The sequence below is a fragment of the Barbus barbus genome, assembly GCF_936440315.1.
Source record: "Barbus barbus genome assembly, chromosome: 13".
Taxonomy (NCBI): domain Eukaryota; kingdom Metazoa; phylum Chordata; class Actinopteri; order Cypriniformes; family Cyprinidae; genus Barbus; species Barbus barbus.
Window position 1 is genome coordinate 12736364 of NC_136741.1, and position 144179 is coordinate 12880542.

General features: G+C 40.6%; 2 protein-coding genes across 5 annotated transcripts; both read right to left on the minus strand.

Moving 5' to 3' along the window:
- Positions 1 to 2128: 2128 nt before the first annotated feature.
- On the minus strand, positions 2129 to 80650 carry septin9b (septin 9b). 4 transcript variants are annotated; one of them, XM_079431191.1, is made up of 12 exons: positions 80476 to 80650; positions 65539 to 65800; positions 64113 to 64462; positions 23815 to 23988; positions 18442 to 18570; positions 18217 to 18298; positions 17968 to 18105; positions 13456 to 13573; positions 9762 to 9857; positions 9498 to 9594; positions 7588 to 7639; positions 4891 to 6277 (listed from the first exon to the last, which is right to left on the minus strand). In XM_079431191.1, exons 1-12 carry the CDS (start codon positions 80495 to 80497, stop codon positions 6121 to 6123), a joined length of 1677 nt encoding a protein of 558 aa, XP_079287317.1. In that variant the 5' UTR covers positions 80498 to 80650; the 3' UTR covers positions 4891 to 6120. The 4 variants fall into 4 exon arrangements, 3 of the variants coding, with proteins under 3 accessions (XP_079287318.1, XP_079287317.1, XP_079287319.1); XR_013784963.1 differs by lacking the exons at positions 64113 to 64462; positions 65539 to 65800; positions 80476 to 80650 and adding exons at positions 2129 to 2983; positions 37044 to 37162 and having other exon boundaries at positions 4815 to 6277; XM_079431193.1 differs by lacking the exons at positions 64113 to 64462; positions 65539 to 65800; positions 80476 to 80650 and adding exons at positions 24185 to 24285; positions 24533 to 24628.
- A 44249-nt stretch (positions 80651 to 124899) lies between these two features.
- On the minus strand, positions 124900 to 128511 carry LOC306878885 (uncharacterized protein). Its single transcript, XM_079431468.1, has 5 exons — positions 128354 to 128511; positions 126367 to 126510; positions 126038 to 126272; positions 125613 to 125911; positions 124900 to 125490 (listed from the first exon to the last, which is right to left on the minus strand). Exons 1-5 carry the CDS (start codon positions 128489 to 128491, stop codon positions 125134 to 125136), a joined length of 1173 nt encoding a protein of 390 aa, XP_079287594.1. The 5' UTR covers positions 128492 to 128511; the 3' UTR covers positions 124900 to 125133.
- Between the last annotated feature and the right edge of the window lie 15668 nt (positions 128512 to 144179).

Sequence of the window (144179 nt, forward strand, 5' to 3'; positions counted from 1 at the left end):
CAAATCACCCTATTGGTTCTGGAAAGCTTAACAGCTGAGGTAGTCCTGGGGCATCAGTGGCTGAACCAGCACATCCATTCTGTCCTGGACCAGAGGAAATATCCTGAAATGAAGCTTGACCTTCACATTGTACACATCCTCATTTGATTATGGCGGGGGCATAAGTGGAAAACCACATTTGTGACCCCTACCGACCATTATGAGTACCGAGTCATCGTTTTGTCATCTACAACATGCTCATATATTCCTGGAATGAGACCGAACATCATAGACATGTCAGGCTCGTGTTGGAAAGGTTGAGGAAATTCCACCTATTCCTCAAGGCAGAAAAATGTGAATTCCAAGGAATCCAGATGGATGAGGGGAAGGTGGAAGCATGTCTGTTTCTTCCTAGGCTTTGCCAATTTCTACTGCCAGTTTTTCCAGAATTATGGTTCCATCAGCACTCCACTCACCTCTCTATGAAGATCTATAATGTCTCTGCCCTGGACTCCAGTGCCTCCCTACCTCCCAACTCCTTCATTGTGCCTTCTCCTGAAAACTTTCCCCTGCATAACAGAATTATTATTATGGGCAAACAAGAACTTATTGCCATCAAGCTTGCATTGGAAGAGAAGTGGCATTGGTTGGAGGGGCAACCATCCATTCCTGGTGCTAAATGACCAACACAACCTTGAGTATCTATGAGGCCTGCCGATTAAACCAAGCATGACTCTTCACACAGGACATTGAAAATGTTCAATGTTTTAAGATTCTCGGGACTACCATTTCTACCAAGAGGCATTATCAAAAAATTTCATCAAAGGCTTTTTTTTCTTAAAACAGCTTAAAAAGTTTGGTATATCTAAAGTTGGTATGTTAAATTTTTACAGAGCTGTCATTGAAAGCGTGCTGACTTTTTCACTTATAGTGTGGTTTGGTAGCTCCACAGCTCAGCAGAGAAGTCAGATTAATAATATAACTCGGGTTGCTTCGAAAATGATTGGTTATGATCTTCCCACTATTGATGAGATTTATGTCTCAATTTTGCAGAAAAAAGGCTTAAAAATCCTAAAAGATCCTTTACATCCAGCCAGACACCTCTTTATGCCTCTTCCTTCAGGCAGACGCCTTAGAGCAATTAAAACTAAGTCTACACGTTTTTTGAACAGCACTTATTGTAGGATTGTTCACGCTCTTAATTCCTCTGGTGTCTATGCATCTGTATTTCACTCCTTATAATTGATGGGACATATATAGGCGTGTATGTATGTATGTATTTATGTTTGTTATTATTGTTGATGAGCTCACCAAAGCAAATTCCAAACAACTAAGGTGAAAGAGTGCGTAAAAAGATTGTGGAATAGTTTAATAACAACGTTCCTCAACGTCAAAATGCAAAGGCTTTGCAAATCTCACCATCTACGGTACATATCATCAAAAGCTCATTTTGTGCATAAAATTGTAAAATGTATCAGCTTAAACATTTGTTATCTATGTTCTATTGTGAATAAAATATTGGCTCATGCGATTTGAAATTCTTTTAGTTTTCATTTTATTCAAATAAAAAAAACGTCCCAACATTTCCGGAATTCGGGTTATACAATATAAATACGAAATATGCAATCTCAAAAGTATTGCCAGCCACTATTGAAATAACCTTTTAATTACTTATTTTCCACTTTCTTGTAACATGCTGAAAATACACACATGCCCAAGGGTACAAATTACTTAATTTACTATCAATTTCTCTCTCTCTGCTGGAGGCACCTGGTGAAATGACATTTTGATTATTTCCATAGCTGGATAAATAAAGTGCTGAATAAATGTTTCCCTTTTTCATTAGGCTTCTGTACATAATATGGTCTGTTTCATCTCTTTGTTTTAAAGATGATCTTTTTACTATAGTATTTTTATATTGAGTTTAGCATAATTTCCTCATGATCATAACATCAGAGACCTTATAAGGAACATATTACCTTCTGATTCATAAACTTACATCAACATTTGATGATATGCAGAACAAATCACAAGCCCAGCAGTATCTTAGTGTAGCTATAATATGTAATTTCCCCTACAACCCAAAGTGCCTGAAAACGTGTTTCTTAATTCAATAGGATATAATCAGATACACAATTAGACGACAATAAAAAATTGCAATCTTTATTTTTTTTCCAAATCTACAATAATAAGATAAATCTTACCTTATACTACAACAAAATACAATGGGTGTACAATATTCATAAAATAATCTATTTTAGTAATAATTCTGGCCATTTGGGACATGCCATTGCTCAATATGGGTTGAATAGAACATTATAATTCTATGAGATTAGGATGTGGTTTCCATTTATTATTGCTACAAAACAACACGATTGACACCAAGAATTTTCGGACATGTCAGGATTGAGACAGCCATGTCATTTTTCAATTGTTATGCAAATCATTAGGCAGCAATGGGTGGGACTGTGGAACCTAAGACTAGAATCAAAAGTGTCTGCATTTTTTAAGCAGTATGCGTAATCTTTTGGTTAAAAACAAAAAATAACAACTGTACATAAGAAAAATAAGTGACAGTCATCTGTGAATAGGCTAAGATATAAATGGCGTCCACATGATCATAACCTTTCCTTTAAATCGAAAAATGATTAGCATTCGTCTCATATTATTCGTCTCATATCGTCTCAACTGGCTAGCATATATTACTCAACTTCTCCCATATTGTTCAAATGCTAGCCCAGAAAATATTTTTACAATTTTGGACACTTCAGTCACACATAAAAAATGTATGACCTGTCAAATCCCCCAAATTAAACTAAATTGCAATGGCAAAACTTCACATTTCTTACGTATTTTTGTAATTACTTTTAACTTACAGATATCAAGGTTAGATTTAGTGAATGTATAATAACTGCTCCCCTCTTGTTCACATACAGTTGGGCAAAAAATTATTTAGTCAGCCACCAATTGTGCAAGTTCTCCCACTTAAAAAGATGAGAGAGGCCTGTAATTTTCATCATAGGTACACTTCAACTATGAGAGACAGAATGGGGGGAAAGAATCCAGGAAATCACATTGTAGGATTTTTAATGAATTAATTAGTAAATTCCTCGGTAAAATAAGTATTTGTTCACCTACAAACAAGCAGGATTTCTGGCACTCACAGACCTGTAACTTCTTCTTTAAGAGGCTTCTCTGTCCTCCACTCGTTACCTGTATTAATGACACCTGTTTGAACTCGTTATAAAAAGACACCTGTCCACAACCTCAAACAGTCACACGCCAAACTCCACTATGGCCAAGACCAAAGAGCTGTCGAAGGACACCAGAAACAAAATTGTAGACCTGCACCAGGCTGGGAAGACTGAATCTGCAATAGGCAAGCAGCTTGGTGTGAAGAAATCAACTGTGGGAGCAATTATTAGTGAAGTGAAGTGACATTCAGCCAAGTATGGTGACCCATACTCGGAATTCGTGCTCTGCATTTAACCCATCCAACGTGCACACACACAGCAGTGAACACACACACACCGTGAACACACACCCGGAGCAGTGGGCAGCCATTTTATGCTGCAGCGCCCGGGGAGCAGTTGGGGGTTCGGTGCCTTGCTCAAGGGCACCTCAGTCGTGGTATTGAGGGTGGAGAGAGCGCTGGACAATCACTCCCCCCACCTACAATTCCTGCCGGCCGGAGACTCGAACCCGCAACCTTCGGATTACAAGTCCTACTCTCTAACCATTAGGCCACGACTTCCCCCTTAGTTTTGTATGTCTTCCATTTTAGAAAATGGAAGACATACAAAACCACTGATAATCTCCCTCGATCTGGGGCTCAACGCAAGATCTCACCCCGTGGGGTCAAAATGATCACAAGAACGGTGAGCAAAAATCCCAGAACCACACGGGGGGACCTAGTGAATGACCTGCAGAGAGCTGGGACCAAAGTAACAAAGGCTACCATCAGTAATACACTACGCCGCCAGGGACTCAAATCCTGCAGTGCCAGACGTGTCCCCCTGCTTAAGCCAGTACATGTCCGGGCCCGTCTGAAGTTTGCTAGAGAGCATTTGGATGATCCAGAAGAGGATTTGGAGAATGTCATATGGTCAGATGAAACCAAAATAGAACTTTTTGGTAAAAACTCAACTCGTCGTGTTTGGAGGAGAAATAATGCTGAGTTGCATCCAAAGAACACCATACCTACTGTGAAGCATGGGGGTGGAAACATCATGCTTTGGGGCTGTTTTTCTGCAAAGGGACCAGGCGACTGATCCGTGTAAAGGAAAGAATGAATGGGGCCATGTATCGTGAGATTTTGAGCGAAAACCTCCTTCCATCAGCAAGGGCATTGAAGATGAAACGTGGCTGGGTCTTTCAGCATGACAATGATCCCAAACACACCGCCCGGGCAACGAAGGAGTGGCTTCGTAAGAAGCATTTCAAGGTCCTGGAGTGGCCTAGCCAGTCTCCAGATCTCAACCCCATAGAAAATCTTTGGAGGGAGTTGAAAGTCTGTGTTGCCCAGCGACAGCCCCAAAACATCACTGCTCTAGAGGAGATCTGCATGGAGGAATGGGCCAAAATACCAGCAACAGTGTGTGAAAACCTTGTGAAGACTTTTGACCTCTGTCATTGCCAACAAAGGGTATATAACAAAGTATTGAGATTAACTTTTGTTATTGACCAAATACTTATTTTCCACCATAATTTGAAAAATTCTTTAAAAATCAGACAATGTGATTTCCTGGATTCTTTCCCCTCATTCTGTCTCTCATAGTTGAAGTGTACCTATGATGAAAATTACAGGCCTCTCTTATCTTTTTAAGTGGGAGAACTTGCACAATTGGTGGCTGACTAAATACTTTTTTGCCCAACTGTATATATTAGTTCATTGCAATAACATGCTCCATTAACGTTTTATAACTGTTGTAACACTTTATTCAAGGGGGAAAAAAACCCTTTATAAATTAGCAAACTTTTTTTAATATTTTGCTACTGTATATAATGTAAAGACATCCATGCACAAGTGTGGCTTAAGTGTCCAAAAACGTTTGGGGGTCAACTGCATGATTTTCCACTGACAACATAAAATACATCTATTATTAAATCATGGTCACATGTATATTATAGAATATAGATAAAGAACAGAATGGCTCAGAGACTTGCTTTACTAAATACTGACAGTTGCAAAAAAAAGTTAAGTACAGGTGCTTTGGGTGACTGTGGTACTATTCTTGAAATCATTTGACCGACACAGTCCACACTATAACATTTGGGTGACATGATGCTGTATATAAATACATAACCATTTACAAATAAAACATTTAATGTCACATAAGTATGTCAAGGCCTTTACAATTAAAAAGCACAACAATAATTACTATGACAAAAATGAACAATACTTGAAAAAAAAAAAAAAAAATGCAAACATGGCACAAAGTACATGTGAATTTTACAAATCAGTAAAGATACCACACAGGTCAAATTCACTACAAAAAGGGGGATATAATAGAACTGCATTGTTTGTAATCAGCTAAAATGTTACTATTACAACACTTTAATCAAGATCAAATCTCTTGCCTAAAAGTGTGTGACTACACAGTCAGAAGTCCTGTAATATACTATAGATCCTTTTCCTTCCTTGTCTTTGTTTCGTTATATTTTAAAATAACAAAAAATATGATTTATTTGTATTTTTATGCTCTAAAGACCCTCATTTTTATACCCAGTAGCCATGAAGTATGATATTGTCCAAATTGCAATTGAACCACTTATTTGTAATGATTACATGAGAGAGCTTTAAGCATATGGTATGTTGAACTTCTGACAGATGTCATTTTTCAGAGCTCTAAGCTGTTAACATAAATGAAAACATAACCCCCCCCCAAAAAAAACAAAAAACAAAACATTGTAACATCTTTAATAAAACTCATTACAGAACATCACATTTTGCTACACGCTTAAAGATTCATTTTCCACAGATCAGAAATATTTTTTGGTGTTAAAAAAACAATAGTCAACAGACACAGCCAGTTAGAATGAACAGAGGAAGAGACTATTGAAAATTGAGGGACTGAAGGAAAAAAAAGATGGACGGACTGATTGATGGATGAGTGGATGGATGAATGGTCAGACAGACATCTACATCTCATGGGAGAGGACTTCATGCTCAGGTACACCATTAGTGTGGATTGCTGGCTGCCCATTTGGTTGTGTGTTATTCTCATTGAGTCTGCGTATGCGGTACATCTCGTAATGGATGCTGCTTGTGATATCTTTGATGTTCTGCATATGAGTTCTAGAAAACAGACAGAGAGAGAACACTTATATTAAAATATACACTCACTGGCCACTTTATTAGGTACACCTTGCTAGTACCGGGTTGGACCCCTTTTGCCTTCAGAACTGCTTTAATTCTTCGTGGCATAGATTCAACAAGGTGTTGAAAACATACATGATAGCATCACGCAGTTGCTGCAGATTTGTCGGCTGCACATCCATGATATTAATCTCCCGTTCCACCACATCCCAAAGGTGCTCTATTGGATTGAGATCTGGTGACTGTGGAGGCCATTTGAGTAAAGTGAACTCATTGTCATGTTCAAGAAACCAGTCTGAGATGATTTGAGCTTTGTGACATGGTGCATTATCCTGCTGGAAGTAGCCATCAGAAGATGGGTATACTGTAGTCATAAAGGGATGGACATGGTCAGCAACAATACTCAGGTAGGCTGTGGCGTTTAAACGATGCTCAATTTGTACTAAGGGGCCCAAAGTGTGCCAAGAAAATATCCCCCACACCATTACACCACCACCACCAGCCTGAACCGTTGAGACAAGGCAGGATGGACCCATGCTTTCATGTTCTTTACGCCAAATTCTGACCCTACCATCTGAATGTCGCAGCAGGAATCGAGACTCGTCAGGCCAGGCAACGTTTTTCCAATCTTCTATTGTCCAATTTTGGTGAGCCTGTGCGAATTGTAGCCTCCGTTTCCTGTTCTTAGCTGACAGGAGCGGCACCTGGTGTGGTCTTCTGCTGCTATAGCCCATCTGCTTCAGGGTTTGACATGTTGTGCGTTCAGAGATGGTATTCTGCATACCTTGGTTGTAACGATTGGTTATTTGAGTTACTGTTGCCTTTCTATCATCTCTAACCAGTCTGCCCATTCTCCTCTGACCTCTGACATCAACAAGGCCTTTTCGTCCACACAACTGCCGCTCACTGGATATTTTATATTTTTCTCTGTAAACCCTAGAGATGGTTGTGCGTGAAAATCCCAGTAGATCAGCAGTTTTTGAAATACTCAGACCAGCCCGTCTGGCACCAACAACCATTCCACGTTCAAAGTTACTTAAATCCCCTTTCTTCCCCATTCTGATGCTCGGTTTGAACTTCAGCAGGTAGTCTTCACCACATCTAGATGCCTAAATGCATTGTTTTTGCATGAGTTGCTGCCATGTGATTGGCTGATTAGCAATTTGTGTTACCAAGCAATTGAACAGGTGTACCTAATAAAGTGGCTGGTGAGTGTATTTATTAACAAATAAACTGCAGTTTTTTTATACAAACACTCTCTGAAATGTAAATGCTGAATTGTTGAATACCTGATGAGCAGGTCCCGCAAGTAGGCAAACTCGCAGTGTGCGGTGTTCTCAACTGCAAAAATAATAAAAAAGATGATAATGTGGTTTTAGAGAGTAATTTTGCCATAAAAAATTATTGTATAAATAGTCTGTCACTGTCTGTTTGTATACTGTATTTGTTATTGTGCTTGAGGTGTGGTAGCGTCTTATTGCCACTAGATGGCAGTACTGTATCAGACAACATTGAGTATTTGAGCAGCAAAATGATTCTTTCAGTAACATCACAATTAAAATAGGCCACAGTGAGAGTGAGCAATTGCATTAATAAAATGAAATTAAATCTAATTCGAACTTGTTCCATTTGAGTGTCACAAATTATCATAGCCAAACCAATCAAACTATTTTTATTTTTATTTTGTTGATTAGTGGCAGTTAAACACTAACATGTAAGGGTGAACATTAGTACTTCTATTGACAATCTGTCAACACTCTTCACAGATTAATGCTATTAGATTGGTTCTACCTATAACCAATAAACTCCAATAAACTCCTACCACCCTCCTGTCCATGAGTTTTGTTGAGTTTTCATATTAATATTGGCCACAGACTTTCTATGAGGAGTAGTGGTTTGCATTCTCATTGGTACATTGATTTATCCCTTATGCTCTCTGTTCCTGTTGGGTGTCCCATACTGTAGGCAAAAACACCAGATATATATGCAAATTTGTGTATTAGGGCTTTAAGTTTAGGAATTACTTTAATTATACAACAATATATTTTGCAATTAACTTTTTTAATTTAGTTCCATCCTGTTCCTTTCACATCATGTCTCAAGACAAACAAATGTCAAGGTTGAATCTGCTATAAAATAAACACTTTTCAAATTTGAAAAGAATTGATATTTCCTAAACTGCATTAAAATTAAATTGTAAAAAATCTATAATAATAATAATAATATTTAAAATATTTAGTTAAATCATTTTTTATTATAAAATTTTAAATATCAAAGAACAGAATGAAATACTTTTTTCTATTTTTATTTTAAAAAAGTGTTAACAACATGAAAAACATAACTGCATTAAACAGTTAAACGCGTTAATTCCATGATGTCCTGTAGAGTCCATCACAGTAATGTGACGTCGCTCTTTTAAAGGAACACTCCACTTATTTTGGAAATAGGCTCATTTTTCAACTCCCCAAGTGTTAAACAGTTGAGTTTTACCGTTTTCAAATCTATTCAGCCAATCTCATTAGCAAGACCATTAGCATCTCGCTCAAAAATGACCAGAGTTTCGATACACCTATACCTAGCTGGGGACTACTTTAAAGAGCTGCGTATTATCATTGCGCCTGCTGCACCCATGGTACGGTAGCAAAGTTCCTTGATTATTACGCTGGAATAAGAGTAGTTCCTAGCCATATCGGCCTAGAAAATCACAACTTTTCATTTTCCATCAGTCTTAGTACATGAGTCTTAGAAACTCTTTGGTCATTTTTGAGCGAGATGCTAATGGTCTAATCAGATTCAATGATCTATGCTAAGCTAAGCTAAAAATGCTACCGCCAGACCCGGAGAACAGCTGAATGGATTAAAAAATGGTAAAACTCAACTGTTTAACTCTTGGGGAGTTGTAAAATGAGCCTATTTCCAAAACAAGTGGAGTGTTCCTTTAAAAGCTTAGTTTAGCTGTTTAAATCTTGAAAATCTGTTTAAATACAGTAAAACAATCAAAGCAATGTAGAATGATGTGGAAACAAGTACATTCTTTACACGCAACTAAATGTTGTAAATGAAGTAAAAAAAACACAGGACACCAATCCAACAACAAAGCTCACTGCCAGAGAGGATGTGCAGATGTGATTTTGGGCAAGAAAAAGTAAGATTGAAGGAAAGTGTTGTGAGAGAGGCTGGATGTTTGTGTGTGCACTACCTTCTACTGTCCCCCATCTTGTTTTCCTGCCCAGAAGTCTTTTTCCGTTGACCTGATATTCTTGATCACTTCCCACCACAGCAAATGGGATCATCTCCTAAAACAGAGATCACACGAAAACCTTCAAGATACAAAAGTAAGACTTGGAATTACAATATACAGTCAGGAAGAAACAGAAGACACGGTCATAAACAATCTCTTTTTAACTTATATCACAATAGCAGTGATTGAGTTATAGAGATAAAAAGTGACAAGTGGACATACCCTGATCTTCTCATTAATAATTCTGTCCTCTGCATCCTCATCAAACTCCTTTTGTGGATAGATGTCGATTTCATTTGCTCGCAAGTCCTCTCTTATCTGTGCAAACACACACACCAGAAAAAAAACAATAAACAGTGTTTAGTTCCTTGTTCATCTTTGAAAAAGCATGAGTGTGCGTCCACAGAACATTGGGTCATTTAAAAAAATAATAATTCTTACTAAACTGCATGACTGACTTGCTTTTATCAAACACAGAATATATTAGAGAATGCACTGGTTGCCTTTTTCCATGCAATTAATGGAGACTGGAGCTTTCAAGCTTAAAAACGTTGGAAAAGCATCTTAAAAATTGTCCATTCAACTCTATATATTTCAAATAATCAGAAGCTATACTGTAAGTTGTGTTATGTACAGACAAAAATGTCACAGTGAGTTTGATAATGAATTAGTCCTATTTGTAAATGAACCATTTAGACCTTTTCCATAAATGAATGTGAATGGCAATTTGTTTGTTTTTTAGTTATTTTGCAACTCAACAAACTGTTAATTTCATCATATGCAAATGAGCAGCCATTACTTTCTTCAAAATGTTTCCTTTTCTGTTCCACGGCAAACAGTAAGTCATAAGTTGGGAACTAGAAGGATGACAGAATCTATTTCATTTTTAGGTGTATCTATTTCATATTTTCAGATGTCAGATTGAATAATCGCTACCCACATGAGTTCAGACCACTGGCAGTGGCATTTAAACTGGCCATTGGGAGCATAATGCAAAGAATACAGTGAGAGAGCTTTTAGCCAGCGGGATGCTTTAATGAATGATGACGAATCAAAACTACACCCCTCACTGAATCCACTCTGAGCCGGTGTTTGTTTTGATTCTCTGCTTCCATGTGGTTGATGTCATTAAACATTAAAGGAAATAAACCAGACAAATTCAGCAAGTCCACCTCAATGTTCTCAAGGTTGAAAATAGTGTCACCCTACTCTCCTGTCATGTCAAAGACCTTGTGGGGTGGAGGAAAAGGATCTAAGGATTGTGCACTGACCACACAGCCAAACATAACAGTTATGTACAAGCCCCGAAGAGCTTCTAGAGCCTGGGGTTTGTTCTGTTTGGCAGGTGAAGCAAATGTTAGGAGGAAACAGTAGCCTTGACACCCACTGAGTTTCCTCTGGCAGCATTTAGATAGGCAAAATCAATAGACGTTATGCGAGGAGAAGTATGAGAAGATGCCTTCACCAACTACAAGAGCACAATGCAAACATAGTCAGCAATAAAAGCATGAAGTAATACAACAAATAAACCATTCAGCTGAATCTCTTCAATACGGTACCCGGGAGAGGCCGTCTTCGGGTTCACTTAGTTTTGTCGTGGCCACGAGATATTAATTCGTGGGAGCGTCATATTAACTCGTGGGAACATGATATTATGTTGTGGCCACGAGATCGTTTTGTCGAGGTAACGACATCCTTATGTGTGGCCTCGAGATGCTATGTTGAGGGAACAACATATTTTTGTCGTGGCCACGAGTTTAATTCGTAAACATGACATAGCCATATGACTACATGACCATAGCAACCCGGTATTATCAGAGATGGATAAAACATTTTTATTAACATTTCATTTAATATTTGGATATTATTATTATTATTATTAGGTTATATTAACTTGTTAGGGCTATATTTTTATATTTATTTCATATAAATATAATATTTTATTATTTCCCCTTTCAAGTAACGTTCTGTAAAATTATGCTATTTGCTACCATATATTTTACAAATACTGTAAACGCCTGACAATTATGGCAATACTTTATGATTGTAGGCTATTTATGCCCATGCAAGATGATAAATGAGCGTGTTGTGTTTTCATTTACAAATGAAACAACGTGAATGATTCCTCAACGAAACACTAGGCTATATTATTAATAATTATTAATTTGCAGAAAAAAAAAAAAAAAGTTAAATTCAACCTTTAAACTGCATTTCCAATAGGCTATAAATTCCAGTCAGCATAATCAAAGCTTTATGTCCAGCATTTACAGTAGACTTATTTATAAAACTGGTCAGAACGTTATGTAAAGAGATCGAAATGAAGGGAAAAACTAATATAAAAATATAATAATAGGCTAATAATAATAATAATAATGATGATAATAATAGCTAATAATAATATACAAATATTACGGAAAAGACGATCAGTTAATGGACACACACAGCTAGCAAGACAGTGGGATGGATAAAAATGTTTTCTTGTATGTCTATTTTATTTTATGCACTTTATGTAACATTTAGCCTATTTGTGATAAACTTAATTTGAACGCTGGTTACATCGCGTGCAATTGCCTACAGTCCGTTAGCCTATGGTCAATATAATAATTTAATTATGTAATAATGTTTTTAATAATATAATAATATCTTAATTCTAAATAAAATATTAATGAATCCCTGATAATCCCGGGTTGCTATGGTCACATAGGTTTGTTTATACATTAAACTCATGGCCATGAGAAAAATATGTCATTCCCTCAACATAAGAAGTCGTGGCCACAAGAAATGGATGTCGTTCCCTCAACATAGCATCTCGAGGCCACGACATAAGGATGTCGTTACCTCGACAAAATGATCTCGTGGCCACGACAAAATATCACGTTGCCACAAGTTAATATGACGTTCCCACAAATTAATATCTTGTGGCCACGACAAAACTAAGTGAACCCGAAGATGGCCTCTCCCGGGCACCGTACTTCAATCACTATTCAATTCAATTATGATTTCTTCTTACTGGTGGAAAGCCTGTTATTGCTGTACATTAAAGGGATAAGTCATCGGTTCACATGTTTTTTGCTGGTTTTTTAAGGCAAACCTCCATGTACCAACTCCAGCTGCCCACTGCTGGATCTATCCTGTGAACCGCCTCTACCATCCTGTGAAGTTCTGCCAAGTTACAACTTAACTTGAGGTCAAATAAAACACAAAGTGCCTCACCGACCCGTGAACCCGAAAAAGATTCAACATAAAATTACTCAACCAGATCCAAGACTTTCCCTACATAATTAAGAATGTCCAAGCAGTAATTTAGATATTTTCCAATATTGATTCTACAAATTATGGGTGGTTATAGAAATTACTATCAAAAGTAATGCATGAAGCACAGCTCACAGAAGTCACTTTCAAAGAAAAGATTTCACCCACAAAAATTTGTTGAACAATGGCAAATGTGACTGAACCATTACGTATTTCAAAATGCTAGAACACTAGCAACCTATCAGCAGCTAGGACTGGAGCAGTATTGTATCAAATATTTACACATGCTTAGTCTGTTACGGTTACAGAAGTTTAAGAAATGCCCATAAAGGAACAGTTTTGCACCAATTCACACCATCAGGAAGGCGATTCCCACAGACATTGTGTGATGGCAGTTTGTATTGAGGTTAAATACTTGAAAAATAAATCATTGTTCAACTGGTGTAGCCTCTGGATGAGTGAGGCAAACTTTATTCAAATTAATGGAAAACATGCCAGATGCTCTCAAATAAATTCTTTATGTCATTCTATTATGACCTTGGGTGACTGATACAGACAAAAAAATGAAAAAGAATTTTACAAGGTGAGGAATCAAAAATTTTAATAAAAGCTTCCATCATATGGTTGGAAGAGATTCATTATCTACAAGCTGAGAGATAAATACCTTCTGTTTGAAGAAGTTTCTCTCCTCCAGGGTGAGTGTGTCTGCCTTGGCGATAACAGGAACGATGTTCACCACTTTACTTAGGTGTCTCATAAACTCAATGTCAATTGGCCGCAAACTAAAACAGAGAAGGCAGCAATACAGTAAGACCCAAAGTGGATGAATTAAAAACCAAGTAAAGTGTTAAATAGAATGGTCTCTATTCAATTACATTTAAAACAACATGGTGTAATAGTTGCTTCAAACTTAAGTATCACGTTCGAATATCGTATGAGCAGCACAAATAATCAAGGCATCGAATGGCTGACCAATATGGATAATTTATTTATTATTGGAGAAAGTAAAAGGGTTAAAAATGGAAAAAAAAAAAATACATGTCATTATTTATTTACCCTAATATCGTTCTTATTTTCTTATGCGGATCTCAAAAGCAGATTATAGCTGAAAAGTATGAAAAGGAAAAAACAAAATAAATAAAAATTAAAATGTGGTCTGTAGCAGAATGAAAATCATAGTTTGGAACAACATGGGGTAAGAAAATAAAACTAAATGCACTGTACATTTTGGGGTGAACTATGCCCTTAAGAATATGTTGAACTTTCTTCAGTGCTTGTGACTTTGCATTACTTATACTAAAAAACACAACCAGCTGGCATGTGTATTTAAATCTGCTTTGTAGAGTGTGTACTGCATCCACAACCACAAGGCACAGACAAGCAGCAATGACCTCTTTAATGGCCAGATATCCGGTTCACTCAACTCACATGACACACTGCATTTAGCCTTTTTTAACAAACTAGAACGAGCATGCACAGAGCCTCTTAGTCCCCAGGACAAAAAGATGTCACAATCTGGGCTTACAAAACTATGACATGGTGAGGACTGCAGCGCTACAGGGCTTTAAACATTTCACTGAGTGCTATAACACAAAAAGCCCTGTGAGGAATTATGTGCATTGATGATTACATGCCTATTTGAATATATAACCATTACATGCACAGTGACACAATACAGTGCATTATAAAATATTAAAACGTGTAAGTCCCCAAAACTGAAACACATTTGTGGCTTTGTGTATGCTTAAGCACATACATAGAGAAATGTGTCTAGTATGCAACATTTGAATTAGAAGCTGCATCTGTGTGGCATACAGAAGTGAAAAAACTCAAATCCTTGAATTTGAACTGAGATAGTAAACAATGCATTTACAGACCTGTACATTGTTTTACATATACTATATTACATTTATAGATATTATATATTTTTGTATTATATATGAAGACTAAGGAGGAAAAATCCTCTAAGTCAATCTGAGATTTTTTTTTTTTTTGAGTTTTTGTATCTTAGGTTTTCATATTATATATTTATTTGCTACATTTCATAAATTCATAAATATTTCATAACATTTCATTAGATTTTATTTTACTTTTTATTTTAATCAAAAGATTTTATTTTTCATTTTGAATTATCATTAAAGAGCATGTTATGAAACGCTGCATATGGGCTATTTACAGAAACATTTGTTGGTATATGTTGGTATTAATTACAAAGCTTTGGTAGGTCAGAATAAGGTAAATAGTATATTACATTCAATAAATTAAACTATATTTATAGATCATTGTGAACACAGTTTTTCCCATAATACTCAAATTTCCCCAATGGTCTAAGAAAATAATCTGTATACCCATTTTGTTTAACCAACAAAATGAGTTGAAGTAAAATCATCTTCCTGACATTCCAATTCAGATTTCTATTTCACTTAGGGCGGTCTGTTTCCTTGTGTAATTTACTTCAGTTTACTTGTGTATTTGAAAGGAAACTTTATACATCATCAGATGCACATAACTTGCACAAACCCTGGCATGGGAAAAGCCAATTTGATATTTTAATCACCTACCCCCATTTGTGGGTCTCATAATTCTTTCATAGAGGAAGGAGTCACCATTTGCGGTGGACACTTCTTGTTTTACTTTCTGTTTCCCACAAAACCACATGGAAATGGCTAGCCACCAGAGTGCGACATCCACTAATGAGATTATAAAAGTTTCCACAAGGTCTCAAAGGATCTGTGTGAAATGTTGAAGAATGAACCTCATGGCAAATTTGCAGCCAGTGCTGACATCTGAATCTGGGCCTTGATCAACAACTAAAGGGTTTATAGTTCATTTCTACTTTTCTGAAAACATGATGATTTAAAAGTAAAGAGCCAAATGCTGACAGTGGTATTGTAGTCTTGAAACTTAAATAAAAACATCAAATTTGACATGCTAGACCATCCCACTGCTGATATATTCAGACTGCATTTTTTAGAACTTTGCATAGAACTTCATCACTGTGGAATTACGGCACAGCAACCAACTGAAAAAATGCACAGCTATATGTACATTAACATTCTGCAAATTAAATATGAAATATGACAGCTACATCCATGAACACTGACTGGCTGATGGCAACGCATGAACAAACAATTTAAAGTTTTGTTTAGCTAAAACCCTTCCGCTAGTGGTTTACCATCACCAATGGGCACAATGCCCCTTTGGCTCTACCCATATTTCCCCCATGCTCTTGAGGTGAATGGGGCTGACAAAATTTCAAACACAGGAGTTACAGTCTGTGTGTACTCATGTTATTTGTCATGTGGTAAGACAAGCAGCTGTTCAGATATCTTACAAGCATGCAGCAGCTGCGAGACAGTGTCTAATAACAGTGTGCACACACCAACACACACTCGTGGAAGGAAATACCCTCTTTAAAAAAACATAACTCTACCCCCCAACCTTCTTCTGCCCTGTGCAGACACATACACATATATACCTAGAAAATGAGAATGCAAACAAAAAACACTCACAGGACCACACAATGTAATTTCACCCTGGCCCCATCCTACTCACACACACACAAACACTGGTCTGCATGACTTCCATTTATAGCAAGCAAGTTAGAAAACTATAGCAGACAAATGGAGAGGGATAAAGGATATATATGATCCTATTTACACCTGATATTAAGATGCTTTTTTTTTTTTTTTTACAAGAGGTGTGTTTATGCTTGGTAATAACTTGTCTCGTGTGACCACTTCTGATCGGTTTTTGAGGAAAGGGTCTCCAATTTCGTTACCAACTACATACATTTTGTTTTCTTAAAAATGTGTGCACCATTTTTCCTAAACATACTTCTTTTATGTGCAAACATGTTTGCCAAGCAGAATTCACAAGTATTTTGGTCAAGTTCCTATATTAACTAAATCATCCAAATGCAAAAAACAAAAACAAATAAAAAACCTGAACAAAACATAAGTGCAAAACTTGCATTGGTGGATTGACAGTTGAGTAGTAATTACTGTTTACCAGGATGCATTAAGTTGGATTAGTATTTTATACTACTAATGTGGTCCAATGTAATTGCCAAGATGGTGGTCCAAAACATTTTGTACCACTTTTACACCTCTAGTATTGGATCATCCAAAGCAGATCATAATGATGAGTGTAAATACACTTGTTACGTCTACACTGTGAAACGTCAGAAGCTGAGACTTTGAGGACTTTTCCTAAAATATATTACTGAAGGTTTTATAAATGATGGTTTATTTGAGGAGTTTAATAAGCTTGCATTTTATGTTAAGCTGACAATTAATATTACATAATAGTGATGTACTGTAGAACTTCCAGAGTTTGTCTACATACACCAAAATACACCAAAACTATTTGTATATGCTCACTGAAATGGAAGATACTTCACAGAAGCGAAGAGACTAATCATTCTAATGGTGATCAAAACACAACACATAGAGAAAACACCAATCATTCTTCACAATTATTCAAACGATTCTTCAGCCTGACCTCACAACTGAGTGCATTGAGCAGCTTACAGTATTGATTCACCCAAAGATATATTAAATTACCATATCAAGATCAAATTTCTACAAGGCCCTACTATCTAAGGAATAATAACAATAACAAAAACCTATGTTTGGTATTTGTTCAAGTTTAAATGTAATGTGAAGTGACATACTGCCAAGTATGGTGACCCATCCTCAGAATTCGTGCTCTGCATTTAACCCATCCAACGTGCACACACACACAGCAGTGAACACACACACCATGAACACACACCCGGAGCAGTGGGCAGCCATTTATGCTGCGGCACCCGGGGAGCAGTTGGGGGTTCGGTGCCTTGCTCAAGGGCACTTCAGTCGTGGTATTGAGGGTGGATAGGGCGCTGGACATTCACTCCCTCCACTTACAATCCCGGCCCGAGACTTGAACCCGCAACCTTTGGATTACGAGTCCGACTCTCTAACCAGTAGGCCACGACTTCCCTAATCCAACTTAATGCATCCTGGTAAACAGTAATTAGCCACCTACTCAACTGTTAATACACCAGTGCAAGTTTTGCACTTATGTGCGGTTTTGTTCAGGTTTTCTTTTTTTTTTTTTTGCATTTGGATGATTTAGTTAATATAGGAACATGTGTTTGTGTGTGTGTGTGTGTGTGTGTGTGTGTGTCTCTCACCAGTGTCCAGTAGGAGGAATAAAATATATGCAGCAGTGGACTCGTGAGTCTGGAATCCTCTTCTTCCTTTCGATGTTGATCTCTTCCTGTAAATACTGTTCGTACTGTGCATTAATGAACTTCATGATGGGCTGCCAGCTACAAACAGATCAGACAGATTGGGAGACACCAGGAAACACATGAAATCTAACAAGACCATAAAGTAATCAAAGAATTAGCTGAATAACAGTTAATAAAGTTGATACTGACCAGTTCTCATTGTTTAGCTGGTCTCCGAAACCTGGAGTGTCAATTACGGTCAGCTTCATTCTCACTCCCTTCTCCTCAATATCTGTATAAAAGATGAGTTTGAAGAGATGAATACACAAAGTGGACAACTATATTTATGAGACAGTTGGAAGTGTTAAAATACGACTTTTCCTTAAATGGATAAGCAGGTGTTAGCTTCGGTTTTAGTTCAGAAGGCCTTTGTACCATGACTGATGGACTTGATCTCAATTGTCTTGGGAATTCTCTCTTCCTCTGTTGTCATCAAAGATCTACGACTCACTTTAGATTTAAAAAGTGTGTTCATCAACGTGGATTTACCCAGACCACTCTGACCTATACAAAGAAAAAAAGAATCAACATCTTTAATTGGCACTGGGGATGTTGATTTAATCAGTTAATTTAGTGCAATTTAATTTTTCTTTTAAATTATAAGGACAAAAGTACACAATTGTCTCTAGAATACGTCCCTTTAAAGGTGCCATAGAATGAAAAACTGTCTTTACCCTGGCATATTTAAATAATAACAGTTCTGTACATGGAAATGACATACAGTGAGCCTCAAACACCAGTTTCCTCCTTCATATGTAAATCTCGTGATTAAAAAAGACCACTGAAAAACAGGCGAATCAGAACATAGCACCGACTGTGACGCAACAGTCGGGATCACTACGCCCCCAACATTTGCATAAACCCGCCCTTGTTCTAAGCCAGCCGAACCATCAGAAGCTCTGCAGGTATTGTAAATAAACAAGCGTGGACAACAGCGAAAATAACCAAATAAATGTTATGTTCCAGGCCGTGCAGGGGGTGTGAAGTGCAGGGATGGGTTGGTGTCTGTATTCAGAAAGGCACAGAAAGCAAATAACGCGAGCCACTAAAGGGACATGGTTAGCTCCTTGCTAGCGGTAGCCTGTTACAGTACATAAGATTTCACTCTCAGTAAGGAGAGATGAGGATGATGGCGAATGAGTTACAGATCCTGAGCACCACTGACAAGCATCTGATCTTGTGAAATGTGTGGTAAGTACTGTTGCTCCATAATGTAAACATAGTTTGTGTGATCGCGTCTCTTGAAAGTGAAACTATAACGCGATCGATGGATCGTTCAAAAGCAGTTTCATTGCCTCGCATATTAATAACGGCTCCCTGATGCCCGCGTTTTATAATACAGTATAATTACCCGACGATATAACTGCGAGAGAAAGTATTTAAATATATATTTTCCTCCCTGTGCTTCCTTCTTGCTGATGAGCCGTACTGTGAAACAGCCAATCAGAGCAGAGCTCATTATTATTCATGACCCTGCCAAATAAGCCAATAACAGACCGTTTCATTCTAGGGAGAAATCCTAGGGTTGTAAATGGACATGTAAAATCGTTTCTGGAGATTTTTTGCCCTTACCTAAGCCACATACCTTCTGTGTAGATATCAGAGAACAATTTAAAATACTGTATCAATGCATTCTATGGCACCTTTAAGGCAAGTCATCTCACACGACGGCCATCTTTGAAAAGCCTCTCGGGCATGCAAGTGCAGCTCCTATCTCTTTGAATGGGGAAACATCAAATTCTCCAAAACTGGTCGCCAAGCTTACGATTAAATTTCATATTTGAGATCACCAATGAAATCTGACAACAACTGTATCATAAATGTTGTTTAATTTGCTCACATAGTGTTATTAAAAGCTTATTTCTCAGGCTAAACCTGCCAGTCCACAGTCCTAGTGCACGTCTCAGAGCGCTGACTGTTTCTATTGACAGATTTCACGTGACGTCACACCCTCATAGGAACGCCCATCTGGAGGGCAAAACGAAGCTTAGCTCCACTGACCGCCAGCTATTTTTTACGCAGATTGCATCAAGAAATAATGTAGGAAAACGCAGATATTAAAAGGCGAGATTCAGTGGACACCTTATTGATGATGTATATTTTGTACAGGCAAGAGGATGAAGCCAGAATATAAACACAATGTGCAAAGTTTCACATTAAATGGCTTCCCATAGAAAACCATTAGAAGGAAAACACTGAACCATTAAGCGGATTGCGTTCATATTCCGGCCTCATCTGATTTCCTGTGCAAACTATGCATAATTAATATAGTGAATACTGAATTTGATCTTTTAATATTACCATTTAAATATATTACCTGCACTTTAAGTGTTTTTACAAAGTTTCGTCGCACTGTTTATGATTGAAATATTGCCGCGGGTGCTTAATATGGATTGCAAATGGCCAAAACTTGCATTTTGTTCAGAAATACCTTTGTTTTATTCTTTTGAGAGGTGATCTAAATATTTGCGGCTGGGAAACAGATTACAAATTGACACGCTTGTGCAGCAGTTCTATGGATATTTTGCCCTCCAAGTCTTCGAGCCGGTCACGTGACTGAAAACTATCAATAGCAACCGGGACTTCTAATGGCAGCTGCAGTGACGTGCTGACTTTACCGATTAGCTCTTTTGCTCAAAAGGCGAGGCTTCGTTCGATAGAGTGGCCATATTGAGCGTTGCATTTTTCCCCATTCAAAACTATACGAGTGACACGTCTTGGGTATTCTATAGTCTTTAAATACATGAACCAAAAAACCTACAAGAATGCATAAATGGGTCATATTGGTTTTCTTCAAAATATATGTGCTGTTAATAAAATTAATAAAGGAATTGATGATATATAAATGTTTTAAAATATCAAAAATTTGTATTTGTTTACTTACCTTGTATACTGTATATCCATTACAATAGATGCAACATTTTGTTCTGAGCTAATTTAGAGCTACTATCAAGTATGTTGTAGTCTGAACTTCTCAAAAGATAATGTGAGAATGAATTTTGCATACATGGATAAATCACACACAAGATTTACAACTTTCTATGCACAGCTTTTGGGCAGAGTTTGCACCTCTTCTGCTTGTTTGGGCCTTCAGCTGTCTTTTCCTCTCTGTACTTATCTAAAATCGCATACTGGCTGAGGAGATACTACATTTGATGAGGAATTTATTGGCCATTAAAAAGTATGCATATGTGTAGTATGAAAGTAATCTGGACATACTATAGCCATACATAATGGTGCTGTCGTGTTTTATGGCATCAGTTGGGTTTCTTCCCTGTCATTCACGACTCTTCTCTGTGGGCTTTACATAGTAAAGCATCCATTGAACCTCTGCTGGAATGTTGCTGGAAGTAGTAGGTCATCCAGCTACTTTTCACCTACTATTTTATGAATACTGCAAATTTGGACAAACTACTATTTTAATGTACTGATTTTGGCCTTTGTTTCTCAACTCTGGCCCTCGGGGTCCACTTTCTGGCAGAGTTTAGCTCCGATCCTAATCAAACACACCTGAACAAGTGAATCAAGGTCTTCAGGATTACTAGATGATGACAAGCAGGTGAGTTTGATCAGGGTTGGAGCTACTTTGCAGGGGAGTGGACCTCACATGCCATAGCTGAAGAACCCTGGCATATTATACAATATTTGTTTCACAGGGCTGATGTCCAAGACAGCTTCTTGATTTAGGGCAAAAGTAAACACAGCCTGTCAGGGAAATTTGAAGACATCTTGCTGTTTTTTTTTAGCATCTCACACCATGAGCAGCGTTTACGACATCTCACACAAAGACACCACTAAACAGGTCAGCTACAAATTTATCTCCAGACACCTGCATTCGACTCTATTCTGTTGCACTAGATCAAGTTGTTTTTAAACGTATTCAAAATTAACAACCCTAATTCATGTGTTCAAGTAAACAAAAAAAATAGCCATATATTGGGCAGAGTAAATGGGACTATGGTAAAGTGTGTGTGTGTGTGTTTATATGTGAAACACTGTGAGTAGCATTTTCATTCACATATGCATATTTGACACTTGCCCCCAGGTTCATTCATTGACCTTGCACACACACACTATTCTATAAAAGAGCCAGTGTTTCTAGAGGAGGTTCATAGGAGCAGCTTGTTGGATCTCTCACTGACATCCATGATAAAGCAAGAACAAAGGTTGCAGCTGGAATCAGTTGAGTGAAGCAGCCAGGCAGAGGCTCTCACTGCAGAAAGCATTAACCATGTCCGATTGAATTCTACAGAGATTTATTTTTATTTTTATAAACATATTGGTGTAGATGTAAGTAACTGAAAAACCATCCACTATAAAATCCCTGAAAGCAACCGCCAACCTCTAGATGTCTGCACAAGTTTGGTAAGGTTCTAGCTTAAAAGAGTTAGTATAAGGTAATTAGAGGATTATAGTTTGACAACAAAACACTCAAAATCACTCAACTGTCAAAAGATCAATCCATGAACAAGCCTTAAATATTTTCATAAAGCTGCTACATATATATTAATTTACCAAAGAACTCGATTAAAACAAACATCAACATGTTCTTTCAGAGACACAAAAGCCTTTGTCTCAGTTCTTAAGTCACAAAAGCAAAAGACATCCAGCACTGTCAAGAAACAATACTTCTAAAACTCTGCAAGTAGGTACATGTCTTATGTTCAGTTTTACGCAATGCCAAGAAAAATTAAATCAGGATTATATACTGCTGGAGAATAATATATCTCCAGGAAGATATTCATTTTTAAAAAGCTTGAAGTTGGATCTTGGGGGTGGGATGGCAGTTGCCAGGCAAGTTCCTGGGGTGGGGCCTGGGGTGGGGCCAATGCCAAATGCGTCAGTGAAAATAGCATAATAGGAATAAAGTCATGATTAACACTCAGTTAGGGTCATTCAGGGCATTTCTATTGTATCAGTAGAGGTGAAATTGTTGGTCTAGTGCTGGGTGATGTTGCCTGATGATTGAAGGTCTCTGGCTAGTAATTTAAGGGCTGTATGTTCAAACAGATCTGTCTGAATTAAAGATGTAATGATAATGACTGAAAATCTTCCTGATCCTTAAAAACAGTATGATAAGGTATAAACTTTAAAAGAAAATGGTGTAGGAGTAATTGCATATAATATTATATTTTATGGATATGGATGTGGATATGAAATGTACTTTTGTTCACCAATTACTATTGATTACAGCAAGGCCTTTTAGCTAACAGCTTGCTGAGCCAAATTCAGCCTATTAGTAATTTTGATATGGTCCTCTGACTGATTTAATTGAAATTGTCTTATAATCTAATCAGATTTTTCTTGTTTGCAAAACTCAGCACTACAAAAGCACTATATTCCATTTCCATTTCCAACCCATGGACCATATTCCATTTCCAACCCAAACCATAATAATTTACAAACACAACAAATTTCCACCTTGGAAATTTCCAATCTGAGAAAATTTGAGATATTGAGCTTCAAAGATTTTGCAATCCATATATTTTGTACATAGCATGTTTTTGTTTTCTACATAAAATGTCCCAAAATATGCACGACTTAAAAAAAAAAAAATCACAATGTAAATAAGTTGTCACAGAATGTCAATAATAGTATTTATTACCCTTATCAAATGTTTATTTGAACAATTTTGATCTAACTATTTAATCTATTTTATTTCATGTTTCCAGTGATATTAAATGTTTATTTGTGCATAAGAACAAAAAAGCAACACATCTGTAATTGCACACTGAAACCTCTACTTACCCACTACCATGATGTTAAACTCAAAGCCTTGTTTCATGGCTTTCCTCCTCATCTGTTCCAAGATGGCATCAATGCCCACATAGCCAAACTCACTGTTTGTCTTCTCATTCCGTGCCACAGGCGTCTTTCCTACATCTGCCATATTGCCGTAAAAACTTGTAATGACCTCTGGCCCTAAAGAAATTATGTGACACAAAAAGAGAGACAGACCATTAGCATTTTCATATGGCAACAATTGGCTTAAACATTTTTGCAAATGCAGTTTTCAGTTACATGATCAGTGGCAGCTTTATTGGTCAACTAACCCAAACAACAATTTTCAGTTTGTGTAAAAATCACGATGCAAATTTTGCCTGCAGTAAATATTTACCTGAATGTAATGGTCTCTAAACTCAAAAGTCTGATTGCTGTTTGCAACTTGCAAGTTATGCTAACTATTTACGAGTCCGACAATATTGTATTGGTATGTTTCTGTAGAGAGACCAGATGTCAGAACACATGGATATAATGTAGGGCAGAAAACCCACAACAGTTATTACCTCAAGACACATGTAAACATAAGCAACACAAACATTTCTTTTCAAAATTTTCTGTTTCACAAAACCAATTTTAACAAGTTCTTAATTCCTTAAACCTCTTCAAATTCTCCACAAATGATCAATTGATCGCTGTATCTACCAAAAGATATTAAAAATGTCAAAACATAAATCAAGCTTACCCAAAAGAGGGTATTCAGTCTGTAAAGTCGTTGAATTTGATTATTCAGTAGATTGAAAAATGTGTGACAGAAAGCAAGTGACATACAACTCAATGTGAAAGTGGGAGGGGACAAACAAAGTTGCTTTTCCTTTTTTAACAACAAAATGTGGCTTCCTCTTTTCAAAGAACGTCTAGACACTTGCACAAACGGCAAACAAAAAGATACACCTAAATATTCCAATGATGTTTTCATAAATAAATAAATAACATGTCATTTAATATAATAAATAATATACTATATCCAGATGATAACACAAGGTGAATTTACTTAACAGCAAAAAAGCATAGGCATGTACAAACATAACTTATTAGTTATGAAACACACCATTGCTTCATCAGTTGCCTGAGGTGGAAAATCTGTGACTTAACCAAAACAGTTTATGCTGCATGTTACACATCTGTACATACCATTATTAAGTAAAAAGAGAAGGGTTCAATAAAAGACAAAACTGAGAGTATAGCCAAATTTTGTGGAACAATCTTATTTTAATATGTTTTACATATTCTTTTTTATTTCACTCCTATGTTTTCAGGTACATTTTTATGTTAAAATTATCAGTCAGTCAAATGCAAAACTGTTTTGTATATGTTCATCTGTAGCTGATGTACAGTATCACAGATTTAAGAAAATAGGTTCCCGTTTCCTGTCAGTGTGATAGTCTAAAAACAAACAGTCTAAAACACTACAGAGTTACACAGACAACTACCAGCAGCCATAGTTTGGCTATAGAATGTAACATATGCCATGCGTTTCAGTCTCTAAATTAGAAACACCATTACAGTCACTGTCTCTTACACTATATACTGTGATCACATTTTTCACTTGTCACCTGAATAATCATCCTTTAAAACCCCTCACTGTAAATGTGCGATTTCACATCTAGAACAGATTGGGCTACCTGTTCAGAAAAAGCATCTTAAGTTCCAATTTAAACACGCACAATACCAAGCACACACACTAAACAGGTCCCGAGGTAGCTGTGAAGCTTGAATAACAGGGCAGATTTTACTCATCACGAATGAATGCAACTTGGAGGCCATAAAACATAATGGCATAACAAGAGGCAAAAAACAAATCAGGCAAACCACACCCCTCATGCTCCGCCTTCAGCATCAGGCGCCACCTTCACCTCAGACTCTGGCTCCAAACACTCAATGATTAATGCAGTCTTTCAGTTTGTGTGGCGTTTTGGCAAAAACTCTTCAAAGCCAATTAAAATAAAATGATGGGTCTAGGTAAACCTAACCCATCAATGAGCTTCACTGCTGAAGCCTAGAACTTTCCATTTGCCTCAGAGAAGCCTCATGGTTTACTGTGACCTATATTTTTCAAATGTTAACCCAACAGTCAATCACATGTGAAATCCACACTTCAACCTTGAGTGAACCACGGTTTCTTAATACCAAAGTGGAATGTTATCCCTGTAAGTTTAGCCAATTTGGAGCCATGAAGTCTGAGGTTCTATACCAAATCTTGAATTACATTAAGTGTGAAGACATTGTGTTTATTGTGTTCATAGTATACTGGATGTGCATTGATACATGCATCCAGAAAAGATAAGGAAAATCTACCATGTAAACAGCATGTTCAGGTGTATGCCAAATAGTCATTATCTAAACCAGGACAAGACTTGATTTTTGCTGGCCTGGTGGGTGAAACGGATCACAACGTGCGGGCATGTTAATTATGGTTTAATACACAGACACCAACGAGCATTTGTGCCATTGATTACATGACTACCCCGCTGCCCCTTCTGCCAACACCTGTTGTGGGCCATCTGCTAAGAAACAAACATGAATAGGAAAGGGGGGCAGTGACACGGGCACACAACCTATTATTTTAAATCTATCTATCTATCTATCTATCTATCTATCTATCTATCTATCTATATATATATATATATATATATATATATATATATATATATATATATATATATATATATATATATATATATATACTTTATTTTAGGGTCTCTTAACTAGTTGCTTGTTAGCACGCATATTACTAGAATATTAGCCATTTATTAGTACTAATTAAGCACATATTAATGTTTTATTCTACATGAACTACCTAAACTTAACAACTACCTTACTAACTATTAATAAGCTGCAAATTAGGAATTTATTGAGGGAAAAGTCGTAGTTAATAGTGAATAAGTGTTCCCTATTCTAAAGTGTTACCATATTTTTTTATCAATTAATTCCCCTTTTGGTTATGCATGTGCTAAATTTCATATCATAGTCCAAAACGATGGATTATCCAGAGCAGTGATTTTCAAACTCTCCAGTCACTTTTTAGCATTGGGGAACCCAAAATCAATAAACGACTGTTAGCAACATACACACAATGACACATTTTGATTAAGGTCAACATTAATCTGTAGTTCAGATAAATGATACTGTTGTAAAAGCCCGATAAGTCCTGATTTACCCTTTGCATATCTTTATGAAAGAGCCCTTTCAGCATCTAAAAACACACAAACCATATAAGACATTATAATTTAGAATAATTCAGAAAACCCAATATCCTAAATATCATATTTTTATCCTATATTTAAAATAGGATTGGATATCCTAAATATCCTATCCTATTTTATCCTAAAACTTAAATCTCAGCAAATAAAGCATCACTAAGCATGAAATACTATATGTGAATTGTAAGTCAACTACACAAAAGATCAATGAATTATGCATTAAAACAATGAATTTTCCTAGCTTAATATTGCAGAGAAACTGTATAAGCCTTTCGTAAATTAGTTACTATCAACCAAATTGCACAACGCACCTTTAACAAAGAATCTGGAAAATAATGAATTGGAAATTTATTTACCAACTAACAAAAAACATAGATCATAAAGTCTTATGTACCTGAATAAACACACATTTTTATGGGTTAATATGTGGTACAGCAAAAGTGAGATATGCAAAATAAGCTTTGTTTCATTTTGTATAGGCCATGAAATTTGGGCCAAAATAAAAATAAAAATACAACATAACATTTAAAGCCAGAAGTGATGTGGTGATGACCAGGATTTCCAGAGGGGATCAGACCCTGCTTATGCCACATGCAACACAACAGCTCTATGCATGATCTGTGTGCACTCTAATACACAACGACCAGTTTTAAATACCAAAGCAAATCTTTTCTAAAAAACTTGTAGCTTCAGTGGCAGTTATCCTGTCTCTCATGCAAAGTCTGTGGCCTATATTTTTCACTAGCATGCGTCAGTGTTCTAACAAACAGGAAATAGGGGTTACCGCTGAAGTGTGTCCCTGCACACACATGCAGGCATTTACATGCACATTCAGCTATTGTAAATGTCACATTTATGTTACTATAATTTCTTGTTTTGGAGTTTACACAATTGTCTTATATTTCATATATTTATTTTAAAACATAACACTACATGTTATTTTCATAGCATTAAATTACTACATTACATGAATTCAAATTAATTATACACTTTTTGTCAAAAAAAGAGGCATCATGAATGCAAAGAAAATAAGTCAGGAAGAACTAAGGCTGAATTATTCTGTTCAAATATATCTCAGTCCATTCTGAATAGAATGCCTGAACAGCTGACCATGCTTATAATTTTACAGTTTGCAGTCAAGAACTACAATATGTATTTCATCAGGTACATCTTGAAGTATGACCGGGTTTGTCCTCTCTGAAAATTACAACATTTAGAACCACAGAATCCCCAACTATAGGCCAGTATTCCACAGGTCTCATTTTTCCAATGAGTTCTCCAAGACATCAAGAACGCTCTACCCCTGTATCCAAAATTTGACTTGGTTGATTTCCTGTTTTCACTTTAAGGAGGTTGTGTGTCCCCCTTCTGAAGCTGATCCAACCCTGTACAGAAACCATATATCCACAGGAAAGCAAGGCAAATGCTGAAACAAGGCCATCTAACAATTTATTCCTTACTGGCAACATACAATTTAATTCTGTCTTCATTCTGAGCCAGAACTGTTGGGAATTTGCCCATGTTTAGTGGTCTGTGGTATATTGGCCCCTGTAACTGGACTTTGGTCTGGCAAAAGACATTTTAAGTCAGGAGTAGGCCAAATTAAAAATGTTTATACAACTAACAATTAGTGTCAACAGCCAATGAAGTCTAGAAGACCTGACAGTTGCCCTAAATGTGTAACGTGTCCTGGTTACACTAGGCTAGGAATGTGAATGCTGCTAAAGCTGTTCTTACAGAAAAGAGTGTGAATGACAAAATGAAGAATGAACATAGTGATATACAGCCTTATTTGCTGGTAAATGGAAAACTAAAATACTATATGACATATCATGGTTCAGTGATATGTGGCTATAAAAATAACTATTCATAATAAGTGCAAGGAAAGTCAGGCAGAACTAATTCTAAACTATCTGAAACGCATGCTCCCATAGATGTAGACCAATGAAAAAACTCCTCACGGCCAAGTATGACCTTTTCGAGTCGATTGGAAATCCTCAATTTGTTACGCTTATAAATGAGTGTATGAAATGATATGGTACTGTATGTATAGACAGTTCTAGACTGGTCTCAGATCAGCTACAGCAGCTTGGCCTGTCTGTGTTTTAATCAGTCAGAAAGCTCAAGATGCCATTTCTACAGATCAGGAAGAACTTAAAGGAGGAAGCAGTCATAAAGTTTACTGTCTTTCTTTGACTGAAGCAGATATATGGAGCCTTGAGCTACATGGATCATTTCTAGAAACTTTCACTTAAAACACCAGCTGGAAGACACAGATTATTCTCACATGCTTCATGTGTTCACCAGATGCAAACACAAGAATGAAACATTGACTTTGAGTCTCATTAGAACAGAAAATCACAAAGATGATAACTTGTAAATCATAATGTCACCATAATTTATGTAAAAAATGTAGGTGTGTTTCTCATGAATTGGAGATTTATGTGGATATTTGGCCTGAAGCCCTCCAAGTTGTGTTCTATTCACTCAATCATCAGTTAAGTCAAGGGTGCACAATCCTACCCACCTGCAAAGTTCAGTTATTGCCCTGCTCCAGCACACCTGTCTGTAATTATCAAGTGCTTCTGAAGATCTTTATTAGCTGGTTTAGTTGTGATCGATCAGGACAGGAGCCGAACTTTGAGGTAGAAGGTAGACCTCCAGGAACAGGATTGGGACTCTTGAGTTAAGTCAATAATGTGTAATACACAGTCTCAAACCTAGCTGTATTCTACACTCATCAATGTGCAAAATGTAATTTTTATGAGGGATCCCTGTCCAAGCTATGTTGGGCTTTGGTCCCTAAAGGTCTCCTGGTCTGAGGCGATTTACTTTTATTCTGTGAATATGATATTAACCTACCCAATGATTTTATGACTGAGGCTGGTCACTATACTTCACCATGCTGGATCTATTCAGTATTCCAATATGGAAAAATTCCAAATTCAGACAATAAAATTTGGTATTGCGATAGCTCAAAAAACAACTTAACAGTGTATTAAGTATAAAATCGCTGGGGATTCAGCAGTTCTTGAATAATTATTATACAGTGGGCTTGGGTAAGCATTGTATAGGCCTAATAGTAAAGTAAGCAATAATGGTATTTGTTGAATTTTTACATTTCAAATTCTGTTCACCTCCCCCTTCCCCCTTTGTTAAATGGCATAATGGAAGGGAAGGATTGTCTGTTTTTGTTGTAAAACATGAAAATTCATTTGAAAATAAAAAAAATCCACAAATCCTTGTGAAAATCTAAAGAAGCCAATGTGTCCAAAAATCTTTTGGAAATGGGGTGTTTCTTCTTAGGGCACCTGGAAAATCTATAGAATTCCACCATATCACTGTAAAAAGTCATTTCATTTTGTGTTGCTTTACATGTCAGAGTCTCATGAAGTAAACGGAGACTCCCTTGACACTATCCATCAAACATTGCCAATCAAAAGCTGCTAATGCAGATTATGGATCCACAGACTAAACCAAGAGGCTTGTATTCAGAACATTTTCTTTTCCATCTCTTCTCCCGGTGTGTACAGATCTCACAATTCCTTGTCAAAAGCCAGATGCAACTGTAAACTACACAGCCAACATACATTGATCTGTAGATGTGGTGAGTTGAACTCTGGTGCTCAGCATGAAGAATGCTACTGGTGGACTCATCTTTCATTCTGCTCATCCCTTGAGAATTCAACCTTTGCCATTACATGCCACAAGCAGATAGTGACGAAGGGTGTTAAAATACTGCATTCTACAAAGTATCTTCTAGAAAAAAAAAAAAAAATAGCCTGTATGAGTGCTGTAGTCAAAAAAAGTTGAAGAGAACTAAAAAAAAAGCCATGGGAAGAAACACTGTAAAACTATTTGTGATGAGCACAGAGTGCTAATTGTCAATATGATCACTCACAAGAAAATAATCATATTTACAGCCTATATAATGTAAATGTCTAAATCAAAAGCACTATGGAGGGTGAACATCTGACTTTTTTGAAAATGTATTTTTCATTTTAAAAAGTTGTTGGGAGACGTTGGAACTGACATAAATGAGTGCTACCTCCTCTTATTTTGTAAACATTTGTCCCAAAATAATATTTGTTAGTTAATCCCAAAATAGGCAAATATTGGTTGATTCAGCCAGACCAATATACAGTATCTCACAGAAGTGAGTACACCCCTCACATTTTTGTAAATATTTTATTATATCTTTTCATGTGACAACACTGAAGAAACAACACTTTGCTACAGTGTAAAGTAGTGAGTGTACAGCTTGTATAACAGTGTAAATTTGCCGTCCCCTCAAAATCACTCAACACACAGCCATTAATGTCTAAACCGCTGGCCATAAAAGTGAGTGCACCCCTAAGTGAAAATGTCCAAATGGGCCCAATTAGCCATTTTCTCTCCCCGGTGTCATGTGACTCGTTAGTGTTACAAGGTCTCAGGTGTGAATGGGGAGCAGGTGTGTTAAATTTGGTATTATCGCTCTCACTCTCTCATACTGGTCACTGGAAGTTCAACATGGCACCTCATGGTAAAGAACTCTCTGAGGATCTGAAAAAAAATTGTTGCTCTACATAAAGATGGCATAGGCTATAAGAAGATTGCCAAGACCCTGAAACTGAGCTGCAGCACGGTGGCCAAGACCATACAGCGGTTTAACAGGACAGGTTCCACTCAGAACAGGCCTCACCACAGTCGACCAAAGAAGTTGAGTGCACGTGCTCAGCATCATATCCAGAGGTTGTGTTTGGGAAATAGACGTATGAGTGCTGCCAGCATTGCTGCAGAGGTTGAAGGGGTGGGTGGGTGAGCCTGTCAGTGCTCAGATTTGGGATGTCAACGATTAATCGGCGATCGATTAATTGTCGATAAGCGATGTAATCGATAAAAGCTATCAATGGTCGATTAAGCAGTTTCATTTTGAGGTGCATACGGCTCATGCGCAAAACACGTGCAAACGTCTGTGAGTGACAGTGAAGATGGCTGGATCTTACACAAAAATAATTGACTAATTCACAAACTACGCTTTTAATGTGATCCAAACTTTAAAAGTACATTAAGACAGATACAATACAAAGTTATTTTGTATTGAAATGTAGTAATAAGTCATGTTCATAATTGTTACATATCGGGCACTTTGCTTCGCACGCAAGCAGGACAGATACTATAGGCTATTCATTCATACAACTTGTTAATTCGTTCCTACGACATATTAATTTGTGGCCACTGTCCAGGTTTCATTAATTTGTTCCCTAGAAAACCCATGAATTTAAATGCGGGAGCAATTTAATTCATGGCCACGAAATCTTTCATTTCCCCCCACGTTTACCACAGTAAGAGATGCGAAAACAGTGATTAAAACAACAATAACATAACAAAATAAACCTGCGAATCTAGAGGATGAGACAGTGAGGATTTGGGAAAAGAAACAATAAATAATATTAAATTTGTGACCATCTGGCAAAACAGAACACAATGCCGCATACAGCTTGATTTAAATGTATGCACTCGAATGGCATGAATCCAAAAGCATGGTCGCGATGTAACATTTGCCTGCTAACCAATTATTTCTCTTATTAACAAAGCTTTGTACCTCACTTGTGTCATAATACTCGCATTAAAATGTTTCAAATGGGTAACAGTGTGTTTTGCCGTTGCAACGCCGGTGGTTTTGGAAATGGATCACTGACCGCACGTCACAACCCCACGCACCGTACTTGTGTTTGGGATCATTTTATTTTAAATCACAATAATGTCAATTGCAAACATTGCGACAATGTTTTAAAATAACGAGCACCATGAAACCATTTAAAAAGGCGCATTCAGCGGTCTCCGTGACAGAATATGAAACAGCCCACAAAGTATAATGATCCCGTGCGTAACTACGGCACGCTCTCTTCATTTTATCAAATGATCATAATCACATCCATTCATTTTACGATCCTGCTACTAGCCTTTTATTTAGACTAAAAACCCCTTTCATACGGGTGAAGAAGCTGGCGTTTTGAGTGGCATTTGCACATCCTGTCATGCCGGTGACTATATGCTACTGCAACAGACGCATTTTGCAGTATTAAGGTTAGCGATTAATTGATCGTTAATTTAAACGACGATCGATTGTGGAAATGATCGAAAATTGACATCCCTGGCTCAGACCATACGCCGCACACTGCATCAAACTGGACGCATTCAGAATCAGCACATTAGGGGGCTTTGTTTTCAAGTGCGCAACTCACGGCATTCACCTGTTCTTCTGCTGGCGGTTATCAAACAGCGTTGCATTGCTGCGGGCGCCCCCTTCTGGATTGGGGGTGAATTGCCTGTATTCGTTGTAAGGCCTCATGCACCGAACCGAGATGCCCGTACCGTGACGGTCCGGTACGAATACATGTACCGTGCCACCCCTAATATACACATATATATACAGTGCCCTCCAAAAGTATTGGAACAGTAAGGCCAATTCCTTTATTTTTGCTGTAGACTGTAAACATTTGGGTTTGACATCAAAAGATGAATATGAGATGAGAGATTAACATTTCAGCTTTTATTTACAGGTATTTTCATCTGGATCCAGGGCTCTCAAGTGTCACGCATTGAGCGTGACAGTCACTCATTTCGGTCTATTGTCACGCACTCCCGCCACACATTGTATTTCTCACGCAGAAAAAACTATTTATAATATATTTAATATACCGCAGCGCCCAACATTTCTCTGGCCGCGCCGCTCTCGCTATGGAACCGGCAGGATTCAAGCGCGTCTCCCCTGGAGTTCTTAGTCGAGCCTGCCACTTATCAGCCAATCAAAAAATAGAAATAGGCTACACAATAGCCAATCAGAAAATAGCACTATTGTATCTGGGTAAGATTTAACGCAACAACCAATGAAAAAAAGCATCCTGAAATTGTTCACCATCTTCCTCGTTCACCCACAGAGGAAACCACTGGAGCCCCGAGCATCACTTTGAGCACAAAGTAATGATCTCCTGTTACAGCAAATTCACAACTTGTTTGACACAAACAATATTATGACAACTTGACTGCTGTTAGAGAATGTTTCCCAGATAATTAACATCAGTTTTTCATGAGTGTCTGTTACTTAGCCAACAGTTTTACAGCCTGTTCACTGACAACATCTGCTCAGAACAAGTAGTCTAGGCCTAGTCATATTTTCGTTATCACACGATGACTGACATATTGTCACATTATAAATATATCTCTCTCCAATAGGCTTAATAATTTTATTAGCACTAAATTAATTCAAGTGTATTGCATAGTTGATGTTATAGGTCACTTTTAAAATCATGTCATATTTTATAATTATATCCTGGCCATGGATGCATTAATCATTGCATCTGTCTTTCAAAGATGTCAGGTAAAAGGCAACTAAGCATCCTTTCATTCACCCTGAGAGGAAAGCCCCCCCAAAAAGGGCAGGTTACAGGATGCTGGCCCAGAGAAGGTGGTGAAAATGGTAGGCACATTAGAGGAGGAGACGGTGCAGGTGGAAGATGATGAGACAGTGCAGGTGGAAGATGAATAGACCGTACAGGTGGAAGATGAAGAGACAGTGCAGGTGGAAGATGATGAGACAGTGCAGGTGGAAGAGACGGTGCAGGTGGAAGAGGAAGAGACGGTGGAGGAGATGGCTAAGGCTATTGAGAAATAGAGGCCCCTGGTTCCTTTTTTCAAAGGTGACTGGCTTGAACCAATTTGGGAGGCTATCAAAGATCGCAGCCTTGGTTCTAGTCCTTCCACATTCTAATGCTGATGCTGAGAGGGTATTTTCGATGGTTGGTTTGAACAAAACCTCAACACGAAACAGCTTGTCTCTGGACGGGACATTGGGGGGGGGGGGGGGGGGGGGGGTGAGATGTCACTCTTGCCTGTCTTCAAAACTTGAGAGCCCTGTGGATCTGATACACAACTTAGAAGATAGCACCTTTTGTTTGAACCCACCCTTGTTCTAATCCTTGTTTAATATTGACCAAGCACCATTTAATTCAAATTTCCACTTATTCTTTAATATTTGGCCATTTTTTTCTTGAAATGAAATGCTACAGCCACTGTAATTAAATGAATATGTGGACATCAAAGCGTGTAAGCTCAGAGTGAGGGTTTGAGCTTTTATTTTGAAACCGCGATGTATACTCCTGTGTTTGTGTAGATTTATAAATGATTTACTTTACAAAGGATATAATAAACCCAAACTCACAACAGCATGCAGAGATGAGTTTGAGTCGCTCCACATGTAAATATTCCGATGGCCGCCACTTAGACAGCCATCGGAAAAGACCACTGGAACCAGCTGAGCCCATTCAATCTGACTTGCTGCAGTTTGGAACTGAACTGCTGGTTTGTTTGGCCAGAGGAGAACTGCCCAAGTTGGTTTCTCCCAAGGTTTTGTGCAGTGCTTTGACACAATTTGCATTGTAAAAGCGCTATATAAGTAAAGGTGACTTGACTTGACTTAAATGATAAATTTCTGTGGAGCTACTGTGAATGGAGCCGCTGTGAGACGCACGTGATTAACCTACACACATGGAAATAATTAAAGCCCATATACTGTGTGAACTGCATCGCATATACTTATTTAATTAAATCATGGCGTTTGTGAATTCACAATTATGCTTAATTATGATTTTTTAAATGGGTTTATTATATCATGCAGTCTTGGAAAATAGTCAAAAAATTTGTTTTATGGATTCTAGTCCGTGAAATGCTCCACTTCCGGTATTTTGCCGGTTAGTCGACGCGAGCAAAATCGACTAGTCGACTAAAATCGACGAATCGCGACAGCCCTAATATATATATATATATATATATATATATATATATATATATATGTGTGTGTGTTATGCAACCTTTCAGAAGATGCGTGGAATTTTAATTGTCCACATCATTTCAAACAGCACTCAACATTGAGATTTACCCCATGTAATGTACCTAATAAAATAATTACAGTGTCTAATAAAGTTATTGGCCAACTAAATCAAAGCCATTTTTTACATTTGGAGCATAAATTACATTTGGATGCATGTACATGATGTTAAAAAATGGGTTCATGCTTTAAAAAAAGAAAGAAAACAGCTGCAATGAAATAATATATTTCAGAAAAAGAAGAAGAATTTCATCTGTTCTACAGATGTGGTTGGATTTGTTGTGAAATGATTGGGTCGATATTTGAGGAAATGGTGTTTTATCTGAAAAAGGAACTCTGCTAAACAGGTATCATATAACCTTATTGATATAACTGGAGATGACAGAAGTATTTGTAATCGGTTTATAAACATGCTCAAACACAACCAAAAGATCAGTGTTCTAGGTAAATTCCTAACTGCTGTTACTGGAAAAAAATTACTGAAAGTAATCTGACACTCACTGACAAATGCAATCAGAAGTTAAACAGAGGAACAGAACAGATCTGTGTTGAATACACAGGCCAATAAGCTTCCATATTAATGACAACAATTAAACGACAGGAACTGCATTGTCATGCAACACAAACTGGGTCCAATGTAAACTAATTAGAAGAATTGATTATCAAAATGTCTGATTTCTAGAAACTAAGAGCAGTGATGACACACACCCCACACAAAGAAAAGAGAGGGCCAGGAGGAGGAGAGAAAGGGTGGGGGGTGGAAGAAAGTAGAAGGAGGGGTTCACTGAGCTTATCATCTGTTTCAATGCACAGACAAACAAGAGAAAGAGAGGTCTTAAAACACAGTACAAAACTCCACAAACGCTAGCCAAAATCTCCCCTTCTCTTCCTCTCTCACTTGCTTCCTTTCCTCAGAGCGCATTGAGGACACCTGGGGAATTTGTGCAATATTACACAAACACACACACACACACACACACACACACACACACACACACGCGTGACCCGCTCTGTAAAAGCGTTACAGCCTCTCTGAATGAGACTCTGGAAAGAGATGTAAAACTCGTGCAAAGAAAGCCTGTTTTAACAGAAGTAAACATGGAGAGCAGATAGTGACTCACCCTTCTTTTAGTAGCCCTTGTTGTCTTTCTTTATCTCTCTTTCTGTCCTTCTTTCTCTGTGCCTGAGTCAGTCAGCCTGCAACACCAGCTGGACTCACAGCCACGCCCACTCAAGGGTCATGTGACCACAGAACAGCCAAGCAGCACTCATCACCCATTCAAACAGGCTATAGTAGAACCTGTCATGTTGTGTGGCTCAGGTTTTGCATACACTATGGGGACCAAATGTCTCCACAAAAGTAGAATAATTTTACCTAGTGTACTTTGTGAAAGAAAGAAAACGCTTAATAAACGTATCTGAGATATATAATGTCTTGAGAGATTTTGTGAGGATTAAATGAGCAGGGTAAATAGAAAATATAATTAGCTCAGTATAAAAACAATGGACGTCAAAAGAAAGTCCCCACCATGATATAAAAACATGCACTTGAATGTGTATTCCCATGTGTACGAGTACTTTAAATGTCCCTTACTGAAATAAACCCTAATTTGTATTATTAAAGGTATATCGTTGTAAGCGGATCAATTTTGCATTATAAATTAAAGAAAATGTCATTGTATAAAAAAAATATATATATTTGCCTAAAGTTCGGTAGGTGTAAATGTGTTCCCTCCAATATCAAAATAGTTGTCATATTGATTGAATATAACATTTATTTATTTGTTTAGAATACATAACTGAGTAACTCTTTTGGCATCACTCATTCATTGTGCCTGGTAAATCACTTTTCTCTTTTAAGAGATGTTTTGAGGTGGAATGTTACAGGGTTGAAGATCAGTGCAAAAACTCCTTGGAAATATTGCCTAACCCCACATTACAATCAGTTTTCTTGTGCTTCTAATGCAAAAGTTAATTTTCACTACACTTTGTTCAACAACATACATTTACGTAAATTTTAAATTAGTCACAGTCGATACAAGAGGAAAAGATTATATCTTTTAAGAGGATCTTTTAATATATCTTTGCCATCACTGTATCAGTGAAACACAGATGTCTATGAACATGTGCATAAGTATGTTTGCATGCATGTGTACAACTGCATATGCACGTGTGTGTCTGTATTTTCTGAACATTCAAGAAAGTAAACATGCAAAATTCAGGAAGTCATTAAACTGCACAAAACAGTGCTGTATCTTTAAAAGGTTAAAAGGAAGCCAACTATCAGTGTTCAGTGGATTACAATTATTAAACTCAACAGTTCTTCTGCCACACACTGATGCAGTCTTGTGTGTCTGAAAGTAACCACATCCAGCCACCTGTTGTGTAGCAAAGACTGATCACAGATGTGATAAAACTGCATTCTACACTGAATATAATGAGATGACAGTCATGTGTGCAAAGTTTTGTTCAGGTTTTGAAACTTCAAATAAATTCTAAAGTAATCAGACACTGAGAATAATGAGAGAGAGACTTCAGGGTACAGGAAGTAGCCTGTAAAGATGTGTTAGTGTAATTCTGAATACATAAGAGAATAGATGCATTGTTACTCAGGCACTCCTATAGGCTCATTGGAAGCATAGACCAGAGAAAGACAATGAGAGAGGGTGGGAGAGAGACTGTAGTCTACTTCCTGTAGTCATTTAGGGTTTCTCTGCTTATCTTAATTATGCATTTACATGCGAGATTGATCCTTAGAGGTTTGACAACATAACTTCCTGTCCATGATAACTACCATAAACATTCAAATATTACTGGCCAGTTGTTCTTCACACATAATCAGCCTATTCCTGAGATTCTAGGCTGGAATTATTTGTTGTTTTAGAGTGAATGTTTGTGTTGGTTTCCTCACAGGAAGTTATCAGAAAGCAAATGAAGGTGTATTACTGCCCAGTAGCAAAATGAAGAAAAACCAGTCAGAGAGACAAAGGGACAGAGAGATAGAGAGTGTAGAGGAGGAAGTCTGTGCTGTGCAAGATTAGATATGATAGTGAGAGCCACGCTTTATAATTACAGAATAGGGAATTAATTTCACAGCTTTCGTAGTACTGAGGCAGTGAGGATGACTCATTCTTAAGGCCTGCAGATTTAAGACCCTCTCTTATCTGGAAGAGGCTTGGGTTTAATACCTTCCTGTCCCCTTGGTGCTTTTCTGTCCTACTCAACTGAAGGATATTTAGTTTGAGGATGATATGTGGTTATAGTAGAACTGTCACCTTAAAATGTCCTAAAGGGTCTCAATGATTCAATACAGTCATAATCCACGGTCAGACATTGATTACTAGAAAGCATTTAAGATTGGTTTTATTGTTTTTTTTTCTGAACTAATTTACTCTGTGTTCAAATATGCAAAGCTTGTGCTTTACTTTTACTCTATATTACCAGAAATATATTTTAAATTATACAGTTATATGTTTTTCAGAGCACTCTTTGTCTTTTCTTTTTTTACCCTTGAAACAACTCAAAGTTATGAGTTTCAACAGCTGCAAGATCTGAGTTTACTGTAAACACAATGGCTGCGCCCAAATGCTGAAAAATGCTGCCTCCACAGACAGTATACAGAGGTATGTCTAAATCCTGTCACATCCTGTCTACTGTGACACGATGTTTCCCTTGTATCATGTGTCTTTGATTCTGTGACAGTTGAGCTAAAAAATGTAATGGGATCTAAAAGTTGGTTTCCTTTACGTGTACGTGCATTTTGAACAACTTTTGCATTATTGATTTTTTTTTTTAGCAAGAAATGAGTTTTAATATTCAATGAAAAATTATATTAGCATTAATTAAATATTCTTTAGTCGTGGCCTAATGGTTAGAGAGTCGGACTCGTAATCCAAAGGTTGCGGGTTCGAGTCTCGGGCCGGCAGGGATTGTAGGTGGGGGGAGTGAATGTCCAGCGCTCTCTCCACCCTCAATACCACGCCAGAGGTGCCCTTGAGCAAGGCACCGAACCCCCAACTGCTTCCCGGGCGCCGCAGCATAAATGGCTTCCCACTGCTCCGGGTGTATGTTCACGGTGTGTGTGTGTTCACTGCTTTGTGTGTGCACGTTGGATGGGTTAAATGCAGAGCACGAATTCCGAGTATGGGTCACCATACTTGGCAGTATGTCACTTCACTATCAAAGCTCTCCCTATTTTGTAAGAGATCATTATACTGCTTCAGAAGCCTGTCCAAAATAATTTTCTTGAGGCACCTTTGTTCGCAAATGCAGCCTGTGAATTTATTGCAATAAGGCAACTGCCTTTTGGACACTGTCAATGTCTCCAGCTCATTCCTTTACAACTGGCCACTTACAAAATGACATGTTTGAAGGCTCTGTCTGAAGCAAAATAATTCAAAAGAGAAAAACAACCTTGGGACAGTTTGTTCATTTATTGAAAGCCTGTTTCTCTGAGGTAAATTAAAAAACAGACATTGTATTGTACCCATGTTTGTTGTTAATTCATTCCAGTTGTGTGGTCACTTCCTGCACTGCTTATAATTCGGTTACAGTTGCTCAGCCACAGGTCACATCACAACTCCCAAGAATCACCACATAAGACTGAGCCTGGTTTCTCCCAAGGTTTTTTTCTCCATTCTGTCACCGATGGAGTTTTGGTTCCTTGCCGCTGTCGCCTCTGGCTTGCTTAGTTGGAGACACTTCATTTCCAGCGATATCGTCGACCTGATTGCAAAGACACTATTTTAAACTGAACTGAGCTGCATGATGACATCACTGAATTCAATAATGAAATGCCTTTAACTGAAAATCTTTTTTTTTATCTTTTCATTTTACATTATTGACACTATTTTCCTTTTTTGATATTGTGCAGTTGCTTTGACACAATTTACTTGGTTAAAAGCGCTATAAATACAGGTGACTTGACTTGATTGCATCTTTGTAATCAGTAGAGAATGAAACCTCCTAGAGCTGGATGAACCCTTTTCCTTTTTTGATATTGTGCAGTTGCTTTGACACAATTTACTTGGTTAAAAGCGCTATAAATACAGGTGACTTGACTTGATTGCATCTTTGTAATCAGTAGAGAATGAAACCTCCTAGAGCTGGATGAACCCTGCTGTTCGGTATTCTGAGGCTGTCAGCTGTGAGTCATGAGGTCATAATGTGCAGAACACAAAGGGAACATAAGGTAGGTTAAAGGTTACTTTGCACCCCCCACCGAATAAATAATTTATCTTTCTCTCACTCCAACACACACACATCAAAGCTTTTCACTGGGGTCCACAGCGAAAACACAGTGAAGTCAGGCCACTGCGGGGGAGAGGGTAAGGTACGTCCAAGATTGTGGTTCAACTAACATCCTTATGTGATGATGCTTGTTATTAAGGATGTGAGAAGCTGAATACATTATTTGTAATGGCCCAAATCTTCAAAACGAATTACAGTTTGTAACAAATAATAGAAAAACATTTTTAGATGCATTTACTACTTGTGCTTGGTTGATAACAGCCAGGTGACAGCACAATATTAATAACTAAAATTACAATGCAGTAGTGAGTGTGTAAAGTGAATGTATGTTAAACTTCAATCAAATGTTTGCTGCAGTTTCCTATGCAAGCTTGTGAAGCTGTCATGGCAATACTGTACTTTGAACTCTGATTTCCTAAGGGCTGAGATGAAAAGGTATAGTAGCTAGATGAGTAGAAATATGTAAGTAGAAGCATCATTTGTTTAAGTGTAAATAGGACATCCTTAGCATCAGTTCTCTCTTTCACACATGGTTGTCCAGTACAGTACAGCATTTTGTGTAACATATATGAATTAAATTGGAAAAAAGGGATTGGAGAACTTTTTAAACTCCACCCAAGCATACCAACTTGGACTACCTGATCCACTTTCACTTGGGGAACTGAAGTAGTAAATGCTTTGCAATGACAAGTGGCAATACTGAATTAATTCATCCATGTTTGAACCAGAAACTGATTCCAAAGAAGAAGAGGAAGAGCGAATCATACAGGGTCATCTACAAGGCGATGTATCAGAAGAGTAAAGCATTTTATGTATCATTCTCTACAATGTCGAGCACGTAACGGTAGGGCTGTAGTATAGTCCGGACTCGAGACGTTTTTCTGTCGTCTCGGACTTGTCTTGGACTCGTTGGTATTTGGACTCGGACTTGGTCATTGGACTTGCCAAGTGTTCTAGTTGGTCTCGACCGAGTCCAGCTATATATACTTTTTTTCTCTTTCAAAACAAAACCCTTAATCTGGCTTGCTTGTTCGGAAAATGGGTAATGTAATTGGTTTAATTTACAATCTATCTAGAACGGGCATTGCCATTGGTCGCCTGGTAAATGCACGGCTGCGTCATACGCCTGGCTCTGAGTGTGCGCGCTGCACAGAGGCATAATTCATTTTTATTTTGGCCACAGACACAATGTCGGCGAGTTGCATAATACAGTTTGGTTTTACAAAGTTCGTTGGAGTTTTCCCTCTCTTCCACCTGACTTTCCTTTGCTTTTATATGGCTTATAAATGCCCGCGCGCAATTCACTTTCACCGCATATCAGCGCACGTGATTAACCGCTCTCTTGTGATGCTCTCTATGCCATTCACACAGAATGTGTTTTTGTGTTGACAAAGATGCGACGCGGGCAGTGGAATAGAAAAAAATGCAAGAAGATGGGAGTTAAACATATTTTAATAATTAGAGCGCCGCGTTTTTAGAAAGCCGTTTCACGAGACGCTGCAAGAGACGCGAGCGCAACAGTCAAACGCGTCCATGTTTACATAGAAAAAAACTATGGAAAACAGCATAATCGAATAAAAAACCTGTGAATAACTACTACTGAATGTCTGATATTTCATGTGTGCATCAGGGTGACAGGCTGAAAACGACCTAGGTTACGTATGTAACCCAGGTTCCCTGAAGGGAACGAGAGCTTCGTCCGAAGACGCTATGGGAACGCTCTCAGCGTCATTCCGCTCTGAATATCGTATGTAATCAGTCCAAATAGAAGGGCGAAGCGTCACGGGCGGGGTGACGCCACAACCAGGAAGTATATAAGCACGTGAGGCGGCGCCCGCGTCAGCTCCATGTCATGAAGCAAGCGCTGGCAGGGATGCCGGAAGTATGGCTACGAGACGCAGCTCTCGTTCCCTTCAGGGAACCTGGGTTACATACGTAACCTAGGTCGTTCCCTTCCAGGAACGTCGAGCTGCGTCCGAAGACGCTATGGGGACGCTATACCAACGCCTCCATACTGACAAGTCCCTGTCTGTGTCAGGACAAAAGGACAGCGGAGCCTGGAGTGGCTCGGACATCAAGGTTGTAAAACCTCGCAAAGGTCAGGGGCGTGGACCATCCAGCAGCGTCGCAGATGTCCCGTATTGGGACACCTGCCCAAAGGGCCTTTGAGGCCGCCATACCTCTAGTTGAGTACGCTCTGACTCCCAACGGATGGGCAAGCCCAGAGGCCCCGTAAGCGAGATTAACAGCATCCACGATCCACCTACTAAGAGTGGGCTTCGTAGCAGGAAGACCCCTCTTAGGCGGACCATAGCACACTAGCAACTGGTCCGACTTTCTCCACAGGGCAGCTCTGTGGATGTAAGCACTGGGCACACACAGTGGTGCTTCTCCTGGTCAGGCTCCCTGAAGGGAGGAGGACGGAAGGCCTGCAGTAAGACCGGCTGTGGTACGACTGTCGGGACTTTAGGAAGATACCCCGGACGGGGGTAGAGAAATGCCTTCGCCATGCCGGGCGCAAAGTCAATATGAGAAGGGGCCGACGAGAGGGCCTGAAGGTCACCCACCCTCCTCAGAGAAGTGATGGCCAACAGGAAGACAGTCTTAATAGTGAGGAGTCTATCAGTTATCTCCTCAAGAGGCTCGAACGGCGCCCTACTCAGAGCCTCTAATACCACAGCCAAGTCCCACGTAGGGACTCGTGATCGCACCGGAGGCCTCAGCCTCAGCGCACCGCGGAGGAAACGTATAACCAGGGGTTGTCTACCCACTGACTGGCCATCGATAAGGGCGTGGTATGACGAAATAGCAGCCACGTAGACCTTAATCGTGGAGTGGGTTAACCCTGCGGAGAAACGAGCCTGCAGGAACTCCAGCACTGTACCAACTGGGCAGTTAACTGGGTCAAATTGGTGGTCTCCGCACCACGAAGTGAAGAGTTTCCACTTCAGGGCATACAGTTTCCTCGTAGAGGGAGCTCTGGATTGAAGGAGGGTCTCAACAACCTCAGTTGACAGACCGGAAGCTACGAGTTGCGCCCCCTCAGAGGCCATACCCACAGCTTCCATAGCTCCGGGCGGGGGTGCACAATGGTGCCCCCTGCCTGTGAGAGGAGATCTCTTCTGACAGGCACCGGCCACGGGGTGCCGTCGAGAAGAGCAATCAGGTCCGAGAACCATACTCGGCCCGGCCAGAACGGCGCTACTAGCAGTAGACTGACCGCGTCCCGGCGCACTCTCTCAAGAACTCCCGGGAGCAGAGCGATCGGGGGGAAGGCGTACAGACGCAGCCTCGGCCACGTCTGCACCATAGCATCCAGACCCAGCGGGGCTGGCGGAGCTAGAGAGAACCAGAGGGGACATTGCGCTGACTCTCGAGTGGCGAAGAGGTCCACCTGTGCCTGGCCAAAGACCTTCCAGATCTGCTTCACCACCTCTGGGTGAAGCATCCATTCCCCGGGCCTCAGCCACTGCCTCGACAGAACGTCTGCTCCCACATTGAGACGCCCAGGGACGTGTATAGCTCTCAAGGATAGGAGCTTGCCCTGGGCCCACACCAGGATCTGGCGCGCCAGCTTGTTCAAGGGGCGCGACCTCAGACCTCCTTGGTGATTGATATAAGAGACTACTGCCGTGCTGTCGGTGCGCACCAGCACATGGCGGTCTCTTAGGTCCGGGAGGAAGTGCTTGAGTGCACAGAACACAGCTAGGATCTCTAGCAGGTTGATATGCCACGATTGGTGGCGTCGACTCCACAGACCACGGGCAGGGTGGCCACTCATGACCGCACCCCAACCGGTGAGGGATGCGTCCGTCGCTAGCGAGACACGGCGACATGGAGCTCCCAGCACCGGGCCCTGAACCACGAACTGAGGATCCCTCCACATGTCTAAGGCACGGAACCCACGGCGTGACACTTTGACAGCGCGGAGCGAGTCTCCCCTCAAGGAGACCCCTCTGTTCTTGGGCCACCACTGTAGGGGCCTCATGTACAGCAGGCCAGAAGGAATCACGCTGGACGCTGCTGCCATAAGCCCTAGCAGCCTCTGAAACTGCTTGACAGTGAATGGCTGGCCTTGACGCACTCTCTTGACTGCCGTGAGAATCGACTCGATCCGAGCAGGGGTCAAACACGCCTGCATCGTGGTCGAATCCCACACCACGCCTAGATAAGTGGTTCTCTGAACTGGAGAAAGCACACTTTTCTTGGCGTTGAGTCTCAACCCCAACTCTCTCATGTGGGCGGGAACGACATCTCGATGCCGAACCGCCAACTGCTCTGTCTGAGCGAGAATCAACCAATCGTCGATGTAATTGAGTATGCGGATGCCCTGCAGTCGCAACGGGACCAGTGCCGCATCCACACACTTGGTGAAAGTGCGGGGTGAGAGTGCTAGGCCGAAAGGAAGAACCCGATACTGATACCCCCGAAAGCGAACCTCAGGAACTTCCTGTGAGAGGGAAGGATGGATATATGGAAGTAGGCATCTTTGAGATCTATCGAGACAAACCAGTCCTCGGACCTGGTCTAAGATACAATCTGCCTGACTGTAAGCATCTTGAACTTCAGCTTTCTGACTGAGCGGTTCAGAGCTCGCAGATCCAATATGGGCCTCAGCCCCCCATCCTTCTTCGGAACAATGAAGTATCGGCTGTAGAAGCCGGCGCGAGTCTCGTGAGGAGGAACCAACTCGATGGCTTCCTTCCTTACTAAATTCTCGACTTCTTGTTCCAGAACCAGAGCCTGCTCGGTGCGGACCGTAGCCACGCAAACCCCGTTGAACGGCGGAGGTGGCCCATCGAACTGGATGGAATAACCATACTCTACCGTCCGCAGGACCCAAAGAGACACATCTGGCAGCCGCTGCCAAGCCGCTAGATGATCTACTAAGGGAATCAGTCTCTCGAGACTGACCTCTGGTGTTAGAGATATGGCCAGACCACTGTCTTGCTGCGGCTCTCCGGAGGAAGACGCGGTCTCTGGCACTTGAGGCGAGTTTCTCAGACCCGCAGTCACAACCGGTGGGGGACTCTGAGAACAGCACTCGCTGGGACCTACTGTGCCCTGGAACTGCAGGGTTGACATACAGATCCCCGGAGGGCACCGAGGGGAGACGGTTACCGGGTACCGCGGTGTAAGCCGCTCCACCCCAGTAGGGGCCGCCCTCCGAAGTCCTGGAAGTGTGCCGAGGACCTCCTAGCCGTAAGGGTATCCCGAAGATCAGCCTTCGCCTTAGAGGTACTCGGCGCAGAGCGCCGTCGCACTCGGCTCCGCCGCGGGGGAGCACGAGTGGCCACGCTCTGCTTCTGCGCAGCCCGGTACGAGGAGCTGGTATGTGGAGGGGACTGCTCCTGCCCAGCAGTCCCCCGAGTTAGAGATCGGCGAGGGAGGAACCGCTGAAACGCCTCCGTCTGCTTGCGAGCCTCCTGAAATCTGTCGACGACCAAGCTGACTGCATCGCCGAACAGACCAGAAGGCTGAAGCGGGGCGTCCATGAGGCAGAACCTGTCTTTCACCTGAATATCAGACAGGTTCAGCCACAGGTGCCTCTCCGTTGCCACCATAGCTGCCATGGAGCGGCCGATGGCACGGGCCGACTCCTTGGTGGCGCGGAGGGCAAGATCAGCGGTCTTCCTCAGCTCAGAAATATCTTCTGGCCTAACCTCACCGCCCTCATCTAACTCTCTCAGCAGTTCGGCCTGGTACGCCTGTAACACCGCCATGGTGTGCAGACACGCACCGGCCTGGCCTGCTGCCGCATACCCCCTGCCCACTAAGGATGAAGTCGTGCGCAGAGGCTTAGTAGGCAGGGTAGGAGCCTTCAAGGACGACGCCGTGAGCAGGGACAGATAGCTCGCAAGCGTCCGTTCAACCCGTGGCATCGTCCTGTACCCGCACGCGTCCAGGTCCCGCGCATTGCCATAATAGTGTGATGCGGGGACGAACGGGCGGGACGAGAACGGTCTCGACCACGATCTCGACACCTCAGCGTGGAGATCGGGGAAAAATGGAAGGCTCCTGCGGCGAGGTGGTTGCCGCGAGCGCAGAAAACGCTCATCTAATAGACTTGACTGCAGCTTTGTTGATTTTTCGGGGGGCCAACTGATGTCAAGCTTGGCCACTGCCCTAGTAACCACCTCTAAAAGCTCCTCGTACTGGGGTGTGGGCGGCGAACCCTCGTCGGCGCTCGACGCCTCAGCCTCCTCAGAGGACGAGAGACGGAGCTCCGAGCCCTCGTCTCGAGAGGAAGGAACCGCTCCCTCAAGAGACGGGGCACCAGATCTGGCGGTTACGGGAGGAGATAGGGAAATTCCCGTCTCACTCTCGTCCGCCAAATCAGGCTGTGAGCCCCACGAGTGCAGCCGCCGCTCTGCCTCGGCAAAAGCGGGGCCAGCACCGTGCGGGGAACTCACAAAGGCTCCCTCACGGAAGAGAGCCCTCCGGGTGCGGAGTGTGCGCAGCGAGAGCCGCTCACAGTGCGGGCAAACGGCTCCCTCGAGAGCCGCTGCCGCATGCTCCGCACCCAGGCAGACCACGCACAGATCATGTGTGTCCTCACCCGTAATGTAGCGCGGGCAAGGACTAACACACAACCTATAACGTGATCTGAGATCACCCCCTGTCTTAGTCTTAGACTTTGGCATGTCTACTTTCTTTCTTTCGGACAAACAACAGTAAATAAGACTCACAAGACAGATTGGACTGACACACACACATAGCGCTTGCTGAATGACAGAAAGCTGACGCGGGCGCCGCCTCACGTGCTTATATACTTCCTGGTCGTGACGTCACCCCGCCCGTGACGCTTCGCCCTTCTATTTGGACTGATTACATACGATATTCAGAGCGGAATGACGCTGAGAGCGTTCCCATAGCGTCTTCGGACGCAGCTCGACGTTCCTGGAAGGGAACTACTGTTCATTGTTTTTACAGAGCATTTATAGTTAATAATAGCACTCTAGGTGTTATACCTTCAGTCATTTTGAATTTGAATTACTTGAGAATTTTTTAAGCATTTTTCTTGTATTATTTCTGAACATATAATATGCATAAGAAAAGTTTGTACAAGATGTAGTTGTAGTTCATGCATCTTTTCTGCAAAGATATTTAGTGATTTGTTTAACATTTACACCATGATGACAACTTCACTGCACTGTTGAAATTTTCTGAGGTTTAATAAAAAAAAGTTGCTTGAATCATGTTGTAATTATATTTTCAAGTTGACTAGTTAAAATTGTACAAAATCGAGAATTGGTCAAATATTCTATGAAAATCAATTTATTTATTTATTTATTTGCCACATGGTCCAGCCTAGAAACAAATAAAAAAACCATCCAATTTTTAATTTCTTTAATTTTTCAAACTTTATTTGTCTGTTCTCTAACTGAACTAAATGATTTTTATTTCTACTATTAAAAATGGCCTCAGCTTAACACCTGTAATACTGTCTATATCCCCCTATCCCCGGGGATATATATTGCACCTATATTATATGGCCTAAGGTAAACAGCAAACAAATGCATGCGCAGCCACACACAGACACACAGAGCTGAAGGTGTTTATATGCTACACAGCCTTACTTGGGAGGGTTACTTTGTACTATGGTTTCTTTAGGACAGGGGTCTCAAAACTTGGTCCTGGAGGGCTGGTGTCCTGCAGCCTTACTTGGGAGGCTCCAACCCTTATCAAACACACCTGAAACCGCTAATCTAAGCATACTAGAAACTTTCAGGCAGGTGTTTTGAGGCAAGTTGGAGCTAAACTCTGCAGGACACCGGCCCTCCAGGACTGAGTTTGGACACCCTGCTTTAGAACAAGTAACAAGTTCAAGAATGGGAACATGTAGATTTATTTTTTAGACTTATGTTGCTTGTTCTTTGTAATATTTTCCATTGGCAGCCCAGAATGTGATTGTTACACTTTAATAAAAATGCTGAAAATGTGAAGTTGCACTTCAGTTTATGTGACTTTAGTGAAATTGCTAAACCTAAAGTAAATAAAATAGCCTAATTTGATCCTACAGTGTTGCTGCACATGCTTTTAGATCATTACAAATAATAATGCAAAAAGATGATCTTAGAATAGAAGATATGCTGTCTCTCGTGTCACATAAATTATCAATAGTTAAGTATGTGGTTTTGAAGAAGATGCTTTTATTTTCTTTCTCCGTTTTGACTGTCTCATTTGGACTTGGACTTGACTTGGACTCGAACCTCTTGGACTTGGACTTGACTTGAACTCGAACCTCTTTGGACTCGGACTTGACTCGAACTCGATAGTCCTGGTCTTGGACTCGACAAAGGTGGACTTGACTACAGCCCTACGTAACGGTAACTGATATCATTAGCCTTTTATCAAACAGCTAATAATGTGTTATTACACAAACCATGTTCCTGTTCGCTATCGCAGACAGATACTGATATAAAAAGCGCCAACCCGCAACTTGATGGGACCAGTTACATGTTTGAGACAATAGGAAATAGGGGCTGTTTCAAAACACATTTTTTAAACTATCTTTGGTACACTGACATTTTAAGGAAAAAATGCTCAGCAATGATGTTGAATTTGCACATGGTTTGTCTTTAAGCATATTAAAAATAACAGACAGACATGTAAACACTGTTAAAAACGTAATTTACACCACAAGAATAAGTAATAATTGAGGGTAACAGAATTACATTTAAAACATATGGCTGGTTTGACCTCCGTCCACATCCAAGATAGAGAAACAAATATTTACAGGTACATGTACAGATATTGCCTTTGCTACTTGTTACTGTGATTTTTTTAGATTGTGGGGAGAATTGTTTTGCGGTGAAAGAGTATCTTATCGTCCTTATTATCATGTTTGGTTTACAGTCTATCATTTTAACTTAAAGGGGTCATCAGATGCCCATTTTACACAAGTTGATATAATTTTTAGGGTCTTAAAGAAAAGTCTATAACATACTTTGGTTAAAATTTCTCAATGGTAGTGTAAAAAACACCTTCTTTACCCTGTGAAAATCAGATCTGTTTTCAGCACGCTGTTCTAGTCCATGTTGCTTTAAATGCTACTGAGCTCTGCTGACACCGCCCCTCTCTTCCGTGGAGTGACGAGCAGACCATAGATATGTGTAGATTCCCTATTCGACCGATCCAGAGACGTTGACGCGTCAGCCATCTTGCATTAACCATAATAATCAATGAATATTCAAAGATATATAAAAGCGTATAACTTGCTGTTGTAGACACACACAGTCAATGCGCTCAAAGATTTGCAGACCGTTCCAAAAATGGTGTTTGGCTTACATATCGCGGCCCATAGAAACAGTCGATAATGAGGCATCTAGGTATATACAGTGCCCTCCAAAAGTATTGGAACAGTAAGGCCAATTCCTTTATTTTTGCTGTAGACTGCAAACATTTGGGTTTGACATCAAAAGATGAATATGAGATGAGAGATTAACATTTCAGCTTTTATTTTCATCTGGATCTGATACACAACTTAGAAGATAGCACCTTTTGTTTGAACCCACCCATTTTTCATGTTACCAAAAGTATTGGAACAGATAGAATTAACATCATTAGTGAAATTAACATTAAAGTGAAAAAGACTTTAGTTGCAAATCCTTTGCTTTCAATAACTGCATCAAGCCTTTGACCCACTGACATCACCAAACTTTTGCATTCTTCTTTTGTGACGCTTTTCCAGGCTTTCACCGCAGCCTCTTTCAGTTTTAGGGGTTGCTCCCTTCAGTCTCTTCTTTAGCAGGTAAAATGCATACTCTACAGGGTTTAAGTGTGGAGATTGACTTGGCCAGTCTAAAACCTTCCACTTCTTGCCCCCGATGAACTCCTTTGTTGTTTTGGCACTATATTTTGGGTCATTATCTTGCTGCATGATGAAGGATCTCCCAATCAGTTTGGTTGCATCTTTCTGTAAATTGTCAGACAAAATATTTCTGTAGACTTCTGAGTTAATTTTGCTACTGCCATCATGTGTTACATCATTAATGAAGATTAATGAGCCTGTCCCAGAAGAAGCGATGAAAGTCCAAGCCATTACATTACTTGTGTAATATGTACTATAATGTACACCTGTGTACACTGTGTTTCAGATGAGCTTGTATGTTTGGGATCATGAGCAGATCCTTTCTTTCTCCAAACTTTAGCCTTTCCATCACTTTGGTCCATAAAATCAGTCCATAAAACCTTGTCCCAGAATTTTTGAGGCTCGTCTCCTATTCTTCTTGCTAATAAGTGGTTTTCATCTTCTGGTGTAGCCTCTGTACTTTTGTTCATGAAGTCTTCTGCGAACAGTAGATTGTGATGCCTTCACTCATGCCCTCTGGAGGTTGTTGCTGATGTCACTAACAGTTGTTTTAGGGTCTTTCTTTACAGCTGTCACAATGTTTCTGTCATCAACTGCAGATGTTTTCCTTGATCTACCCGTTTGAGGTGTGTTACTTAGTACACCAGTGGTTTCTTTCTTCCTCAGGAGATTCCAAATGGTTGTACTTGCTATTGCCAGTGTTTGTGCAATGGTTTGATTGATTTTTCATCTTCTCAGCTTCACAATTGCTCGTTTTTCACCCATGGACACCTCTCTGGTTTGCATGTTGGTTACACGTCTAACTAAATATAAATGCAGTCTGCACGGATCTGAAACTGAGCGCAGACATTCAGTGCTATTTATTGTTTGAATAATCAATTAATAGGACATACCAGGGCAACAAAACACACCTGTCAGTCACATGTTCCAATACTTTTGGTAACATGAAAAATGGGTGGGTTCAAACAAAAGGTGCTATCTTCTAAGTTGTGTATCAGATCCAGATGAAAATACCTGTAAATAAAAGCTGAAATGTTAATCTCTCATCTCATATTAATCTTTTAATGTCAAACCCAAATGTTTACAGTCTACAGCAAAAATAAAGGAATTGGCCTTACTGTTCCAATACGTTTGGAGGGCACTGTATATCAATGTAGCATACTAAACTTCAGACGAGAAACTGGCTAACTAGCACATTATTGGGAAAGGCGATTTGCAAAGATTCATAAAAACCCGTATACTCACTTCTTCTGTAGATAAAGCTGGATCACGAATGATTCAGGCGAACGTAGATGCATTTATGTAGATCGGGGATTGGCGCATTCCCTTCAAAATTAAAGTAATGTTAATCCACTGTGTCTCAGATGTCGGGAGTAAATGACAACTGCTATATTCATTATTACGTCCAACAACTAAACACTTCAATTGCTTAATCGGAGATATCTTGTCTTCCCCTGCACCGGAGTTAGCGGACAGCTCTCAGCTCACTCAGGGTGGGTCTAAGGTAAGACAGTCTTGTCAATCAACTATCGTGGGAGGGGCCTGTACAGAACTACATCATTCTGACAGGAACCTCAGAATGGCTTGATTTGAGAAAGGGGATTTTAAAATAGGGTGGACTTTTATCATTATAGGATGGATGTGTACACACACTTCCAACACACATTTATGTTCAAACAACTTGTAAAGTGGATTTTGCATCCGATGAAAGAACAGCACAATTCTAAGTTACTGTCAATGTACTTCTACTAAATCCATTCCATGATATCTTTATGAATATTAACAAAAACACTTTCTTATGAGCATGTATATACGTATATATATATGCATAAGCCTCTAAGTGCCGTCTGAAATTTTCTTCTAAAATAAGCATTTTTAATCGCTCTCCTATATTTATGTTCAGTTATTTAACTTTAATTGCATAGAAAATGACCTATACATTGCGATTAGAGTAAAATTACTGAACCTAAACATAGCAGCCTGATAAAAATGCTCATTTTAGATTAAAATTACAGACGGCACTTAGAGGCTTATGCATCTGAACTCTTCATATATATATATATATAGGAAAAAGGAAAAGAAAGGGGAAGTGGTGTGTGGCCAAGTATGGTGACCCATACTCGGAATTTGTGCTCTTTATCTAACCCATCCAAGTGTACACACAGTAGTGAACATACACCCGGAGCAGTGGGCAGCCAATACTGCGGCACCCGGGGAGCAGTTGGGGGTTTTGGTGCCTTGCTCAAAGGTCTCACCTCAGTCGAGAGAGTTTTGGTTATTCACTTCCCCCACCTACAATCCCTGCCAGACCTGAGACTCGAACCTACGACCTTCGGGTTACAAGTCCAACTTTCTATCCATTAGGCCACGACTGCCCCCACACATATTATGTAACCGAATTCTGAAAATTTGGGACATTTTTTTTGTTTTTGTTTTTTTAATAAAATGAAAACTAAAAGACTTTCAAATCACATGAGCCAACATAACAAGCATAACAAATATTTGAACGGAGAAATTTTACACTTTTATCCACTAAATGAGCTCATTTCAAATTTTATGCCAGCTACAGGTCTAAAAAAGTTGGTATGGGGGCAACAAAAGGCTGAAAAGGCAAGAAATTCTGAAAAGATTCAGCTGGGATAACATCTAGCAACTAATTAAGTTAATTGACATCAGGTCTGTGATAACATGATTAGCTATAAAAAGGGATGTCTTAGAGAGGCAGAGTCTCTCAGAAGTAAAGATGGGCAGAGGCTCTCCAATCTGTGAAAGAGTGCGTAAAAAGATTGTGGAAAACTTTAAAAACAACGTCCCTCAACGTCAAATTGCAAAGGCTTTGCAAATCTAATCATCTACAGTGCATAACATCATCAAAATATTAAGAGAAACTGGAGAAATCTCTGTGCATAAGGGACAAGGCTGAAGACATTTGTTGGATGCCCGTGGTATTCGGGCCCTCAGACGACTGCATCACTCATCGGCATGATTCTGTCATTGACATTACTAAATAGGCCCAGGAATACTTCCAGAAACCATTGTCGGTAAACACAATCCGCAGTGCCATCTGCAGATGCCAACTAAAGCTCTATCATGCAAAAAGGAAGCCATATGTAAACATGGTCCAGAAGCACGTCGTGTCCTGTGGGCCAAGACTCAGCTTGCAGCTTGCATGTTTTGGAAGGCACTATGAATGCTGAAAGGTATATAAAGGTTTTAGAGCAACATATGCTCCCCTCCAGACAACGTCTATTTCAGGGAAGGCCTTGTGTATTTCAGCAGGACAATGCAAAACCACATACTGCAGCTATTACAACAGCATGGCTTCATAGTAGAAGAGTCCAGGTGCTGAATTGGCCTGCCTGCAGTCCAGATCTTTCACCTATAGAGTACATTTGGCGCATCATTAAACGAAAAATATGTCACACGACCACAAACTCTTCAGCAGCTGGAAACCTATATCAGGCAAGAATAGGACCAAATTCCAACACCAAAACTCCAGAAACTCATAACCTCGATGCCCAGATGTCTTCAAACTGTTTTGAAAAGAAGAGGAGATGCTACACCATCGTAAACATGCCCCCGTCCCAACTATTTTGAGACCTGAGCAGGCATCAAATTTGAAATGAGCAAATTTTGTGCATGAAATTATAAATTTTCTCAGTTTAAACATTTATGTTCTCTATGTTCTATTGTGAATAAAATATTGGCTCATGTGATTTGAAATTCTTTTACTTTTCATTTTATTCAAAATTAAAAAATGTCCTAACATTTACAGAATTTGGGTTTTATATATATATATATATATATATATATATATATATATATATATATTATATATATATATATATATATATATATATATATATATATATTATTTCCCCCTTTTTAATATATATATATACATATATAAAAGGGGAAATAAAGAGGGAGAAAATGTTAGAGAGTGATCAAGAAAATAGAATATCTAGGATAAGACAAAAGAGGAAGAGCAAGTCAGTTGGGCTCCAAGATGAAGTCCTTTGGATGGAGCTGGTTTGCATTGTGGTGGGAAACTTGTGTGACCCTTGACCTTCCCTCTCGTCATGTAAAGTAAACACATGTTTCCGGAAATGTTATCAAGAGAGGACTGTCATATTTCCAGTGACGCATCTCAACTCAACTCGTCTCAGAGACAGAGGGGTCCTCTGTCAACATTACACACATCTTTATCGAAAACAACATAAAAGACAGTTTTTTTTTCTTTCTGAACCTGACACAAAGTGCAAGTGGGTGTGCTTGTTCCAGATTTCCTCACTTTGTATGAAGTTAAGCTTGTGCTTTTGTCTTCAATTAATAGAGCCTGGAACAAAAGTTTTACATCAAAAGGTGCATCACTTGTGAGAACTCTTCTGAACATTAAAAGGACAAATATGACATTTTAACTTCATGGAAAGGTTACACTTTATTTCGATAGTCCTCTTTAGAAATTCTACTAATAAGTAACTTTGCAACTACATGCCAACTAACTCTTATCAATTGGCAACTACATGTCAACTAACAATCATTAGAGTAGATTGATAGGTCAGGGTAAAGATTAAGGTTAGTATAAATTACGAAATACTTGCAAAGTTACTTATAATGAGTAGAATGTTTGTTGGAGACCCTCAAAATGACGAGTTAGCAGATATTAAGCAGACAGTTTACTAATACTCTAATGACCAGTAGTTGACATGTTGTTGCAAAGTTACTTATAGTTAGTAGAATATCTAAAATGGACTGTCAAAATAAAGTGTTACCACAAGTAAAAGCCATGGGACTGCTAGTATGCATGAAGTGTGGGACAGAGTCTTAAAAATTTATTTTTTGCATAATTTGTATGTTAAGTATTACTCTGCTATGTCCTACTGATATAGTTAACAGGATATAGTTAACTTAAATGATATGATAATTATATAATTATATGAAATTATATAATTTAATTTAGTTCTAATATGTGATTTACTATATGCATAATGAATGAGTGATCCAAAAAGAGTTACTCAATCATGTATTCAAATCATAAGTACTGTGCATAAATTTCAAACTTACTGTAATAGAGTTTAAGAGTTCATGGTAAATAATTATAAAAAATGTTTGGTATTTTGCAATTAGTAATTCTAATTATATTGTTTCTTTCCGTTATATGTGTGGTGTGGACAACAATTTGCATAGATTAAAATTATTATTAAAACTTTATCGACATATCATTTTTATTATCATTCTAGCTATCATCCCTGTGTAAGAGTCAGTAAGATGCTCTTTAAAAAATTGTATACTTCATAATCAAGGCCTTGCTGTATATTGATTATAGACACAATCAATTTATACTGATTATATATTTATAATAAAATTATTGTCATTTGCTTTGCATGTAGAAGCATATGAATGCTGACAGTTGGAGTAGTCTTTCACCACTCTTCTCGACTTGTTGCTTACATGTCTAGTTGAATATGAAGTTAATAAAACATATTGATATTACTGTAAAACCACAGCTTTATGACAGGACTGAGTACAACAGAAACAGAGGAAAAGGCAAAAAAACAACTTCTTCTTTCTACTTGTAGGTCTCAAATACCTTTCTATCTCAGATTCAGCTGTTGAGAAGAGGGGGAGGGGGGGGGGGTCAACACACAAACACACACACACACACACACACACACACACACACACGTTGGTTTTTGTGGTTTATGGGGACTCTCCATAGGCTTAATGGTTTTTATACTGAACAAACTGTGTGTGCTATTGCCCTACACCAACCCTACACCTAAACTTAGCCCTCACAGGAGACTTTGTGCATTTTTAGATTTTCAAAAAAACACCATTTAGTATGTTTTTTAAGCCTTTTGAATTACGGGGACATAGGCAGTGTCCTCATAAACCACCTTCATATTGTAATACCTCTGTCATACCCATGTCATTATACAAATTTGTGTCCTCATAAACCACATAAACATGCACACACACACACACACACACACACAGGACGAGGCATGGAGCCAGTAAAACCACTCTGCAGAGGGTCTAGATCACCAGCAGGAGGCGCTTAGTTGATGAAACCTATTTGGCACCTTTTTGACAGACCCTCTCTCTTGAGTGCATGTGTAACTTCTTTGATTGGGTGATCTGAGTATGACCTCTCTGAAACTGAAGACACAGCTCTACTTCAGCATTACAGACCCAAAAGTAAAGCTTTTAAATTAAACCTCTGCAATAAGGGTGAGTCACAGCATCTGAGGGACCCAGGGATTGATGGTGTATGCACAGGCCAGAAAACCAAGTTTAGAACTGTTTAACATTAAGAAAAAATGGGATTGTCAGTTGCCTGTAGCATTTCTGGATTTAAGCAGATCTGAGGTTTTATAGCAAATCAGAACTGAATACAAAAACTACTAATATACTACATGAGTAAATTTCAGATCAAGGGGAAACAATTGGAAGGAAGGACGTGAGACAATCTGGTGTGAGGTCACTTCCTGTCCAAAAAACTGAATGAACAGGAAGGAACCTAATCTGTCACACATTTACAACATAGCTAGCTGTTGCCTTCTGCCACAATTTGCCCAAATCCCAGCTTTACAGTACTGTATATTTGTATAGTGTCACGGTGCACACACGAGGGAGGAACCAGGAACACACAGACGAGGATGTAAACTCAAATAACACATTTTACTGACATCAAGGCAGGGCAAGACAAGGCAAGGCAAGGCAGGGTAAGACACAGACATCCAACACCGGGGATAACGAGTAGACCAGACAAAATGGCACTACACAGACAGGACTATAAATACACAGGTAAATCATAGATAATGAGACGAACATGGCTGGACAAGAATTAAACTAATGATTACATTTAACAAGGACAGGAAACAAACCAAACATGGGCACAAGAGGCAGGAACACATGACACACACACAACAGTTCCCTTACATATAGGGCCAAGTACAAAATTAAACTGTTAGATTTTATTGTAATTGTTCATAAAAGTAACTCCCTTGTGGATAAGTGTGTACGCAAGCACCTATTAGATAAAAAAATTAAATAAAATGACAGTAATGCGGGGCAATTGTTTCACATACATGGTAACAATTAACTGGTGTAGAATTACATGGATCGGAAGTTTAAAAAACTATGATAATTATATGAATTATGTGACACAGAGGCCAGTGATGCTATCTTCACATTCATTGATGGTGTCTTTTCCCAGGGTGGGCTAATGCTCACTGAAAAAAATAAAAAATCTTATTCTTAAAAATCTATTTTTTTTGGGGGGGGGGTTTCTAACTTCTCATGGACTTTGTTGAAATTGGTTTGATGAAAATAAACTTATAATTAAATAAAAATAAAAATGTTATAATTAAAAGCTTAAAAAGCTCACACAAAAATGTAAATTTAGATGCTAAATTCATAATAGATGCTATTTACACTAAGTGCAAATACCTATTTACACTATGTTAAAATAGCAGGATTTTGTGCTATGTATACTACTTTTTGCAAATAGTGGCAATTATCTGCACCTCAGTATTGTAGTAAAAAAAAACAGTATGCAATAATAACGTAGGCCTACTGAGTGTAAATTATAATTTTAATTCAAATTATTAAATGGATGCCACCTTATTGGTACAATAAAGCCCTCCCTACTCCTACCCTAACCCTACCGATACATTATTTTCAACTTTTTGATTATTTCCTTAATTTTTATTGAAAATAAATGCCTTTCCGATGCGATATGAGATTTGAAAATGGAGAAAAAAAAGTTTGGCAAAAGGTGGGATCGAACCCCGGTCGATCGCGTCAAAAACACAATAACACACATTCTACTATTTGCACCACTGGAGCTGAAGCTTCAATTGATTCTGCTGTTTTTGACAGATGACAGATTGATAGATGTCTCATTCAGTCAGTGGTGAGTAATCTATTCCCACACCAATGGCGCTGTCTCAAACTATACCTACCTCTTCCGGTTTGTCTTATTTGTCCTTGTGTTTTCTGACTTGTTATAATGTTTTCGGAATTGTTGTTGTGTTTTCTGAATTGTTATTTTGTTTTTTAGATTTGCATTTGCGTTTGTAATTTGTTATTTTGTTTTCAGAATTGTGATTTGTTTTGGACTTCCCGGCCACCGTAAAAAATAATAAATGATGTTTATCTGAAAGTGTAACAATGCAAACAGGTTTTCTGTTGTTTGGTCTAAAAGTAATAGAAGTCTATGGAAAGTCCCCACAATTCACAGAAACAAACATGCGTGTGTTGCTTTTTTTTTTTTTTAAAGAGGGATAAGCGCCATAATGCAGTGCCTGAGGGCAGGTCAGCACCAGTATACGTTGATAATGACTTTAATAGGACATTTCACAGTACCAGAACTAGCAGATGCTAAACAGTGGGATAGAAAAGAAATTAATCTGTAAAGCAAAGATGGTAGATTTACAAATCGTGTGCTTGCAGGGGGTTCTGCACCAGCCAAGCATCTGTAATTTAGATGAATAAGAATGCTATACACAGGATTAATAGGAACATGCTTTTTCCAGGTATTATAGACAGTGAAAATGTTTTTGGTACTGATTTGGTACTAATTCTACTTTTAAAAAGGTTGCATCCTTTAGCATACAAAATATATACACATGACATAAACAGACACACACACATACAGTACACATACAGTGTGGCTGTTTAAGCATTAGATCATTCTTGGCTGCAGCTAATCTTTCCTCTATTTTTTAGCATTTACAGGAACTCCTCTGGCCTAGAGAGTTTACACATGTGTGCTGTGTGGCATTCATTGTGTGTGTTCTATCAATGTTTCGATGTGTACCTGGTTGTGATGTACATGTGTTTAGATGTATGCGTGTGCATTGGTATGTTCTGTTGTGCATGTAATAATGATGAGGAGGTGGAGTTTGGATGACTAATAAAATCCAAATGTGTGAGAAGTTGTTTTAACTAGGCCCTTTTCCCTTTTCTCATGTCCATCACTGCATCTTCCAAATGCACAACTTGACTTCTGAATGACAGGGTTAAGTTACTAGCTTTGAACTTGTCAGCAGACGTTTTCATTTCCAACACGTTTTACAGTTCACTATGCACAGGCACAGTCCATTTGTAGCTCCTGAGATTAAATATAATACACAAGGATGACAGGATGCTTAATTAAATTGAATCAGCAATTTTTGTGCTATCATTTTCACAGGCAGTACTGACATACAGTGCGTGAAAAGGTTTTTGCCCCCTTCTTGTTTTTTTTTTGTAATTTCTTTGCATATTTGTCACACTTAAAGGGCACCTATTATGCCCCTTTTTGCAAGATGTAATATTGATCTTGAGTGCCCCCAGAATGTGTCTGTGAAGTTTCAGCCCAAAATACCCAACAGATCATTTATTATAACAGCTGGAAAATTTCATTTTTGGGGTGTGTGTAAAAAAGAGCTGATTTGGAGTGTATGGCTTTAAATGCAAATGAGCTGCATATTCCCGCCCCGGGTGCCGCATATACGTCTCTCTGCATTGCATATCTACAGCAATAAACAGCCGGTAAAAGCAATATAACAGAGCGAGAGAACTGGTGTTTAGCCGTGCATATGGGAAGCCAAATGTACTGAAAGTGGGACAAAACACCGCAATGTTTCAGAGCTTGCGCTGCGCTGACCTGTCATTGGTGCAGATCAATGGACTGAGCTGCGCTACCGAACGAATCTCGCGGTACGGGCACAAACTAATCTCACAAGTTATCAGCTTATCAGTTAAAGTACTTAATATATGCACACAAATACAGTTAAAAAGCTAAGCACTATAACGACATGATATTCACAAAGGAGTCTGGAGTGATGCACGTATGAGCATTAATCCATAGTGTCCTCAGCAGCTTAGATGTTGGGAGAAAATGAGGACTCATGTTCAGTCTTACATCCAAACACAGAGCACGGGGATTGCTTGCGAGACATTGTTGACGTTACAGCTGCTCGAGCACGGAGGAAATGAAGGACAGTGTAACCGCTGAGGACGGAAACTATAGCAATGCAGGGATGTCAAAGATTCAGATCATAAAACAAATTTTTATATTACACAAAGATAATGCAAGTAAATACAGAATGTTTTTAAATGATGATTTCATTTATTAAGGGAAAAATGCTGTCCAAAGCTACCTGGCCCTATGTGAAAAAGTAATTGCCCCCTCCTGTTAAATCATGAAAGACCTGTGACTAACCACATTATTTTAGAAAGATTAATAAAATTTCACAAGCCAAACCCAAGCCTGATTACTGCCAGACCTGTTGAATCAATAAATCACTTAAATATAACCTGTCTGACAAAGTAAAGCATGCTTAAAGAGCAACACATCACATCACGATCTAAAGACATTCAAGAACAGATGAGAAACTAAATAGTTGACATAGTATCAGTTTGGAAAGGGTTATAAAGCCATTTCTAAGGCTTTGGGACTCCAGCGAACCACAGTCAGAGCCATTATCCACAAATGGAGAAAACTTGTAACAGTGGTGAACCTTCCCAGGAGTGGCCGAAATACCAAAATTACTCCAAGAGCGCAACGACAACTCATCCAGGAAAAAGAAACCAGAACAACATCTAAAGAACTGCAGGTCTCACTTGCCAGTGATCATGATTCAACAATAAGAAAGAGACTGGGCAAAAACGGCATCCATGGGAGAGTTCCAAGGCAAAAGCCACTGCTGACCAAAAAGAACACAAAGGCTCGTCTCACATTTGCCAAAAAATATATTGATTATCCCCAAGACTTATGGGCAAATATTTTGTGGACTGATGAGACAAAAGTTGAACTTTTTGGAAGGTGTGTGTGTCCCGTTACATCTGGCGTAAAACCAACACAGCATTTCATAAAAAGAACATCATACCAACAGTCAAACATGGTGGTGGTAGTGTGATGATTCAGGACCTGGACGACTTTCCATAATTCATGAATTCTGCACATCCTGAAGGAGAATGTCCAGCCAACAGCTTGTGACCCCAAGCTCAAGCGCATTTGGTTTATGCAGCAGGACAATGATCCCAAACACACCAGCAAGTTCACCTCTGAATGGCTCAAGAAAACAAAATTAAGGTTTTGGAGTGGCCAAGTCAAAGTCCGGACTTAAATCCGGTTGAGATGCTGTGGCATGACTTTAACAGTCCTTTCACACTTGAAAACCCTCCAATGTGGCTGAATTAAAACAATTCTGCAAAGAAGAGTGGGCCAAAATTCCTCCACAGCGATGTGAAAGACTCTATCGCAAATGCTTGATTGCAGTTGTTGCTGCAAACGGTGGCACAACCAGTTATTAGATTTAAGGGGCAATTACTTTTTCACGTAGGGCCAGGAAGGTTTAGACAGATTTTTCCCTTAATAAATGAAATCATTATTTCAAAACTGCATTTTGTATTTACATGGGTTATCTTTGTGTAATATTAAAATTTGTTTGATGATCTGAATAATTCCAGTGTGAAAAATAAAAAAACAGGAAGGGGACAAAAACTTTTTTCACACCACTGTATTTCACCATTTACTTTACTCAATGTGCATCAATTCTGTACTGACTACTGGCTTGCAAAAGCACAGACTGCAGGCTTTGAAGCTCCAATACAATTACCAAAGAAGTGGCTAAATGAGACTACAGAGGATGTCAGAGACAATAAACATCACACGAACAGGAAAATTAATTTCACTAGTCTGCTTTTACAGCCTCATTGTGTTTAGAATTGTGGCAAACTATTCTATTCTATGTCTATCAGGGAAACTGTTTTTTTTTTTTTTTTAACACACACACACTTAGTGATGCTCATGCTGAAAGACATGTGACCTTGTTGTATTTTGTTTTTCTTCAAAATCCTTTTGATGAACCAAAAATCATAAACTTCATTTGGTCACAGAGCTTATTTTCTGCAAAAATCCAACAGCCAGTAGAAAAATCCTGTTGGGTTATTGTCAAGGGAACCATGGTGATGCTAACTTCTGGGCTGGCCTACAAAAATACATTATCAATTCAGTGCTCTATACTTGATATATGTAGACATTTCCTTAATAATTTTCTATAGCAACGACCTCCGTGTGAGCTGCTGTGACATCATAACCATATCAGAACCACGAAAGGCAGAGAAAATTTCAGACTTGGTAAGATAATTGTAAGTTGCAAACCTGTTGTAACCTCTAGTAAAAACATGACCTGATTTTAAGCCGTAAGGTTAGTTCTACCTTCCATAAAAGTGCATGTAAATTTGGAAGAAAATAGAAAGCACTTATATTATGCCAAATATAAACACAACCGACAGCCTATTCATCAAATATAATGTTCCTTAAATAAACAACAGTCTTCATTATAACAATTTCAAACTTTAAATGAAGTCTGGCATAAACAGCCTCTGGATGTTTTTTAAAGTTTCAACTACAAATACCATTAAAGTTTGCAGATACTCCACAGCTGCACTGACTCAAATATGACCACTTCCCTTCTCATTTAGGACAGTTCTCCTCTGCCTCAGGTCCTTTGTGATCCTTAGTTACCACAGTATGTTTACGTCTCAGTATGAAGGCTGTCTGAAGCACACTAAAAGGATCCAGTCCAGACAGAGTAAGAAGCCTGTGGCTGCCTTGGAGCTTTCTTCCACTCATGGCTCATTTGCATCTTGCTAATTTCTCATGAAAAGTAAAGGCCAAAACTCAACAGCTCGTTCAGGATATCAGAGTCAGTTTAAGTTCAGTGTCCAGCTGAGATCAAACACAGAACAGAAAGGCTTGGAGCTCAGGCTAAGTGGGATGAGGTTCAGAAAGTCAAAATCACATGAAGCAGAAGAATAGAAGAACTTCTCTCAATAATGACACACATTTACGCTTCACACAGTGTTTGATCACCCTTTAAAGCAAGAGATGAGGTTAAAGATAATAGTATCCAACCACAGACCAGGGCACCTCAGGACAGACCACCAAAGAAAAGACCACTAACAAAATAACATGTGTGCCACTTTTTTAAAAAAAACATTGAATGCATGGAAATGTTTTTTTTATTTTTATTTTTTAATCAGAAGACAATTGCTGTGTGGTTTTCCAAGAGCTTCAATCCTCTATTCTAGGAGAAATACATTTGAATAATTGGATTGTACTTACTATGCCCGTCAGAACTAGGGGACTTCCGTCCAACGTGATTAGGTGATGGACACCTTGTTGTAACTGGTGGATGGTGAAGACTGTAATGACCTTTGATGTCTGTTGATTTGGTGATACTGATTTCAGGCTTTCTTGCTGATCCATCAGCAGGGCTCGGTGGCTCGCTTTTCCTGAAGGTGGTCTCTGGGAGTTTAGCACTGGCATGAGGAATAATGGCAGATGCTGCACGTGTAATGGGGGCAATGGTCTCCAGTGTCTTGCTGAAGGTGACTGAGTGCTTCTGCGTCTCAGGCATCTTACTGTGGCTCAAGACATCTGGCCTCCTCAGCCCAAACCGAGCCGTACCAGGACTAGGACACAGTAACATTTAATCTAGTTTATTTAGGTTGCATTTCATCCATTACACAAGCTATGACTAATCTGCATTATACAACAGTTAGTTCTTCAGATTGGTCAAGAGAGCTTATATTTCATATAACAGCACAGTGACTCTTAGCATCACTTTTTCTCTGTTAGCATCATTCTGCTTGTCCAGTACAATTTTTGTTGTCCGAGCAGAAACAAACCAAAAAACTGGTGTTTAAACTCACTCAGTACTAATTTCTGTTTTCTAAAACTGTTCAGAGTGAATTCATAAGCATTATAAAAGTTGGTGATGTCATATGAATTAGTATAGTCTGGCTGAACAAAAATGTATGATTTGTTGAGAAAATGTCACCATGAAGGTCCACCCCTAAACCCAACCCCCGGGGGAGCAAGAGCAAGTTGTCATTACAATCATGCCATTTTACTCATTATTAGCATGGCTGTTTACTTACAACCAAATCACATTCATGTTGATATTGAAATGTTATATCAATATTTTTTTAATTTTTAATTTCTTTTCAATATTTTTGCTCCACCGACAAACATAATTTTGAATGAACAAAACCAAGCAGAATCAAAATCATTACGTGTCTCAGAGTAACACAGTAGTGAAGGCAGTGTTTCTAAATGAATCAGTTTTTTTTTAACAAATTGGTTGAGTGAAAGATTCAGTGATGCACAAAAAGAAACCGACAGCTGTATAATGCATATTTCAATCCAAAAACAGATCTAACTCATCCTTAATGTAAATCAGGCGTTGCTGCTGTAAATCCTGAGAAAACTGGAACACCTGGACTTGCAAAACCAATGCAGTTTTACACTTTCATGTTCTGACTTTTGAGCAATATTAAAACCAGTCTGCTAAGAGGCAAGTCTTATTTTATTCTGTTTGTGAACTACAGAGATTACTTTTGATCTCTCACTTTTACCACAGCAAGACCACACAGCTGGAATTGCTAGACAATGCCACACAAGGCAATTTTGGTTTTGCCAATAAAATCTAGCAACTGACAGGGACATTGTGTCTATACATTGTGATTATACATGTTTTAGTTTATACCTGGGAGAGCCTTCAATCGCTTTGCCATTGTTGGATGAGATGTCAAAGCCTAGCTCTGTCCTACGAGACACCGGTTCAGGGGTTCGAGCTTTGGGCTTTGAGGTGTCAGGGGGCTTTGTACCATTGGAGCCCAGCTCATAATACCATCCGCTGGTCGGGGACATGGCCGAACGCTGAACATTGGATGGTGCTCGCCGTGTGTGAGGAGATGAAGAGTGCGAGGAAGAGTCCACATCTTCCACTTCAAATGAGCGTTTCAGGGCTGCAGGAAAAGGACATATTAGAAAGCCTTCAGCTTGGAATTTATTTTGTTAAATTCCTAAATTTATCTTCTGTAGTTAACGCATACGTACATCTAACCATTAAATTCTAGAGAAAGATTTGAGGTTTAAAATACAAATTATGTAAATAATACAAAAGAAACCATTCATTTGTACTCAACCTAACAATTATATTTTATAGTGTTAGCAAAGTAATGGAAGGCTGAGGGCATCCAGACTGTGAGGCACGTCGCCCAAACCCACAGCAAATATTCTGCAGATGGTAAAAGTGACATGGTAACCAGGGTGCACTTATCAGCCCAGAAGGGTTATGAAACACCATTTTATGTTATAATGACTTTTCAGTGGGTGGAACTGCCAAATTCAGTGCTCTGGCCAAAGACTGGGCCTAAAACCGCAACAGTGTGTACAGAAATACACTTTATTATATATCAGTGACTGTAAAAGTAAGCAAAATATTGGATAACAGCTGAAATTTAAGCAGAAATAACAAGCACAATATTCTCAGTTTATCCTTGAAATAATTACTAGATAGTTCAACTTTTCTCAGAAGATCCAATTTGATTTGCCTGCCTAAAATGAGGAGGTATAATTTTGCTTTTACAAAAGAAAAATTACGTTAAATATGAAAAATATTAACAACAATATTATTGTTGTGATATCAAGCTGAAGATGTGGTAAATCAATTTGTGCTTCCTTTCCTCATCAATTCACACCTTCTGCTAAAGACCATCACTTGGATATGAGATATTCAAACTGTAAATTGGACAGTAGAGCAATAGGAATTTAATTTTCATAATCTCTCAGGCACTTGTAGAAAAAAATAGATAATGTTCATTGTTCTGTTATTAACTTTTTGCCACACCTGGCAGTAGCGAATATGTGAGGAGAACACTGGCCATAAAAAATGACCAACCAGGCCAACACCTGCATTCATTGCTTGTGAGTGTTAATTTTGATCCCTTTCCATGATGCTTATCAAAATCTTTCTCATTTTACATGTACTTATTGTAAAGACACCTTTAATTGTGGCCGCAACCACCTTATGAGCACCGAGAACACTATTTCACCAATAAACAAAAGTGAGAAGGACATGGTCAGACCTACATGTATGATCAGATTCAGAACTCAGACAGGAAATCTTTGAATAAACCATAAGCATTTGCCTCACAAGCCTAAAACAAGAAACAATCTCATATCAGGTCATACCACATCAGTAACATGGCCTGTTGTAAAGTGTACCATACAAATCTGTCTCATTAATATACAATATACAATATCTCATTAAGATATAGAAAGGGACTTGTGTCTGTTTGTGGATGTACGTTAGATGCCATAGTTTCAGTTTCAGTTGCTATTTTTACATGCTGGCTAAAAAAAATGACAAAATACAGGCCTACACCCTTTCAAACTGAATCCAGTGCTTGTGAGAAAAGCATCTCACAAGAACACATGATGTGCATTATGGATGCTGTTACTGCCAGTCTTCCTTTTGAAGGAATCAATTCTTTGAATGGAAAATGTAATGCATAATGGAAGACAGAGCTAAAACTCTTGAGCTGACATTTATTTTGCCCTTCTAATTTAATGACATCCGAATAAATGGTTAAACACAAGATTTGCTGAAAGACAGTTACATTTTCTCACACTAACAGCTTTATAGTAAAGTTAATAGCAGTCTGTCATAAACTTTAACAATTTAATAAAATCTGAACACTCATTTAAGTATCTTACACACTTCCAGCTTTATAATCAAATCTGGATATGTGAACATGGTCAGAATAAAACTTACAGCCTAAAAGAGATCACAAGCATGTCCAAACCCACCACCCAGTTGTTTATAACTTGGAAAAAAATACAATCTCTCTTAAGATGGGCCAGATATTCCAGACAAAAAAACTTTCCCAGATACATGTACATGAGTTTGCCAAAGTGCCTGCAACAGTCACAGTGCTTTGAAAGTCCCAGAAAGAGATTCTCACACTCAGTAATGAACACAAACATTAAATAATTAACAAAACATACAGTAAATAGTACTTATATATATTCTATGTCGTAGATTATTGTGTTTGTCACTGAGCACGCACTGATAATCTGTCATTATTTGTGTCTTCTTTGTACAACTGCTCTATGCTCATGTGAACAACTTGGAGTTTCTGAGAAAAGCAACAGTTGTTTAACAGCTTCAGTGGGAAAAATTGAAGAACATCGGGAATCTTCCATGATATTCATCTTCTGCTCTGCAAATTCACAAACACTCCTCTTTTAATTACATGAAGGTCACAATAAACATTAGACTGTATTGAACTGTATTTGCCATTACTCTTGTATTTATCCGTGACTTTCATTATAAAAATTATTATTATGATATTTTAAAAATCATTATAACCTGAACAAGAGTAAGTAAAAATGCAACAAACCTTGTTATGAAATATGAGACTTACTATTTGTGAGGAACATATCACTTGTGAACTCTTGTGAATCATTTAAAGCTTTTATTTTGTCAAATTATGCAAAAAGTTTGAAAATATAATTTAACTGTTTGTATTTATAATACATAAAATGCTACTGAAGTTGTTTTCACAACTGTCGTACTTAGTTAGTCCAAATGACATTTGTACATGTAGGTTCAGAAAAAGAACTCAGCCGTGATCCATATTCACTGCTGAACAAATGAAATAAACTAGTGAGAATGTGAAAAGTGTGTTTTAAAGGAATTTATTCTTAAAAGTCCATGGGGTTAAATGCGCCCTTACCCGAAGTAACACCATTATAAAATAATGCTATTTACATTAGCTATTACCCAATTTTCTTGAGGGTAGTTCCAAACAAAACTTCAGAGATGCACAACCCATAGATCAGCCTCTCAGAAACCTGCTCAGACAGCTGTTTATGTACTAAAACGATTTGCTTTTAAACATTATATGGTTCAGTGCTGTATCTACAGCTGTTTGGCTGGGCCAAGTATAACCCAAGAGCTCCTTTTGGCTTCAGTGTTTGAAGAAAAGCCAGCATGCTTTTGAGGGATTATGGGAGCACTTCGTTTGTCCATCCCACGCACCTGGAATTTTAAAAAACAGAGAAAAGATAGAAACCGCAAAGAGGAAATATATGCCAGAACAATATGTATGAGAGGCTGTAGTTGTTCATAGATATCTTATAATAAGCTCCTACTTATGGACCATTTCAACGGATATTTGGTGGTATAAGGAAGTGACGTCTTTGTTCCTCTGACGTTTCCGGTTAGCGTTTGAGCACATTCAAAACAATGGCGACAGGCGCTTGATTGCGATTAATTAATTTAATTCTGCTGTTTAAAATATCAAAATTAAAATTAGATCCTTGTTGCTCATGCTCCCTCTGGCCTGGAACTAACATTAATGTATAAATATTCGGAAATTAAAGGGTTGGATGTCCGAGAAATGCGCCTGCATTGCAGCAGTGAAGTGAGAAGCAGAATAGACACTAGCAGCTAGGATAGACAGCACACATTTCCATTCAGGTAAGGAAAAGTTCTTGTTTTTTCCATTTGATTCTTTGTATTTCTTTACATTAACTCTGTTACATTAATTATGATGCAGCATTGAGTTTCCGTCATTGCTGACATATGCGCCTGGCATTTTGATTCTAGTTTAGTGAAAAAGGCCAAGCTTGAAAGCGTTATGTGGGCTATAAATTCTAATGTGCTGATTTGATATTTGGTTATTGTCAGTGTTGGAAACAATTGTGCTGCTTAATATTTCTGGATCCTGGAAGGGATTTTCAAAATATAGAAATCTTTCCTAACAGTATGTCTTTACTATTGCTTAAAAAAAAACAAAAAACATCCTTGCTGAATAAATGTATCCATATTATTAAAAACAAAATTCTGAAAAAAAATACTGACCCCAACTTTTTGAACAGTAGTGCATGTTGGTACAAAACATTTATATTATAAATACAATAAATGCTGTTCTTTTATTCAAAGAATACTAAAATTATCTCAGTTTATAAAGAAATATTAAGCAGCACAACTTTTTCCATCACTGATAATAAATCAGCATATTAGAATGATTTCTGATGGATCATGTGACACTGAAGACTGGAGTAATTATGTTGAAAATTCAGATTTGATCACAGAAATAAATTATATTTTAAAGCATATTAGAATAGAAAACCATTATTTTAAATTGTAATATTTCAAAATATTACTGCTTTTGTCTATATTTTTGGCTTGATGAGCATTGGACTTATTTCAAAAATATAAAAAAATAGTAATAGTGCCCACACTTTTTACCTGTATGTGTGTTTACAGCAAATGTGCATAAAAACATACATACCCACATATATACTCTGTAGTGTGTGTGCATTTATTAATCTGCATGTAGGCTATACTTTTATCTTTAAAAAAACAACTAATAAAGGTTAATGCAAAACACGGTAGCCAGCACTGAACTGCATTCATCTTGTTTATTTGTGACCACACGATGGCTCAGATAGAGCATTCAAATGCTTTCTAGCACTGTTCCACAGCAACAAACCTGACCGAACTAAGCACACATTAAAACGAATGAAATCAGTAATAATGGCATTAAGTGATTAGCTTACTAGCATTCATTTAGCGTTGTAATAAACATGCATGTTCTGTAAAGCTGTAGGGAAACGGTATGCATTGTGAAAAGCGCTGTACAAATAAAAATGAATGCGTAGATATACAGACTGACCCAGCAAAGCAAGTGAAATGTCCACAAAAACCTCCCCGGATATCTTAGCACAACCCATGATAAGATCGTAAGTAACACTGTTTGTCTTGCTTCAGTTTAACCGAACATAAGACTGATGCCATCCATTGTACACACAAATGATCCCAACTTTTCCACTGAGGAGTTAATTGTAAGCATCCAGACTGCGATACGTGTTTACCGCCATCTGTCGTGTACACGCACTCAGCATCAATCAGAGCCGTCCGGAACACTACGTTTAATGTTCTTTGTAAGTTTGCACCTCAATAATATTTAAAGAGTAATTCTATTTATTTTTTTTTGTCAGGCTGAACTAAGTCTAATGTCTGATCCAGCATACCTATGCTACACACACAAACAGATATAACTGGACAGAGAGAAAGGGAAACATTTGGAAACTACCTGTATTCAGTTTCCAAAGTGAGAAAATGTAAATGGATTAAAACTGGCTACATTATACCTTCTAAATAAACTTAACTTCTGATATAAACTCCATCAAGGTGTGTGTTACCAGTGAAGTATTTCCTTGTGCTCCCTGCATCAAGCAAGTCACCCATCAAAACAAATCCCAAATTTGAGGCCTCTGTTTGTAAAGTAAAGCCTGAATATCAGTAGTGAGTATCAGAAAAGTTCCTACATGAGCTGCTTTTAAACATCCACTATTTCATCACAAAACACAACTACTTTTGAATGGTCATCAGTGGGGAAACCTTTTCTCCTGCAAAATAGTGCTGTGTTAGTTTGACCGTGATAAACTGTTAAAACCACCATACTAGATACCCAGCAGATGTAAAATAAACTAAGTGTAAACAAGCAATTAGATTGAACTTTTGAAATCATATGACCTGACGTCCCTTAGTCTCTCTCATGAGCAGCGCATAATCATTCTATTTAGAACCAGACCAGCATACGTTACAGCAGCCAACCTTCATTGGAGCTTTATTTTTCTTGGCTTTCTAACAAGGCCTCTGCGTTGAGGCTCATGGCAGCTTTAGGGCAGACCATTAAGATAGATAGACTTATATTTCCAGTCCCTTCATAGAACTAAAGAAGCATCAGCTTTCATTTGTTTCTTTCCTCAGAAAAGGGCTTAGTGAAGGGAGTATGGTGTTATTTAGAAGCCAAAAGAAAACAGGCCAAAATTTTAAGAACAATTATAATAATAAAACAAGTTTTGCCGACATAAAAGATAAGAGAACCTTCTGAAACCATAGGGGCTATTTAGCATTTGCCCACAAAGCATGCAAGGATGTACTTTTGGAAAATTTACTAGAAATCAAACCAATATGGGACACTAGTCGCATAGTATGCCACAATTTGTTAAATTGTGACAGAGATTTGTCAAGTGATTGACAGAGATCATAGAAAATGCTAAACATGCCTGTTTGAAAACAAATTATTAAATTATATTTGACATTATATTTTTCCAAAAAAGTAAAAAGATATACTGAGATTATGTCATCAATATTAACATGACTTTTGTTGTTGGCCCTAGAGGCCTGTTCACACCAAGATAAATGTTTGGTGCGATAAACATTTTCATTTGAATGAACAGAGTATTTTGTTAAGTAACAGAGAAAATCAAATATCAGAGGAAGAGCCCACTCTTGTATTTTGGTGGTTCTTTCTTCCCCAGGGGGATTTTCACACTATAGAAATCATTAAATAGTTATACCTGGGTCATTCACAATAGAAACCTGGGTTATCTTGCTTCATGTTTCACACTGCTCATAATTTATCCATGCGTATTAATTAATCCCATCACCATTTGACTTTTCTCCCCTCAAACACAGAAATTACTGTTTGAACAATGTGCAGTATTTCAACGACTGTCCAAAGCATATGAGGCATGTTGTTTGTTGCTAAGCATCTAGCCATAACATTCTAACACTGCACAAGTAACACAGCAAAAACAGTGCTAATCCTGCACTGGAGATAGGTTTCATAATCCTGGGTAAAAAGCAGTACACTGTACACAGAGCACTGTGAAAAGCCCTCATGACAAGCTGGTGACTGAATAAGAAAATTCCACAGATTTACCCTGGTAAACAACACTCTGTGAAATTTTCTAATTCTGTTTTTCTTATTTCTGCTTTTTTATAAGTGCCACCTACGGTGAGAGAATGAATCTGCAATTTTATTTAGCCTGTCCATGTCCACTAAATATTTTATTTAGTCTGATGGACTGAACAGACAATTAATATGGGAACAATAGACCATTTTTTGTCCCACATTTGTGTTGGTGTAAGATAGCTCATTTGGTGTTGAAATTTTCTCATTACCATTTAGACCAGTCTATTGACTAGTCAGTAAGGTTAATAACTGCAGACAATAATTGTAAACAATATATAAAGGCAAGGAGGAGAGGAATAAAAGCTTCCATTTTTCATCTTCAAGGAATAACATTTAATTGACAGCACAGTGCAACCTGAAAACACAGGGCACAGTCTGGTTTATAGGCTGTCTTTTGGGACCAAGATATAAATTGAACTGTATACAAGTGTTTCTTCATGGGGGTGTCATAAGTATTTTTGTATCAAAAATCAAATCATTACTCTTTTATAGGGTCTGACTTAAAAAAAAAAAAACAAAAAAAAAAACACCCAATATATTGTACAGTAGTTGCATTATGGTATTATAACTATTGTGCATGAACACACATAAACAACCTTCAACTACCTTGTACATTTAAAGTGAATATTTGCACAGTGATTTGTCTGTAGGGACAGGATAATGCTGAGATAATTCTGTGCTACTCTTTCTCTAAATGTCTCTACCAAATCTACGGCTATGCAAAACCCTTAAACACCAGTATTTCTAAGGTAAGACTGAGTTTTCTGTTATAAAATATCAGAGTAATAATTACTGACAGGGTGTTGTCTTATGTGTGTGTGTCTGTGTACACGTGTGAGGTCATGAGTCATTCAGGATATCACATACGCCACTTTAATGGAATAAGACCAGCACTTGAGTGTCCGGTTTGGAGGTCACTGAATGCAGGATGTTAACTTTAAAGGCTGTAGAAATTACAGAACCATGTCATTAAACTGCTTTATGAGTGATTTTTCAGTTAACCAGATGCTTTCTGTGAACACACAGTGTATCATTGTAACTAGGCCATTGACTGAAAACAGTTAGTTGTTAGAGCATTCAACAATATACTTTAACCATATTTTAAAGACTAAATTAAATTATATATAAAGACATACTTAAGTCCTATTTAAGTGGTTAAAAAAATAAATACTTTTTTAAATAAAAGTTTTTGTTTACATAATATATTTATGTTTACTGTGTTTATTTATTATGTATATATAAATATACACACATACAGTATATATTTTGACAATATTTACATGTATATACATATACATATATATATATATATATATTTAACATATAAACATAACATATTTGTCTTAAATATACATGCATGTTTGTATTTACATATACACATTAAATATACACAGTACACACTCATATATTATGTATACTAAAACTTTTATTTTGGATGCAATTAATTGCGATTAATCGTTTGACAGCACTACATTTAAATGAAGTTCCCAAACGCAGGTTCAGGAGGAGCCTAATCATCCAGTCCTGTCAATCACCGCTACGACCGTATATACGCATCAGTCATTGGTCCGTTCCAGCGACAATTCTTCCGGCATTTGTCCCCGCCCTGTTCCGTGAACAGCATCCCAACCTGACGGCCTCCAGCACTTCACCTCCAGCGAACAATGCTCTGCAAAGTCCCTCTTAATCCGGCTCCACTTTCAGCTCATAACAAAAGAAATCAAGCCTGTCAAGGACCTCCTGCAGATTTGCCCAAACGCCTAAATCGAATGCGCTTCTCGCCTTCTCCCGCCCTGGGAATGCGGACATTCAACTGATTGAAGCATGCTTGCCGCTTCAAACATCCGTCCCCACAAAGACAAACAGAAATTCTGCTCTGCTCGCCTTATCCGTCACTCCTTGCCCAGGCGCAGCTCCGAGCGATTTCCCCTTACATCCTGAAATTATCTATAACGATCCGATGCCTATGCGGTAACGTCATTCCTAAATGTTTAATCCATAATCTTATTGAATAATAAATCCTGAACTTGATGTTTCTGTGTTGTGCGCTCCTACTCTACAGTATATGGTAAATGCTAGGCATGTCAATCCGAGCGAACGACCCAATCCAAACACGCTCCATCTGTTAAACACTGCCCGATTGGTCCCTACGTATCATCCCCGCCCACCATATCCTAGGTCGTATTACTGGTGTTTTTGAAATGATGTTTTCAACACTGAATCATGCCGGAAGTCACAGCATCAGGTAAATAGCACGTCATTGCACTCCAAAACCTTATCTTAAAATCTATAGCTTTATAGTGTGCATAGGCTTGTCTGAATCGGGATTAACTGCTTTAAGTATCAATATGCAATTTACTATGCTTTACCAATATTTCACAAAGTTATAATCCAAAATGTTGCAGGTTGCACAAAGCTTACTGTGTACTGTTTTTTGTGTACATGGTTTATATATCTTGAGCTCTAACATGAAATTTCCTTGTTGCATTCTGCTAGTTGAGATCCTAATGATATACAGTATATCAAGACCAAGTTATTTTTAATGCATCATGCCTATTTAGATCAAACTAAAGTGCTAATTTCTCTTTTCATGTCATGAAAATGGAGCACATTAATTTGTTAGCAAATTTGAAAGCCATTGATTAGGAGTGAACAGACACTCCTTGTCTAAAACTTTGCTCGTGCTGTTTTACTTTGCCTTGCCCAAAACACACCCATCTTCACTCCGCTCCATTTTTCTCCTTCTTAGTTTTCGGTCCCACTTTGCATTGGGTTGCCTTGGCTACCATGCACTTACATTTAAATTAATAATTTGATACAATCCACTTATCGTGTACATGTTCTTACATTGTACTTATATTTGAAAAAAAATACCTAATATAAAGTGTGACCTGTTTTCTCCAAAGTGGCCCCCAGCGTGAGGCTGCCTCCGCAACAAGGAACCGCTCTGGCTGCTTCTTTGCATACCTCTCTCTTTTCTTCCCGTGACCTTTTTCTCAGAAGTGCCCTAGCGTGAGGCTGCCTCCGCAAAGGTACCTGCCTCTTCTCTCTCCTTACTAGCTATACACCACCTACATCAGCTGAACGTCCATCTTGCACCCTCTTTACAGCCACCCAAATAGCGACCCCAACCCACACCACTGTTATGAAACTTCTGCCGGTCTGGGTGTTTTCATACACAGTCATTTTAAGGAGTCTGAACATGTTCCACTAGATTTGGCCCGTACGCAAAATATTGTAGACCTTCATAAACCAAGTCCATCTTGGGAGGTGGTCTGAGTATGGTTCGATTTCAGCTATCAGTATGGTTCTGTAAACTGTGCATTGTGAACACAAATTGCTCCAGGCTTACTTAATGTTTGTGAATTCCAATTTAGCTGGTAATCAGATGCTTCTGTTCAAAGTGATTTTCCATGGCTGTTTCTTCTGGCATATTTCTACAAAGTATATTCACAACATACTTGTTTGTGTTAAGCTCACAACATGATATTTAATGATATTACCCCACCCCATTAATATTTATTTGTGGATGTTACAATTGCTTCGTCAAATAAATGATTTGAGAGAAAAAAAAAATCTATAAAAATATCTTTATTTAAAACCATAGTAAATTTGCAAGTAAAATCAATGCTATCGCATCTCTCTCAGGTGTTTGCATAGCGGGCCATGTGTAAACCATCTTTTGTATGTTTCTGAAGATGGTCTACTTGGTTCAGGCTAACTAAAAATCAGCCACGTGCTACAATGATATAAAATTCGGCTTGTGAAGAAGGATACTTTAAACAGCCTGAATTATCAGTACTTGATATCTCACGTTACTTTACCGCATTACATCACTTCATTACTCCATTATACAGCAGCTTCTATGATTAAACCGTGTCACTTAACTGCCGCAGCAGACATTCCTCCCTCCGCTCGTTGTGTCCACTCCCCAATAATCGGGCCGCCAAAGCATTTTTCTTCCATCGGGACAACTTCGCTGTCGTCTATTGTTTCATCAAATGCAGATCAAGTTAAGCCGATCTAATGCAGTTCCTCAAGTTTTTAATCTGGTCCTCCATTTGCATTATATTTAAATTTATAACTGGATTTAAAATCCAAATTGCTGTCTTTTCCACTTTCCCTTTCAGAAATGTAGGTGATTAACTCCATACGAAATCTGATGTTCCAGTAAATCATTCCAATGTTTCTATAAACTAATCTTCGATCAACGTTGTAACTAGGGCTGGTCCGAATACCATTTTTTGAGCTTCGAAGCTTCGATAGGAATCAACACCGAATATTCGAAGCTTCAGAGGGAGGGGCTGAACATATTCTTCTCTCTAATAAAGGCAGGAATCTCTGTGCGTCTGTCTGCCTGTTTGCATTTTTATTGTGTCGAGAAACGTTCATCCAATGACTTCACGCGTGGCAGGTGTGTTGCTGCGGACCCAAGGGAGTGCAGTGTTGCATTTTGGTGCAATATGGACATGCGACACGTTCATAATTAATAAACATTTAATAAACTAACCGAGCGAGCCGGAAGCGAACCAGCCATTTCTAGGCCTGGAAAAGTTTAGTAAAAGTCGTGGAATTTTATTTTACAAATCTCTGTATAATAGAATTATATTTAATCAGGTCCTGCATTTGTGTGTAGGCCTATATCGCATAGTTTTACTCATTCCCGCAGCTTTCGAGTTTATAATGAGGGAAATTCTTGCAAACATTTATTAAATATAGCATGTAGGTTAGATGAGTAAATAAATCCACACAAAATATCAGATTAAATCAGTCATTTGAAAACAGCGTGAGTGATTCAGCTGGACCGCGTCTTCTCTCTTTCACTCTCGTTGTGGTCTCAAAGCGGCTTCATATCGGCGCATCTCGTCTGCACTACAAGAGCTACAGCACGCTGACCCAAGACTTTCGCTCGCATCTCGGGACAGTTGACAGAAAGAAAACGCATGCATCGCATTCAGTTTTGTGATAGCAGAGGGTCCGTTCACATGTCGCGTCTTTTGCGCGCTTAAGTTCATTATTTCAAATGTAGATGTGCAGTAAGCGCGCTCATAATATAAGCGGGCTCATATGCATGCTATAGGTCAGCACTAACGTCTTTCATTGGCTGGTGCAGATGTTCAGCCAGGCGGACAAGTTGAGAACCGTTTCGTGGGGGATGCCAGGTGTTCGAGGAAAAAAAAAAAAAAAAGGATATTCGAATCTCAAAATTGAAGATCGAATGCCAACCCACCCAACGAATATTCAAATAATCGAATATTCTGGTTCAGCCCTAGTTGTAACGATTCTCTCCTTGAAGGAAGTCCAGGAAGCCAGATATAACAAAAAGGTTCTTTTAATAACAAACACGAACTCAGAACTAAGGTTACACTTCAACAAACTAAGGTTACAACAATCCCAACAAAGGACGCGTTAGGGTGACTGGACCAAGACAAGAGGGAAACTGAGGACTTAAAAGAAAACCGGAACAAACGAATGAACAAAATAATTAATGCAAAACAGGTGACAGAACTAAACGATGATTACCAATTAACTAAACCAGAACAGGAAGAACCAAATAAGGTCAAAAGGGGACTAAACAGAGACAGATACGTAACAAACGTTGCCCTGCTATTAACTTAACAATAGTAATTGTTGTACAGTGTAAAAAAAAACAAAAACAACAAATAAATTATGCTGTATTGATGTGCGCATGCCCAGTAGCGCGATTACATATCCCTTTTAGCCTTAACCCTTCAATATGCCTCTGCAGCAGCAGCGACTTTCTCTCCTGCACACCTTTAACCACATCACTGCCGCAGCAGTGAATTTTTTCTTGTTGACTCTTCCACTGCCGCAGCAGTGGCCTTTCCAACCTATAATCTTTTATTAAAAACTCCCTGCCGCAGCAGTGAGTTTCCCCACAGCCTTCGCAGTAAAATATAATCTTACTTTGTCACTACCAAAGGATTTGGTAGTGACAAAGTGTCACTATTTAGTGACAAATCCTTATTATCTCACCGCAGCAGCAGCAATTTCACTCCACATTAATCATTTTCATTTATTTATTTTATTTATAGCTGAAGAAATTTTCCCCATCGCTTCCGCCGTAGTCGCCATTGCTCCAAAAAATTATTTCACTGCCGCAGCAGTGATCTCTCCTCTTCTGCAGGAGCCTTTTTCTCCTCAACATGTCAGATACGTTTTTTGGGGTTGAAATGATCAAATTCTTTTAAATTTCTCTACCACCAAATTGTTCGCAATCGGTCACCAGCTTGCTGTCTTTTATAAGCCTTTTTTGGGGGGTTCTTACTCAGAGCTCAAGCTGAGCCTCGGGTTCGAGCCTCCTTCACGGACAGCAAGCCAAGTTTGTTTACCATTATCTTGGTAAACAAGATGTATATCATTTTAAACTCTCAAAATAGCCCTCTCTGATTCCACATTAGAATACAGTGTTATTTACATGTACTACATGATCAGTGTTTCTCTCTCTGTGCTTGTTATCTTAACTATGCTAACGTGTTGAAATGTAACATAATCTTGAGTCTGAGCTCTGAGAGGAGACACAAGGGCCAAAAAGTTCTAGGATTCTCTGCCATATCACTTTCAAAACAATCCGGTGTGTGAAATACCATGGCAACTTGTGCAAACCAATGGATACGCAGAACCAGGAAGTAGCTCTGCCCACAACTTCCTCGATGAAGCTGAATTTACAGTTCGGAAATCTGTTCCCAGCCCTCATAACAGACACACACACTTCAACACAACACAATCAGCTTTACACAAACACAAAAAGCTTTCAACACAAAGACGAATGCCCTGACACTTCCACAGACTCCATCTCATCCTTTGTCATCATTTTCACCAAGTTACATTTGAATCTAGAGTATTTATAATATTCTGATGCAGAAAAGCTCCAATGCCCCTCTGTGGTCACCTGTTTAACTGCATAGCAACTCAATTCAATCCAGTTCTACAATATCAGTTCATGATGTGACATGTAAAACACATGATGACATTCTGACCAACAATACGAAGACTGGGCAATCCGGTGTGCAAAACTAATGGATGAATAAATTAAACACAATATATTATATCAGGGTGTGTGTAAGGGATGTGGCATTGCCAACCAGAACAGCTGATGTTACAAGAGCTCCAAAGATTTGAGGCATGCCACACAGCAAACCTCTCCCTGCACAGCTGCTCCACAGTGTGATACAGACGCAATCCTAATGGGAGATTCTGCTGAGTAAGGTATACTTCTCACTGTTACTCACACACACATACTCCATTAACTTTTATATATATTTCTTGTTTCCCTTCAAAGTGAACACTGATGTCAATAAGTTCACCTGTAAAATGTGTTTAACTATATATAATTGAAAAGAGAAAAATACTTGAAATGCAGTTTGAGAGAATTAGAAATAAGTTAAAAAGCAGAAACTAAAAAAGAGGTTCCACTTCCTTATTGATAAAATCACACCCTTAGTCATGTGTCTTCCTTAAAAATGAAAAGCACAATCCACATAGACCAAACAAAATTATTTCTGCACTTTGCATCTTGGAAAACTGATTTCCTTTTTGTAAGAAAAAACAGTTAAGAATAGCTAGACACAAGTGACATAATACAATTTATTCAGACCAACTACTGTTCTGTAACTACTTCAACAAACTGCTTTGATCCAAACTCAACATACAGCAGAACACAGAAACTGAGAGTGTTCACACAACTGTGCCAGATTATCATCTGACCTACCTGCACAAAGTACATACACGGTCTTTCTCCAAAGGAAATTGATGTAAGAAACAAATTTAAAATCAATTTATGAGGGTTCTCATTCTCAGCTGTCTTTTAAACTGAAAGAGAGTGAGAAAGATTTACTTACCAGCGATTCTGTCTCGCTCCATAGCTGGATTATGGCTCCTAACAGCCACATGTGGTTTCTAGCGTTTCTCCTCCTCTCCCTTTATTTGCAGACTTCCCCTTTTGCTTTTTCCGAGAGTTTAGTCGCTCTCCCCCTCTCTCTGCCTCTCTCTCTGTCTGTCTCTCTCTGTTCTCTCACTTTATTCTTGTTTTTCCCTTTCTTTCTTTCTTTCTTTCTTTCTTTCTTTCTTTCTTTCTTTCTTTCTTTCTTTTTCTTCTCTCTTTTTCTTCTTCGATACTGATCTTAGAATTGTTTAGAGTGTTTCATTGACAAGTGTATCCAATGGAACTTCAGTGACATGTGCTGATCATATGGCTTTATTCGATCTCCTTTCGTCTTTCTTTTGACCTCTTTTGACACTGAAGCTCTGTTGTGTCTCTAAGATGTGGGTAAGCCATGTGACTATATGTAAACAGCCCCATGCCCTGACTTTGAAAGAAAATGAGAGAAAGCTTAAATCATTGCGTGGGATACTGCTGAATTTGCATTGCAATATTCCCTAGGTCCAGTAGATAGTGCTATGCATTACAGGAATTAAAGTTACAATGTAAAATTGGCTGTGTCCATATAGATTCTAGATTGCATGTATGAAATTATACTCACTCCCAGGCCATCCCAGATGTAGGAGTTTGTTTCTTCAGATTAGAAGAAATTTAGCATTACATCACTTGCTCACCAATCGATTCCTGTACAGTAAATGGGTACAGTAACAATGAGAGTTCCAACAGCTGATAAAATCATCACAATAATCCACATGTAATCCACAAGACTCAGTCCATCAATTAACATCTTGTGAAGCATGCTTTTATCTGCTGTTTGGAATCTTATTCTGATAGCACCCATTCACTGAGATGATCTACTGGTGAGCAAATGTAATGCTAAATTAAAAAATATTTTCAGGGGGGAAAAAAAGAAGAAACAAACTCATCTACAACTTGCATGGCCTGAGAGTGAGTAAATTTTCAGCTACTTTTATTTTTTTAGTTGAACTATTAAAGCAGTGACAATCAGCCCATAGTCTTCATGTCATTACTCAAAAGAAAATCATGATGATATATGACCTCTGACATAACGTTACACATCTAAGGTCCTCACACATCTAAGGTAGAATAGGACTTTGATTATGTGAAAGACATGGGGATACGTGACCTTCTCTCCATTTCCAAGAATAAAAAAGGCCTTGGAGCACTCTATCACACTGATTACTGATTATTATTCCTTCTGGGTCACTGATGACGCAGACAAAATAAGCCTATAATAATCAGGTTCTAGAAATAATTGGCTTTTTCAAAAAAAATATTGTATTTCTTTTGCTCAAATATGTTATGTAAATCATCTTACAGGGTATAAGACATGCCACCAGTCTAAATATCAGTGATTCACTACTATTGAATACATTATTAAAAATCATAGTTTTAAATAATGCATAACATAAAACTAAGGTTTCAAAGTTGATTGGAACCAATCTAATCATATGTTAACTGTGAATCACTGAGGGAAAAAAGCAGAGTGTGCCACTATAGAGGAAAGACATTAGATAAGAAAGTAATTTTTAGAGGTGTAACAGCAGAGATTAACAGCAGTGTGCTTCTTTAAAAAAAAAAAATATTGGCAAAATCCCAGCAGACCTCAGACATTTCTATTTTATGTATTATAAAACCAGCAGGTAAAAAAAACAAAAAAACATGCAGGTTGATAATGTCTGGGTTACTATTGTAACTTGTTTCAATGTAGTGACACTAGGGGTCGCACTTAAGAGCTCCAAACACCTCTGATACTTCAGAAAAGGCCCTAGTGAAGTGAATTTGCATGCTGCTCCCCTGGACATGCAGATATAACAGGAACCTGCTTGCTCCACTCATTCAGGTTTCTGCTGAGGAACAAAGAAAATGTATCTATCTATCTTGATCTATCAAGATGGCGCCACTCACGGCAGCCATGGTACTTCGCTATCCAGTTGTTTTTTGTTTCTCAAACACAATCAGTTTTACCGGAGAAGAACTGCTGAATATTCGGCAGAACAAAACACAAAATCTCCTACCAGTTTTCGATTATTCGGATGTTTTGCTAGACATAGTAGCCGGCGGAGCGGCGGCGCTGTTCATACGCTTCAGGCTGCACAGATGGGGGAAGCGAGCCGGTGTGCTCCTGAAGCTCAGACAGCACGGATTTTGAATGCCGTTGCCTAGCATCCATCTGGCGAATCTCCGCTCTCTACCCAACAAAACGGACGAACTCCTTCTGCTCTCCCGGACAAATAAGGATTTCTCAAACTCTGCTGCTCTGTGTTACACAGAAACCTGGCTAAACGACGCCATTCCAGACAGCGTGCTTCATCTGCCGAGCTTTCAGCTGATCAGAGCAGATCGCGACGCAGAATCAATGGGGAAATCGCGCGGCGGCAGGACATGCTTCTACATCAATGAGAGGTGGTGTACAGATGTAACAGTATTAAAGATGTGCTGTTCAGATCTAGAAGCTCTCTTCATTAACTGTAGGCCTTTCTACTCACTGCAGGAGTTTTGCTCGTGAGTGTTTACATTCCACCGCAAGCCCACATGAGCTCAGCTCTACAGAAACTCGCTGATCTGATCACAGACACAGAACAACAACACCCAGACTCTGTTTTAATCATTCTTGGGGACTTTATCAAGCAAATCTCTCACGTGAACTGCCAAAATACAGACAGCATGTTACATGTCCCACCAGAGAAAGTAATATACTGGACCATTGTTACACCACATTAAAGAATGCATATCACTCTGTTCCACAGGCTGCTTTAGGGCTCTCTGATCACTGCCTGGTTCATCTTATACCAACCTACAGGCAAAAACTTAAATCTGCTAAACCTGTGGTAAAGACTGTAAAAAGATGGACCAATGAGACAAAGCGGGTTTTACAAGCCTGCCTCTACCTTGCTGATTGGAGTATTTTTGAAGCTGTTGCCACCAATCTGGACGAGCTCACAGAGACTGTAACTTCATATATCAGTTACTGCGAGGATATATGTATTCCCACCAGAACTTATGTCACATTTAACAATGATAAGCCATGGTTTACAGCAAAACTCAGACACCTTCGTCAGGCCAAAGAGGATCCCTACAGAAATGGGGACAGAGTCTTGTACAATTAGGCCAGGAGCACTCTGAATAAAGAGATTAGAGTGGCTAAAAGGACCTATGCTAATAAGCTGGAAGATCAGTTCACTTCCAATGACTCCGCTTCAGTGTGGAAAGGCCTAAAAGCGATCACCAAGTACAGGACACCATCCCCCAGCACTGAGGTGAATCAACAACTTGGTGAAGACCTGAATGAGTTTTACTGTAGATTTGAAACCTCCCACACCCGTCCTGACCATCTCTTTACACAACCATTAACACCTCCAGCAACCCCCCTCTCTCCCACTCCTGTACTTTAGATCAGTGAAGAAGATGTGCGCCAGGTCTTCAGGACGAATAAGAGAAGGAAGGCACCAGGCCCAGACGGTGTGAAACCAGCCTGCTTGAAAACCTGTGCTGACCAGCTGGCCCCCATTTTCACACAGATCTTCAATAGATCTCTGGAGTTGTGTGAAGTCCCTTCCTGCTTCAAACGCTCCACCATTATCCCCGTTCCAAAGAAACCCAAGATAACAGGACTTAATAAATACAGACCTGTGGCTCTAACGTCTGTCGTCATGAAGTCATTTGAAAACCTGGTTCTGGTTTATCTGAAGGACATCACTGGACCCGTACTGGACCCCCTGCAGTTTGCTTATCGAGCAAACAGGTCCGTGGATGATGCAGTCAACATGGGACTGCATTACATCCTGCAAAACCTGGACAAATCAGGGACTTATGTCAGGATCCTGTTTGTGGGCTTTTGTTCGGCCTTCAACACCATCATCCCTACACTCCTCCAGACCAAACTAACCCAGCTAACTAAACACTAACTAAACAGATCACCAGCTTTCTGACAGATAGGCAGCGACTAGTGAGATTGGGGAAATTCATGTCAAACAGCCGCTCCACCAACACTGGTGCCCCTCAGGGATGTGCTCTCTCCCCACGGCTCTTCTTCCTGTACACCAACGACTGCACCTCTAAAGACCCCTCTGTCAAGCTCCTGAAGTTTGCAGACGACACCACACTCATCGGCCTCATCGGCTCAACACGCTCAAAACAGTGGAGATGATTGTGGACTTCAGGAGAAACTCCCCTGGATTCTCCCCACTCACCATCATAGGCAGCACTGTGACTACAGTGGAGACATTCAAGTTCCTGGGGTCCATCATCTCTCAGGACCTGAATTGGGACACTCACATCAACTCCATTGTACAAAAATCCCAACAAAGGTTGTACTTCCTTCGCCAGCTGAGGAAGTTTAACCTGCCATAGGAGCTGCTGAAACAGTTCTACTCAGCCGTCACTGAGTCTGTCCTGTGCACTTCAATAACTGTCTGGTTTGGCTACAAAATCAGGGATTAGAAGACTACAGAGAACGATTCGGACTGCTGAACGGATTATCGGTGTCCCCCTACCCACCCTTCAAGAACTGTATACATCCAGAGTCAGGAAAAGGGCTCAGAAAATCACTCTGGATCCCTCACATCCAAGTCATCCCCTTTTTGAACTTTTGCCATCTGCATCCAAGTCATCCCCTTTTTAAACTTTTGCCATCTGTTCGGTGCTACCGAGCCTCAATTACCAGGACTGCCAGGCACAAGAACAGTTTTTTCCCCCAGGCAATCCAATTTATGAACAGTGAAATGCACCCCCCCCTCCATTATGCAATAACAATGTGCAATAACCTTATATATATTTGCTACCACCTCCATCCTAGTACATCCCTGCATCTCCTTCTATTCTATCCCATTCTGTCATCTAAAGCACTGTATATTAATTAATTTATGTTTCAAATTATTTCTTTTTCATTTTTTTGTTTATTTATATTTACATATGTGTATTTTTTATTCTCATCTTATTTTTATTGTCTGTGTGTTGTTGTTGTCTCTGTGAACTGGACGCTTATGACACTAAAACAAATTCCGTGTATGCGCAAGCATACCTGTCAGTAAAAACTCTTTCTGATTCTGATTCTGAGTCTTGAAAATGTCTGACCATTTCAGCAGGTAGTTCAGTGTTGTGGCAGGAGGGACACGTCTCATTCCCTCCATTAGGGTACGGAGGTTACAGTAGTGACCAAGACATTCCCTATCTCTCAGTCATTCAACATTGTGTCAATGTAGTGACACTAGGGGACCCTAAACTAAACGCCACAGCCAGCTGAAATGTGTTATGAGGTTTGGTAGTGCAGATGCAGGCAAGCCGCTGCATGCTTAATAACAAGTGCACTCAGGCCTTTGTAACCTTTCAAATTCCCCAAGTAAATTGCCGTAGCCCCCTATATTGTGAGGTGTACATCATACTTCAGCCAATTCTTGACCTTTTTTTTTTCTTTACAATAAAAACTTACAGCTGTGCAGACCCAAAGTTTGCTCTGAGGAAGTATTCTTTTCCCTATGTTGGAGAAAAGAAAACTGTGGAAACCACATCCTTCTTGAAGGGACGTTAACGTAGAAAACACTTCACATGTATTTACCAACCAGGAAGTACCACATATAGAAAGAGGACTCTGTGGTAGTGCATGCCTGAGAACGGAGGACTGCTACAGCCATATAACATGGTGGTAAAAAGTGGATAATACATTACCACTAGGGAAATGGGGAGCACTTAACCCAAAAATAGGGGTTTCCCCGAAAAGGTGCATTTCACAGGTTCTGCCCATCTTCTTGCAGTAGTGAATTGCAATAGTAAAATAGTGAATTCCTCTGCTGAATTCAGCTACTGATGAGTGCTGGAGAGTAAGAGAGTATCTAGGTTTACGGAACACTGGAAACTCACCTGGATAATAAGAGCACAGTTTTCACCTCAGAGAGGGGAAAGGCACAGTATGCAAGGTACACCCGGCCAGTTGCCCAAAGCTTTACCTGTTCATGCCTACCAACACTTAGGACAAAGCTGGCTCAACCCAGAGATTATAAAATTTTGTAAAAGTGTTGGGTGTAGCCCACCCCGCCACTCTCCACATGTCTGCTAGAGAGGTGCCGTTCGCTAGTGAACAGGAGAAAACAGCACCGCTAGTATAGACTTTCAAGGTGGAGAGGGTATAACCGCCTCTTTGGACTTTCCTGCAGGAAAAAAATGCCGCTTGAATGTATGCATGTGCCTCACAGAGGGAACTGTGGCTTGAGTGATAGTGTCTATTACCACTGGTGATAGCCCATTCAGGTTTTTCGCATCCAACTCAGGAGCCAGGCATGGAGGTTCCAGGGGTCTGGACGTGGGTGCCAAATCATGCCCTGCCTCTGAGAAATCCTTCTGGAGGATTCACCAACGAGGGTATGTCACGATGAATGGGAGTTCCAGGAACCAAGTCTGGGTGGGCAACCAGCAAGACAATCCTCCCTGGTTTTGTACAGTGTCTGTGCAATCAGGCTCACTGGGGGAAACGCAGACTTGCACAGGCCCTGTAGCAAGCTATGTGTCAGAGCATCTATGCTGAGTGGAGACTTGGTCAAGGAATACCAAAAGGGGCAATGGGAGGATTCCTGGGAAGCAAACAGATCTACCTGCACCTCGCCGAATCAACTCCAAATCAGTTGGACCACTTGGGGATGGAGTCTCCACGAACTGAATCACTTGTCACAAAAACACTTTAGCTGTGCGACTGATGTCACCTGGAATATGAGTGGCACACAGTGACTTTAGTCAGATATACTTTAGATATACTTTAGTCACTGCTGACTCCAAAGGAGGAGATAGTTGGTGATTTTTGTGACCTGTGACAAGAACAGATACTGCACTAGTAATGTATATACGGCACCATTTCTGTATTGTCTGTCCAGACCCACAATTGCTGTCCTGAATCAATGGTTAAAACCTCTTCGGGGCCAGCAGTACAGCCAGCAACTCTAGGCTGTTGATATGCCAGGGTCCTAGGGTTGCATGCCTGTTGCATACAATGATACAGACTATACTGGACACATCTGTTGTTACAAAAAAAAAAAATATTCTAAGGCAGCGGTTCTCAATTCCAGTCCTCACACCCCCCCGCTCTGCATATTTTGCATGTCTCTCTTAGTTAACACATCTGATTCAGATAATCTGCTCGTTAGTCAAGTCAAGTCAAGTCACCTTTATTTATATAGCGCTTTTAACAATGTAAATTGTGTCAAAGCAACTGCACAATATCAAAAAAGGAAAATAGTGTGTCAATAATGTAAAATGAAAAGATTAAAAAAAGATTTTCAGTTAAAGGCATTTCATTATTGAATTCAGTGATGTCATCATCCAGCTCAGTTCAGTTTAAATAGTGTCTTTGCAATCAGGTCGACGATATTGCTGGAAATGAAGTGTCCCCAACTAAGCAAGCCAGAGGCGACAGCGGCAAGGAACCAAAACTCCATCTGTGACAGAATGGAGAAAAAAAACCTTGGGAGAAACCAGGCTCAGTTGGGGGGTCAGTTCTACTCTTGCCAAACGAACCAGCAGTTCAATTCCAACTGCAGCAAAGTCAGATTGTAAGGGCTCAACTGGTTCCAGTGGTCTTTCCTGATGGCTGTCTAAGTGGCAGGGTCCTCACTGGGGATCTGTCTCTGGCGTTCATCTCGGTGTCCTGGTCTCCGCTGACATTCAGGGCTGTAGAGGTCGTCTCTGGGTGCTGATCCACCATCTAATCTGGATACAGACTGGATCTGGTGACTGCAGTGACCATCTGGGCTGGATACGGACCGGATCGGGTGGCTACGGTGACTGGGGATATGTCCCCGGTGCTCATCCAGGTGTCCGGCCTCCGCCAACGATCAGGGCCACATACATCATCTCCCGGCGCCGATCCACCATCTGATCCGGACACGGACTAAGAAACAGAATAGAAACAGACAAATATTAGCGTAGATGCATTCTTCTTATGATGTAACGAGTACATCATGTGTTATGGGGAGTGTTCCCAGTTCTGGTTGATCTAATTAATGCAGCGTAACAATCTTTTAACGGATTTGAATAATAGAAGTGTATTAGTGTGTTATGTTTAAGCCAGGTTAAAGAAATGTGTCTTTAATCTAGATTTAAACTGACAGAGTGTGTCTGCCTCCCGAACAGTATTAGGTAGATTGTTCCAGAGTTTGGGTGCTAAATAGAAAAAGGATCTAGAAAGCTCTGAGGCAAACAGATCTATCTGTGCTGGACTGAATCAACTCCAAATCAGCTGGACCATCTGGAGGCAAGGCCTCCACTCTCCTCGGAGCATGAACTGCCATGAGAGGGAGGTTGAGGTCGCACGGAATTTGAGTGGCACGCAGAGACCTGAGACTCTGCTGGCTCCACAGTAAGAGATGGCAGGTGAGCTGTGACATGCGATGGCAGTAAACACCTCCCTGATGGTTAATATACGCAACTGTCTCCGTGTTGTCCGTTTGTGCTTGCCCTGGATCAATGGCGTCAACCTCATTAAGGCCAGAAGCATTGCAACAACTCCAGACAATTGATATGCCAATGCGGCCGAGGGCCGTCCAGATCACGGAGGCCGCACACCCATTGCATACAATGCCCCAGCCCAACTTGGAAGAATCCGTTGTAACAACGTGTCTGGACACTTGCTCTTAGGGCACCCCTGCCCGTAGAAATTAAATGTCCTTCCAAGGACTGAAAATGCGGTGACACTCCAGTCTGATACTCGCACAGTGTGTACCCTGGTTCCATGCCCATCTCAGGACTCGGGTATGAAGCCAGTTCTGAAGCGGTCTCATATGCATCAGTCCCAACAGAGTAAATGTGGTTGAGAATGCCTTATGTCTCCGGAGCCTCTGAAAGTGTTTGAGAGGGACCACTCTTTTGTACTTGAGTGTTCTCAAGCAGTTCAGCACTGACCAAGCACGATCCTCGGAATGGCGTGCTGTCACAGTGACTGATGTCCCTGTGTGCATTAACTAACTCTCGCAAGTGACCTAGAATAAGCCAGTTGTCAAGATAGTTGCACACTTCCCTGAGAGGGGCTAGGGCAGCATTTGTGACTTTCGTGAAGATGCAAAGAAACAGCCTGAAGGGAAGAACTTTGTACTGATATGCCTGTCCTTTGAAAGCAAACCAAAGAAACGGCCTGTGCCTTGGAAGGATCGAGTCATGAAAGTATGCATGCTTCAGGTCTATTGCCACAAACCAGTCTCGGTACCTGACACATGTTTACATGTGCTTGAGGGTGAGCATTCTGAACGGGAGCTTGTGAAGGGCCCAGTTCAGTACCCTTAATTCCAAAACTGGTCTGAGCCCCCCACCCTTCTTGGGTACAATGAAGTAGGGTCTGTAAAATGCCTTGAAGTCCATGGGGACTCACCCAGCTGAACCATTCTCGCCTTACCATGCTCCCCAATGCACATCACTGCAGCCTCATAGGAAGTAGAAGGACTGGAACGGGAAGCTGATGGGGTGACTCAAAAGCTTTTGGAAAAGACTACAAACAGCAAGCACAAAGTTCCTATAGCCATATCCTAATAAGCAGGACATGCTTCAGCGTGGCATGGCCCAAACAATGAACACACTGATTGTGCCAGTCACCAGGAAAGATTTAGAAAACACAACATGAAGTACACGGATGGAAAGGCATGAAGTAAACACGATTCCACCCGTGAAGCTCTTTTGCTCTTTTAAGAGGAAATTTGCTCTCAGGGATTACCATTGTAACAGATGGACAAATCAGACATGTTATTGTTATATTTAACAAATAATGCAACAGACCCATCACCAGAAAATTGGACTGGATGTCAGAATGTCTGTGAATGATAACCCAGGACACTGGTTACCATGGCAGCCAGGACACCTCAGCCAGATAACATAACACAAGTCTCACAGAAAAAGAGTTCTTCCCATTGATTCATAGGCAAACCTCTCTATGAATAAATATGTATATCCCCAGGGCATTGTGTGTAGTATTGCTGGTTTTGTATATTGTCTTTTGTATTGTATACTGTCGTATGCATGCCTTATGATAGAATTATAAGATAATGTAACCCTACTGGTATTAGTGATGGGCAATTCGATCATCGATAAGTTTAAAAAACAAGTACTCAAGTACTCGGGGGGGGCAGGGTGTGTGCGGGGGGGGGGGGGGGGGGGGGCATGGTCGTCATGAAGATAATGAAAATATCTCAAGACTGTTATGAAAATGAATGTTAAAAATAAAAATATGACATGAAAACCTCATAAACCTCATAAACACATGATTAGAACACTGTTAGATTATGATTATGATGCAGCAATCTTATTAAAAAAGAAGCATCTGGAGGATCACGTGACCCTTCGACGGCGATGCAGGTTTAGTCTTTCGCTCTGCTCACTTTGCCATATTTTGTATGATCCTATCAGTAAAATTTCAATGACACACATCTGGAAACAATGAGAACTAATAGACAGAGCAAAGGGTGATAGGAAATGAAGTCCAGAACAAACGTCTCAGGTTACGTATGTAACCATGGTTCCCTGAAGGGAACGAGACGCTGCGTCGAAATGCATATGGGAACGCCTTCAGCGTGACCAGGCTCTGAATATGATGTGTAATCAGTCAAACAAGGGCGAGGCATCACGGGCGGGGTGACGTCACAACCAGGAAGTATAAAAGCACGTGCGGTGGAGCCGGCGTCAGCTTCAAGTCATGAAGCAAGCGCTGGCAGGGATGCCGGAAGTGTGGCTACGCGACGCAGCGTCTCGTTCCCTTCAGGGAACCATGGTTACATACGTAAACTGAGACGTTCCCTTCCAGGAACTTCGAGCTGCGTCGAAACGCATATGGGAACGAGATACCAACGCCGCCAGACTGACAAGTCCCTGCCTGGTGTCAGGACGAAAGGACAGAGGAGTCGGGAGTGGCTCGGATGTCGAGGTCATAGAACCTAACGAAAGTCAGGGGCGTGGACCACCCAGCTGCGTTGCAGATGTCCTGCATGGAACACCTGCCCAGAAGGCCTTGGAGGCCACCACACCTCGGGTTGAGTGCGCTCTGACTCCCACCGGCGGGGGGAGCTCAGAGGCCTCGTATGCCAAAGCCATGGCACCCACAATCCACCTACTAAGAGAGGGCTTCGTAGCAGGAAGACCCCTCCTAGGCGGACCATAGCACACGGGCAGCTGGTCCGACTTTCTCCACAAGGAGGACCTGTGGATGTATGCGTCTAGTGCTCGCACTGGACACATACGGTTGTGCTTCTCCTGGTCTGGCTCCCCGAAGGGAGGAGGACAGAAGGCCTGCAGTACGACCGGCTGTGGAACGACCAATGGGACCTTCGGAACATACCCTACGCGAGGGTAGAGGAATACTTTCGCCGAACCGGGCGCAAAGTGAATAGAGGCCGTAGTCGGGGCCTGAAGGTCACCCACCCTCCTCAGAGAGGTGATAGCCAATAAGAAAACAGTCTTGATAGTGAGGAGTCTCTCAGTTATCTCCTGAATGGGCTCGAAAGGTGCAATGCACAGAGCCTCCAGAACCACAGCCAGGTCCCACGTAGGGACGCGAGATCGTACCGGAGGCCTCAGCCTCAGCGCACCGCGGAGGAAACGTGTAACTAGGGGGTGTCTACCCACTGACTGGCCACCAATAAGGGCGTGGTATGACGAAATAGCTGCCACGTAGACCTTAACAGTGGAATGGGTTACCCCTGCAGAGAAACGGGCCTGCAGGAACATCAGTACTGCACCAACGGGGCAGTTGACTGGGTCGAGCATGGCGGTCCCCGCACCAAGAAGTGAAGAGCCTCCACTTCAAGGCGTACAGGTTCCTCGTTGAGGGAGCTCTGGATTGGAGGATGGTCTCGACAACCTCGGTTGACAGACCGGAAGCTATGAGTTGTGCCCCCTCAGGGGCCACACCCACAGCTTCCATAACTCCGGGTGAGGGTGCACCTCGGTGCCCCCGGCCTGTGAGAGGAGGTCCCTCCTGACGGGCACTTCCCACGGAGTGCCGTCGAGGAGAGATATCAGGTCCGAGAACCATACTCGGCCCGGCCAGAACGGCGCTACCAACGGTAGACTGACCTCGTCCCGGCGCACTCTCGCCAGAACTCCCGGGAGCAGAGCGATCGGGGGGAAGGCGTACAGACGGAGCCTCGGCCACGTCTGTACCATAGCGTCCAGTCCCGGAGGAGCTGGACGAACCAGAGGGGACATTGCGCTGACTCTCGAGTGGCGAAGAGGTCCACCTGTGCCTGGCCAAAAACCTTCCACATCTGCTTCACCCCTCGGGGTGAAGCATCCATACCCCGGGCCTCGGCCCCTGTCTCGACAGGACGCCTGCTCCCACATAAAGATGCCCAGGAATGTGCACAGCTCTCAGTGATAGGAGCTTGCCCTGGGACCACACAAGGATCTGGTGTGCCAGCTTATACAAGGGGTGCGACCGTAGACCTCCTTGGTGGTTGATATAAGAGATCACTGCTGTGCTGTCGGTGCGCACCAGCATGTGGTGATCTCTTAGGTCTGGGAGGAAGTGCTTGAGCGCACGGAACACAGCTAGGATCTCTAGCTGGTTGATATGCCACGTCAGGTGGCGACCACTCCACAGACCGCGGGCAGGGTGGCCACTCATGACCGCACCCCAACCGGTGAGGGAAGCGTCCGTCGCTAGCGAGACGCGGCGACAAGGAGCTCCCAGCACCGGGCCCCGGGACAAGAACCAAGGATTCCTCCACATGTCTAAGGCACGGACAGCGGCGTGACACTTTGACAGCGCGGAGCGAGTCTCCCCTCAGGGAGACCCCCTTGGTCTTGAGCCACCACTGTAGGGGCCTCATGTACAGCAGGCCAGAAGGAATCACGCTGGACGCAGCTGCCATGAGCCCAAGCAGTCTCTGAAACTGCTTGACAGTGAATGGCTGGCCTTCTCACACTCTCTCGACTGCCGTGAGGATCGACTCGATCCGAGCAGGGGTCAAACGAGCCTGCATCGTGGTCGAATCCCACACTACACCTGGATAAGTGGTTCTCTGAGCTGGAGAAAGCACACTTTCCTTGGCGTTTAGTTTTAAGCCCCCAAATCTTTCATGTGGGCGAGAACGACACCTCGATGCCGAATCGCCGCCCGCTCTAATTGAGCGAGGATCGACCAATCGTCAATATAATTGAGTATGCGGATGCCCTGCAGTCGCAACGGGAGCAGTGCCGCATCCACACACTTGGTGAAAGTGCGGGGTGAGAGTGCTAGGCCGAGGGGAAGAACCCGATACTGATACACTTTGCCCCCGAAAGCGAACCTCAGGAACTCCCTGTGAGAGGGAAGGATGGGTACATGGAAAAAGACATCTTTGAGGTCTGTCGTGACAAATCAGTCTTCGGACCTGATTTGAGACACAATCTGCCTGGCAGTGAGCATCTTGAACTTCAGCTTTCTGGCTGAGCAGTTCAGAAGACTCAAATCCAGTATGGGCCTCAGCCCCCCATCCTTCTTTGGAACAATGAAGTACAGGCTGTAGCAGCCGGCATGGACTTCGTGAGGAGGAACCAACTCGATGGCTTCCTTCCTCAGCAAAGTATCGACTTCCTGTTCCAAGACCAGAGCCTGCTCGGGGCGGACCGTAGTCACACAGACCCCGTTGAACAGCGGAGGTGGCCCATCGAACTGGATGGAATAGCCAGCCTCTACGTCCGCAGGCCCCAAAGAGACACATTCGGCAGTCGCTGCCAGGTTGTCAAACGATCTACTAAGGGAATCAGTCTCTCGAGACTGACCTCTGGTGTTAGAGAAGCGGCCAGACCGCTGCCTCGCTGCAGCGCACCGGCAGGAGACGCGTAATCTGGCGGCCGAGGAGAGTTTCTCAGGCCCGCTGAAATCACAGGCGGAAGAACCTGAGAGTAATACTCGCTGGGACCTGCTGTGCCCTGGAACTGCAGGGTTGACAGACAAATCCCCGGAGGGCACCGAGGGGAGACGGTCACCGTGTGCAAGCCGCTCCACCCCAGTAGGGGTCGCCCTCCACGGTCCTGGGGCTCGCCCGTCAGGACCTTTTGCGCGAGGAGCTGGTATGCGGGGGAGGCTGCTCCCGCCCAGCAGCCACCTGAGTTTAGAGAGCGCGCATACCCTCTGCCCACCAAAGATGTTGTAAGCAGAGTAGGAGCCTTCAAAGGCGATGCCGTAGAGGGAGACAGATAGCTCGCAAGCGTCTGTTCAACCCGTGGCATCGCCGCATACCTGCGCTCATTCAGTTCCCGCGGGAACGAATGGCCGGGACGAAAAGATTTCACCCACGATCTCGACACCTCGGTGAGGAGATCGAGGAAAACGGAAGGCTCCTGTGTAGAAGTAGCTCCTCACACTGGGGCGAGAGAGGCGGCGAAACCTCGTCAACGTTCGTCACATCAACCTCCTCGGAGGAAGAGAGACGAAGCGTTGAGCCCTCGTCTCGGGGGGAAGAGACCGCTTCCGAACCGAGAGACGGGGCGCCAGATCAGACGCGGGAGGAGATAGGGACATGCCCGTCTGACTCTCGCCAGCCAGATCAGCCTTTTCTTTTCTTTTTTTCCAAGCCCCGCGAGCGCAGCCGCCGCTCTGCCTTTTTTTCTCTCTTTTTTACGGCAGAAGCGGGACCGGCTTATTTTTCTCTTTGTGCTTGTGCAAACACGGCAGCTTACAAAGCTCATAGTTATATCATATTGGGGCGACAGAGGCGGCGAAACACTCGCCAGCCAGATCAGCCTGCGAGCCCCACGAGTGCAGCCTCCTCGAAGAGAGCCCTCCGGGTGCGGAGACCGATTCTGCGTGCTCCGCACCCAGGCAGACCACGCACAAATCGTGTGTGTCCTCGCTCGTGATATAGCAAGGGCAAGGATGCACACACGAATTAAAACGTGGTCTGAAAGCTTCACCCCTGAGCTTGCCCTTGGCTTTGGCATGATACTGAATGCTTTCCACTTAAAACTAGGACAAACAACAGTAAATAAGACTGACACACACAGAGCGCTTGCTGAATGACAAAAAGCTGATGCCAGCTCCGCCGCACGTGCTTTTATACTTCCTGGTCGTGACGTCACCCCGCCCGTGACGCCTCGCCCTTGTTTGACTGATTACACATCAAATTCAGAGCCTGGTCACGCTGAAGGCGTTCCCATATGCGTTTCGACGCAGCTCGAAGTTCCTGGAAGGGAACAAACTATAACCCAGAAGGGGTGCCCTCTGGTGGCTGATATGGGCACTCCAGCAGATGGCTGTGACATTGGTATAATATATACAGTATATATATATATCGAGGCCATAGCTACCGCGGCGAAGCAGACATGTGACCGCGTAGCTTCTGTTCAAGCAGCTGCACGTGAGGATAGGAGGACAGTCACAGGCTTAAGAAATCAGCTGGAGCAACTCACAGAGAAGGTGACGGATATGGAGGACAGGTGCAGGAGGAACAACGTACGACTGGTGGGGTTGCCAGAGGGGGTTGAGGGATCCGACACGGCTGGTTTCCTCAGAGTTAATATTTCTAAGTGGATTCCTTCCTTGAAGGGCCGTGACATTGAGATTGACCGGGCACATCGTGTGTATGACGGAGCGAGGGGCTCCGATCGGCCGCGCACTCTCATCTTCCGTGTACTGAGATGGCATGACAGATCCGATATCCTGAAGGGTGCTCGGCAGGCTTATCCAGTGAAATGCGCACAGAACAATGTCACACTGCTATTTTTTCCCAACTTTAGTCCAGCTACAGTGATCAGGAGAGAGGCATTTGGTCCGGTTTTGAAGAACATGACAGCGCTTGGTCTCCAGCCCTTCCTCATCTATCCGGTCGTAATCAAACTTCGGCACAAACGGGAACAGAAAAGCTTTGATTCCCCTCAGAAAGCGGAGGATATGGGACCCGACTCTGGTGGTCCCAAGTCCGGTGGTCCTGGAGGACCCGACTCCTGTGGTCCCAAGTCTGGTGGTCCTGGAGGACCCGACTCAGGTGGTCTCAGAGGCTACTACAAAACTGCCCGATTTCACTGCTGCTGCCATAATCAAGAAGGCCATCTTTGCCTTTCACCTCATGGCTGTTTTGCGTGCATGGGCCACGTTAGAGTCCACTGCAGAGCCCGGTCCAGTCCAGGAGTCCTCAGCGTCCACTGCAGAACCAACTCCAGTCTATGAATCCACTCCTGAGCTCACTCAAGTCTATGAGTTCATTCCAGAGCTTGCTCCCATTTACGAGTCCTCTTCAAAGTCTGCTCAGGTCTACGAGTTCCCTCCTGAGCCTGCTCCAGTTTATGAATCCACTCCTGAGCTCACTCAAGTCCACGAGTTCATTCCAGAGCTCTCTCCAGTTTACAAGTCCGCTCCAGAGTCCACTCAAGTTTATGAGCTCACTCCTGAGCTCATTCCAATCTAGGAGTTCATTCCTGAGCATCCGCTTCAGGTCTTTTCTCCAGAACTCTGTCTTTCCTGTTTATGGTCAAGGAGACCATTGCTGAACTGTCTGCCTGTCCTGTTACAGCCATAAATGCTGTTCTAACCTCTCTCTTCGTACCAGTTCTGCCTGATCCACCATGGTGGTCTCCTGCATTTTCAGCTCCGCTGAAGTGTCTATCAGCTCCATTCTGGGGGTCATCATATCCGCCCTAGTGGGCTCCCGCCCTGCCGGCCCCGTCTTGGTTCCATGATCTATCTTTTGGACCCAGGCCCTTTTCCACCACACGGGCCTGGCCCACCATCCCTCCCCTGATCAACCTCCCTCCTGGACTTCTTTGACGCATGGTGGAGAGTCTGGAATCCGCTCTTTAAGGTGAGTGTCATGTCACAGCCATCTGCTGGAATGTCCATATCAGCCACCAGAGAGCACTCTTTCTGGGTTATTGTTTGTTTGTTCTGTCCTTCATTTCCCATCACCCTTTGCTCTGTCTAGCTGTGTGTCATTAGTCTTATTAGTTCCTCTATATATACCATGTTCTGTTAGCCCTTGTTTGCGTCAGTATTGTTTTCTGCCTCGTGTGTTCTGGATTACTTTTGCCTTTGCTTTCTGCCTGTTACCCTGTTTTGGATTTTTGTGTTTGGTTTATTAAAACTGCACTTGGATATTCAACGTTTTTTATGAGTAATACCGTGACACCCACACAATCATTGTTTTCATGATCGATCGTTGCTATCACTACAGAATACTTGAGACCTCGATCACTGTTGCACAACCCTAATTGGTACCATGTTTGATATAAAATAACCCTTGTTTAGTCCATCCATTGGTGCATACCACCTCTCATAGCATGCACTGTATACTTGTTATATTAACCCTCTAAGCTCCAAAGTCGCAAAATTGCGACAAGACGTCATACTTCATGAAATGGGCTGTAGTTCCTAATCTGGTGTAATGGCTCATTTGTATTCCCTTCCACTAGATGGCAGACATGTAGTACTTCGATTCTAGACCAAAATTGTTCGAGGAAATAGCAGAGTAAGTGAGCTAACGTGTCATTGATGCGGAAGCAATTCAGTTCATAGCGTGAGTAAATTTTGAGATTTGTGAGAGAAAATCGCCAAACGGCTAATAAAAAGTTGTACTGTGAGGATGTGTTGCAAATGTTATTCGCCGATTCTGACTCTGAAGGGGAATATTTGCCTTTTGGAAATGACGATCGGCCGTCTAATGATCGCGCTTCTCCAATGGTGCCGCGCGCAAGGCGCGATCGTTCACAAAGCACAAACAAGTGATCATTTCAACACTTTGCCCAACGGGGATGGGGGTGGCAGGGGTGGACGTGGTCTTAGTGTCCATAGGAGAGCTGTTGCTCTCTGATGATCGGCCAGATTGCGCTGTTTGTTCTGATCGCGCGCGCTCAAGGGCCGCCGGCAGACAGTACAGGTGCAGTCAGTTTGGGGTAGGTCTGTGCGCTGTGCCATACAATGAGAGGTACCATACTCTCAAGAACTATAAACTGTCACATAGATACCTGATTGGACAGATAGCTGGTCAACTGATCAAAAAATAGGCACATGTATTTTACTATTGTCATGATACGTGCAGTGCAAATGAAGCGAGAACTCAAGTGCAGGGAAATGGAAGTTTAATTATAAAAGAAACAAAACAGAAACATAAATTACCCCGAGGGGAAAAACAGACCAACAGAGCAATGCAAAAACGGGGACTAGAACCCACAAGACTTACTGCACCAAGAACATATGACAACGTGGCCGAACAGGACTGCAAACACCAGGATCATTTAAAGGAGACAAACGAGGGGGAACCAGGTGTACATGCTGAGACAATTAGGGAATAACAAGGAGGGTGGGGTCAAACAATCAACCAGGGAACACATGGAACAATCACAACACAAACCCATGTGCTCAGACAAGACAGTGACATCTGGCGGCCAACCAGGGCACACCCACAGGATACGTGACACTACCCCCCAACAAAGGAGCAGCTCCCAGATGCTCCACCTGCAACACTAAGAAAACACAAAAACATGAAAAATGAAAATACAAAATGTCAAGAAGGGAGGTGGGCAAGAGACAGATCAGGGGGAGGGATGGTGGGCCAGGCCCGTGCAGAGGCAGGGGGCCCGCAGACCAAGGCCGAGCAGGAGACCAGGACGGATCCGGAGGGACGGACCAGGGGGTTTCCGGCCCAACAGGAACCCCAGCGCACGGCCAGGGTGGGGCCGGAGGGACAAGCCAGGCAGTGAGTCTAAGAACGGCCTCTGTGGCCGTGACAGGGCAGACAGTCAGTTCAGAAACGGCCTCTGTGGCCGTGACAGGGCAGACAGTGAGCTCAGGAACGGTCTCTGTGGCCGTGACAGGGCAGACAGTGAGCTCAGGAACGGTCTCTGTGGCCGTGACAGGGCAGACAGTGAGTTCAGGAACGGTCTCTGTGGCCGTGACAGGGCAAACAGTGAGTTCAGAAACGGCCTCTGGCAGGGTAAGGAGCTCGAGTGGAGCCTGCAGGGCGAGAAGTTCGGGTAGAGCCGGCAAGGCGAGGAGCTCGGGTGGCGCCGGCAGGGCAAGGAGTCTGGGTGGCGCCGGCAGGGCAAGGCGCTTGGGTGGCGCCGGCAGGGCAAGGAGTCTGGGTGGCGCCGGCAGGGCAAGGCGCTTGGGTGGCGCCGGCAGGGCGAGGAGCACGGGTGGCGCCGGCAGGGCGAGGAGCACGGGTGGCGCCGGCAGGGCGAGGAGCTTGGGTGGCTCTGGCACGACCTCCTGGCCAGCAGTGAGCTCCTGGATAGCCTCCTGGCCTTGTGGGACGGAGGAGGCCTTCCTCCGCCTCTTCCTCCGTCTCCGGGAGCGGGGCGCCGCTGCAGCATCCTCGGCCACCTCTAGGGGATTGAGAGCGGGCACGGCCGCCTCGGGAGCGCTGTGAGTGGGCACGGCCGCCTCGGGAGCGCTGTGAGCGGGCACCGCCGCCTCGGGAGCGCTGTGAGCGGGCACCGCCGCTTGGAGAAGCGTCAAAAACTCCACCAATTCCCCAAAAGTCAAGCGGTCTAGCTCCCTCATCCACTCCTCATCGAGGGGCTCATCAAGGGCAAAGTTAAAGAAGTCCTTGAGAGCCACCTCGTTGTATCCCAAACCCTCTGCTGCCTCACAAAACGTCCAGGCAAACATCCTGACGTCAGTGCCCCTCTGACGGAGAGAGTGCAGCGTCCTGACCTGGAGGATCCGTAAAAAGGAAGGGTTCCTCACGTTAGGGGCTGGAGGATGGGAAGAATCCATTCCCCGCTGAGTTCTCTGATGTCGGCCACGTTCTGTCATGATACGTGCAGTGCAAATGAAGCGAGAACTCAAGTGCAGGGAAATGGAAGTTTAATTATAAAAGAAACAAAACAGAAACATAAATTACCCCGAGGGGAAAAACAGACCAACAGAGCAATGCAAAAACGGGGACTAGAACCCACAAGACTTACTGCACCAAGAACATATGACAACGTGGCCGAACAGGACTGCAAACACCAGGATCATTTAAAGGAGACAAACGAGGGGGAACCAGGTGTACATGCTGAGACAATTAGGGAATAACAAGGAGGGCGGGGTCAAACAATCAACCAGGGAACACATGGAACAATCACAACACAAACCCATGTGCTCAGACAAGACAGTGACATCTGGTGGCCAACCAGGGCACACCCACAGGATACGTGACAACTATGGCACAGTAATATAGTAATAATTTACTACTTTCTCCTGTTTTACTGTTGATTTCCTCTTTTCCTGATCATTTGGAATGAGGATAAAAAGACAAAAAAACAACAACAACATGCAAATAAGTTCAAACATCCATTCAATATCTATTATTTCCTGAATATTACTGATGAACTGATCAAAAAGTAGGCTACTGTTCACATGCGTTTTACTACTATATAGTATAGTAATATAGTAATAATTTAGTACTTTCTCCTGTTTTATTGTTGGTTTCCTCTTTTCTGATCATTTGGAATGAGGAGAAAAAGACAAAAAAACAAACAAAAAAATCAAACATCAATTCAATATCTACTATTTCCTAAATATTATGAAATTCAAGAGGGCCGCCCCTGATGACGTCATAATATGCAAATTAGATGAGTATATTTACACCCCACATAAACTTACGGTCATGCCCAACATTTTTCTAAATTACAGTAGATCTCTATCTTTAAGCCATTTCAAGCCACAAGCTTTTGAAATCTTGATGTCAAAATCCAGCATTTTTTCCAAAAAACCCTGGCGCCTAAAGGGTTAATTGGAGTATAATAGGGACATGATACTGCCTGCACACTCTGATCATGCAAATGAGATAGCTTTCACACAAAGAGTTGTAAACTTTCCCTCCGAAAGTTTAAGCTACCATTGGCTCACTGAACCCTTGGAAGTGTGAACTTCATAGAAGTTAAAAGAAAAGGCCTCATCATCTCTCTCTTCTCCTGCACTAATTGCTCTTACTCTTACTTCTTGGATATCCAGTCTGACCCCAATCGGCGGGACCTCCCATGCCATGTTGCAACTTTCCACCTGGGAGAAAACTCTCCTTACCACAATTGAGTCATCTTTGGTGTTTGCCACTCTTCAACCCAGAAAAAAAAAACGTGATTTGCAATTCCAACACTATGGAACCTTCAAACCATCAAGACTTTCATCCAAGAATGCATCTGGATGCTCGTTCAATGGCCAAGGCAAAGCAAGTATTGTACATTTAACTAAATGAAACAGAAGTTCGGTATAAGCTGTAGACCCCGTTGTAAAATGGCTCTGATGGTTCTGTGTAGATGGTTATTGACTTTTTCAGAGCTCCATTTCCTGTTTCTCTAACAGTTTCCTTCATTCACTCTCACTCTTTGTGGCCACGAAAGACCAAAAGAAAAATCCCTATGCCGTAGATACAATGACGAGGAGATCAATAGGTGAGTTAGGTGCCGCTTCACACAAAGAGATGCTGCATTTGTCTCCAAAGAACAAAACAAATGAGCAAAACCCATGCTGGACTATTTATACCCGGATGTCCGGGACGTGGCCATCTATGCAAATTTTGCTCACCAATTTCATTGGCTTTTTCTCAATGATGTCAGAGGTATCTGGGCTCCCAAGTGCAGCCCCTAGCGTCGAACTTTGACACAACGTCGAAATTACCAACTGAAAGGGAACTGCCAACTAAGACAAATGAGAAGGTTATATAGTTATATAGTGCATGGATTTAAAACTGTCTGGATGCCACAGCTTCCATGATGACATAACACGTCATTGGAATTAATGCCACAGTAACAGGGGTATTTTTACAGTCATATTCTGGGCACACACTCATCTGGCTGTGCTGGATGAGCAGTGGATGGGAAAAATAGGGAAGGCCCCAAGCTTTTATCAGTCCATGAAAGAGACAGAGGAGAACTCTGCCATACCTTTCAGCACTGCCATCAAGCCTGATTCACACATACACACAACACAATCTCCTGCAGCCTGTTATCCAAGCACATTCCTCTTGCATGAATGAACATCCTGTAAACACACATGTGCACGCACACACGCATGCTTGTATTTTTGGTAACACTTTTTTGATGGTCCCTTTTGAACATTCTGTTGACACTAAGTAATGTTGCAACTTCATGTCAACAAACTCTCATAAGAGCATTAGTAGACTCCTTATTATGTTGGTCTCCCAACAGATATTCTACTGACTATAAGTAACTTTGCAAGAACGTGTCAATTTATTCTAACCCTACCATTTAACTAATACACTACTAACACTCTAATGAGAGTTCGTAGAAATGTAGTTGCAACATATAATCAATAGAATGTGTTAAAGAGACCATCAAAATAAAGTGAAAGCGTATTTTTTCTTTCTTTTTCAGGAAAGCAGATAGACACAGACACGTGTGCAAAAGCATCCATGCAAAAAACAGAGATGTAGATAAATCCACAAATAGCACAGCATCAGTGTAAATAGAGGGCGCATGCCTTACAGCCCCAAACACTCTGACTTACAAGCATGACTCAAACATGCACATTTTGTTATATAAGAATGTACTGTTTAATCACCAGACTCGCCAGCTCTGATGGCAGTGCCACAGGGCAGCAGCAATTCTTATTGAAGCAGAGGAAGTAGTCAGAAAAAAAATAAGACATAAATGAAAAAAAGTGTGATGTCATGGTAGAACCAATAAAGAATGTGATGGGGTGATTCAGTAAACAGGACTTTATGTGTGGAAAGGAAATGTGGACAAAGACTAGGAATTTCTTTAAAATGCAGCATATTCTTTAAAGTCACAGTCTTTTTTCCTAGATCATGGTCTGTGTTTCACTTCTTCTTTTGACCCATTTGGACAACCTTCTTTTGGCCACCAAATGCCAACTCACCGATTCCCTACCACTAATAAATGGTGAGGCTTATGATTTGTGAAAACTGATTTCCTCTGTCTGATGGCTGCCAAATGTTCCACATTTCCAAATGTCTATTAATAAAACAATCGGCCTGATGGTCACCAAATGTAATAAGAGAGGCATATGTATTCTGGGATGAGCGGTAGGACGTTTTTCCTTCTGTATTATGTATTCTCCCTTAACCTGTGTTAAATGGGCCCTGACAATCCTGCACAAGTAAAAAAATAAAATAAAATAGTATGTGAGGGGGAAAGAATATGGAGTGATCATGGCCTAGAGAAAAACATATGGAGGTAAAATTCCCATGTTTTCCATCTTGCATGAAAAAGTCACCTGTTAAAGATTCTTTGACTTTAGGCAATAATCATGACCTCGAAAGAGTAATTGCAGTGTTTCTGACATATTTATTTACATATGTCAAATGTAATTTACAATAATTTACAATTTGTAGTATACAAAATAAAGCTACAGTTAATTAGCATTAGGCATATTAATAAATGATTAATACAGATTAATAAATGCTGTAACAATTATTATTCATTGTTAATTCATGATACCTAATGTTTTAAAACATTACCAAACTGAAATTAATTCAATCAAGCTGAATAGGTTTCCAATTTCAGTTACCTATTACATATAAACAAGATTGACTGAATGCAGACTAGGCAGAATTGCAGTTATGTTGTTAGTTAATATAATGCAACTTGTGAAATCTGTCTTTCTTTGAGCATATAGCTAGTCAAATTGCAAATGTCTAAATCTACTGCAGAAGCAGGACTGAGATAAACTCCTCTCATGTGTAGTTTGGCCACAGACTCCACAGACTTGGCCACAGTTTTTGGCAGAGCACACAACTCTAAATATGAAAGCACTAAGCATGACTTTCAAAGTTACGTAACTATTAATTAAAATGACAATCCAGTCAAAATGTATTCTGCATTTGGTCTTTGCACATTCCCTGCAGTTCTGAACTAAGGGTTAAAGGTAATTAAAGGTAAACTTGGTCATAAATTAATATAGTTATTTAAGATCGTGTTTTTCATGTGAGATGCAGAATCCGGTCGTATCAATAGCCCAATGAAAACATTCTGTATTTTAAATGGAGCAGGTTGCTAAATACTTCTCACTTTATCTCAGTAACCCAAATTACTAATTCATTATTTTTGTGAGTTATTTTCTAAAATAATAATTTCTGATGATCAGGGCATATATGTCCTCAATGAAAACTACCAAAGGGCATTGTTATATGTTCTGCTTAAACATCTTCATCTTCATGTTCATGTCTAATGACTTACCATCAGCAAAAAAAAAAAAACAATAACAACATGGCCTGTTTTTCCCCATCTGCTCAAAAGCTTTTTCAGTCATGACATTACACATTAGCTGCACACTTCATATGAGCTATTTACATGGCCCAGCAGCGTATGATGTCACAGCAAGAGAGAGTGGATGAAAAAAATAATTTTGACATGAGTTCAAATAAATAGAGTATTCATGAATAAAGAATTATTTTCATTAAGTCTAGACTGCATAACCTTATAGCAAAAATTATATTCCAGGAAAACTAGCTCATAGCAGTGCGGGACTACATAGAGCTAATAAGTTATGAATCACTTCCTGTTAGAATGTTAATTCCAGTCTTGTAAAGCAGTAAGTGAAGTTCCTCAGTCTCAGATGTGACGACAAGCAAAGCAACTGCTTGATAAAACATAAAGCCTGCATGTGTAGGAGATGTGTATTCATTAAAAATGATTAAACAACCCAATAAACATTTTTTAACATCATTATAAAGGAATGCTAAACATTCTTCTGTTGATAGAAGAGCATGTATTCTTATTAACAAAATCCATTGCTGTTATGTAAACCATAACATTATGGTTTTGATTATTTGCTTATGAATATAATTCATAGGAGGAACTGAACTTCTGTAGCAGTTTTTGACAGCAGGAAATAATTCTGTGAAAATCTCCAGGTTAAACATTTTGTCACATATCACCCTGTTTTATAGCTTTACAGATTAGTAAATTGTGATTTGCATAAATTTTAGCACTAAAAAATTGCTTAAGCATATCTCTGATTTCATGACCCAAATTCAGTTCTTTCTACAAAAGTTTTATGGGTATAATTTTGTTCCTGAAACAACCATAATATAGACCACTGTATCTCCTGGCAATTTTAACAATATAAAAGATGTACTCAGGACTGAGTGACTTAATGTCTATATATATAAGCCGACCACTAGTTGGAGGGATAGCTCAAGCCTGACAGTCTATTGTATTTAACAATAACTGCCATCAACATAGTTTTGCAAGCAGGACCAGAATATCCAGATTTTCAATTATGATATAGGCTATAACATGCATAGTAGAGTCCTTTTGGTTTTATCACTAAAAGTAAGAACAGACTGTAAACTGAAATGGGCTGCTTTCATAAAATAAAAATAATTTTTTTTTTTTGTATCTTACTTTCATATTCAGAGAAACACATGTATGTATGAGGTATTGTAAAAGCCCTTATGTATATATATATATATATATATATATATATATATATATATATATATATATATATATATACTGTATATAGGCCTATATGGCCTATATGGTCAACATTGGTTCAACATGATCTGACAGATGTGGCTCTATTTTCACCTACCATTTAAGTGACTTCTGCATTTAGGAATAGAGGTTAGCTGGCCTCATGCTTCAGTATATTAATAGAGCTCTCAGATTGTAAGGAGCCCCCAGGATAAAGCGAAGGAAGTGAATGAAGAGATAGTAATTACTTTAGAACACAAGCTCGAAAGAAAGAAAGAAAGAAAGAAAGAAAGAAAGAAAGAAAGAAAGAAAGAAAGAAAGAAAGAAAGAAAGAAAGAAAGAAAGTATATATAGAAAATATAAATATAAATTGTGGTCCAATTTTTCAGCGTTACCCAAAAACCACAACGTAAATATTTTAAAACTCATACGCCACTACTAATAATGCAAGTCTTACCTTGATGCGAAGTAGTTTTCTTCATCTTTAATAAATATCCACTTTATGACACACAATAAAATTGTTTTATTCAACGTAAATCAGTTTTTTTTTTTTTTGCTATTTAGATGACGAATACCTTGGCGTCCCGTTATCGGTTCACGTGTAATCCGCGCGCTGATCTTGTTGTTCAGGCTTGTAGGGCGCCAGCGTGCATCTGCCACTTGTCAAAGAGAGCGTGATGCGTGATAAGAGAATATGTAGGGCGCGCGCATAGGCTCACATCTGCCAGGAGCGCGCTTTTTTTACACATAGTCTACTGCAAGACGACTTTGGTGTCTCGCTAGCAATTCCCTGTTTTTGTTTCAAGGAATTTTTATCAATTGACTTAATTCACTTAATGAATCAAATTAAATAAACTCAGTATTTTGGAGAAATAGAGTTCATAGCATAATTAGACTCCATATGTGGCGTGAATAACAAAATTCAAAAGAGAAAAACAGAGAGTGCCACTATTGATGCAACAAAGGAGGATCGACACTTTTTGATCATTGGGAGAAAAGTTTTGTAAGATTTACAGACCAATGGACCAGTGATGTATGGTTAGTGCCTGGAGAAGTGGGTATAGCCTACTTATGCCCCGATTTATTTATTTTTTCTTTATTTTTTTTTTCTTTAACGGCCCGGCAAAGGATGAACAACCTGTGTCATAAACGGTGACATGTAAAAGTCTTGCATAACTATTTAGTTCACTCCAAAATGGGTCAGTAGCCTAATATTTGCACACTGTCACGTAACTTCTGCTGCTTGATTAAGGATCATTGTGAAAATAATATTATCCACAGATTTTGCAATTAATAATTAAAATAATAAATAGACTGCAGCAACTGACATTTTGTCATAACCTCTAGTAAATTACTTGAAATTTTGTTTAGTTGTCTGTTCAGAATTGTTATCTCTATTTGAAACAAGCAAGAAAAACGTCATTCTCAATTTTTTCAGAAGTGAGGGGGACATAAATGTCAAATATAATACATTTATCTAATTGACTGGTTTTATTTCGATTATTATTATTATTATTTATTAAATAATAATTATTTAAAAAAATTGTATCACAGAATAAGGCAGAAGATATATTTTATAGTCTATTAGCCTATGGCCAATTGTAATAAATGCTATCAATTAGCACTGCATTATTCAGAATCAGGTGATTTTTTTACTACCTGGAGATGACTTGAAAAACACATAAACCATATTGTCGCAATGATGTGTTTACTGTCTTCACGTTTCTTTTCAATCAGCTTAGCTAGATAGCTTTGGCTACAGCAATAGCTGGATTCTTGCACGTCGCGACTCGTAAATTAGAAGCCTCCCGTGTCGGACTTTCTGCGCGAGAGCGTCATCCGGCTTGAGTAGCCTATAAATGAAACATACACTGCATGAGAGTGTTTACGTCTCATTCTTGGCCACATCACTGTCTTTACTGGATGTTTTTAGGGAATATTTGCATTTATTCACATTCGATTGGATTAGTTACTTATGGACTGTCATGATTTGGCTAGTGCAGGAGGATAAATAATGCGCATCAGAGGGGATTTAGAAGAGGGTATACGGAATGCCGACTGATAAAAGAAGTGGGTATAGGTCTATACCACTGCTATGGACCCCCTCGCTCACATTATCAACCAACTCAGGGAGCCTTGTTGCACCTACACGTATTAAACCAGAAGATGTCGCAATTGTAAAGTATATTAACATTTGTTTGGCCAGTCGACAGCCAGGCAAATAGCAGAGAACAGTGCAATATTTGTAACGTTTCTAGTAATACTGAAAAGCTTGAGTTGTTTCAGATTAGGATTTGATCTGTTTAATTAGGATTTGAGCTAAACACTGCAGGATAATGGCCCTCCAGAAGAAGAATTAGACGAATGGAAGAAACACAAGTGCAGATGTGTGTATGAATCAGGTGCGATTCTATGATTTTTTTAATGGGGTGGCACAGGGGGGACCAAGAACCAGTCAGGGGGGGCACATGGGAAAAGTCATGTGCCCCAACACAAGTGGGATAAAAATGGCACTGCACAAGTGCCTGGAAAATGCATCTCTCTTTCTATAAATAAAAACCATTGAACAGACAATAATTGTTCTCAACTTTTATTGTCCAAACAGATTGTGTGTGTGTATGTTCCCTTTTATTTATTTATTTATTTTCCACAAAATTCTATCTAAAAATAAACAAATCTCGAACTTAATCATCAACGTTACACAAATAGTATATATTTAATAGCCATATTCTCATCTGATTAAAGACAAAATCATTTATGTGAAGCTGTTCTTTGACATTGCAAACGAAAATAAAAAATACAAGACTGACACGCAAAGATGTTTGTTTATTCAAAACAAACAGATGTTTACTATTCTACAACGTAAAATTCCAAGTGTCAGAACACTAACATTATTAAACCCCCACATTTTAGCGTTTACCATATTACTGCAGACTATTTGGGAAAGTGATTGTGCCCTAAACACACCGCACGATTTTTGGCTGTCCCAGATGAAAGACTGGCATCGTGAAGAAATCGCGTCGATTTCTGATTGGCCACAATTGCTTCACAATGCCAATCAATCATTCGTCTGGGACAGGCGATAATTGTGCAGTGTGTTTAGGGCTTTCGGCTAATCTTTGAAACAAAGTAAATAACGATTTCTATTTTAAGCGGTGTTGGTGCATCGAGTCTGAATAACAAAACTAAGCAAACTCTAAGGAACTTTCAACATACATTAACGCATTTATATGTTATAGGCCTATAATTATATTTTAATACTTACAATGGATAGAGACGTGGGCTGTGTCCAAATTCAGGGTCTGCATCCTTCGGAGTACTCATTTGAAGGATGTTACGTCACAGCGCCGCGACGAAGGCTGTCCAAATTCGTAGGATCCTTCAAATGCGGCCCACAAATACGTCCTCCTTTTCCCCGAATTGGAAGGATGGGTGTGGTGGATCCTTTCCCGTCCTACCTATCCCATAATTATTTTCGGCAGAGCGTAATGGCGGACGAAGCGAGCGGTAGCGGAGTGGGAGAGGAGTTTCTCTGACAAAACAAGCTAAAGTTTATGCTTCGGCTCAATGAATTTGTAGGAGAAATTAGTAGAATACTTAAAAACAAATAAAAATAGGCTATAATGGCTTACCTGGATGTGACTGTCTTGTAGTCTGATATAAAAAACTCTCCGACAACGAGCAAAGAAAGTATTTAATTTATTTAATTGCTTTATTTCTTCCAAAAGAATTAAAATGAGGAGAATAACTCTTTGTTCGTCCATTTTCCCGCTTCTTGCTTGGCGCTGTCACGGTTGCTAGGCGACAGGATATGAGCAACGGGTAAGGGAGGGAACTGAAAGAAGGGTAGGCTGTCCAAATTCACAAACACCGACTTCTGGGTTTTGCGGACGTCGGAGGATCCCTCCTCCTTCAACCGGGTAGGAAGGATCCTAAGGAGGATGCAGACCCTGAATTTGGACACAGCCGTGGTCTGCAGCCTGCGAAATTGCACTTCTCCTGTTTGAGGAGACAGCACTGACAGCATTCTAATCCAATGGTATTGAGCATTGTGAAATTGACAGCACTTTAATCCAATCCGGTCGTAATATTCAGGAAATAATTGGCAGTGATCCAGACAGTGAGTGTGTTCTACTTCAAGCGGGGCTACGCTGCCGATTAGCGTATTCAAGATTCAAGATTTTTATTTGTCACATACACAATTATACAGAACCAGCAGTGAAATATAGGTCAGGTCCGCTCCAAGGACAGTGCAATTATAAAGTATACAAATATTAAGAAAAATAAAAGTACAAAAAATTAAATAATAAAATAAAAGATAAAAAATATAAATATAAATATAAATATAAATGTGCAGGTCAGTGTTGTTGACTTGTGCAGGAATGTGCAAAGAATGTGCAAAAAGTTGTACAGGGTATTTAAATAGCAGCAATATGAGGTAGAAAAAATTATGAATAGCTTATTGATATGGTGATATTTATATGGAGTCATGTGATGTTATGACACAGAGTTAGAGTTTAGGAGCCTGATGGCCTGGGGGAAGAAGCTCCTTCTAAGTCTCTCAGTCTTTGCCATCAGGTTACGGAAGCGCTTACCAGATGGAAGCAAAGTGAATAGACGGTTACCAGGGTGATTTGAGTCCTTGATGATTTTAACAGCTCTACTTTTGCAGCGTTTGAGGTAGATGTCCTGCAGAGAGGGGACTATAGTGTTGAAAGCTGAGCTATAGTCAATGAATAGCAGCTTTACATAATTCCCATTGTTGTGAGCGAGCGGCCGCTCGCCTCAAAATCGAATGGCCGGCACCTCAGAATGCGTCGGACCAGGAATGGGACGTGTACGATGGAAAACTCTTTGGGCCACCGCCTGGCCCTAGGAAACAACTTCTTCCCATCCCCCAGGCATGTGCTAAGTATATGAAGCACTACTGGGGAGATCCACTTGACCTTAAACACGGTCTTGCGGTTCTTGAGGTGAAGGACATGGTGAATATTGGTATGGGTGACCCGGGGGGCCTTTAAGTCCAAGTTCACGGGCGGCCAGCTCAGAGTGTTGAACAAATATTTGAGGAACTACAACTTCAGAATGTAGGGACTCTCTTACGCTCAATAAATCAGAACGACTGGTTCACATCAATCGATCTGAAAGATACTTTCTTCCACATAAGCATTTATCCTCCGCATAGGAAATTCCTTTGTTTCGCCGACCAAGGCGTGTGTTACGAATTCATAGTCCTTCCCTTTGGAATGGCTCTCAGCCCTCGGACTTTCAGCCTGTGCGGGGAGGCGGGTCTGGTCACACTGAGAATAGCAGGGCTCAGGATCCTGACGTAAATAGACGATTAACTGATTATTGTCGATTCAAGAGAGAAAGTGATGCAAAACACTGCCCGTGTGCTCGCTCATGTCATAGTGCTCGGTTTAGAGTGAATGTGAGCAAGAGCAATTTCACTCCAGGCCAGAATATGATATTTCTGGGTCTTGAGCTGAATTCCATTACGATGCACGTGCACTTGTCTCAAGAGCGCATTCTCTCTTTCATGAATTGCCTCTCGCAATTCAGGGAAGGAGCGAGGGTACAGTATTGTACATGTCTCAGACTACAGGGTCTTATGACGTCGGCTATCCATGTCCTGCCTTTGGACCTTTTGAGAATGAGGGTGTTCATGAAGTGGGTTTTGTCCTTTAATCTCAGCCCGTTACGTGATCTCTGCCGCTCTGTCACAGTGAGGCGCTCATGCACAGCAGCGCTGCATCATTGGAGGAATGCAGAGTTATAAACTCAGGGGACCCCCCTTGGGGCCATCAAGTTGCGGAAAGTGGTAACGACAGACGCGTCCCTAACAGGATGGGGAGCCACGCAGGAGGGCAGAACAGTGAACGGTGTGTGGCCGAGCACACTTCACTCAGCCTGCATAAATTATTTGGAGCTCACTGTTTGGAAGGATCTAAATTATTTCATGCCCCGCCTGCAGGGACATCACGTGCTTGTGCATTGCGACAACACCACAGCTGTGGCTTATATCAACCGCCAAGGTGGGATGAGTTCCTCAAAGCTTCATGCTCTAGCTCACAAGCTGTTAGTATGGAGCAGGCGGCACTTTCTGTCATTACGGGCGACCCATGTCCCGGGCATTCTGAACAGGGGTGCAGACCTTTTGTCAAGGGGGAACCAACTCTACGGAGAATGGTGCCTCCACCCTCAGATAGTGGGTCTGCTGTGGAAGAGGTTCAGTCAGGTGGGCATCGATCTCTTCGCCTCGCGCAAAAAATGCCCACTGTCCTATGTACTTGTCGCTATGGGACGAGGATGTCCCCCTCTGCGTGAACGCACTGGCCCATCCATGGCCCACGGTGCTTCTCTACGCATTTCCTCCGCTCTGCCTAATAACTCCTATTCTGGCCAGGGTGAAAGATCAGAGCCTGACTTTGATTTTGATAGCACCCAAATGGCCCCTCCCATTACGCACAGACCTCCTGTCCCAAGCAAACGGGGAAATCTACCATCCTCACCCGGACAGGGTGGCCCTCTGGGCATGGCCCGTGAGAGGGCTAATTTAAACACATTGGGTCTCCCTCCATGTGTTGTTGATACTATTCAGAATGCTAGAACCTCTTCGACACGCTCCCTTTACGACTGTAAGTGGTGTGTGTTTGAGGAGTGGTGTAAGGGGCGTCATCTGATATCATATAAGCACTCAGTCACTGGCATTTTGGGATTTTTACAAGACCTTATCGATGGTGGGAAATCCTTGTCCACTATTAAGGTTTACTTAGCGGCTATCGTTGCATGTCACATTGGGTTTGACGGCACCACGTTGGGGCAACATCCCCTTATTCGTAGATTTATGAAAGGTGCCCTCCGTTCACTTCCAGCCACGTGGTTCCAGAATGGGACCTCTCCATGGTGCTGGAGGTCTTGTATAGAGGCAGTCATGGCCTAATGGATTGAAAGTTGGACTTGTAACCTGAAGGTCGTGGATTCGAGTCTCAGGTCCGGCAGGGATTGTAGGTGGGGGAGTGAATAACCAACACTCTCTCCACCCTCAATACCATGACTGAGGTGAGACCCTTGAGCAAGGCACCGAACCCCCAACTACTCCCCGGGCGCCACAGCATTGGCTGCCCACTGCTCCAGGTGTATGTTCACTACTGTGTGTACACTTGGATGTGTGTAACCCCCCCCCCCCCCTTTCAACAGCCTTTTGAGCCCCTGGGAAAGTTTCTCTTACGCTTCTGTCTTTCAAGACAGCTCTACTCCTGGCCTTGGCTTCCGCCAAACGTATTACTGATTTTCACGCACTCTCTGTTCATCCCTCGTGCAATAAATTATCTCTCAGTGGAGAAAAGGTCTTTTTCAGGCCTAGTCCTGCCTTTATGCCTAAATGCTTTCCAGCTTTCACTTGTGAGGTGCTTGAGCTTTCCGCTTTTCACTCTCCTCACTCTCCTCCTTTTTCCTCTGTGGAGGATCAGAGGCTGAATGCTTTGTGTCCTGTTCATGCCCTGCGGTTGTACATTGACAGGACCAGCCCTTTCAGAAGAAGTGACCGGCTCTTCATTTCTTGCCCCCCCTGAATACGGGGAATCCCATTTCTAAGCAACGCCTCTCTCATTGGCTCGTGGAAGCCATCTCCTTGGCATATGAATCTAAGGGAGTGCTGCCTCCAGCGGGTCTCAGAACACATACCAATAGGGCCATTGCGGTCTTCTGGGCCCAATTTAAAGGGATTTCCTTGCAAGACATTTGTGCCACTGCAAGTTGGGCCTCACCACATACATTTGTCAGATACTACCGGCTTGATGTTACCCAGACCCCGGTAGCTCATTCTGTTTTAGGTGTGGGTTCTTCATAGCCTTGTGCTCCTAGCTTGGCTTATTCATGTCATTAAGCAGGTCATCTGTACCCTCCCCTGACATAAATTTTACATTTATAAATATATAAATGTGTGTTTATATATATATATATATATATATATATATATATATATATATACTCCTTCAGCATGAGGTGTGTGTCAGGTTTTGTATGCAAGTTACCACATGTTCCTTGTGGTGGTATTGTGTTCCCACCTTTTTTGGGGGGATCTGATGACAGACTTGGTGACGTGTCAAGCACCGCCTTTTCAGGTGACCGTCCTCTGGCTTACAGGGCCTCGCTGTGAGTGTACTGGGTAACTATAGGTGAAACATTGAGTGAAGAGATCCACCAAGTTTGCCCCGCTTGCTGCACAAGAAGTGAATATGCTTACTGAGGAAAGGGCTTTTATGCGCTCAGTTAGGGGGCGATCCCTTACCTGCCATTGGGCACACGCTCCAGATTTGGTGCAACTGGATGCTTCTGCAGAGGTCAGGCACGGATGCCTTTTCCATAGGTGGATGTAGGCCTATGTTCTTTGCTCTCTTTCTGTACAATGAAAGTTTTATGATAAGTAACCTAACTAACAATGTTTTTAATATTCACATTAAATATAAAATCAGTCGTATTAAAAATATGTTATGGCATGACACTCATATCTGTTACTTAAGTAAACAGACAGGTTTTATGCATAGGTTAATAGGACTACATTTCTCTTAACTATGCATAAATAGTTATATTAGGCTACTTTCACCATCATAATCTAGGTGACAATCGAGATATTTAATGATATAGTTTAATGCGTTTGGGAATGTTTTGAATAAAAAGGAAAAATTAAATAAAACATAAGTGCTATTGTGGCTGCTGTGTCACATGACAACCTCCAAATTTCAAATTTGATGCCTGCTACAGGTTTCAAAATAGTTGGGACGGGGGCATGTCTACCATGATGTAGCATCTCCTCTTCTTTTCAAAACAGTTTGAAGAAATGTGGGCATTGAGGTTATGAGTTTCTGGAGTTTTGGTGTTGGAATTTGGTCCCATTCTTGCCTGATATAGATTTCCAGCTGCTGAATAGTTTGTGGTCGTTTTTGACGTATTTTCCGTTTAATGATGCACCAAATGTTCTCTATAGGTGAAAGATCTGGACTGCAGCATTGTTCTGCTGAAATACACAAGGCCTTCCCTGAAAAAGACGTTGTCTGGAGGGGAGCATATGTTGCTCTAAACCTTTATATACCTTTCAGCATTCATAGTGCCTTCCAAATCATGCAAGCTGCCCATACCGTATGCACTTATGCACCCCCATAGCCTCAGAGATGCTGGCGATTTCCAACAACGATGTCAAATTTTGACTCATCTGATCATAGAACACTTCTTTAAATGAGCCTTGGCCCACAGGACATGATGGCGCTTCTGGACCATGTTCACATATGGCATATGGCTTCCTTTTTGCATGATAGAGCTTTAGTTGGCATCTGAAAATAGCATGGCGGATTGTGTTTACCGACAGTGGTTTCTGGAAGTATTCCTGGGCCCATTTAGTAATGTCAATGGCAGAATCATGCCGATGAGTGATGCAGTGTCGTCTGAGGCCCGAAGACCACGGGCATCCAACAAAGGTCTTTGGCCTTGACCCATACGCACAGAGATTTTCCAGTTTCTCTTAATCTTTTGATGATGTTATGCACTGTAGATGATGAGATTTGCAAAGCATTTGCAATTTGACATTGAGGAATGTTGTTTTTAATGTATTCCACAATCTTTTTACGCACTCTTTCACAGATTGGAGAGCCTCTGCCCATCTTTACTTCTGAGAGATTCTGCCGGTCTAAGACATCCCTTTTATAGCTAGTCATGTTACAGACCTGATGTTAATTAACTTATGTAGAACTTTGTCGAAACAAGAACACACACACACACACACACACACACCTATTAACAGGACAGCACATTCCTGAGGAACCCCCCTCTTTTCATTATCTGTGGTCGTTCAACATCCTGCTCTGCTCTCTTTAACGTCTCACGAGACCCCTAAAACAAGGATAGATATGTGGAGTAAATCTGGAATGTTTTTAGAAAAGAACCTTCGATGTTGTTCCTGACCCGTTTACCATAAATAAAAGTCGCATAATCAACAGTACAAATCATGTGGCAGCTGGAAAGGCTCCAGCACAGACCCTCCCTGATATCTCCTGATTGTTTAACGCAGTAATTCAATGATGGTATCAACAAAGATGATGGTTTTACAACAGATGTCCGAGCTAAGGAAATTGCCAGATCTCCACAAAAGTGATATTCCCATGACCTCCCGTTTCTCTCCAGCAAAGAAACGCTCCTTTTCTTCTTATTGGCAGAACAAAGAAAATCAGACCTTTATAAGTGTTGCAAAAGGACAAATAATTGTTGCTGCTACCAAAAGCAACATCTATATATATATATATATATATATATATATATATATATATACACACACAATATATAGACAATATATATTAAGGTTGTATGTTATTTTATGTCTTTCATATGCTTGGTGTGATTGTTTAGAAGGTAGGATGTTAATCGATGCATTAACCCAGGTAATTCCTTATAGGAATCTGCTAGGATATGTTCTTCATTTGATGAAATAACTCAGCAAAGGATTTACACGCGGAAAACTGAGCCGTGCGGGGCTCTGCCCTACAGAAACACTTGTGATTGGATCAAACAGCAAAAGGGGCGGAGTGAAATCAGTCCGATAAAGACAGACACCCAACTTTGGCTTGTGCTGCTTGCTTGCATGCTGACCTGCTTGAAACTTCGGTTCCTCATCTGATCGCGCTGTTAAGCGCTCTCAACTATATACCATCTGGCGAGCAACCACTTCATCAAAGTTGCGAACAAAGAAACTTTAACATCTGAAGCCGTAAGAACTGAAACAAACTTGCTAAGCGCGTCATTACGTCACAGAGAAGGCAACCGCCAATTGCAAGAGGGCATCCCCAGTGACATCACGGGGATTTTCAAGTCTGAAACTATTTGCCAAAGATCGCGTTACCTATGCTCAAAATTACCTAATCAATTCTGTATTACTGTGGCCACGGGAATAAACTGAATTGTTAAGAGATACTGGTTTTAATGCTTGCTGGACAAGTCATTAAGGAGGCATCGTTAATAAGGTATAAGTTGGACATTTTGATTAGTATCAATTAATCATACCAATATCGAATCCATATGACTCGATTTCCAAAAACTAAAATTAAAATTATTATTCTAAAATTATTACACTTAATTAGTTGCTAGATGTTCTCCCAGCTGAATCTTTTCAAAATTTCTTGCTTTTTCAGCCCTCATGCCAACTTTTTTGAGGCATCAAATTTTAAATGAGCTCATTTAGTGGATAAAATTGTAAAATTTCTCCGTCTAAACATTTGTTATGTTCTCTATTATATCAAATATATCAAATAAAATATATAATATATATATATATAATATAAAATATTGGCTCATGTGATTTGAAAGTCTTTTAGTTTTCATTTCATTCAAATTTAAAAAACGTCCCAACATTTCCGGAATTTGGGTTGTAGCTCTCAATCCATTAAATTAGCCTGAGTCTCCCCTCAAAAAAGCTACTTGTTATCTTGGCTCTTTCTCCATAACACATCAGATTAATAATGTCATGTAGCCTATTATTTACCATTACCACCTCCTGAAAGATGGTCTGAGGTTGAGGACTGTCCTCCAATCTCATCCTTCTTTGATCTAATCCCCTGACTTTTGATTAGAATTCTGACATATTAATTATTTTCTGCTAAGCCATTTTTCCATAAAAATATATATAAGACTACCAAATTCATTCAGTCTTTATCTAGTCTTACAGTTTATTTACTGTTGAATTATAGAGAAATTTTCAATGAAGATGTTTTTAAATTGTTGTTGTTGTTGTTGTTAGGCACAAAGAAAAACCTACAGGAAAAAAATAAATAAAACGTTGCCATAAATTACATAAATTCTTTCAACAATACATTTATACACACTCATGCAAGTTTTCTAATACAAAACATCTATTCTACAGAGGAAAAGGTAGACCATTTCCTCTATTTGTTCTCAAAGACTTGTTTTTTGCATTCTGAGTATATATGTGAGTCTTTTAATTTCTGTGACCTCTGCTACTATTTGAAACCACTCTTCTCATAGGTGTCACGAGTCTGGGCTGCAGTTCTTCATTTCTCCACCAGAGGTCACCATCTCCCTTCCTCCCAGACTCCATTCTCCTAAACTCCACACAGCTGTCACGTTACACACACCTGGTAACATATTACACTCCCAGCTGTTCCCCATTGGCATGGACTATTTATGCACAACACTCCCGCTACTCTGTCTGGTTCAATTAATTGTAATTTATTGTATGAGTCTTAATCACTGTTGAAACTCTGGGGATACATGCACTGTGTTGCCGTTGATGTATCCCGTTTCTAATCTGTTTTGTGTTGCCTTGTTGGCCTTTTTGTTTTGAATTAAAAGAGAGCATTACCTGCTTTTGGACCCTGACTTCGTCTTTTCACGGCGTTCTCGAAGTGTTCCGTGACAGAATTGAACCAGCAAACATGGGTCCAGCAGGGAGGTTGCTCAACATTCGCCAGGGAGTCCGGAGCATTGAGGAGTATGCCAGGGACCTCGTTGGAGTGGCTCTTCGGTCGGCTATTGAGAAGACCTGCCTCATGTTCTTTTTTTACGGAGGCCTGGCCGAGCCCTTCAAATCCCTGATGCCATACTGGACCCCCGAGGAGTTGCTGGAGGACTACATCAATCGGGCTCTGTACTTGAGCGGCTCAACCTTCAGGGTGGAGGTAGCCGTGGAGCCCGCTCACAGTTCTCCCGACGCGGCGATCCAAGGGGCGTCAGAGGCCTCATCGGCCGTACCAGTACCTCGTTCCCGGAGCATCCCGGGCTGATCCGCAGCATTCAGGAACACCGTCTCCCTTCCTCCCGGACTTCATTCCCCTAAACTCCACACACCTGTCACATTACACACACCTAGTAACATACAGGTATAGGTCATTTTCTATGCAATTAAAGTAAAATAGCTTAATATAAATATAGGAGCCTGATAAAAATGCCCATTTTAGAAGAGAATTTCAGATGGCACTTGGAGGCTTTTGCATCTGAACTCTTGACACATATGTTGTGTGTGATACAATCAAGTTACACAATGCATATCATGACTGTGACAAGTGTCAGCAAATGGGTGTCCTCAAATATAATCAGATGACATCTAATTGCAACTTAAATTGAAATAAATAAATTGTGCACAGTTTTAATAAACTTTAAAAAAATTGAATGTATATAAAGATTTGAAATGTTCTGTGTAAGACTTTAAGGATTTTTAATAGAGTTTCTTGGTAAGTAACACAGCACTTTAAAAGTTTTCTCAGGTAAAATTAAATGTGCACCATTTAGTTACATCAAGGGTCAAATCAAATATAAATACCACATCATAATTAAAAGTTACACACTTTTTCTGTGTTTGTGCATGCTGTACAGGTCTGTTATATAGAATGTTCACCCAATAGAGAATAGTTTGTTCAGCAAGAAAAAATAATTAAGGAACATTAGAGGCAAGTCAAAAAATCTGTGCGTTGCACTCAAGTCGGACCTGAGATGGGTGGCCAAAATCAGAAAAGAAATCTGGCCTTGAATCTTAATTTCAATGGCAACTGAATGCTCAAAAAAGCTTAACTAAGAAAAATATTCTGTTAGTGTTATTATAATAAAAGTATACCTAATTGGATCTTGGACCTTTTTTTTTTTTTTTTTTTTTTTTTTTTAAATGGTAACCTATTGGACAAACTTCAAATTCAAAAGCATTAGAGTTTAGCTCCAACCCTTGGAAAAAAAACAACTCATTTGTCTGTAGCCTAAAGCCTGGGACACACCAAGCCGACAGTCGGCCATTGGGCCATCAGTCCGAGTCTGTCGGGCTAGTTTGTTTGGTGTGTTCCACTCAGCTCTCATCGGGCTCACGTCAGCGGTAGTTTGCCTAATTTGACATGTTGAATCGGTGTCGGGACTGTCGGTAAGAGAGAGAAATCTGATTGGATGCTCAGTTTAGCGAACAAGTCAGTGCCCGAGAATTAAAGTGAAAGAGATGAAAATTGCCAAGTAAATGAAGGCGGCACAGACAGAGGACTGTTAATTTCAAACCCTATATACATTTAGCGGAGGATCTTCAGGGAAAACAAATTATTCAGTTATACATGTATTTTGTACATTTATTAATTTCTCTGAGAAGTATCTAAACATTTCTCTGCAAAAAATATATTATTGGTCTGCATATATTAATGGTTTTGCCCACTGCAAACCTATTAATAAGTTGGTTTCTTTACATATTTGTAATTTTTGTTTTTGTTCAACTCTTGCAGCTGCAGTCATGAAATGGGACAAAGAAGCTACAGAGGCTACAATAAAGCATCTTGCAGCAGAACATCTCAAACATGCACCTGGGAGGAAGGGAGATGGAGGGCATACAGGGGTGGAAAATAACTGAGGACTTTTGAATGAGTACTGTAAGGCATTTGTGTTTATTTCCATTGTAGAGGAGAACTGACCCCCAACTGAGCCTGGTTTCTCACAAGGTTTTTTTCTCCATTCTATCACAGAGGGAGTTTTGGTTCCTTGCTGCTGTCGCCTCTGGCTTGCTCAGTTTGGGACACTTAATTTCTAGCGATTATCGTCAATTTGATTTCACAGATACTATTTAAACTAAACTGAGCTAGACAATGACATCTCTTAAACATAAAATGAGCAAAGCTTCTTTCATTCAACTTTTCCAGTACTCTTACATAATCATCTTTATTCTTATCAATATTTGACTATTCACCTTCCAGATTAACGGCAACTAAAGAGGGCACTGCATATGAAGTTCAAAACACACCAATACCCTCAGAACACAGAAGTCATGGGAGAAATTAACCACAGCTCAAATTCCTTAAAAACGTGCAAACAGCAGCATTTGTAGGCTAGACACAAAACATGAACTCAGAAGCTTATAAAGAACAGTGTTTTAAAATTTGGTAAAACCCAATGCATGAAGTGGCACCAGAAATGCAGAAAAAAGAACAGGTTGTGTGTGTGTGTGTGTGTGTGTGAGATGTGAAACTCTCCCTCACGAAAGGTCGATCAAGTCTGCTCTAGAAAATACCAAACTTGAGATTCATTACTTTAGAGCTGGCTTTTTGTCCATCAAGCTCAAGGCATAGCTTCTGAAACACTTCAAAGGTAAATTTCAAGTGCTTGGGATAGGTAAGGTTAAGAGCGTAGATTACTCCCATCAGCAAAGCACAGGATCTGGCGACATCAATCCCCTCCAGGATCTTGGATCCCTCAACTATGATGGTTGCACGCCCATCACCAACGATAGCAATCTTCATCACTTGCTTTGCAAGGTCTGCGTCGAGCTCCTCCACACCCTTGTAAGAGAAATAAAAGATGTCAGGATGTATAAAATACATAGCTCAAGCTCTTCAGGATGACATGCATAAGGGAATGCAGGGTGACCATGTACTTCAACGCCTAGCCCACAGGAGACTGGTGCACAAGATTGAAATGGCCATATCTCTACCCACGAAGGCTAAAGGGTCCATGTATGTTTTGGTCATTGGATTTTTCGTTCAGGGGCATGTATTAAAAAACAAAACGAGTGTTTATTTAATTTTCATTTCAAGGTTGAAAAACTAAAAATTAAATGCAAGGCATTTTCACATATTCTTTACAATGAAATAAATAAAAATTTGATAATGGTTTGATTTTGGTTTTGGAACAGGACCTTTGTAAGTCCCTCCCCCTGCAAAGCCTCTCCATGATTCGCCCAAATAAACTACCACTTCCGGTATGAAAATATGCTAAAACGGGTTGTCTTTTGTGTTTGTCTTTAAGTGATTGTATTTTTTTCATTCTACAACCTATAAAAGCAAAATCAATCCATTTTCAAATTTTTGTTCATTTCATTGTAACGTCTAAAATGAAAAATGCTTCGCTTTTAATGTTTTTGTTTTTCAACTTTGAAAAGAAAATCAAATAATAATACTCTAATAATACTCACCCCTGAACGGAAAATCTAATGAACAAAACATACAGACCCTACAGAGACATGCAGTTCAAACAAAATAAAACATTAAAAAAGTACTCAAGTACAGTTTGAAAAGATCCTCCTCCTTCTCTCCAAGATAGACTATGAGGCAGCGAATGGCAATTTCTCTGCGCTTTTCAACTGTGTTGTCCTGATTGATGGAAAAAATAGATACGGTGTTCATTAAAAATCAGATTCAAGTGTAACCAAAATAAGAAAAATTAGAAAAAAATTAGTGTTGGTATACAATGGACCTTGTTCGTAGCAGCCATATCGACATTTGACATGAAAACAGTGAGGCAGATTAAAATAAAGGTCTATTCATAATAAAGTTAGTCATTATACCTGCAGAAGCATGTCCTTAATCTGCCTTATCTTCAGGCCTGCAGCTCCTCCTTTTGACTGGGTCAAGGCCATCAGTTTTGGGGTGCATTGGTCAAGCTTGGCCAGAAAGGTCGATTCAAGGCTAACTGTTGTTATCCTCTTGAATTCTTCACATATCTGCAGGGTACACCAGTATAAAATACCACAAGAGACATAAGTATGTATAAATGATGCAGAAATAAAATATCTAAATGTGTATTTGTACCCATTCAAATGATTTGGGTCTAAATGTATTTATTTCTACATTTTCTTTTTATTTGACTTCAATTTGTGGACATGTATCCACAATTTATCAATCCACAGTACAAAAATACTGAGTTAACAAACATTGTATTATCTCACCTGTGCCTCACTAAAAAGTGCAGGCCAGCGCTTCATGAAGTCACTGATGGCAGGGGCCTCTTTCACTATTTCCTCCCGACGAAGGCTGAACGTTTTGGCCATTTTCTGAGCTACCACCCTGGAGTTGTCCCTTTTCATCACTTCACTCAGGAGCTCGACTCTCTCTTTTTCCAAACTTTCACTACTTTCACCTGGAGCATGAGGGGGTAGGTAGTTCACCTCAGCCTTCTTTGGTTTTTTAACATTCTTTGCCGGATATTGGTCATGTGTTGTTTTCCTCTTCAGTGAGTTTACTTCAACTTCAGGGCAGCCGAGACCTCTAAGCTTGCTTCTGAAATTGTTCATCTTATATTTTAGACGCTGCGCCCATCCATAGGACCCATTGAAGGACCCCGGTTCTTTCAGGCAGGGATGCTTTAGAGTCAGGGCCTCTGGCAACCTCACTGATCTGCAGACTTGATGGATAAGCGGTATACTTATAAATAGCTTCTGCTAGTTTTCCAAGGATGTCAGGAAGCAGTGGAATGAAATCTTTTGTAGGGAGAAGAGTCCCATATTTTTGGAAGCGCTCATTGGCTGACTGAATTTGGATCTCTGTGAGGTCAGAAAAGCTTGGAATCGGAAACTGAACAGGCCAGCGCTGGTAACGGTGCCCTTGACTATCTTCAGATGAATAAAGGATCAGTGTGTCATTACTTGACACAGATGAGGTGTCAACAAAGTGCTCTTCAGGGGGATGATCAGTCACATTAGTCACAGAAGTGTCGGTCACATCAGTTAAGGTTAAGGTTACTGTAGGCTCCTGGTCCTGGAGAAACACAATCTTGATTGTGTCCTTGTCCTTAAGGTCAGTTTGTAGAAACAAGCGTGAAAAACTCATCACCAAAATCAGCATCTTTATAGTGAAGACAGAAGTCTCTTGCAATGGAAAAGGTATCACGAATGACTGAGTGAAGGTCATCCACTAGAGATGCGCGGATGGGCTATTATTTCATCCGCAACCGCATCACAAAACTCATCATCCGTCCGCCATCCATCCGCACCAATGTTTTTGACCAATTTTTTAAACCGCACCCGCACACCATCTGCTGATTGGGCTCTTTATTTGAATGGCTTATTCTTATTTTAAATTTTTTATTATTAAATGAATGTTTCTTTATTGATTATTAGAGAATAGAGAATGACTTTAATGTAGACATGTAGTTAATCCAAACGTGCAAGCCAAATCCAGCATTAATTGACGACGCTTTGAAGTGACGCTAAAGGATACGAAGATGTGTCTTTTCACTTGATTCGATTCCTCGGTCCTAGCGTCTTTTCCTTGCATCCCAGCCAACATTTGTATGTGGGGCCCATGTGGGTATGAAGTGGGCTGAAAAATGGGCCCCATGTAGGATTGTCCGCGGGTTACATAATGGCCCCATGTTAATTGCCCAGATGAATTTCATGTAGGATTGTACTTCGTATTAGGTGGGACCCAAGTGGGCAACATGCACAAAACCCATATTGGTCCCAGCTTTATCCCAGCCAACATTTGTATGTGGGGCCCATATGGGTATGAAGTGGGCTGAAAAATGGGCTCTGTATGGGATTGTCCGCGAGTTACATAATGGCCCCATGTTAATTGCCCAGATGAATTTCATGTAGGATTGTACTTCGTACTAGGTGGGACCCGAGTGGGCAACATGCACAAAACCCATATTGGTCCCAGCTTTAACCCAGTCAACATTTGTATGTGGGGCCCATGTGGGTTTGAAATGGGCTGAAAAATGGGCTCTGTATGGGATTGTCCGCGGGTTACATAATGGCCCCATGTTAATTGCCCAGATGGATTTCATGTAGGATTGCACTTCGTATTAGGCGGTACCCAAGTGGGCAACATGCATAAGACACATCTCAGTCCCAGCTTTAACCCAGTTGACATTTGTATGTGGGGCCCATGTGGGTTTGAAATAGGCTGAAAAATGGGCTCTGTATGGGATTGTCTGCAGGTTCAATAATGGCCCCATGCCAACAGCCCACATGGATTTCATATAGAATGGCACTTCAGGTGGCCCCCCTACTGGGCAACATGCATAAGACCCATCGTGGTCCCAGCTTTAGTTTTTTTTTTTTTTTTTTGTGGGTACTACAAGGTTACTGCATGGGCTGAAATATGGGCTATAAGTGGGTTTGTCCACGGGTTCCATGTTGGCCCCAGCAACTTACTCATTTAGGTTTTATGCAGGATTTCACAGGCAGGGTTCCTACAGGTTTCTTCAAGTTAAATTCAAGACCTTTTTAAGACCATTTATATAAAAAAATGAATACCTATTTCACGTCCCTACCAGCAAAGAAAAACAAAATCCTTGAACTTGTGTTCATTTATTTTTCAAATGTGGAATGGGTAAAAGATAAGCCAAGCAGGTGTGAAAAATAAAAACATTTCAGTAGGCCACAAGAAAGTTTGCCGAACAATGTTAAGTTGTTTTTTAACATTAGCTAGCTACTTATTCCATGCTGGGAATATGGGGAACTGAGAGACCCCTGAACAATAAACATAGAAAATCAGAACTCAACAATAAATTAAATTAAGAAACACAGTCAACTCCTTAGCTCTTCACTCAGGGAAGCAATCTCTTTATCAAGGACAGCCAGTTCCGTCAACTTCTCCTTATGGCCTCTCCGCAAGAGGTTGGACCTGGAGATCAGGTCAGCCATCTTGCTTCCTGCCTTCCTTTCAGCCTCCTCAGCCAGCCTGTCCGCATCCCTAGCCAGACCCTCACACACCTCTTGTATGCGTCTCCTCTTCACCTTTAGCTCCTGAAGACAGTCCTCTGCCTCTTTCCTCTTAAGAGCCTGGGATTTTGCCTCCCTTTTCTTTCTCTCTGTCTCAAGATGGTCACGATATCTGGTCCTAGCTCTTGCTACACTCTCGAGTAGCGCTTTACTGAGTGGAACCTAGGTATAGGATTGGGAAAAGCGAACCAGAGTCAGTGACAAACTCAAGGAACCAACTATGTTGATTCAGTCAACTTTTAAGTCAAAAGCATTTTACAAGTCCAGACAGGGGTCGTTCTAACCTGGGTAACACCTCCGTGTTGTGTGATATAATCACACACCAGCCTCCGTGTGACCACAGTGTCCTCTTGAATATTGTCTGACTCCACCTCTTTGTTGATAGAGAATCCACGTTCAACTGTAGCTTGGCCGTGGGAAAGGATGAGCAGCTTCTTGCAGAAGCCCCACAGCTCTGGATAAGGTTCCATGGCACTCCTCAGGAAGATGTCCAGCCTCTTCTGCATGGGAGGAAAGGAGAGAAAGTCCTCACTCCGGCTCTCCAAGGATAGGAAACTGTCGAAGTGCTGCAGTATGACATCCCCTATGACAAAACAGATGAGAAAATATGCGGGGAAAAAAAGAAATAATTAGGCTATAGGGCATTACCAGCCAATCAGGTTTAGGATAAATTCATGTGTAGCCTATGATTTGCCTTTCTTATTCCTACCCGCAGGAGTATCAGTTAGCTGTTTGTCCTGGAGAAACCTCTGAACCAGCCCTTTCATGTGCTTCCTACATCTTTCTGGGTCTCTGTACATTACTGATGGATCCAGGCACACCATCTGCCTAACAGTCAGATACTTGAGGGGGCTCTTGTCCTGCACTTCCCTAATGATGCTACACAGTCCCTGCATGCACTCTCTCCTGAACTCTAGCACCCTGAGCTCTGCACCTTTGATGCTCTAGAGAGAGGTAACCATGAATATAGAACATGTCTTCAATGACCTGGTTCAGCCTAACCATTTGTAAAATGACCTTTTTAAACCATCACACTACCTTAAGGACTGACTCTGCACCTAGACCAATGCTAATGTCTTGTGGGCTGAGCCAGATGGTCTTGTCTGTGACATCCAATTTGGTCAGCTGCAGGGCAGTGATATCATGGAGGACTTCTCTCTTTATGAAGCGTCTGAGTAGACTCTGTCAAAAGACAAACACAAAAATGTCCGGTGCGGCACATTAATCACCGACATCAAATTGTCTGATTTTGATGCACAATGTATCCACTATTTTTTACACATACTAACCACAAACTCCACATTGTCAAAACATATCAATTGAGCCCAATCAGCGGTGATTATAATGTTAGAGAGCAACTCACCCCCCTACCAGAGTCTTACTGCACCTACATTTCCGATTTGAAAAATGCGGCAAAAGGAGGCGTTGCCTAACGGACCGAGGGACGCGCGGGGGGAGTGGGGGCCTCAACACTTCCTTGCTATTCCAACTCGCTACGAAGGTGTGGCCGAGACTGGGCATATTTTATACTCCACAGCAGCAATATGGCTGATGTCAGCCATACTGGCTGAGCCAGTAGTGATGCCCGATTCAAATTCAAGTACAGTGTAAAGTTCAGGGTTCATACACATTTTTACCAATAAATTTCCATGACTTTTCCATGACTTTTGAGACAATATTCATGACCTAATGTTCCATTATTTTACAATAAGAATAAAAATCTGTTCAAATTATCATAGCATTAACTAAAATTAATGACTAATGCTATTGTTTGCTTTCTCTGTTTTAGTAATAAGTACACGCAGCAACTGCGCCAGATGTTACTCCACACAGAGAACGTATCATATCACTGAATATTATCATTTAACTCTGTTAAACACAGGACCTGAATTTCGTTTTGGAAACTTTTCTCTTTCGCAACTGTTAAAGAGTTAAAACACGACAGTGCTTACTCGCCAGAATGGCCATTTTAACATAATTGTGTGTGTATTTTTGCCGCTTAAACGCAACAAGCTGTGCTTTAGAGCCTTGCATTTCAGCCAGACACGAGTTCCAGTCGGACTCGGGTAATCATGCCGCACAAGGGCTGGACTAGGGCATAGAGGCCTGTGCAGGTTTCTACTGAGCTTGTTTGGTACCAAACTCAATTTGGTTCTCGCAAGTCGGCTTTATACCATAGACTGTAAAAAAATAGCTTTATACACGTGCCCTTTGGACGTGACTGAGCGCACGGGAAACCGCCTCTGGAGCGTGCGAGTACCGACTGGCTTAAAAAGACGTGCAAATAAATAATTTTTGTGTCGATGCAACAATGACCCGAATAGGCAAGTGACAATTCTGTCAACTGTCCCGAAACGCGAGCGAAAGACTTGTATCGCAGCGTGCAGCAGCTCTTTAGTGACGAGATGCGCAGATGAGAAGCCGCTATAAGAGACAGTCAAAGAGAGAAGACGCGGTACAGCTGAATCACTCACGCTGTTTTCAAATTACCCATTTCATCTGATACTCTGTGTGGATTCACTTACTCATCAAACCTATATGCAACAGGCTATTGAATAAATGTGTGAATATCCATAATTTTAAAGTCGAATGCTGCGGGAATGAGTAAAATAATGCGATATAGCCTATGCGCAATCCCGCACCGAACCTGATTAAACATAATTCTATTATACAGATTATACAGATCTGTATAATAGAATTATACAGAGATTTGTGAAATAGATTTCCATGACTTTTCCAAAACTTTCTGGGTTTATTTATTTTTCCAAAACTTTTCCAGGCCTGGAAATTGCTGCTTTAAAATTCCATGACTTTTCCAGGTTTTTCATGACCGTACGAACCCTGAAAGTTTTAACCTGAAGAGGGCACCACACTAACGGTTTTTGGTAGAAAATTTACTAAAATGTACTAAAATACCAAAAATAATTACCAGACATGTAGACATCACTATTAGACACTTATTTATACAGTTTATCAGCAAAGAAAAATGATTTGGGGGTGAGTTGCACTTTAAGTAAATTATTACCATCATCAACTCAGTCAGGTGCTTCGGAAGGAATGGAAGCACAGGCTCATCTGTCTGATATTTTTTCAGGAAGGGAGTGAAGGTCCTGGCGAGTGCCGTGTAGAACTGCAATTTGGCCAAGATGAGTGGATCCTTCATGGCTGCTGCAACTGTGTCATAAGATGCTGACAGAGAGAGGCAGGACATTTCAACTTAGCCATATATTACAAAAACTATGACAGGGCCACACCAGGGTTAGGACACAGTCACAGACCTATTCACTGCATTTAAGAACGGCCTACCTGTTCCAGGGTTCAAGTTTCTTTGATTTCACGGCTTACAAGAGCAGTGATGGCCAGACTTCCAGGGCTCTCTCCACAACCGGAAGGTTTTCCACCCAACGATGGGCACAGAAAGAAAGGGGGAACACAGTAGACTTAGTTACTGTGATGTAATCCTCTCTCCTGGCGGGCACATTGAGGAACAATGTGTGCAGTGCTTTCAGCAACTTGTCCAGCTGCCATGCAGTGAACCCACACTTGAATGCGTTGTGTAGCGTGTGTAGGCCACAGCTCCCCACACAAATGAGCTGAGCACCTGAAGATTTCGTTGCAAAACTTAATATTAGAAACCAAATTCATATTTTGTATCACATGGAGATTGTTTTGTACTGCATATGTTGCACCCATGCATAAATTTTTGCTCTGTAGCACTATGAGATTGTTTGTTCAATGTAAAGTGCACTACAAATAAAATGCATTATTATAATTATTAATAGATCACATTCACACTCACCCACAAACAGTAATAGCATTCTAAACTGCTCACCTCCATACTGCTCAGCGTGATCTTTCTGGAAAAGGTTGAAGAGTTTCCAATTCACACTGGGCCCATCCATTGAGATGGACGCCAAGTCCCTGAGGTTCAGTCTGTCCATACATTCCTGAAAAAAAGGGTTGCATTTGATTACTCAAATAAGAGGACTGGATGAGCACATATTGGGAAATAACTAATTGGTCATGTAATATTGCAGTTACAGAAGAGTGTATGCACACAAGTTGAGTCTATCAATATAAATTGATGAGCTTTTAAAGTATAAAATGATTATCCTTGTTTTGAGATGCGACAGCAGGTCTTGTGCAGTGGAATGTCCCATAAACTGAGAGCCCAGATATCTGGACTGAACCTGTCCCTCGTTCCAGAAGCGGACATGCACATCCAGCTGTTTGTTTTTCGTAGTCTCGTTGAGACGCTCATCAAACATCAGAACGAACAGCGATTTGTTGACTTTGGACACCAGTTCTTTTTTGATGTGAATAGCTAAACCAAACTTGGCTATGTAAGCTGTTCTGTCGGGACCGTAAGTAAAGTAAACGTTTTAGCGATGTCGGAGTCAGGGAAGATGCACTTGAAAAGCTCTGAGATACCCTCATTTCCATTTTAGGACTGGTGTTTAGTGATTGTGTTAAGAGTCCACAACACCTCGGCTTTCATTGTTGGTGTGGACCCAAAAGCTGTGCGCAGATCCACTCTAGTTGCGGTCATAGCTGGAGGGTCTGCAGCGCTAGCAGCAAGCTGGCTAACATTAGCTCCTGCTGCCCCTTCAGGCACATTAGCAGCTAGCTGGCTAACATTAGTTGGTTGAAACACGCAGGCGATGGAAGGAGTTTGTTTTTGTCCATTGAGAGTGTTCATGTGCTTGGACGACTTGGCATGAGACTCTAATGCCTTCATTCCCATTGTACCTAGCTGAATCCTTTTTTTGCATATGGTGCAAAAAGCCTCAAAAACGTTGTTGTCCACTGGTTTTAACCAATGACGAAAAGAGTTTTTATCCAGCCACGCTTCATTAAATTTACATTTCCCCATAACCTCAGAATGAAATTGGTAGCTAGCTAACGTAAAAACAAACGTTAAAAATATAACGGCGTCAGTCAACCTTTCCTGTGGAATGCTGAGATTTTCTTTGATTTTTCGCGCTTCTCCTTTGCTTGAGGTCTGTGTTGTGTTGCAGTCTATGGGGATAATTGAGCAATTCTAAAGTTGAGAGAAGATGAAAAATCAATGAGGCATTGTAAAAACATTGGCCATAACGATATAATTTCTAATAAATACAAAGTAGTTAGTGAAACTATATTTGCTTATAGAAAAATAATAAATTCAAATTACTTACATGGTTTATAGAAGAATACCTGCCAGCTATTCAGTATCTGAAAAAAAAATAAAATAAATCAAAAGTATGATGATGCTCGTAGTAGAAAAGGCTGTTATTCTAATGTTTGATTAGAGGTTATGTTTGCCACCTTCAATGTAGCAACATTCAAAAAGAAAAAAGAATAATAAATAGAATAAGAAGTTAACTGATTATTGCAACACATGACAGCTTCACAGCTCAACAATAAAACATGACAACAATGTGAAGTGTACTTGATATTATCATTTGATTTCTATAGAACTCTATCAGGATATGTCTGTGTGTCTTAAACAGTCATTCTGTTTGGAACTTTTTATCAATTTTTAAACAATTTTGGATGGGGTGAATTTTAAATCTTTAATTATTTTAATTAAATCAGGACTAAATATAATTAAGTGTCCCACTTTTAAATATAAATTAATTAATTTTTTTTTTTTTTTACTTTTTAATGCAATATATTGTATATGACAGGATTAGCTTATGATCATAAATTATTAAACATTATTTATAATATTAATAACATTCTAATAATAAAACATTTAAAATCTTTATACCAACCAATATAAAAATATACGTATAATATCAATGAATAATCTGTCTAATAATGTCTAAAAATAACAGGTTAGGGCTCTGATAAAGTATGAAATATTATATTAATAGGTAATAATATTTATCCACCGTGACTGGGATTTTTGACAAACTGTGTGTGGAGTTCGCCTTACATATGCATTGACAACTTTATATTTGGATTGCTTTCTCTTCTGTTTAACGAGCGGACATGAGCTCAGAGTGTTTAAAAAATGCGGGTTTACTGCGCATGAGCTCCAGACTCTGTCGCTTTGGAAACAACGACACTGAAATGTGTAAATGGGCTTCTCTAATACTTATTCTGAGATTATTTATTTTTATTTGCTATTCTCCACACAGCTAAAGATGCATGGAATTTAATCTCAAAAAGTTTAGAAGAATGATAAAAAAAATAATAATAATTCTGCTGATAAACAAACGTTTGTGTGTTTAAACTTCGAACTATTCAACCTGACTGCTTCTATGCTCCATTAGATGACTTAAATGTATTTTTATTTTACATTTCACGAATTCCAATGTCGAATTGTTAAGTTAATTATAGCAAATTGACCGCTTGCCCCTCTTACAGCTAAATGAACTTCTCTATGAAATGTGTTATATTCTGTTATGGAATTAACCAGTTTATTAAAACACATTTACAACATCATCATATAATCAAAGATATACTCACCGCAGTAACCTGCAGCTCATCCTAGACCGCCAACAGATCGCAAAATGGCGCAATGTAGTGATGTGTCGATCATGAACGATTCGTTCATTGCGTCTGACACGTGACAAAAGAGACTCGGAAGTCAAAGTAATCATTTATGTTTCTCATAAATTATCTTTGGCTGCATTGTAATGATTTCCTAATTCAGAATATGATTAAGATTGCGTAGGTGGATGTGTTTGGGGAATTTGGGAGTTAAAAATATAAAATTTAACGCGACTCAAATGAAGGAAATGACTTGAATAAAGATTCGTTCATTTTGATGAACGAGATCGAACAAGAGAGTGAGTAAAATGATCCGAACTCCTGCGGTTTTTTATAATTATTATTATTTTTGTAAATATAGCTAATACTTTATATTATATAACTTTTACATAAAATTGCAAAAAAATATTTATTTTAATATTTATTAATTTTTTCCCCATTCATAGTCCATATAGAGATCACCTATGTGGGTACTACATTGGGCCCATGTATGCAATCTATATGGGACTGATTGTGTTTGCCAATGTCTGACCCATATGGTTTATCAAAGTGGGCCCTATATGTTTTTCCCATTCATAACCAATATAGAGATCACCTATGTGGGTACTACCTTGGGCCCATGTAGGCAGCCTATATGGGACTGTTTGTGTTTGCCCATGTCTGACCCATATGGTTTGGTCAAGCGGGCCCCAAATGTATTTACCCATTCAGAACCCATCTAGAGATTACCTATCAGGGTACTACCTTGGGCTCATGTAGGAAACCTATATGGGACTAATTGTGTTTGCCCATGTCTGACCCGTAAGGTTTATCAAAGCGGGCCCCATATGTTTTCCCATTCGTAACCCATTTGCAGATCACCTTTGCAGGTACTGCCTTGGGCCCGTGTAGGCAGCCTATATGAGACTTATTGTGTTTGCCCATGTCTGACCCATATGGTTTATCAAAGTGGGACCCCATATTTATTTCCCCATCCATAGTCCATATAGAGATTACCTATGTTGGTATTACCTTTGGCCCATGTATGACACCTATAGGGAACTGATTGTGTTTGCCCATGTCTGACCCATATGGGTTATCAAAGTAGGCCCCAGCATTTATTTCCCCATTCATAGTCTGTAGAGAGGTAACCTATGCGGGTACTTCCTTGGGCCCATGTAGGCAGCCATATGGGACCAATTGTGTTTGCCCATGTCTGACCCATATGGTTTATCAAAGTGTGCCCTATATGTTTTTCCCATTCATAACCCATATAGAGATTACTTATGTGGGTACTACCTTGGGCCCATGTAGGCAGCCTATATGGGACTGTTTTTGTTTGCCCATGTCTGACCCATATGGTTTGGCCAAGAGGGCCCCATATGTATTTACCCATTGAGAACCCATCTAGAGATTACCTTTGCGGGTACTACCTTGGGCCCATGTAGGAAGCCTATATGGGACTAATTGTGTTTGCCCATGTCTGACCCATAAGGTTTGGTCAAGCGGGCCCCATGTGTTTTTCCCATTCATTACTCATTTAGAGATTACCTATGTGGGAACTACCTTGGGCTCATGTAGGCAGCCTATATGATACTTATTGTGTTTAACCATGTCTGACCCATATGGTTTATCAAAGTGGGACCCCATAATTATTTCCCCATTCATAGTCCATATATAGATTACCTATGTTGGTACTACCTTTGGCCCATTTAGGAAGCCTATATGGGACTGATTGTGTTTGTCCATGTATGACCCATATGGTTTGGTCAAGCGGGCCCCATATGTATTTACCTATTCAGATCCCATCTAGAGATTACCTATGTGGGTACCACCTTGGGCTCATGTAGGACGCCTATATGGGACTAATTATGTTTGCCCATGTCTGACCCATATGGTTTTTCAAAGTGGGTCCCTTATGTCTTCCCATTCATGACCCATATAGAGATTACCTATGTGGGTACTACCTTGGGCCCATGTAGGCAGCCTATATGGGACTGTTTTTGTTTGCCCATGTCTGACCCATATGGTTTGGTCAAGCGGGCCCCATGTGTTTTTCCCATTCATTACTCATTTAGAGATTACCTATGTGGGAACTACCTTGGGCTCATGTAGGAAGCCTATATGGGACTGATTGTGTTTGTCCATGTCTAACCCATATGGTTTGGTCAAGCGGGCCCCATATGTATTTACCTATTCAGATCCCATCTAGAGATTACCTATGTGGGTACCACCTTGGGCTCATGTAGGACGCCTATATGGGACTAATTATGTTTGCCCATGTCTGACCCATATGGTTTATCAAAGTGGGTCCCTTATGTCTTCCCATTCATGACCCATATAGAGATTACCTATGTGGGTACTACCTTGGGCCCATGTAGGCAGCCTATATGGGACTGATTGTGTTCGCCAATGTCTAACCCATTTGATAAACCCAAATGGGCCTCATTTGTGTTGCCCATTCTGGGCCCATGCACTCATTTCCCATTAGTGACCCAACTAGGACCTACATAGGGAGCCCACCTGTTTTTGCCCATGTGGGACCTACTTAGCTGACCCAAGTAGGCCCCAGATAAGATGCCCATTTTGGGACCATGCCCAGTTGGTACCCGTGTAGCCCAGGCATAAACCATGTGGGGCCCACATATACATGTTGGCTGGGATCCTTCCCTCGCATCATGGAGGGGTGGAGCTAAGACATGAATAAAGGAAGCAAGGAAAGGAAACTAGGATGCACAAATAAGAAATGAGAAGCACCCTAGCTCTCAGAATATCAGCAGTGAACTCCGTCTCCGATCAGCGCACAGGGACAAAAATAAATAAATAGCCTAAATTAAACGCACTGTACTGTACAATTTTTTTTTTATTGTAGCCTAATAGAAAACGCATTTTGGCACATCATTTCAACATGCTGCTATTTAGCCTACTACTAAATGCCCATTTCACTTTATTTTTTAGCAAATAGATAGAAAGTTCGAATAAAATAAGTCATTTACATTATAGCCTAATAATGTTCACATTTGTAGTTGTCCATAGCAACCCCAAAAACTTACCTGCTTGCCTTGCACATCTAATTAATGGGCACAGTTTTTCGACTATTTTTTTATTTATTTATTTTTTATTTTTTGCTGTGGATGTTATTGAGCTTGTAGTAATCGGAAACAACACCAATTCTGCGACACAGATGAACCTTTATTGATTTCTCTATCAGACAATGCCTATTTTATATGCCAAAAGAAACAACAGGCAGTAAAAAAATATTAAAATAAATATCTTAATGTAGGCATAGGCTATAGTCGCATGTTTTGACAAACAGTTGAAAAAAATAAAAAACGTCATATCGTAGCTAAGCTTATAGGCTCAGTCACCCCCACAAACTTAAATTAGAAAAATAAATATGCCATCCCTCTTTGAGCGAACATAAAGTCTGACCAGGCTAAATTGCCTGTATGACAAGTCTATGCCCCAATAACCCATGGACTTAGGATCATCCCCTCAAACTTGAAGCATAATGAAATATACGCCATCACAGTTGCGACAAAGAAATTCTGGCAAAATATATGAAGGTAAAATGACGTCAATAATATTTGCATGTGCAGGGTAATATTTGTGAATGTGTACATGACATTGCAAGCGTAAAATAAATTTGCATGATAAACTTAATCTATCAACTTGATAGAGTCCGTAATGGAGAACTGTCACGTAACATTGTTTTTTCCTTATAAATGCAAACACGAAAAATAAATGACAAAAGACTTTTAAAAAAAGACAAACCATCAATTTTTGGAAAAAAATTGATAGATTTATAGCGTTTGTTTTGGGGGGGGGGGTGGATTTATAGCGTTTTGAAAAGAAAAAAAAACTTTGAATTTATCATCAACAATATTGTTGTTTGATTTAATAATCATTGTTCAACATGTTCAGACTGAGCCAAAAAGGTAAAAAAAGTCATTTTCCTGAAACCTATTGAAATGAATTTATCGCGTTTTGGAAAAGAGCTCATCAATTATAAATTATTATTAATAAATTACAATACAATTAATCAAACAATTTATACTACATATATGGATTATGGCACAGTGATGAATTTGGAAACTTCAAATGGCACTTTATAACGAAAAGGTTGCCGACCCCTGATAGGCAAAGTATCGACCAACCTTGTTCTGTTGCTGGCATGGGCTCGGTGACAGGGTTGCTGCCTTCTCCATCATGACTTAGACGGACGCCTTCCTCTGGTAGAAGTTCGCGAACTTGCTTAATCACCTCTCGTCTGTCCTCTTCTACCAGCATTTTCAGGGACTTAAATTTCGGGTGGAGAAAAGTGGCGATTTTATGAGTAGCATTAGGGCACATCTTCTCATCAAGAAGGGCAGACGCGCGAGAGCGGATACTTTTCATGTAAGGTGGATCTCCAAACTTGGGCTCACAGTGTTTTTTGAGTTTAAAAAACCATAGCAACACCATGTGAATGGTTGGGTAATGTTCCCCTTCAAGCTCGCTGATTGCTAACTTGAAAAGGGTGAGAAAGTCCATCAAGTGTGTGAGTTGATCCTGCTGGATGCCACCAAGGCGATGTTCTCTGTTCTTTAGCAGCTCTCTTATGTCTTGGTATTGTTTCTGTATCGATTCCAACATAGTGACTTTGCTGTTCCATCGCACATCACATTCTTGATTCACGGTGTGCTTTAGGCTGGCGATAGCACCGGTTCTCTTTAGGTATGCAACGAGCTCTTTGCAGTAATCGATCATGTCGACTATATCTTCAATGCCATCGGACTCGGAGTCATCCTTTGTACTGAATGTATGTCTTAGCACCGTGTTAAGGATGTGTGCGGAGCACGGAATCCAGTGGTATGACCGGAGTGCGGCCTTTATGTTCGGGCCCTGGTCACTGACAAAAACTATTTTGTCTGTCTGTATTCCGTAGGACGTTAACACACTGGTTATCTGCTCATTAAGGTTTTCGCTGGTTTTTTTCAGGGTAGGGTCAAATTCCACCGTTGCCAAAATACGATTTTCCAGCTTCCACTGACTGATGTAGTGACACGTCAGGACTGTGTATGCTCTCTTTTTATATTCATCTGTCCACATATCTGTGGTTACGGCAATACCACCGTTGCTGGTTAAAGCTTTCTGGATGGCCTCCAAAAGTTTCTGCTTATCAATGGAAGCCTGCTTCTTTGCCCGATCGCACACTGTTTGCCGATGGGGTAAGATGGCACCAGCGTCAACAGCACCGAACTTAGCTCCTATGTCAATCAACGTCTGGGCCACTTGGTGGAATCCTTTACCAGAAACAATATCGAACGGGCGCATATCAACAGAGCACAGGTTCACACATGCATCTGTCAGCTTTGATTTTACATCCTGTGGTACTCTATTGGGATCTCGACGGACAAAACTTGTCAAGGTGTTTGTGGAGGTTTGAGGTTTAGCAGCACACTTGTGATGCACCATGTTAGACGTACCCGTCTTGTGGCTGTCATGAACATAAACTGCTTCGCAGGTTTTGCAAATTACATAGCCTGCGCTGGTGTCATCCTGATTTACCACTTTGTAAAACTTATTCCATGCAACACTTTTCTGACCTTCTATTTCCTTTGTTTTTAATTCTCCTTTTTTGAGTTTGTCACGTACCTCCTTCGCCGGCGTTGCCATCTCTGATAATAACAAGCAGTCGATCTGCATATACTCGACTAGCCATATTACTGCCTGATGAAAATTTGACTATTTCAAAGTGTGCTCGATTTTTTTGGATGTAGGTATAGTCAGATAATATTTAACAATGTATACATATATTTTTTTAATTTGATTGGTACAACCGCCTGCCACCTGCCCGAATTTAATTAAAATATTATTTTTCGTCACGTCATCCGCCCGATCCGCGGTTTATCCGCGGAGTCCGCGGCTGTAACCGCCAACCGCGCATCTCTATCATCCACCATCTCAGGGATTCCAGATGGTAGTACAACTTTACGGACATCGTGATCTGCAAGGATCACTTGGAGTTGAGCCGATTGTGACATTATGCAACCTGTAGACAAAATGTTTTACATGTTTCTGTAATTCTTAGTAACAGCTAAATGGTGAATAATGTAAAGAGCATATAAAATTTGATCCTTAAGTATGGAAATATCTATAACTATATGTACATATCTATAACTATATTCCATCCTTAAGTATGGAAATATCTATAACTATATGCCATGTCTGAAAATAGTAGGAAGACAGTGAGATGCGAGTTTGTATCATTTCATCTGAAAATCTCCACCAAGTATGGGTACCATCTATGAAACACAAATGCTGCGCTTAAGAGTCATAATGGTTGTTCCACCAAAGATGTAAGAAATTAAGGGGACCATGTCTGATAGCTCAGCTGGCTCTATGACTTTCACTGGACCATTTTTCTCAAGCACATAGCTCCTCAGATGCTCAACTGACCAAGCAGTTATACCTTTCACTATGAATCCAACACTGCCCTTCAAAACCACAATCTGGATCAACTCCCCAAAATCTGATAGACCACCAGTGGAACCATTAGCCAGGATCATTCCACTAGTGTACTTGGTGCCCCTGTAACACACACTTTTGGCTATCTGGACACATGTCTCACCAGGAAACTTGGCCAGCAGTGCTTCTTGGATATCCTCTCTCAGCATACTAACATCCACTGTAGACAGTGTTGTAGCCTGTAGTAAAGGTCTGACAGCTCTGGAATCATGTTGGTTATAAGCAAGCAACAACTGATGCTTCATAGCGAGTGACAGCAGAATATTTCTAAACGTACGAGTATGTCTGACAACACGCTTGAAAAAGCTGTGCTTTGCCTCAAACCGCATTGTCCACAGTGACACCAGAGGGTCATAAGCCCTGATAAGTTCTGGATAATGTTCAAGGAAATGGTGTTTTGGGATGAGGCGTTGCTCTGGGAAAACCATGAGAAACCTGTTTATGCTCAGATATCTTGCTGTCAAGGAAGCAAATGGTCTCCTCTGTGTGGACTTGGTTTACAACAAGCTCAACAATGTCTCTGAGCACAAGAAGCACTTCCCATGCTGGGTCACCCTCAGGGATTTTCGTCCCAACCATAAGTGGCAAGAGTCGCAGCAAAGCCCAGTTCTCGTGGGCATTGCCACCCACACTTTTCCATTGGGCAAAGTTCACAGGGACAGGCTGTGGTGCATCGTTTTTGTCTGACCATTTATAGGGGAACTCTTTGATGCATTTGTTCAGCTCTTCAAGAGTGAAGTATTTGTTGTGAATGAATACTCTTAGGCACAGTGCTATTTCTAGGGGCACTATACCTTCGAAGAGATCATGCAACACATCAGGCGGATATCCAGACAAAACATGAAAATATTTCATTTTTGCTGTCAGTGCACACTGTCTCTTCACTCCATACACATGCATCAAACTATCATTTTCCTGTAAAGTCTGAACATGCAGTGTGTGTTGTAGGAAGAATTCTGCTTACACACACACACACAATTTCCAGACATCCTGACGCCGTATGGAAGGCCCTCCCTTAAATCTCCTGGGACCAGAAAAACATATATTTTGGGTTTTTGAGAGCCCTTGTCATTTGGAGAAACTCCACAGAACCCTCCAGACCTCCAGGGAACTGACCTTATGACCCCGCTATCACGCACATTCCTGAAAATGCGCGCCTTTTCTCTGTTGCGCTCCCTAAAACAGACAAAGGAATTCAACTGGTCCATGTTGCTATCGAAATAGACAAAGAGAGCCACACCCTGAAGGACTAATATGTTTAAAAGGGAACATACGTTACACTAAGTTTCTGTGGCTGAAATTCTACTTGAAAACAAAACACTACACACCATACATTTATAGATAAATATTAAAGGACGTTTCTGTTTGTGACATTTATAAGCTGTTGCATTATTTTAAATCTATGGTAAATCTGTTTCCAGAATGTATAAGTTTACCTGATCACTAGATGTTCAGTTCACCTGCTATTTGTGTCGTTTGGAATTCGGGATGGTTTAATCAATGTATTTAACCCAGTAATATCCTCTGTGGTCACGTGTATTTGTGTGCATATCAAAATATACGTGTTTGCTTTCTTTAGAAAGCTAACCTTATGAAGAATATTATGGTTGAATGAAAATTATCCGTTTTATCAACGCATGATTACAATAACGGACAGAAACTTGCTTGCAATAATTTTTTGTTATGTGATGAATAACTGCAAAAGATAATGTATGCAGGACACACAGCTACGCAGGGCGAAGCTCCACCCACAGCTACACTTGCGATTGGATCAAACGCCCTAAAGGAAGAAAAGGGTCAGGCCCCGAAGGCGGATCCCAAATCGGCCCGAAAAAACCGGATGCACAACCGCGAAAGTTTGTGTTGGAGTTGAAAACTAAAGGAGGCTCACGCACGTCTCGCTCGTCTCTCGTTCTGCTCACGCTGCAAAGCGCTTCTGGCCTATAACATCACGGCGGGGGCATTGCACAGCGATCAAAGTTAAACTTCTAAGAGCTGACAAAGACTTCCTGAAAGCTTCATCCCGTCAGAACGAGACCCTCCAACCACTGAAGAGGAACCGCGTCACACGACCTACCGAGCAGCCAATCCACACGCGGTCCGTCTCGACCAAAGCAAAGGACGGATTTCACCTGAGGAAAAGGCTCTTTGAACCTACAGAACACAAACAGTAAGGCAAAGCAACTTTCTCTTGAAACCTGTTGAACTGGTGTTTATCTTTTAAGAAGTAAAAATCAAGGTTCTCGCGTGTGATTTTCCCTCAGGCTAAAACTAGCATTAAGTTAGAACCTAAGACTCTCTTCAGATCCGAACAATTCATTGCAACGAATGTGTGTGTTTATGTCTTTTTGTTTTGTGTTGTCTAGTCAAGTAGTGTATTTAGAATAGTGAATAAACTCTGATTTTATTAAGAAATCTCTTGTCTGTGCTATGTGATTTTGCATATCGTAATTATTTGCCAAAAAGATCGCGTTTTACCTACGCTCATGAGTCTGAGAACTAAGTTAACTATTTGGTTATTTTAATCGTTGGCCACGAATTAAATAAACAAAGTGTTAAGGGATAACTTGCTGAGATTAATGCTTGCTGGACAAGTCGTTGATAAGGTATAAGTTGGACGTTCTGATTAATATCCATTAATCATACGTCACTCGTAAGGGTGGTTCCCCAAAGCTAAAATAAATAAAATAAATATATGTAGGATTATTATTAACAATGTCTTACATGTTAATGGTGGAGATAGAAGCTGGCATTAGTTTGATTTGAAAATTCATAGCATATTAATAATTTGTGTATTTTTCTATTTTTAACCGGAAAGAAATGGTTCATACACAGAGAGTCAAAGTTGGTTTCACTATTCTGTACTTACTTGTGGCAATGTGTTTTTGGAATGAAAGTGCAATGTGTATTGTTATTGTTTAAGAACAGAGTAAACTGCAGTAAAATTAAAAAGTGTCCGTGAGACATTGTAAAAAGGAGAGAATAAAAGCGTGTCCCTTTCATTCTCTTTCCACAAAGGCCTGTTCATAGAGTGATAGCCAAATGCGTGTCCCATTGCTATGCACCTATGAAAAAAATAAATCTCCCTGGCGAAAACATTAACTTAGCTACGTAATGCATTTTCTGCCATTTTGTAATTCACTAAAGAGTGAAATCAGCGCGCGGCACTCAGAAGGAGTGGCCAGATCGCGTCTGTGAGGGGGTATTTTATTGCGCAGATTTTGTTAAGTGTGATAAAATAATCCACTGTGTTTTTTCTGTGAAGTCACGGGAAGTGACGCAGGAAACTGGCCCGCCGCGGCCAGGCTGTTAGATTGATAATCAATCTGTGGGTTAATTTGATTCGGTCTAAATAAATTGAGATTGTAGTGCTAGAAAGAAAATAGCGCTTGTAAAGGCTGTTTTGGTTGAAACCCACAGCACTGGGTGTGTCACCAATGGCAACAGTCTGACCGGAGGTCATCAGAAGACTCTCCCGGAAATGTTCTAGTGCGCACGCGCAGCCGCGAGCGCCATTTTGAAGCTATTGTAAACAAATAGCATAGCATTTGAAGCTAGTGGGTAGCATTAAAGCTTAGCCGAGCTGGTAGCATTGAAGGCTAGCGATTAGCACATAGCATTTTGTAGCCGTGGGTTCAACGCAATGTGTGTGTGTGTGTGTGTGTGTGTGGGTTACACAATTAACCCTCTGTCTGCTGAACTCTAACTCACACTGAGTGTTCACGTCATTCCTCCCTCTCTTGTGCATTATTCATGCTATCTCTCCTCCCTTTTGAAAAGATTTTAACAAAGACAGACGTCGATAAACTATTGTTAAGCAAGGCAGTTAATTGTATAGGAATAAAGGCATTTTATTCAGGATTGGTTTCCTCCCTTTGAAGTTAGACACAGTTAATATCAGACCTTAACCTGTTAACCTTCACCCCCATTTAGGGCCTCGCAGGTGAAAATAACCTACCTAAATTAAAATGGTAACAGTTTGTGACAAAGTGTGCTTACACAAACAAATTAGGTATCTTTGGAAAGAAGAGACTCTGGGCTTTACTATCTATCATCCAGAGTTGATAATGCTCAAAAAGATAAAAAGTTATAGGCACTGACGTGCCTTGAAAAATATTTTTCCACACTGAATGTTTTTTTATTTCATATACAAATACATGAAATAAGTCCTGGAGCAATCCAGAAAAGTAATGGATCGAAAGCCATGTCTCATGAGTTCATATTTCAAATTTGAAGAAGATACCATGAAAAATGAGATTCCTGCAATATTTTTTCTGAAACTATTTATAGTCCCCCCCACCCCCCTGTTTGAGGAAAAATAACCACCAAATGGATTGCAGAATTATACAAGCTATTTTAGTCATTATACATGTTCCTGCATAGTTTTTCAATTATAAAATAATAGACAGATTTATTTGAGCACTAAAAAATACAAAAATAATTATTTGAGTAATAAAAAAGGAAAAAAAATAGAAAAAAAAATGCTTTGTATATAGTATGTATACTGAAGTATTCTTCGTTATTCGTTATTACAATGATAAATATCACTGCCAGACGTGAAGTGATATTGCCAGACATGGTCATAGAGTCAGTAAACACATGCTGATGTGCTTCCATTCAGATGATAATCATACAGATGGGCCATATAATCAATAATAGCTGATCAATGAATCACAATGATAGCCGTCATAGAGTCGCTAATAAACACGCTGATGTGCGTCCATACATATTATAATCATGCAGACACGGCCACATTCCCCACACAATACACACACACACATATAAAAAATGTAGAAGAAAAAAAAAACAGTTTTTTATGGATAAAGCAGATCGCTAAATTACGCCCCGCTCAGATGACAGTTGCGTCACTGCCGGCAGGAGGGAGCGCCAAATTCAAATAATCTATATTCCGCTTTTCTGAGACTTTTTTTTCCGTAGACGGTCTCATTATGTTTGTAAAACCGTATGCTGCAACACCGTGTTGTTTTTTTACCACCAAGACGCTGTTTTTGAGCGTAATTTATTCCATAACGGACGCGAACAATAACTCTCTGAAGAAATGAAACGTAAACAAAGGAATATTCATCCTTATTACAACGTTATTGTTTCGCTGGACTAAAAGTGCTCGCTGGGATGTTGTTCTGTGGACCCTTACCTCTCTAACTAAACTGGGATTTCAGCAGTGGACGCGTTTGTGGCTCGTTATTACAATGATAAAGTTACGTACGGCTTTTTTACTCTGCGTGTTTGGATGTGTACTGCTTACACAAATGTAGCAAATTTGTGCCACTCATTCCTTATAAGCTTTCCATCGAAAAACAGCGATCTGTCGTCGATGCTTGAGGCTTAGACCCTCAGAATGATATATAGTTTGTCAAGATTAACTTTGTCCCGTTTCATTTATTCTATTAGAAAACAATGACACATGCAAACAAAGAGCGTTCAGTGCGAGGTCGCTCTGGTGAACGGTAACAGGTTTTAACTTCATTCACCTTGATAAAAGGATAATTAATTAAATTATAAGTGCGCTCATGATTTTAGGATATCAGTGGGTGAATCGCTATGAAATATTTGAAACTGATAATTTAATTTCATCCCAGATTTGAAATTAAACTTATTTGAAAATAATTTCAGCTCCGGATTCCATATAGACTGATTGAGATAATTTTGTGTGCTCTGATAATTTAACAATAACATTAAGATCGTAGTTATTAACTATCAATGTGTTTGATTTTCAGGCCCTGAAAATTTTAAATTTCCTTTTATAAATTGAGATGGTAAAGATTAATTTGTTCTGAAGGTTCTGATGACACAAGGAATTAGTAACCTGTCAAATTTAGGGATGTGGAAGTTGTAAATTAATTTCATAGTTAATTACGAAT

What these genes read in the sequence shown, in the direction of transcription:
- septin9b (XM_079431191.1), bottom strand. Translation starts at nt 80,497, where the DNA reads ATGGAGCGAGACAGAATCGCTG. An exon ending in GTTTAACATCATGGTAGTGG is followed by an intron (nt 18,571 to 23,814) that starts GTAAGTAGAGGT and finishes TTCTTTGTATAG; the next exon opens with GTCAGAGTGGTCTGGGTAAA. An exon ending in AAGATGGGGGACAGTAGAAG is followed by an intron (nt 7,640 to 9,497) that starts GTAGTGCACACA and finishes TTATTTTTGCAG; the next exon opens with TTGAGAACACCGCACACTGC.
- LOC306878885 (XM_079431468.1), bottom strand. Translation starts at nt 128,491, where the DNA reads ATGAAGGATCCACTCATCTTGGCCAAATTGCAGTTCTACACGGCACTC. An exon ending in ACCTGACTGAGTTGATGATG is followed by an intron (nt 126,511 to 128,353) that starts GTAATAATTTAC and finishes GTCTTTTGACAG; the next exon opens with AGTCTACTCAGACGCTTCAT. An exon ending in GCTAACTGATACTCCTGCGG is followed by an intron (nt 125,912 to 126,037) that starts GTAGGAATAAGA and finishes GTTTTGTCATAG; the next exon opens with GGGATGTCATACTGCAGCAC.